A 104,006-nucleotide genomic window follows, 5' to 3' on the forward strand; every position below is an offset into this window, starting at 1 on the left:
CTGTTTGGCGATGCTCAAAGTTCTCCTTTTATCCATGTGCTTGGACAGTTGTTTCCAGAGTCCGTGTAAACTTCGTTGGAAAGGAATTACCATGAGTTACCACTTGCTTTGTGAACCTCTCTTTTTTAAACTTGGTGTCTGCTGATTTGGTGACCCCTCATTCTGGTTGAGACAGATTAATCCGTTTCCAGTATTTCTGTGCCATCTAGACTTTTGTAGGCTTCTTTTCCTTTCCAGGGACTCATTTTCCTTTACCAGTATCTGTAATAGTTGATTCTACTTTTTCTGAGTGCTATTGAACTGATGTTTTTTATGGAGCAGTTATGCAAGGCTGCAATCAACTTCTGGATAATTTCCACAGAAGAAGATTTAGCTAGATGTATAGAGCTTTGATATATAAATATATACATATATATATAAAGCATAAAGGAGGTCATGATTTAAGTCTGCCAGTACAGTTACGTAAAAGCAAAGATCTCGGGAGAAATTGCATCTGTAAAACTGTTCAGCAGTGAGCTGATCTATACTGTAAAATATTCCCTAGTGTGCCCTGTTAACAGAAGACGGCACAGTCACAGTGCTCCCTTTTGAATACATCTCTCTATCCGCTAGGGGATGATCAACTCAGACCTTTTTAATTGCAGACAATCACTAAGGGATGCTCAGAAAGGAAAGTAAATCTTTCGCACTGAAGATTCTTATGAGCAATGGAATGGTCCAAAATTACTTTCAAAAGTGAGCAAAAAATACTACTGCATCTCTGCCAGGGAAAAGCTGTGGTTACCTGCACTGTCAAACTGATAAGGAATTCATTGGCTGGCCTAAGTGACTTCCACCTTGAATGCGCCAAGAAGTTGTAACACCTATTTAGGAAGTGCCAAAATCACTATTTAACGTGTGCTATGTGCAAAACTGCCACTTAAGTACGTGTTAAGGACGTAATACAACCTCACTAAATGACACAGGAAACACCTCTGGAAGATGATTGCTGAGGACTGATGGGTACGTCAGAATTTTTGCCTGGGGAGTTTTGAGCTTGTGAGTCTCCCTGAACTCCCTACAGGGCTGTTGATTGTTTTATCTTTAACCAGCCCTTGCTGGGGGGGAGTGCAGGGAGAGCAATTTGAGCCGCTGACTCCTTTGAGTGTTTCACTGCGAAAGCTGAAGGGGCAGAGGGTACCAGTCAGTCAACTGCGCTGTCCAGTGTAATGGCCGGAGGAAGAGTTACGTGAAGAAGGAAAATACAGTACAAAAGAAAAGAGCCTACTTAGCCTATTTGCATTTGAAAAGGAAAGTAAGAGGCTAATGAATATAAAGGACAATCTGAGGTGTTGCGCAGCAAGGCGTGGCGTATCAGCACCCTGGGATGTCTTGCAGGCTGTGCTCTGCGCGGTGTGGGCACGCCGGTGTTGTGGAACGGAGTTAAATCCATCGACTCTCTCCACCTCCAGTACCAAGGGAAGTGTTGATATGTACCTGCAGCAAGGAGAGCAGCATAACCCACATTCTCCGCGTTCCAGAATCCACAAAACTGGGCGTGGACACGACTCGGAGGTGCCCTCGGGTGCGTGTTAAAGAGAACTCTTTCCAGCTGCTCTTGTGAGGAACAAATGCCTGGGAACCCCTGTCCTCTAAGTCAGCTAAGTTGTCTCCTACAGTAGGAGATAAATACACTTCACAGCTGATAACAGCGTATTGAAGATACCTGTGAAGCCACTTGCTGTTTCAGTGGATTCTTGATTCGGCTTTTTAAGGCGCAGCCTTAAAAAGTAAAGGTAAATTATCTCAGTAAAGTGTAAATGTCGGCGTTATCCCGTCTGCTTACCACCTGCGTCAGCCGAGGGTGTTGTGCTGCCAGGACAGATGTTTTAAGTGATCGCTCAGCATCCTATAAACAAGCGAGTATTTGGAGGGTATTTTGTGATGATCTTCCCTGAGAGGGTGTAAATGATTCTTTAAATGCTTTTACTGCAGGAAATACCCTTCAGCAGAAACCAGGACAGAGCTTCGTCTGCTGCCCAGCAAGGCTTGTTTCAGCCACAGCTCGCTTCGAGGCCTCTCTGTGCCTGCAGCAGCCTGGTGACCGTGGTGCCCGGGGCTGGTTTGCAGCGGGGGCGGCAGCAGGGTGACCCTCTATCCTGCTGCTGAGGGAAGCTCCTGTGGAGAGGCTATCCTCTCACACTTGCTTGGTGGGTTATTTTGCAGGGGCAGTGCAGCTCCTGCTGCTCACATGCGGTCAGAGTGAGTCCTGGCCCTGTCACCACCAGACTCAGCCCCTGCCGCCTTCCCCTTCAGACTGCAGAGCTCCCCTTTGCCCACCTCGGGTGTGAGTGTCCTGTCCCTGTGCCGGTGGAAGGGACGAGCTGCCTGCTTTTCCTGAAAGATACTGGCATTGCTGCTTTCCTCTCGAACATGAGGCCGTGTGCTCAGGGTTACACAACAGAAGAGGAGCTGAGCCACGGGACATGGAGAGGAAGGAATACAGGCCAGGCTGTGGCGGATAATAAAGGTTTTGGGTTTGGTATGTGACACTTTCTAGGTCTGAGGTTCAGCTCGACCTCAGGCCAAATGAATGATGAGTTCCTCCACTGCCAGGGCTGAGGTTATCCTCCCTGCCCAGCAAAGGACTGTTTTGATGATGAGCCTACCAGGTCGTGATGAAGTGTAAGCCACGCTTGTTATCTCCCTCCTCGGGGCACTAAAACCAGAATTGTCCACCTGGGGCTGAAAATCCAGCGGTGCTGACCTAGTGAGGGACAGCCAGCACTAACTGGCCCCTGCAGGAATCTCTCCCGGCCATGAGAGAGTTCGGGGGGCGATGGGGCCTCGTGCGCCGGGTCAGGGATCCAGGGATCCCCGCTGCCTCCCGTGGCCTGGGCCTCTGTTCCGCCGACAGTGCGGAATCCCGGGTGCCAGCCGGGCCCCGGATCCGTTCGGGAGGTGACCCCGTTCAGCGCCAGGGGGCGCGCGGGGCTGCCCGGTGCATTCCCGCGGGAGCGCGCTCGGTTCCCGGCGCTCGGCACCGCCGCGGCTCCCGGCACCGCTGCCCACCCGCCTGTGCTGCTGGGTCCCTCTGCCCCGCCGGGAGCCGCGGCCGTGCTGCTCCTTCCCACTGAGCTGCGCAGGATTGAATCCTGGCGTTAAAACACTGGGAAAAGCCGCACGTTATGTTTCTGAATAAGTACCAGAATATTCTCCTAGGCATGTTCCACTCTTTGTTTATACCGCATTTTTAACAGGAAGATACTTGAAAATGTCGCAAATTTTGGTTTCTTTATTCGAACTGCAAGATTAATGGTATGAATTAATGGCAGAAAGTCAGACCTGTGCAGTGGGTGAATCATTATCGAATCCACTCATAGGTGAAGCGTGAGACGTTTTTGTATTTTTCTCTCATTTCCAGCTGACTTGTCTCCATTGATCCACAGACACCTGAGCAGCACGAGAGAGGTGGGAAGAGTCATTCCTGATGAGAATTGGATTTTTTTCCCCCCACGCTCATTATTGTAGAGGACTGTCAGTTTCCCTTGGCAGCCTGTACAATGGGCTTGCTCTCTAATAAGTGCAGATAGCATTAAATTAATGTTTCATTCCCACGGTGACAAACAGTGGCATCCAGTTCCAGCGCAGGATAATTCAATCACAATATGGCAGCAGACATGGACCTCACCTGTTATGGGCTAATCAGAGATGCAGTGTTCAAATTGAACTCCAAGCATCCATGTAATGTGGAGTGAGTTTATTAACCTTTATTAGCTGGTGAAAATGAGCTGGGAAGTGGGAAATGAGAGAATATGAATAAAAAAGAAAAAAAAAAAGAAAAAGATCCAAAATGCATAAGAATAAGCATAAAAGCGTGAATCAAATCTAATAAAAATTTTCCTTCTACTCTTCATCTAAGTGTAGGAGCTGTCAGGGGAGGGGAACTGTATCCACAACTGACTGCAGGTGTGTAAGCATATGTGGAGATGAAGAAAAAGATCCTTGGTTCATATGCTTGGCTGATAAAGCTGGTAGAAGCTATGCTGGCAGCCTGGGAGAGGATGGAGTTTGGCTTTGTCGTTTCTTGGCCAGAGTTTGGGAACCTCAGACAAAGCAAGGCTGGGGAGAAGGAGACCCAGAGATATTTGGAAACTGTTTCACGAAAGAGCTTCAGTAGAGAAGAGCAGATACCCACTGCAGGGAGACTTCAAGGGCCAGTGAAGGGTGAGCAGAGCCCCTCAGCACCCTGCCGTGGTGCTGGGAAGGGAGCTGCTGGCCCTCAGGCAAGACTTCCTCTCTGCTTCTCCTCTGCTGCCTTTGTTCCTTCCTGCTGATGTGCTGATGCATGGCTGGTGGGCCTTCGTTGGACCCGACCGTGAATGCATCTTTCTTTTGGAGTTACAGTACATATGGGAAAACACTCCAGAGGGAAGTGGATACTGAGGTTTTTGAGACAACTTGCAAAGAAGAAGAGATTTTGCAAGGACAGGAAATTCAGCCTTCACTTTTACAACATGCCCCGGGATTTTGTTCTGCACATCAGCAGTTCTGCAGGAGGGAAAGGACCAGTGGCAGCCTCTGAAAACACAGGGTTCCCCTTTCACTTGTGCTCAGCTTTCTGGGCTGTGTGTTTCTGAAAGGCTATTTTGGTGCATATGTTCTCAGTGAGAGCAATGCTTCAGTTAGTGCTTAGCATAAAATCTTACGGGTGCTAGTTGCTTTTTACTTTTCATCAGATTAGATATTTAAAAGCATCTCATTTGTGTCCCCTAGAATTAGTCTGAAGATTCTCATCACACTTGGTTTTTTATTAATGAAAGCTCTTGGAGACACATCTGGCATATTTTATTGATCATAATCTCATGACTGGAAGCTCATCTTGGTAGCTATAGCAACAGAACTTTTTTTTTTTTTTCAAACGTCAACATAGCTCCACAAAAAGTGGAATAAGGGGGAGCAGAACATTTAAATTACTAGACAGCTAATAACTCCTTCTTCTGTAATAACTCCTTCTTCTGTAACCAGTTCTGAGATTTCTGGTTTGATACAGTAAATAATGGATAGGAACTAAATCGTTTGATGACTACATCTGCTATGGAAGCTTGTGAAAGCGGAATAGCATGGATGGATGTGGTGTCTAAAGAGTCTTTTTTTGCTGGTTGTCCATTGCTCCCATCCTCTGTTGGGGGGCAGGGATCATGAGCAGGCTGAGGGCACAGACCATGGAGGAGCAGCAGTACAGAGCATGTATTTGCAGCCCTCCCTCTGCTACCCAGTTGGGCAGGGGTCTCAAACACTGCCCACAGCAGCAGGGCTCACTCCTGCTCTCAGGGGAAAGAGGCACTCCCAAAATGTGCCTGGGGGTTAAGATGAAATGATACAGACTGAAATTATAACCTTCTGTAAGTGTGCTCTGATGCCTAAAGACTCCTGCGAGGTTGGCACCAACAAGTTGTTCTATCAGAGATCTTCTCCAGTGTGTCTACTTAGGCACAAGTGGGACCTGCAGGTAACCTGGCCTGCACTGTGGGATGGCTCTTCCCTCTGCTTGCAGCTCCAGTGTTTGGCTCTGAGAGCATTCCTAGCAGTGTTTCTTCATCCTGCCTTACAGCAGCATCCTGCTAGCACTTGAAAATGGTGATGCTGGGACAGCCAAATAAAGCAGTGGGTGGATGCTGTTGCCTCCCTTGCTTTCCCTTAGGGCTTTCCAGTAAGTGCAGAACCACCCTCAGCCTTCAGCCAGAGCAGAAAGTCAGATCCTGCTGTGGCTGCCTGACTTCTTCAGGTCTGCAAGAAGCTACATATGGGTATAACCAGTATTTATAAAAAATTTCTAGACATTCAAACCTCCACATCATCTTTTCAGCAATTGAAAAAAATAGGCCTTTGGAAGTGCTGGAGAGCACAGCCCTGAGAAAATTGCAGAGGGTGAAGGGCAGACTCCTTTCCTGGGGCTGCAAATGCTGCCGGGTAGGGGCTGGAAACTGTTCCCACCAGCTCTGTGGCTGGTGAGCAGGGAAAAACACTTTGGTGTCCTTAACTTGTTTGCCAATTGCTGATTGCATTCCCCAAGTCCCATTCCTGGTGTGGAAATTTTCTGGGCCACACAGCCTCCAGCAGGGCTGAGGTTCTTGGCAGCTCCCTACAGGGCCTAATGATGATGATGGAAATCAAAATCACAGCTGGCAGGCAAGTCATCCAGGGCCTCTGCTGCTCTAAATATCACCTATTTGAACCCCCTTCTGCACAGTCGTCTCCTCAACTCCAGCAGCAACTCAGCATGAGACTGTGCAGACACCCTTTTCACCCAAGAAACTGTATAGATCACCCTCTCCAAACCCAGCGTGGGTTGGGTTTGGGGGTTTTTTTGCATCATCTCTTCTGGGTTATGTTAAACCTCCATGCACCCCAGAGCTGCGGGCGGTGCAGATGTCTGGGGCCAAGGCGGGTGCCACTGCCGCCCCGGCATTTTCCCCGTGCAGCCCATGCAGCCGCTCATGCGTGTGAATCCCAGCGCCAGGTCACTGAGCGGGAACAAGGCGAGGATTGTTCCTCGGGAGCTGGGGAAGAGCAGGAACGCAAGGCACGGGGAGGGGAGAGAAAAGCCGAGCCGCCCCATCGCGGACATGGCAGAGGGTGAGCTGTGTTTCCGTTTTGCCGCGGGGAATGCCAAGGGCTGGTCGCTGCAAGGGATGCTGGAATCGATGCTGAGACCTCGTTGCTGCTGAATGAAAGGGTGACTTTGGTGCGGGTTGGCGCTGACTTGGCGAAACACGTTTCCCCTGAGCTGCACCCATGGAGCACCCTGGGAGAGGAGATAACTATCGGGAAAATATGCGGCTACGGTGCTGCCAGGGATTTGACACAGCAAAATACTTGTGCTGTTGTGGGTTTCTGCTGGTTGGAGTGCACCTCCCTGCTGGGACAGGTCCCTCAGTGCTTTAACACTTAGAAATTCGGGGAGGTGATGCCAGGGGGAAGCACCAATCTGCCATGTGGTTAAGTGTCAGGTTTTTGCGTGCTAGATCAAAGAGAGCCCGGAGGTGTAGCCGCAACCCGACTGCACTACGGCAGCACACACACACACAGAGAAGCGCAGGCAGACAGGGGTGCGCTCCTCACCCACGGGAGCCCTCCCTAAACTGGGTGTGAAGGCGCGCAGGCAGAGGCAAAGAAGGGAGAGAGAGGGGACTCTGTGTGAGTTCCACGCAGAAGGTTTATTGAGGTGAAACAATGCTGGGAGGAGACGGAGAGCCAAGGATGTGACAAGGGTCCAGGGATTTTATAGTGGGGATAGGAAAGGCAGGGATAAGGGATACTTGACAGGAGGCAGGGTTGAGGGCAAGGGTACCAATGGAAATAACACAAAGGAGGGATTTAGGGAAGGAACCAATGGGGTGTCGAGTACTACAGAACTTTCTAGAATTAATACGTATTAACTTAGGGGAAATGGATATTAACAAACTTATACATAAAACAGGAAGGGGAAAACGTGAAGCTATCACATAAAAATATGTGAACTTTGGAACTGGGGGATTATGGTCTCTCACCCTAACCAGGAGTGAGGCATTAAGCTTCGGTGCCTGACCACCACAGCTTGGTGTCTGTTGGATCTTCAGGGGTCAGGGTGGCTGTGGCCACTTGCATTGCTGCAGTTAAGGGTGGGCCCCGTGAGGTTTTGCTTCCAGTTCAGTCAGTCGTGCACCACTGTGAAGAGTCTGCACTTTTCTATGGTGAGAGCAAATGTGGAAGGATAAGGTATGTCCATAAGAGCAGACAAAACCAGTGTGCCTGAAGAGAATTTCAAAGACAAAATGGCTCATGTGGTTGGGGAAAGTTGAGGGGACTTCTTCAGAAAATGAGTGTGGTGGTGTACTTCAAAGGAATAAAGGTGTATGGAGTGTTTCTTTCCTCATTTTAATTTCTTCCCCTGCCTTTACATTTCCTGAATGCTATCCTGGGAAAAGGGAAAACCTTAAGCAAAGGTTTTGTTGCATTAGCATGGCTGAAGGCCTCTGACGGAGCAGAGCTGGAAGAGTTGCCTGGTGCTACTACTAGCAGTGGGTGGCATCACTGACAGGATCATCAACAGAAACCTGAGCATCCACTGGGAAGTTTTGAACTTATACAGACCTCAGATATTTTAGAAGACATTAATGAGGCCACCTTTTGTTTTAATTCCTGTTGTGTCTTTATAGCTGTGCAGATTGCACACCACTCACTGATATCTAAGAGGAGCCTCAGACAAAATCATAACCCAAAATTTAGGTGTATCACAGCAACCTGCCCTGACCCAGTAGGGATCTAGTTCTCTTATCTCCTGCTTTTCCACACTTGCAGGCATCAAAGTCCCTACCTATCTGTCACCTCCCAGGACATCACAGCAGGGGAGAGGGGAGGTGCTGACCCCTCATGCACCCAAATTACGGCTTGGTGGCCGGGAATGTGCTGCAGGCAACATTACAAGTTACAGTACTTGGTATTCAGCATTTTCAGGAGTCAGGATGGGAAAGGACTTTGCAACCTCTGCTGATGAGCGGTGACCTCTAGGCCAGAGACTCACATTTATGGACTCCATGCAAAAGCAGAGAACTTCCACTGGAGGAGCTGAGAGAGCAACAAGAGCTTGCAACTGCCCTTGGGCAGAAGAAGGGCCGGACCAGGGGTTCCCATGCCTTGGGTATTTTAACCACAAAAAAACTACTAAACCAGTGGGCAAATGTAGCAGCAATGAAAACCAAACCCAGAAGCTAAATGAACTGGAACAGAAAGTAATGACTCATGTATGGTCCATGGGTCTACACAGAATTTCCTACACTCACTTCCCATATACCTTCAAAAAGCTGAAAAACCTCCCTTTTGGTTTTGTTTTGTTTTTTTTTAAGTTTAGTTTAGAAAGAATATTTGCAAAAAACCTATTGTTTAAGCTCTCATGAGGAGCAGGGCTGGGCTCTACCCTCCTCAGCAGCTATTCCAGCACCTGCCTGGGGCACACTGCACTCCCTGCACTGGCTTTTCATCTCGTGGGTGTTTACCTATCTCCTTCGCATCCCCTGCGTAGTTGGGATATTATGAATGCTAGTCAAAAAGTTAAATATCACAGGGTGGTATTGCAGCTTAAATCATCCCTGTGACTCTGGTCTGTGCTTGCAGCTAGTTGTGTGGTGATTGTTGCAGGATTGTTTTCCAGGCTTGGAGCCTGTAAATGCCAGCTAGAGAAGGAGAGCAGGGAAATAAATTTAGCTGAGGAGTTAGGTTTATCTTCTGTACATGTTACTGATATGATCATTTGTATTTGACTCAGCCAGCATTCATTTAGTACACAGGCATTAACAAACACTCATTAAAGTCAGGCAGAAGCTGACTGCTGCCTAATACACCAAACACCTCAGGCTACTCGTAGCACTCCAAAATGATTGCACTATTTATTCAGGTATATATATATGTATATATATAAACACATATGTATGTACACACAAAGGTGTGTAGATGCATGCATGTGCATGTATGCTTGGATTTCTTATTCTTTGAGACTTATGTTCTGCTGATCCTTCAATACAGAGACATCCCTGTGGATGCTTTCCAGTTGAAATGACCTCACTCAGTTTACACCACGAGTGTGGGGTGAGGCAGGGCTGTTCTCACTGTCAGTGCAGCCCCGGCCCACGCAGCCTGAAGTCAGCAGCAGCCCCACCAGTGCCCAGGTGACCGTGGCTGGAGTTCCTCCCACTCCAGGGAGCAGAGCAGCTGTAGATGAGCATCCCTCTGGAAGGTGGGAAAGGAGCAGCTACTCTGCCCCAGCAGGGCATTAGCTGCATAAACCAACTTGGTGCAGACTGGGCCTGGTACCAAGTGTCAGAAGAGCTCACATTTTATTTAGTGTGTCTGTTTCCAAGGCAGAGCCTGAGCTGGCTTCAGTCCTGCATTGAGAGCTCTTTGCTGCCCACTCCACAGGGCACAGTGAGTGCTCCCCAAGAAGCAAAACAACCCTGAAATTGCAGTGTCTCTCCTAAAACTGTGGTCACACCACCAGTGCTGGCAGCAGCAACCCACCAGCTCCTCCTGCCAGGGCAGACCGAGGGGGCACCTTGCTGTCTGGGACCAGCAGTGGCTGCTGTACTTCTGCACCAGGGCATGGGATAGGCAGCTGCTTTGTGCCACCTCTCTTTCTGCACAAGCACCTCCAGAGGATCAGTAAAGTGGAAGATCTTGTCCAGCACTCTGATTTACTTGGAAAAAGATATGTCACTAACTATTGACTCATTCTGCAATGACACTAATACTTTCCAAACAGCTGCAGGTCTCTCCTACCCTCTGAAATATTCTTGTAGGGGAGTGACGTGGAATATGTTCCCCTCTGAAATGTTATTTTCATTTGATGTGTGTTCTAATGTGTGTGCAATACTGTCAGTGAGATTACCCCAGACTGTCATGTGCTGAAGACTCTGTGCAATTTGTTTCTCTAATGGCACTTTTTACTGCTGAACATTTTAAACTATTTTTTTAAAAGCAGACAAATAAATATTGGGAAAGTATTGCTTGAAACAGAGAAAGCAGCTCCTGTGGGAAAACCGTTTTTATTGTTTTTGGTTTATGGAACACTTCACAGAGGTCAGACTGCTTTTCTGTGTAAAGATTGCACATGGGGGTACAGAATGATTTTTCGAGTCTCACAGTATGTTAGTAGCAGAGGTACAATGTCATTAATTAAGCATTAAATAATTAATGTTAATAACCAAGATGCTGATGGAAGGGATGAGGTGGTAGGGCTGTGTTCAGACTAAAGCTCCTCGCTCCTGGTCTGCCTCTCAAACTGCTCCAAAGCAGATGCACACAACATCTTGCCTCCGCCTGTGCACTTCAGCTGCCCTGACTGAGCTCCACCCTGACCTTCCCTTGCAAAGAAGAGCAGGCTTTTGCCCACAGGGAAAGGAATGTTAAATGAAAACAAAACAAAACAAAAACAAAGCCAACCCCAAACCTCAGGACAGGGCATTGTGCTTTGAAGGGAAGCAGGAGGCTCACCCTCTGCCCGGTGACTCACATCCTTGGTGGCTGTGAGGAGCAGCCGTGGCATGACCCGGAACCAGGATGTTGATGGATGCCACGGGCAGGCGCGGACACATTTAGAGGGAAGGGGAAACTGGGGTAGCTCGGCGGTGGCACACATGGCCCTTCCTGTCACAAACAGGCACACCCCAGGCTCGGCACAGGCAGGGGCGCTGCCTGTGCTTTGCAGGCGCTTTTTGGGTGCCTCTGACTCTTTGCCACAGCATCCAGAGTGTCACCTGTGCTAGAGCCATGGCCTCAATGGCTGATGGCTCAGAAGGTCCAGAGGTGCAGGAGGGGTGGGCGGGAGGTGTCCAGCAGGGAGGCGCAGTGACTCCATGGAGGGTCCTGCAGCTCCCGGGTGCTAAGGAGCTGCCCCAGGCAGGTGTGAGTGCCCCAGCTGCCACAGTCCTGCCTGGAAGGAGCCTCGCTGCTCCTCCTTAAAAATTAGGAAATTAGCTTGTGTGAAGAAGTATTATTTACAGTCATATTTCAGTAGGTACACCTCCAAGGTGGCTGTGATGCCAGGAAAGATGTGAGGTTAACAAGTCAGGGAGTCAAAACCTGCTCTTCCTATTTGATGAAAGAATTTATGAATTTCACCCTCACACTGTGACTTGGGGATGGACCTCCATCTGGCCCTCAGCCTTTTGCTGGCACTACTTGCCTAAGATTCATTGCAACTTTATACTTCTTGAATGACTGGCTTGGGTAGAGCAAATCTCTGGTATGTTCCTACCAACGCTGAGTGTGTGAACCAGACAAAGTACAGAAGCACTCTCCAGGACAACAGTAATTAGCTGCAACTTCTGAACCAAAATGCATAATTAATGCTGTGTCACATACTGAGTATCAGTCATGCAATGAGAGGGTTGTGATGGCAATTAGAAATTCCTGAGTTTTAGGGCCAGTGCTGTGTCAAAAATCCTGCTCAACTTGTACAAATTGTCTGGGCAGTATCAAGCCTTTGTGCAGCATCAGGCTGAGGGACTGCTTGCACCTCAGAGGAACCCTGTTGCAACTCCGTCTCCAAAGAAATGGCAGTTCCTCTCTCCCGAAGCACATTTCTGGGTGATAGAGTAACCCTGAGCCCAGGTGAGAGCCAGCTCTCTCCCTCCAAAAAGGGAATATTGAAGGCCCTCCTGCTTACTTTTTCTTTTTTGAAGTCTCCTCCTACACAACCACAAAGAGCTCCCTCTCTCTCCTACGAGCTTCTCCCATTCCATGGAGCGTGGGGAATGGTCATGCCACGGCCCAGGGCTTCAATCTGATGTGTGAACAAAACTGCTCTGTGCCTGCCCCAGTGCCCATGGCATGGCAGTGCTGGGCTCTGAAACCACCAGGTGCTGCAGCTTGTCCATGGGTGTCCTACCTCCAGTGTTGCACATCCAAAATGCCCGTCCAGGGTCTGAGGCACCTTTGCAATGACTCAGCTCACGTGTTGCCTGTCAAAAACATTTGCTGTTGCAAAAGACATCCTGGGCTGATGCCACCCTGTTTTGTCCTCTGGTCCTGTCAAATGTTTCCAGCATCACAGAGGCACTGTCAGATGTGTTTGGTTTGTGGACCCAAACTAGTATTTACCAGTATTTGGGTTTTCTCAATGGTGGTTAATGTTGGGGCATTTTCCTGGTCACATCTGAACACAGGGAAAGGATGGACTGCCTGCCAGCAGGGGGACAAAGAAGTGGTGTCCCCACTGAGGCTGAAATTTAAAATCACACTGCTTGTAATACCCTAAGGCAATTACTAAAAGAGGGAGGTTGGTGCATGTGCAGACAGCACAGTGTCCCATGCCTGCCGGAGGGAGGAGAGGAATGGTGATCTCCCCAGCTTCCCCATTAGCACCACTCCCACTCTTTCTTAGTGATTTTTAGGAAGAAAACTTCGTTTTGCATCAAATGCCTCTGCCTCTATATCCCACACACTTCATGGCCTGCTACTGTTTTTCCTGCAGCATTTTGAACTAAATGCTGCTTTCAAACATGTCCCCAAGCTCTCCTGGTACTGCTGGATCATCTTTTTCAGCCATCCACCCCTTAATGGTCCTCTTACAATATTAATAGTTCACACTTCTAATAATATGAGATTAATCTAACTCTGCATTTTTTTACACAGTAATTGTTATTAAATGTCTGAATCCTGATGAAATATTATCAAGGGCCTTCTGCCAGCTGCTACAGTTGTAAGGCCAGACCTACAGACCACTGATTTCTTTTGTTTTGTGGAAGCCGTACAGGACTGAAGAAGAACCACATATTATTTTTACTGTAGACTTTCCACAGGTCACTAAACTGACACCTACACTAATCAGACCACCATTATTATTCCGAACAGGGAGGCAGCCCCATCCCAGCATTATGAACTGGTTTGAGAAAATTACTGATTTTTTTTCAGTTCAGCAGCTGAACCAAAATGTTAATAAAAGAAACAAAGAGGCAATTACCAGAATGAGCAGTATGTAAAATTTGCAGGTGTTTCTTTTAGCTAAAAAAAGCCTTGTCCACAAAAACCATTCCATCTGACCCACATTAAAACATTTTATTTCCTTTCATTTATTAAAAAAAAAAAAAAAAAGAAGAAGAAATAAAGGAGAGGCTCCATGCACAGATCTGTTCCTACACATTCAAGGTGCCAGCCAGCACCACGCTGAGAAAACCTCCCTCAGAAAGCAGCTGTGCCTCCACTGTCCTGGCTGAATGACAAGGATCTCACACTGACCCAAAATGCTGCTGCTGTGTCCAACTGACCAACAAAAAATGTCTTGTGATCTCCTGAATAGCCAGGCAATCGCTGTTCCTTGGCTAAATGCTCCCTAATTAGGTGGGGATTCGTTTGGAGCAGATGTGAGTCTCTGATGCTTTGTGGGTGAGGGTTTTTCAGTGCAAACTGAAACGGCCTCCAAAGGAGTGGGGCCAGAGCATCCTGCAGTATCCTCTCTCTGTAGTGGGAGTCACCCACAATTAATCATGTTTTTGTTTGCTTGTTTGTTATTTTTCCCCACAAATTTGGGTCAAATTTATGAACGGTTTTGGGATAACTGAATTACTTTTTAGGGAGAATTTGTAGTTTCCTTCTAAGAAACTGCTGGGATCTACCTCAGCAGATTATTACTATTAGCAGCTCTGAGGATCCTTTGGGCAGCTGGAGACCATGTAGAAGAGACAGAAGTGAGACTAAACATTTTCCAAGCAAAGATATAATTAGGGATTAGAGAGACTGATCCTACTGCATAGTGTAATTAGGAGATTATGGTGTGGCCTTGGCTGGGATTAGATTTGACAGAAAAATCTGTGCCCTGCTATATAAAACCTTCCAGGTTTTGAAATGGAAACCTAGTAACAAAAAATCTTCACTGTCTTATACCCGTGTTCTGCAGCAGCCTGGCTGCATGTTGAGGAGTGAAGGGAAACTTGTGTGATCTCCTGGGCAGAAGTCAAGAAACCCCTGACAGGAGGTGACCACAGCTCTGCCTGCTGCTTCCCCTTCCCTGCACAGAAACTGGTCCCAGCTGAGCCTCCTCTGGTGTCCGCAGCACCCCCTCAGCTGAGTCTTTCTTTGAGCACCTCCTGGGCGGCAGCACCATGGGGCAGTGACTTGAGGAGCCCCTGCTTCTCCTCTGGCTTCTGGGCAGGTTCCTGCTGGCATCTCCCCTAGGGTTTGGGAAGAGGCTTGAAGTGCACCTGCAGAACTCAGTAAGTGGGGCCAGTGAAGGCACCCTGTGGGCTAGTGGGCAAGGAGAGAGGGAGAAACTCACCTGAGCACAGCCCTGGTGTTGCAGTGCTCTGCGTCAGCCAAGCCAGCCCCTAAATCAAATGAGCAAAAAGAAAGTTGTGAGAACCAGCTACACGGATCATATTCCCTTATCTCCTACCCTAAAGCAGTTCTAAAATCAATAACTCGAAAAAATCCCTAAATTATACCTCTAAATGAACCACCAGCAGGATAGGCTTGGTGTGCTCTCAGTAAATTAATTCTTGCTAGAAGTCAATAAAACAGTCCAGTGAAGCATCCCCCAAAACCAGCAGTAAGACCAATTCAGCCATTCTGCTGCGGTATCTTTTATGCTGCCCAGAGATGTAGATTCCCTGGGGAGAAGAGGGAAATTGGGAACCATAGTGCCCCCCTGCAGCTCCAAGCACTGTGCCATGGGTTTCTTTGTCACACACTACAGCTGCAGCTCCAGGGCTGTCCAGTTCCCACAGCATCTTCTATCTTTTATGTAGTATTAATTCTTCAGCACAGGAGCCACCTTTTTAATGTGTTATATCTATTACTAGCTTTTCCTGGCAGTGTGGATTGTAAATGTGAACAACTCTGAGTACTCCACTTCCCTCATTATATTCTCCAGCACAGGAGTTGGATAATAAAATAATAACTTCATTCTATGGTCAATTAAGGGGATGGAGGATGAAATCTGGGGATGAAATACATGTGACAAATCCCCAGTGTGAGAAGGCCCTGCAGCCTCTGCAGATCGATTTTTTTGTTTATCAAAAATCAATGTATTGTAAAGTTTCAACAGCATTCACAAGAAGATCTTGACCAAATCAAAGGCTTTTCTTACTTTGAGGAGCATTGATTTTAGCAAGGTTAGTTGCCTTTCTCTTGCTTTGCAATCACAGAATGAAAAATTGCAGAATTTACAGAACACGGAGAGTCATCAGCACATCATCTTGTCAGAGTATGATTTGTCTGGAGACAAGTTACTGTCAGATTTCCTCAGCCTAGGAAGTTAATCTGAACACTATCTGTCATCTAGTAATTGTGCTAAAATTCACAGCACTCACATCAAGCCAAATATTCAGGATACTAAAATGAAGATTAAACATGTGATTTTAAGTAAAAATTATTCCAGAGCAAGTGCTTGTATTTTCAAGTATTTTAAATTACTGTTTTGAATTGGTTTGCAATTTTATCTCTCTTATGAACTAAATCTTTTTGATACACCATAGGCTTGTGTAGTAAATACAGTTGTTTCTCCTCTACATTGTATTTTCCTTGGTCAGGATTATTACCCATTGGAGTACCTTGCTTAGCCTTTTTGCCATCTGACAAGCTAATTGAAAAGTTACTTGATGTTGCAAATAAAGAAGTAAAAGATTTAGAACTATAAAAAGTAATCTGTATGCTTCTATAAAAGCATCTCTCTGGGGAATACAAAATGACTGCAACATACAGTCAGGAATAAATGGTAACACAGCAAATCAGAGCTGCAATTTCATCTCCCATTTAGAGATTAATTAATTTTCCTTTGACAGTGATTGCAGCTGAGCTTCAGCATAGCTGAAGTTGAGCTTCACATCTGAAGGACGGGATGTCATCCAGAGGGACCTGGACAGGCTCAAGAAGTGGGGCCATGGGAACCTCATTAGGTTTAGTAAGAACCAAGCTGGGTTGGGGCAGCCCCAGGTCTCCTGTACAGGCTGGGGGATGGACAGATCGAGAGCAACCCTGCTGAGAGGAGCTTGGGGTGAATGAGAGTCTGGACATGCCCCAGCCATATGCCCTTGGAGCCCAGAAAGCCAACAGTGTCCTGGGCTGCATCCAGAGCACCATGGGCAGCAGGGGAGGGAGGGGATTCTGTCCCTCTGCTCTGTTCTGCTGAGACCTGTCTGGAGTGCTGGATCAGCTCTGGGTTTCCAGCACAGGAAGGACATCGACCTGTTGGAGCAAGTCCAGAGGAGGCCATCAAGATGATTACAGGGATGGAGCACCGTTCATATGATGAAAGGCTGGGAGAATTTGATTTGTTCAGTCTGGAAAAGAGAAGGTTTTGGGGTGACCTAATTTCAGCCTTCCAGTACCTGAAGGGAATGCATGAGAAAGAGGGAGAGGGACTTTTTACAAGAGCATGTAGTGACAGGATAAGGGGGAATGGATTCAAACTGAAATTTAGATTAGATACTAGGAAGAAATTCTTTACCGTGAGGGTTATAAGGCACTGGAGCACGTTTCCCAGAAAAGTTGTGGATGTCCCATCCCTGGAAGTGTTCCAGGCCAGGCTAGATGGAGCTCTGAGCAACCTGGTCCAGTGGAAAGTATTCCTGCCCATGGCAGGGGGTTGGAACTGGATGATCTTTAAGGTCCCTTATAAGGACATGTAATATAAAAGCATGAAAGCTTGTTCTAAAAGTGTTTGTTGACAGTCATCTGTACAAAGTACAGTAGACTTTCCCCCCCACATTTGGCCCAGCAGGACCATTAGGTCATTTGCCAGAAGCTGCAGAAATGGTCAGGAGCCCCTGAAATGGGAATTTCATCCCTCTTTCTGGAGTAGGGCTTTTTATCTTTTGTAAGATGTTGAAGATCTTACTGTTCCTAAAATACTTGCTTGCTTAGGGGAATTTTAAATGTGAGCCTTCTCACTTGTGTTTATTTATTGAACCATTGGGAGAAAGAAGTCTTCTTTTATATCTAACAAAATGCCCTGAAAAGATCTGTGTTTAAACCAGGCCTACTCACCTGCCTGACAGCCCAGTTCTGTGGAATAATCTTGTTGCTTGGGGTCCACCCAGAGCCCCGGGGGTAACTTGTTCCCCCAACACCCCCACAGATGTCACTTGTACTGCAGTGAACCCCAGGTCATCCCCCCAATTTAAGGGGCCTGACCAAACTTCCGGGGACTGGGATGAGTTTCCCTGGCAGTGCCCCCTGGCTTTCCAGCAGATGGCAATAACCCATAATGGGTGAGTGGGACGACCGAGGTCTGTGCAGGGCCGGCGCAGGGGTCCCCCCAGCAACCCTGCAAATCCCTGCGGTGTGGAGAGAGGGAAAAGCAGGGAAGAGAGAGCAAGGCAATGAATAATAGATTACTAAAATCCAGCCAGCGAGAAAGTGCATACACAGGAGAGGGAAAGAGTGCATAATTCATCTATAATTGCTTGGGGGGGGGGGAGGGCGGATTTTAAATAAAGAAGAGAGCTGGGTTGTACATCCCCTTTGTTTCTCTTTTGAATTTTCCAGCAGTGTAAATGTGTTTTTATTCACCTGCCTTGGCCTTAGGGCTCAAAGGTGACCCAGCTACCATCCTGCCATCTGTCAGGTGATGGGGCTAGTCACACATGAGATACCAAGGTGTGACTGAAGCATGACCTAAAAATGACTGTAGCCTGTAATACTGCAGGCCTAAAGTAGTGAGCGTTAAGGATACACCTTTAAAAGGGCCGGGACAAAATACTGATACCATCTTGTCAATGGCTATTTCACAGCTCCTGAAAATACCCTGAAGGAATTTCTATCTTGTGATTCATGGTTAATCATCCTGCTCACTTTTCAAGCCATAAAATTTAGTGAGGTTGACTTTTGTCACAGCAAATGAAAACCTGTTTAACTTTCTGCAGAATGAACAATGGAGCACAGGTTGGCTAACTTGGAGTCTGTAAAGGATGTTTCCTTGGGAATTGAGTATGTTTGTGTCTCAAAGTGATGATACTATGTGATAACTTACACCCTGCATTTGTCAAGATTAAACACCACAAAATTCTTACTTGTGTTACAGAAAGTTACATAAATATAGGCCCATGGTCTCAACTCAGAGTTCTGTTTGTGCCAATATCCTGCCTCTGAAAGTCAAAAAAATTAAGCTCTTCTGGAGGAATAGCAAATGAGACAACATGCCCTGGTTTCCTAATCACTGGGGGAAGGGATAAAAGGCTGGTCTCTGCACAAATGCCTGAGCATTTGTGACTGATGCTGTTCTAGGGCTACCTGCCTAAAGTGCCTTTTGTTTTCTCATCTTGCTACACTCTTGGCTTCGGTGAAAGACTTTGGCAATAAGTTCCATGTTCTAGCTTGTGTGAAAACCTTTCTCAGTTTCTGCTTTGTAGCATTTCAGTATCACTGGATGTTCCCTTCTTTTTTCTTTTCTTTTTGTGAAAAAATGCACTTAGAAACTTTTGATCTGAGTTGTCCTTTCCATGATGATATATTTTATTTCAGAGTTTCCTGGTACTGATCTCTTCCAAAGATGAATGTCTTCAATGTGATTAAAAAAAAGGGCACAATAAAGTGGGAAGAAAGGGTATTCCTACTCAGAAAACATGCAGGAAAATACAGAGCTACTCATAGAAGAGAAGGCAACACTTCAGTTTTTATGTCTCCCCTGTCCTCTTTCAAGAAGCAAATGCAAAGGACTGAGGAAAGTAATTGTTTTGAGTGGGTATCTGATTGCAGGAGCAATAGCTGAAGACCTATAACTGTTGGAAATTAGTACCTGTTTTCTCCACTGCTGTATCAGCAGGCCTGTTTTAACTTCTGCTGTTGTGGCAGCCTCTCAGCCTCCAAAACAATAACCTGTTCCACACTTATTGCTGAATTATGGTGTGTCCAGCACCTAACAAAACACTCAATTTGTGGCATGAACAGAGTACCTGGTCCAGATTACCAGCTCTGCATTTCTGTTACTATCCTGCTAAGATGGAGCTGATACAGTGAGTGCCAGAGATCACTTAGTGCCAGATGGACTGGCACAGAAAACTGCACTTCGAGAGACTTGCTCAGAAGTAATTGTCCTGCCCTTTATTTTCTGACCAAGAGATGACTGTAGATACTGTGGTTCTTTTAAGGATAACTTGTGATTATTAATGCCCAAAACAATTTCCATTAAACAGAAGTGGAAATGGGTGATATATTTCCCAGTGAATAGTAAATTAACAACAAATTTGGCTTCAGTCATTCAAAAAATTCAGATTTGATCTGAATTCATTTGAATGATGCTGCCTAGGGAGAGCAAAGGAAAAGCGGTGTCATTTATTCCCATCACAGAGCTGGGGGAGGGGGATGCTTCTCTTTGAACCTTCACACTTGCCGTGAAAAACAAGGGTTCAGTATCTGCTTGAGGGGATTTAAGCCCCCTCTACCACCTCTTTCTCAGTCCTTCATCACCAACAGCCGCGCCATTTAGTATTCTGGGGTGCCTGCAATCCTGTTGCTGCTGTTCCACTTAGCATTAATAATTAAATCTTTACTGCAGAGGGACTGAGCTTCAGATATCTTACATCCTCGAGGAGTGCTCCAGGTTGAGAAGCATTCACACCCTTTGTTTAAATGACTGCTCATATATTTTTCATACACCAAAACAGTGGCAGTCAGAGGGACCAAAGGTGGCCCATTTAGAGTGACTCTTGTGGTTAGGAGGCTAATCTGCAAGAGATTATAAACATTATTTTAAACCCAGTTTCTGCTTCATTTGAACTAAACTACAAGGTCTTTGTTTTGCTATAAAAACTTTCACATTTAAATTTGTTTTGACCCTGGTCAGGGCCTGGATTTAATTTTGTTCTCCCTCCCCCCCACCTTGCTTTTTTTGTCTTGGCAGGAAGCCCGAGAACTCTCCCTCCCTTTTCATTAATTGCAAACATAATGCTAACAAAACTCTGAGCCAGTGAACACCTCTCACTTGGCTTTGGAGTTTATTCATCCCTAAGGTAGAGCTATTATTGCGTAATTGGAAGCACCTTCTAGGGACTCTTTTATCAGTAGTTTAATAGATACTTACAGCTCTGCCACTACTTCCCTGTGATTCTGCCTTGGTGTTAACAGCTTTTATCTTGGCTCAGCTGTTTGCACTTGCTCTGGGGCTCCTCCCTTCCAGGACATAGTTTCATCCTGACCGAAACCAGGCCAGCATCCTACACAGCATCACTGTCACTGGGGCAGACAGGTGCTCACCATATTTCTTCCCACTCTGCAGGAAGAGATCATGACCTCAGTTATGTAAAACAGCAGATGGAGTGAACATATTATGTACTGGTAAAGTCATGACCTAGTATGCACAAGGCTTCTAGACTTTCTAATTAGGGACTGAGCTAATTAGAATTGGCTAAAATGCCCATATAGTGCACAGGTTTTTATTTCATGGGCTTCAAAAGAGATATAAGCCTCTAAAAGGTTTAGCATTTATTAAACTGTAACCTGACTTTTCAAATGAAGTCTGTGATTACAGGAATCAGCAATTTTTATGAGAGTTTGGGGATTGCCTTAATGACTTTGATAAGGGTAAGATATTTTCATGAACATTTTAGGGCATGCCAGCTCAGTGGATGTCTAAGGCTGGGGGAAAAGGCATTAGACCATAGCTATGGCAGAGAGGTACAATGCAGTGTCACAGCCAACACAGCCTTTGATTTCTCCCTTTCTTTATCACAGAGCAACTGTAATGGTTAAACCATGATCTACCTGAAATATTGCAGGGGATCCTTCACACCAGCTTGGGATGTAAAACTACTCTAGCTGAGCCAAAATACAAAAAAATTCCATTCTTTCTAATGAAACTTCTATTTTACTATTTGAAAACCACATGAGAACAACAAAGACCCAGCCAATCCCCTTTTATCACTTTCTCCCATGGTTTCCTCTCTAGTGAAAAGCTGGAATGACTCATTTCTGGCTAGAAGCAGGTGAGACAGCAGAACTAACAGCAGCGTTGACTGTGACTGTGTCACCTATGGCATTATTGCTAGGCCAGCCTTTGAGCAATGAAATACTTTATAAGGGTTTCTGTTCACATTTCGATGGAAAGAGGAAGGAAAACCAGCAGGGAAACTTGCAGGAAAGCAAACATAAGAGAAAAAGTGGACTTGGATTCCTTAAGATATTTCTATTTGAAGGAGTGACGGGATTGGAAAGGGTTTGGGCCCTGAACTCCAGTGACTCCTTGGGAATGGCTATGGTATACTGAAATTACTAAGAGCTCTGAGCCAGCACATAGTTTCCTTCATACCAGCCCACTCAGGGACTTGAAATAACTTTTTTTTTGTCAGAAACAAAATACAGAAATGAAAGATAGAAACACAGCTTGTCATGGAAATGTTGTGACCTTCTACCTGACTCTTTCTGCAGTAGCTATTGGCACAGGAGGATTGTTTTTTTCTTTTATGAAGCAGAATGCAATACAGAAGAGTTGGTGCAGGGGCTACGATGGAACAGAGGAACTGGAGAAGGAAGAATAAAAGGTGGCATATGTGCTAGTCAATTTAACATAGTCACAGGTGTTGGAACTTGATCATCCATACTGCGAAATTGTGAAAGCAGTCCTCCCCATGGCTTTGGTGAAAGGCTAGCTTGCCATCTCCCACTGCAATGGGACCATTCCCAGCCAAGCTTTAGACTGTGATTTGCAAGAATGTTTACTCAGTTGAATACCACAGTTACCAGATTAAGTATTTTTCTGAGTCACTGGGATCCATAAAGTGAAACCTCTTCCACCAGGATTGCTCTCTAGTTCAGTTTTCTTCAAGACCACCCCCATGGTGACCAGGCAATACCTTTATGAGAAAAGATCATGCTTACATAACAAAAGAATTCAGAGAAAATCTGAAATAAAACATGTGTGTCTATTTTTTGTATGACTGATTTCAGGCAGCTGAAAATTAAAATCTAGGTCACTCATTTTTTTCTCATGAATTTGTCGAATTCTTTATGAACATGAAAACTTTTGGCATTCACCATTTCCAGGATCAGTGATTTCCACTAAGTACACGAACAGACTCTAGAGGGCAATTGATCTGATCACATATGGGCACCTGCTTTACGATGAGATGCATTAATTTCCAGACTCCTTTGATTGCAATAAATAGACATCTATCTTTGATGTAGATACACACTAATAGACACCCCAAAATACTTGGGTAGGATGAACCTCTCCCCTGACTTTTAGCTATGCTTGTTAAGCAGAGATGAAACCCATCTAGTCTATCAGTTTCTACTGTTCCTCAGAAAAAAACACCCAGTATTAACCAGACAACCTCACATAACTTCACTTTGGCCGTCCACTGGGAACTGTGCTGGACCTTGAGGAGCCTTTGTGGTTGCATGGGACTAGCAATGGGCAATTTGAGTTGGAGCTTCCAGTTTCAGAACACCCACCAGTGACTGGGTTGTTTACCAAGTCACGCCAGGCCCTTGCACTGAAGTAAGTTCTGAACTTGTGTGGTTTGAGGAACCAGAAACTCCCTTGAGAATCTTTCCTAAGCCTGAATTTGATGCAATATAATAAAATGAACTTCCACATAAGTAAAACATTTAACACACTAAGTTTTATTTAATTCTTTTTGCAAAGCTATGTAGTATCTTTATTTCAATACTGTTTATCAGTGGTTGATAAACAACCCTTCCTTTTCATTAGGCAACACATAAGGTACTTAGAAATTAAAGACACTGATGAAGTGCTATCCTTAATTCTCCAAGGTATAAATGGACATTTACATTGTGCCTTTGAATATGAGCATTTTTCATTATAGATTCATAAAAACATGTATTACTATTTAAAGGATCAATTGCCTGTTAGCTCAAACCATGGTGAGATCAAGACATGACTAGCTGTGCAGAGATGACTAAGATTTAGCTTAGGCAAAGTTCTTCGGTCAAGGTAGCACAAAGAAATGTCCGCCTTCACCCACTGTAAGCTTTAGCTATTCAGTCAGAAAATTATTCATTATTTTTCTCCACTTTTAATTCTGTGCTGTGACTCAGAGGTATATTTTCGTGCTGCAAACAGAAGTGATACAGTTTGGAATACTGTGCTCGAGAAGAGAAAAGCGATAAACAGTTTAACTTCACAGGTAAGTGGGAGCCGGGTCTTGGCAAGAGCAGAATCAAAGGATCAGTTTGACCAAAACAAACCTCACTTTGTTCTTTAGTAAGGCTGACAATTATAGTTGCAAAAAAATGTCCTTTACTTGCAGACTGAGACTGCAAATACAACTGTAAATACAAACAATAGTATGTTTGAATTTTTGTTACAGCTTCCACTGGTTGCTCTGAGAGAGATGTGAATACTGAAGATAACAATGATGATGTGGCTAACAAACAGAGCAAAGTAAAAAAGTGTGTGTTGGCCACTGTCCACTCTGCCTAATACGATTTGCAAAAATAATCTGCTGGCAAAATGGAAAAACTTTACAAATTCCTTGCTGATTTTTCACAGTAAAACAAATAATCTTCTCTGAACTGTGGATAAAAGTTCCTCCTTAAGGCAGAAAATTCCTTTGTAGTGTCATGGTGAAAAAAGTTCTTTACTGAACTCGTGAGAAATCTGTGTTCCTTTTTCTATATTCTTTACTTTAGTTGTTCCCTTTTAAATTGATTTTACTTATAACGCACAGTTATATAAATAAAAATGGTTCATCTATTAGTTGAGTCAGGAGATGGGGAGTAAATTGACAAGTCCGTGCAAAAAGCCCACAGCATCTGCACTTTGTGAAAAAGTGCTTTTGTAGTACAGAGAAAGAACAGACAGAAGGAATTGATTCTATGTCTATGTGTAGGTGGTAAGAGTATTTTTAGATAGAGGTGAGAGGCTGGAAGCTGTCAAAAACCTAAGAGTAGGAGCAGAGTACACAGAAGATGCCCCAGGTAATGTGTTCTATATCAGGCAAGTTGAACCATTTTATAAAATACATTTTTAAGTAGTATTAGAAGTAAAATAAAAATATATTCTATTTATATAAAAATTATTCGCTGAAATAAGTGCATTTGTCTAAATTCAGAACGGTTTCTCTAGAGCATATCACTGCTGAGGTTATAAGACCAAAAAGAGAAAAGGTCTCTAAAAAGGAGTGAAAACTCGAGGAAAGAGCAAAATGAGCAAGGTGGATGTTTGCAGTATCTGCCTGTTAGATGTGACAAAGCTTTTTGTATTTGCCTTCTTGGTCATTTCCGAAAGAAAGAATCAACACAGTTCATAATGAGATTATGTTTGGTAAGGAGGGGTGGCAAACAATGAATAAACAACCCAGATTTAATACCAATCACATTTTCAGCAGCACATTTCTTCTGGTTACCTAACACCAGTTCTGGCACTATGAGTAACAGGATGGCAGCAGCCACTCTCAGATACGCATTTATAATTAATTAAAACATGACACATATCTAGAATTACTGTGACTGAGGCATAAAATAATGGACAGCTGAACTTGCAGAGATTTGAAATAGACTCAGAAGAAAAAAAATAGAAAAGAAGTAAAATGGGAATTTGCCCTTCAAAATTAATAGGCTCTGCTTTTTATACATACAATGCTAGTACTTGAGACCTTTGAATCTGAGGAGAGAAAGCAACATTTCTATGTCTAATTCAAACACCCAAAATGGATTTTTCCAAGACTGGATTTTCAGAACTATGAAGCTTGTTTCCTATGGATTTGTGTTTTATCACAGATAGTAACTATCTTTTCTCCACAATTGCAGCATTTATAATGTCACTTTCTTATGTGGATGTTTCTCCACCTCTACATGGCTGACTGCTTCCACAGACCTTGTGGGAGGTTAACTACCTTTAGGGAACTCCCTTTTGGCAAACACAGTTAAATTTGGACAAAGGTTTTGAAGGTTTGGCGTAATAGTTCAAACACTGACGTTTCATAAGGAATCAGTTTACAAAGAGAGAGATTGATGTCATGTGCAAGGAACGATACAGAACAGTCAGAACACAATAGATACATTAATTGAATCCTGTACTTTCTACCATAGCTTGCATGTACTACATAAAGCGATTGTAGTTGGCAGTTCTTTCAATCTGAGATTTGTGAGGTCAGTACATGTACTGGATGTTGCCAAATAATATATACATGTAGTCACATCTGAGGTATGAGTATGGCAGCATTCCTACATCTCTGGGAAAAACAAGTCACGGTGACTAAAGGTTGTGAACTTCAGCTCTTTCTGCTCCAGTGAAATGACAGAGAAATCCTTCATAAGCAGAATATTCAACAGATACTAAAATTGGAACTTGGGCTGGAGAGTTTATTCATAATGTGGAATCTTTCACGACTGCACTTGGGCAGGGACTCCAAATTACATATCTTCTGGCACCTTCAGCTCTATTATGCCTGTTGATCTTATGTGGGACCATTGGTTCAACACTGACTCAGAGGGAAGAGTGCCTCAGACTGAATCACTAATGCCATATCCTGCAGCACTCTAGTGAAGCCTTGGCAGTAAGGAAGGATAATTACAATGTGGTTACTATGACTGATTTTTAAGATGCTTTTATATATACCTCAGGCATGTCAGCAGGTAAAATGCAGTCAGCTTGTTCAGAAATACCCTAGTGTCCCAAGTATATTATTTTTTACCACAAAACTGGGCATACAGATAGAATCCTTCTAGACACAAACATACAAGAATTATTCTATATCTTTTTCATGAATGTGTAATTTACAAAAGAGTAAGTGTGAATAAAAAACTACTGTCCTTTTACACATTTCTTTTGCCTTTTAATGATAAATAATGGACGTCTCTACATAACATGTTATTTCCCTTACAATAGAAATGCTGGTGTCTAGTCTGTTTTTCCAGACTCTCTGAATAACTGCTGAACGAGTGGGTGTGACAGTGTTATCAGCCTTACAACACCAACAGAATTTTAATAATTATTTTTTGTGAACAGACAGCCCAAAGTCAAATGGTCCTTGGTGTCAAGGGGACATTCTCACAAGTATTCGGGCAAGAGAAGAAACATCTTTAAGGTATATGCAGTGTTTTCTACTTGTCTTGCATGTTTGTTGCATAACACATATGAGATTTCAAGGAAATATCAACATTGGAAGTTCAAGATGGATTGCAATTCCATATGAAAATATGTCCCCATGTTCAATTATGCCTATTGATGTTGTTCTTATCTTTTCCTCAGTTAAAGTCTGTTTTCCTCTCTCTCTTGCTGGCACTTCTCAGGTCTTTTCCCATTGCTTTTCCTTCCCTCAGCAAACCTGTTCTTTTCACCTTTTGATGGTTTTACTGTCTCCTTCCTTCTTCCATGTGTTAAAATAGTGAAAGAAGTTAGACCAGCATTACCCTTCATTAGATTAATAGAGTGCAGACAGTTTACACATCTCCGTGCCATTGTTTCAGGTTTGCAGATTCATTCAGATACTGCTGTATCAGTTACAGTCGGTTCATGCTTTCAAGGTTATCTTTGCAACCAAGAGAACTAGATACCAGTTTTTCAAAGAGAACGATAAGATTACTTACAATTTGAAAACGTTATGAAGGCCACCTAAATATTTTCAAACAATGTTTGAAAACTTTTTTTAATATAGTAAGAGATACCAAGCAATTTAACTCGAAATAAATGTCAAGGACTAATTCTTATTATTTCTCTTTGGGCAACTATTTAAAAAACGTGGTTTCTTCAGGTATCATCTATTAAACGGTCAGACGGATCCCTGTTTGCAGCGAGGAGGGTGTGTGGTTTTTGTTTTCCCTCTGTTCGTTTCATCAGGGACAGAAAGGTCTGGGTATTTCACACGACCACGTCAGTTAGAAGTTGATGGGATCGCTCCAGCAGCCGCAGCGGAGCACTGAAGCAGCCCACGGTGAGACGGACAGCAGGACGGACGGACCGGCCGGTGCGATCACCAATTCCTCACCGGGGGCCGGGCGATCCCGGGCACCGCCCCCGCCCCACCCCCGCCCGGGCCCGCCCCGGCACGTGACCCGCGGTGACGCCGCCGTGCCCCGGAGCCGACACTCGCCGGGGCCGCGGCGGGAGCGGAGCGGGAGCCGCCGCAGCCGGAGCGGGGCCCGGGCGGCAGGTGGGTGGCCGCGCCGCGCCCCTCGGCCCGCCGGGGAGGGGAGGGCGCGGGCGGGGAGGAGCGCGGCGCTGCCGCCGGGACAATCGGGCAGGGCTGGGTGGCCCCGTGGGGGCACGTCCGCGCCCGGACTGGCGCACGGGGCCGCAGCCCCCCGGCGCCGCCCTCCCTCCTCCCGCTCCCCGGGCGCCTCACGGAGCGCTCCCCGCGCCCGCCGGGGGCCCGGGCGGCGCCGCCCCGCGCTGCCCCCGGCGGTGGCGGTGGCTCCGTTCCGCGGGCGGCGCCGGGAGCGCCGAGTTGGCGGCGCCGGGAGGCAGCTCCGCACCTGGGCGCTGCCGCGGGCCTCGCTGCCGGGGGCGGTGGGGCAGGGCCGCCCGCGCTGCCGTGTACGAGCGGCGCCCGCTCACCTGCGGGAAACAAAGGGAGGCAGCGGCGGCCCCGCCGCCCTTCCCGGGCGCCCCCGCCGGGCCGGCGGGGTCTGGCGCCCTTGTGTGAACTTGAGCGCGGCAACTCGGGGTGGCTGGGCCGGGTGGGTCGGGGTGGCCGTGCCGCGCTATTTATAGGCGGCCCTCGCAGTCAACAGCTCAACAAAAGCCCGCGCTGAGGAGCGAGCGGGGCTGGGAGCTCGCTCGCTCGCCGAGGTGCGGGGGGGCTGCAGCGCCGCTGAAAAGTTGTCCTGACACTTGTTTAAAATGCATCGCTTATTCAGTGCACTGAGTCATGGGCAATTATTAAATGGTTGCTTATTATGCCTCTAGCGTTTAAAGGTGTTTGAGCTCCGGGTAGGTAGTTTACTTGAAAGTAGTGCTCGATTTCTAACTGTGTTAGTAATCTTTGAGGAAAGGGTGAAGGGCTAAGCTTGTTTTCATACAGGTTCTGAGTTGTCTGTGTTTCGGTTATATATGTTATTTCCATTTGCCTCTATCTGTATGCAACTTTTGCATGCTCTAGATGCAGACTTTGCAGAGGGTGGCTCTTACAGGCGTCGGTGAGGACTGGTCTGCATGAAAATACTGGCTGCGGAGTCAGGTGTGCTGGACAAGCAGTGGTGCCCCTTGGGAAGAAAGGTATGAATAGGGTTGAAGTCTTACAAGGGACCAGTCTCCCAGGCAGTGGTCATGCACATACAGCCTGAACTTCTAAGAAAACTGCCCAGGGAGAAGCAGAATCATGGAATCTATTGAGGTGTAGCCAGGCTATCTCATCTGGCCCGAACTGTTAAGAATTTATCTTAATTTAGCCTTCATAATTGAGTTTATTTCTGTATCAGCACTGCAGAAGGGCTCGTTTCAGTAGTCGGTGAAGTTTGATGCTGAAAATGGAAAAAGATTACACAAGTCAACTCCTGCTGCTTTGTAGGACACTGTGAACAAGGTGACACAAAGAAATTTAAGGCAATCCATTAATACTCAGTGGCATTTTTAACAACTTATCATCTACTTGTATTAGAAAGTAAGTAACAATCCCCTATCCCCAGTAAGGGTTTTTTCTTTTTTCCTAGAGGAAAATAAACAGCAAAAAGTGTTTTAGGTGATTTCCCAAGTCTCAGTTACCTGGTTCTGGAAGATGAGAAGTAAATGGTCTGTGCCTGATAATTTCAAAAGAGAAGATGGGAGGGGATCTTGAGTTCTAGGATAATGCTGAAGGGAGGGGTGATCATATCTCATACAATACATGAGCATACTGTATGTGTATCATATATGATCATATTTATGATTCTGTGTCTTAGGACCATGCATCTCAAGCATTTGCATGTACTTGAGAATGAATCGAGAGAGCATCATTCTGTAGTTAAGACTGGATGCTGTAAGGAGGTGAGGGTGCAGCTGCAGGGTTTAGGTTGCTGGAGGAAAGGCTTAGCTCTGAGCAGACCTACAGCTCTCCGATCCCTGCCTGTCTGAGGGTGACTGGAGCTGTCACATCGGGTCTAGATAAAAACCGTCTCGTTTTGTGGGGACGCACATAAAATCTAGCTAGAGGCAAGTGTTGGCATGCCGAACCCCTGGTGCTGCGTGTGCATCCGCTTGTGGCGAGAGCTCCCCGGAGCGCTGGGTACGGAGCGGGCGGTGCCGGCCCGGTGCCGGGAGCAGCCGAGCGGGCAGTGCCGGCTCGGGCAGGGGCGCGCCCGCGGGCGGAGGGGTGGGGGAAGGGAGGAGCTGACCTCTGCGAACACCCAGGATTGCCAGCCTTACTCAGCTGGCTGAGTAAGAGATGGGAACGGTTCCATCGGCAGCCGGAGTCCGGAGGGATCTCTCTGCCCGGGCGTCGAGTGAAAGCCCTGCTCGCCTGTCTCCCACCGGCTACCGCACCCGGCGCCGTGCCTGGCATCGCCAGGCTCTGCTCCCGTGGGACAGCGTGACTGCTCCGTGAAATGGTGGTTTGTGTGTCCACGTGGGGATGTGACCCACCTTAGATGAATTGCCCAGTAGCAATTGGGGTTTTCTTCACCAGGAGGAAAGTGAGGCCTGAGTCTGTTTTTTGGTGTTCATGAATAAGTTTTCTTAGTAAGGCCATTTGCTATTAATCTCTTCATCAGATACTGAGACTTTATTTAAGGTATGAAAGCTTACAGATGTTCTCTGTGGAAGTAAATGATTTTTCGTACTTCTCATCCTCTAATTAGGTTAATTCAACCTTCTTTACCAATGTGGGTGCCATCCAGCATGAGAGGTAAATGGTAAGGAGTAAAAAATACCAATACTCCTTACCAAATGGTAAGGAGTAAAAAATACCATGAGGACTGACCAGCCATATCACTTCAGTTGTTGACTAGTAGCACAATAAAGTCAGTAGTCCAAGTGTCAATATTGTGCATTCACACCTGCATTGTTGTAGGCCCCTCACAGCAGAGGTTTGACCAAGGCTCCCTTGGCTCTTTAAACTGTATTATATGAGACAGCTTCATGAAAGGACATTACAATTAGCTGTGCCCTGGGCTACACAGAGAGTACAGGCAGTCTACCTTTTGTGACACAAGAGCTGCATTACAAAAATTCAAGCAAAATAAAAATTATTGCATTTGAATCTGTGAAATCAGGGCCATGGTAGTTGTTTGCTGACCTACAGGGTTAATTTCCCACCTGTACAATACATATTTCTTACCTTTTTGAGTTGAGGAGGAGAATTAGAGCCTTGCTCCATCCTGATGATGTGATCTGTTTGTAAAACTGTTTTAGTGTTCTGGCTGAACACAGCCTGTCTCTCTTTTATCATATGTTCAACATTACCAAATGTTTGCTATTGACTTGATAGTTTTGCAGCTTGGATGAAAGACCAAAAATTTTGCTGCTTATTTTTGTTGTTTCTTTTTTGTTGTTGTTTTTTGGAGAGGGATTAGGCTGCAAAACTGACTTCAAAAGTGGATAGAGCTATTTTTGTATCAGTTCTGTTTTATTTGAGTTGTACTCAAAATTTTGGGGTTTTTTTAAACATAACATACAACCTGTTGAACCTTTCTGTCTTGAAAAAATGTTAAGCATGCATTCTCAATAAATAGTCATATGGAACCATCAAGAGAGGAATGAATAAATCCAAGCTTTTAAACACTTGTTAGCTCTGTGGGAAACCAGAGGCTTATGTTCTCTCTTTGGTTTCTGTGTGGGAGAAAGAGACTCTGAATGGATCCTTGTCTTATGTTTCAGCTTTTTGAGGTAACAGAGCTTTGGGATAGACTGCAGCTTGGTAAGACTTGCAATTTCTGGTGTCTGACCTGGAAGCCATGAAAGGGGTTGGTAGCAGCTTTGAAGAAGTGTTGGAAGGAGTCAGGTTTGCTAAGAAGAAAAAAATAGTGTTTGCATGGCAGAGCTTCCAAAACTAGGAAGAGAGTGGGAATGGCTGCAATTTGTTCATGTTTACCTTCTGCTGCTGTTGCTAAACAACTGCAGAGCTGCACTTAAAAACACCTATTTATGTAGAGTAGCAGGTAAGCAAGTTGTTTTGTACAGAGGCTGTAAATAGACTGTGAATGTCACTGCACTGCTTTATGGTAGAGAGTAAACACCAGAATCCTGGCATTCTTTTCTACTGCTTTGTGTTCCTGTTGTCAGCTTTGTTGAATGTGGTACCATCATTCCTTCTGCCAAGTCTGATAAAATTGTCAATCTGACTTTGTGATTCTATTTGTAGCCTTGAAAATGGTGGTGGCTTCCTGGGAAATGCTTCTTCGAAGTAAAAGAACATGGGCTGTGGGAGAGAGACACAGGTTAAAGATGGGCACTTCTGTCTTGGTGTAATACTTTAGCTTTTTACTTTCTATTTTATCTCTGAGTTATGTGGCAAATGTATTTTTTTCAAGGCTCAAATCAAATACCAGAAATGGCAAAAGAAAACGGAACAATTCGTGGTGGTTTCTGCTTTTGATCTCCCCAGAAGTTCTCTTCTGTTGTTATTTCTGTCCTTAGTCCCATTTAGCAGCTGAGTTCACTCTGCACGTGTGTGCCTGCATGGAATTGCATTAGTTCCACTCTGTGGCAGGGTAAAGGCTACAAATCTCATCACAAAGTCTTAACTTGCAGAGCTGCAAGTTTCTACATAAATTTTCTCATTTGTGAAACATGCATTTAAAAATAAAAAGATGTGCTTGTTAATCTTTATAAGACTAAATATGGCAGCATTTTACTTGAATTCTCCCACGTTCTATGTGAATGATGGAGATCTTGCCCTTAAATGCTTTGATTTTCAAGATTTAAAATCCTACCTTTCATGTTAGTTCACTATATTGTGTTCAGTGCAAGTTGGCAAGACTGATGTTTACCCACCCATGAATTTGGACATTCATGCTACATGATTAAATAGAGAGAATTTGTAGTTTGTGGGTGTGGATGCAGTGGCAGTTGTCTGGTTTATAAAGATGCTGAAAAGTACTTTTCAGAATTTTCATGTATTAGTAATTCCTTCATTATCCATTTTGGTTCATAGTCCTGTTTTGTTACTGTTGAGATTTTTGGTTGCATTTTCAGTTCTAGCCCTTAAACAATTGGTTAGATCAGGTTTTCTGTGAGGTAAATAAGTCTTCTTTGGATTATTTTGATTAAAACTAGTGTAGTAACAGAGTTTCACAAAGAAATTAAGCCTATGTGTAAGCAAGAGATTGACTCAGATCAGCCCCCCCACCAAATCCCCAATGATTAATCAATGTTATTCAGTAATAGAAACAATAACTAATTGATTAATTAAGCTAATGAACTACTTGATAGCAGGAGGCTTGTGTGAATAGGACAGTTAAGTCGGTGACCTAAGTTGTTTTACTGATTTTCTGTTTCAGCACTGAGAAAGATATCTGAAAATACTGCATTTTCCCATCAATTAATCTAAGGTTGACATAAATTGAATTGGCAGGATTTTTTAAAAATTATTTTTCTCCAGAGTGCTCTTAAACAGCCACTTTATTACATACACTTTTTTTATTTTCTTACAGCTCTGAATATTAACAGGAAAATAACACCGAAACAGAATGTCGCTTACCTTTTGTCTGAAAAGGTGAAATCTTTCCAGATAGAAATGGCTGATAAGGGTGGGAAGATGCTTCCAGGACAATTTTACATTCAAGTGGAGTATGACTATGAGTATGAGGCCAAGGACAAGAAAATTGTGATCAAGCAAGGGGAAAAATACATCTTAGTGAAAAAGACTAATGATGATTGGTGGCAAGTCAAAAGAGACGAAAATTCCAAACCCTTTTATGTGCCAGCACAGTATGTGAAGGAAATACCCCGGAAAGCACTGATGCCACCTGTGAAGCAGGCAAGCATGCTGCCAAATAACACCTTGAAGTTGACACATGGATTACAGAGATCCACAGAAAATGTGAATAAGTCACCAGAGCTTTCTAGTTTTGGGAAATCTTCTCCAGTTCAAGTGTCTTGCTTAGTTCGAGATGCCAATCAAAATCTGGGACCGAACAATAGCCCCTGTCAAACTTTTGGTTTGAGTCTGGACCTTACCCAAAACAATGGAAAACTTAACAATGAGTTGCAATCTCCCAAGGTTTCCAATCAGTTTAGAACCATTTCCATGGGTCATTTCCCATGCCCAGAGTTCTTGGAAATAGAGAAGACTAGCTTTTTGCATGAACAATCTTGTGATTCAGCCGGAGAAGGCTCAGAAAAAATTCACCAAGATTCTGAGTCTGGAGATGAACTCAGTAGTAGTTCCACAGAACAAGTGCAGGTAAGCTAAAAAATGGCCCCATGTCTGGTTTGTTTTGTTATTGCCGTAATTGTCTGCTACTGTTTTGAGATTTATTCCCCAAAAAATTCTGATTGTTTAAGTAAAAATGTCTTCTCTCAGAATGAAATTGTTACTGAAATCGAAACAGTTGATGTGTCTAGTCCTTGCAGAATTACTGTCCTGTGGGAATTAATTCCAGGTACATTAGCCTGTGGTTTAAAGTTAAAGAAAGAACAGTAGTGTTTCTGTATTAAGATTGGTTTAATATGACACTGATTTTGGGTTATATTTTCTTTCAGAGGAAGGGAGCCTGCTGATGTAACTCCTCGCTACTTGGCTTATTGAAATAATAGTGCTAGTTACTGTCAGTTTTCCCTGTGTATAGATAGCATAAGAACTGTAAATTAATGTCTTAGTGGGTTTAATTACACTTAAGATTTACATGGAGTTTAGTTTCTGGCTTGATCATTTTATTTGTAGACTGTTTTAATGAGTCAGCCCTGCCAATTCCGCTTCTCACAACTTTACTCTGGATTAAAACTCAAAACATGTGAGTTTGTTAATTAGTATGGAAGAATCTCAGGAATGATGTACTCCTACTTCAGGCTAAAACTGAGCATTGACGGCCTTTGTCCTTAATAAAGCAGTTTCTCTCACTTTTTAATTTTTTTTTAAACAGGCGTCCCCCACCCCCATCAAAAGATTAGAACTCTGACTTAATCAGGTCACTTCTGGTACGGGTAACCAAGTTAATTAGTCTATTGTAATCCAGGTTTGCTCTTAAACCGGTGATGTATGTGTGCTTACACATATATTTATAAATGTGTGTATATGTAGATAATTCCCCCACCTCACACTTGCCTCCCCCGTCTTTCCGTAGGGACATGTTAAATTATTTTAAATTCTGTTAAAAGCTCCCTACTCTTGAACTTAATCTGTAGTGTGAAAGTGTTTTTGCTTGGATAAAAACTGATTGTTATGGTAAATCCCACTTGCCAGCACGTGTTCAGAGTACCAGAGGATCTCAAATCAAACTTGATGCTAACTTTAGACGTGAAAAGTCTTAGCACTGAGAGCTGTGAATCGGTACTTTGCTAGTAAGAAACAATGAAGACAAAGCTGCTTAGGAATGAGTCAGTGTGGGAAGATCTTAAAGATACAAGATTGATTAGGTGAATTACAGAGTCTTGAACTGTATGTATATATATTTATTGAAATACTCTGAATCAGTAGCTTTTCCGTATCCTACTGTATTCTTGGCCTCATTCTTGATATTCAGAGTTTCTCTAGTTATGGCACATCATGTCTCTAATATTTGTATGTTTTATGTTAGTTTTAACTTCATCAGCCCTCCCCCAAATAATAATAGGATTACTGAATTTAATTTCTTCAGTGATGTCTTGCTTATGCAGTGTGAGAATCCATGAGCCTTGTTGCACTTTCTTTACAGCACTGCCCTAGCTCAGCGCAGTTGATATGAACAGCTTAGAACTTGGCACAATAAAATGATTATTAGATATTTATTTTAGAAGCATGTGTTGGCCTGTTGACTGCCATATTAATTAATTGCCAAACAAATTATGAAAATAATAAGGAATGTTTAGATAGTATATCATACTGTAAAGAGCTTACCACATTAAAAATTATATTACATGTTAGGACAGTTCCTTCTTCTGTGTTGACTATAATTTGATGCATTTCCTTCTGTAAAGCAGATGGAATTAATATTACATGGGTGTCTTTTGTCAATAATAAATATATGGCCTGCAGCTCAGTTTCCACTGGACTTTGTGCCTCTTGATGCAGTGACACTTAATCTTTTCACCATTCCCCCCTCTCCCAATCCACCCCACTATACTTTATTCAATGCTACAGCCAATTTATAAATTTGTATTTGAGCGGGGCAGCAATGCATGTATTGCAGACCCTGTGTTATGGGAGGTCTGAAGGGGGGAGTTTTCACAGTGTTTAAAAATAACGAATGCTAAAAATGCCACATTTTGACTGTGGAAAATGCTTCTCAGTTTCTGACTGATGTTACTGAAGAACTTGCCAGTATCAGAATTCTTGGGCAACAAGAGTGTGGGTGTTCACTGTGCCTTGCAGTTTGCATTATTTTGTAACTTAATCTCATCACGTGTAATCGCAAGCTCTTTAAATACAATGAAAATGTTTGACATTTAGTAGCCGTGGGGATTAAAGCAGTGGTAGAACTGATGTCACCGTTAGCTCAGTGTAGATGTTCAGAGTGCCAGCCTTCTCACTGGAACAGCCTGCAGTTTTTTTAGAATTCTTTCAATAATGAGCATTGTTTAGTAGAAATCAGCTGTGCAGAAATTAATGGCTCAGAAAGCTGTTTTTATTGCTCTTAGTCTGTAGTGAGAACATCAAGTTCCTGGCTTTCACGCACAAACAGGATTTCACTTCACAAGACTGACTGCTTCTCCCTCCTCTGCCTGCTGTGGAGTTCAGTTTTATGCAGTCTGCATTATAATAAACTCTAAACTACAGGTATTTTCTCTTAAATTTGTAAGATTAGAAGCTAGAATTACCTTAAAAATACCATCATGTAAGTAACTTTTTGGTGGTGTTGAGGTGATGGTATTCAGTTTTAGCCTGACCTTCAGTGTGTTTTTACTGTCCTTGAGTACAAGTATATGAGATACAGAGGAATGCTTCTCTTGTGAGATCCTTCTAAGAAGTGGTTACATTATTCCCTGAAGATTATCCTCCTCATCCTTTCTGGTAATGAAGTGCAGGTTCTGCAACTGTACAGTCTTGAAGTCATAGGCTTGCTGGCTGTGGAAATACTGGAAGATCCAGAGCCTCCAAAGTAGTGCATAAAGAAGGGATTTTTTAGCAGATGAAATATGTGAAGTAAAGGACAGAGACGCGGCAGTGTGACCAGAAATATTTGCTGATGATGATGTAGTGAAGGGTCTGGTCAAGAGAAATGTCAGGACTGGATTATGAGCATTCCTGGCATTTTATGCGAAGAAATTAAAACTATTAGTTGCCACTCTGGTGGATAAGGCATTGTACAAACCATATGTTAGTTTATAGACTTGAACTGTAGGAAGGCTAGAGGTAATTAGAGGAAGTAGGGCTTGAGAGGAAACAAGCTTCAATTTAACCAGATTTAAATCTCTGGTGTAGACAGTAACTGCAGGTAGAATTGGAACTGGATGAAATGGTTTGAGTGAATGCACAGCTGGGTGCATTCACACTGAGAATATGGTGGCACTAAAAGCTCTGACAATCAATGAAGTTCAATGAAATTTTATGAAAATGGTGTCAGGTGTGATGCCGTGGTCCCAGGGAAAGGGCAAGGATATGGAAAGTTCTGAAAGAGTCATTCTTTAGCAGATATGGACAGTACTTGAAAGAAGCAGATGGGATGTCTGAGCAGTATGCAGCAGAAACAAGAGACCTGAGTAATTTTTCTAAAGTATATAAAAAAAAAAAGAAACAGGAATTTCATGTTCAGGCATGCCTAAACAGGCAAGAAAAGCTGAAGCAGAAGAAGACGATATTAAAAGTGGTCTTCAAAAAGCACCTTGGGCAATGTTTGCTGGTAAAATCTACTAACAAGTTTTGAGACAGAAGGTATGCAGACAGGGAGAGAGAGAGTTGGGTAAGTTCAGAGATCATGTCAAGAATGTTTAGGTGTTATCTTTGAGGATGATACTTTGGAATAAAATCATTACAGACTGAAACTAAAATCTGCTTTTGGCAATGCTAATTCACGACCTATGGGAAGTAACTTTGTTTCTGATGCATGTTACCTCCTCTTTTGTCATAGGAGACATAGAATGTATTTAAGAGTAAATACATGGCGCTGTCTTAATGTTACTTTTTATGCTTATTAAAAGTTACTTTTAGCAGCAAGCTGGTTTTAATCATTATAAATATAGACAGTGACCTATTTGCAAAGATTGTTCTGTCTTTCATCCTCTTTAGTAATTGACTATTGCATAAACTGTGAAGCACTAAAGGGGATTATCACTAGGATGGCTGTTTTGCTTTGATTAATTCTGAGTAGTAAAGATCTTGAAGAGCTCTTTCTGTCTTGCCTTTGCAATTTCTGTGGGATTGCAGTAACTTTTTAATCAGGAAAACAATATTTTGTGTTTCTGTAGATGTCAGATCGCATCTTCTGGAGATCTGGGCATTCTTGGCTCTGTCACTGGTGGCAAATCATTGGTGTTAGACTGCCTTGCTGGTCAAACATTAAACCTCTGAAATAAATGGCTATCACTGTTTTGTGGGGCACAGAATTAGTTTGCTTCTGTGAAAAGAAATTTCATGCTGTTTATTTTATTTCATTCATTTGTCCAAGAGATGAGTAATTCGACAGTATGAAGGAAGCATGCAAGATTTTTTTCTTAATAAAACTGAACATGTTCATGATGATATGTATAATGTAATAGTTTGAATTATGTTTTAAGTACCATCCTTTAATCTCTTAACTTCTTAAAAACAGCATTTGTTATTCTAATGATGTTAAATGCTGAAATACGCCCATTATAATGAGGCGAAGAATAGCTTTCAATGACAAGGGACTAAAAGCTTTATAATTTAAGGAGTTTTATAAAACATTAATTTAATTTTTTTTTTTTGTAATTTCAGTAGCTGCTGCTGGAACTTCGTAAACAGCTTGAAATGTTTGCTAAATTACACTAAAAACTCAAAGGTTCTGGACAGATAATATTAGGGAATACTTTCCCTGGCTGGTTTTGTATATGTGGGGGTGGGGGGGGTTTCCTACACAGCGTCAACAGGTCTGGGTGGTTTCACTTTACAGTGGTGCTGTTTGTGACCAGCTTGGTCTCTGTAGTTTTAGTATGTAAGTCAGGTAGCAGATAGTTCTCCTTCTTGGTCCAGGTGACTGATTCTGGATTTAGGTACCCTAAAATGAGAAGCCCCTGTGTGTCACTAATACTGCCTACAGCCGATATCCCATTTGTTCCTCTGAACATCCCTGCTGCAAATCAGATTGACCTTCCTTAAAAAAATAAACAGCAAGCACAAGTGTTATCTCTGTGAGGCAGTTGTCAGAAAATCATGACCTATGAGACAAGTTGGTTTTAGTTGACTGGCTTGTTCTAATACTGGTGTTTGAATGCTCAGCTGACTAAGCTACAGATCTCCTTGGTACATGCAGTTTCATGTTCTGCTTTCAGAATTGAAACGAACATCTAGTGCACTGTTAAAATTCTGCAAGTGCCAACACAGTCTTTTGACTCTTGCACCCGTATTTACCTTAATATCATGCAGAAAACGATGAAATGGAACTTCCAGTGCACTGACTTACATGAATAAACCTGTGCCTTTAATCCTGGTGGAATTACTTACTAGCTCAAACAAAGCTCAAGCTGCACTACTTAAGGAATAACAGTCATAATATGGAATTGATTTTTCTGTTTTTATCTAGAAAAGTGTAATTTCTAGTGTGTAATGTGAGTTTTGGTGCATGCCGTCCCACCTGCCTTTTCTTTTGAATTAGTGCCAAGTGCCAGCCTCAGCAGGGTGATGACAGAACCTTTAGGGATGATGGAGTAAATGCTTAAATAGGAAAGCAGCCGTAGGAAAAGGAATGGGTGTTTTGTCTCACTGCTGCCGAAGTTGAAAGCAGCTGGAGATACTGGGACTTGCTTTTTCTCTTTGGCAGTGCTTCTGTCATTTGAAGTAGGGACATAGAAAAGACTGTAATAGGTAAAACTCTGCTTGAGACTGTTTTGAGAATAGTTGATCATATCTTGTTCTCTCACATAACTCTGGGTACAAACAATTGCTTTTGCTATGTCTTTACCTGGTTACAATTTAGGCAGTTGTTCGATATTGCAGTGCTTGCCTATAGAACAAAGGTGCTGTTATTCTGTAGAATCCTAAAGAAAGTATCATTTGTTTCACAGCAGTATGACAAAATGGCAGGGAACGTATGACTCTGTAGAATAAAATGCAAAACACTTTTTCCCTTTTTTTTAGGCAGCTCTCTGGAATAGTAGACATTTGTGCTTAAAAAAAAGAAAGCAAAATCTGTGCATATCTAGCACCCAAGCAGCTGATATGTCTCTGACATGCCTTGCTAGGTATGTTTGATTTAAAAACGATAGAGAGAAGTAGGTTTTGCATTTATGTGGAGTTTGTTATAAAGCTAAGGACAATAATTTTGGACAAACCAGTCTTTCAGGATAATAAGAACTGAGGATTTTCAAATGACTTCTGTGATTGTGAGTAACTGGACAATGTACTGTTAGATTACGTGTATCAATTTTGGATTTAGCCTGTCTTAATAGGACTTCTGACCTAGTTCTTGGGAAAGACAGTAGATTTCTAATAGATTATGGTTCTATTCTGGTAGATGTGAAAGTGCTAGGTTAGTGCAGAGAGGCATTCAAACAAGCATAGAGAGTGTCCGTAGTAGGAAATGGTGCAAAACAAAAATGCAGAATGCAAATTTGATGGTGTTTCTGTGTTCTAAATAACAGGCAGTTGCCGACCTCTCTCTCGTTGAAAAGGAAGTGTAATAGTGCTGAAAACAGTGTAGAAGAGCACAAGCAGAGACATGGAACAGTTCCATGAAGGCTTTGCAGAAATCTTACATGAGAGTGGGTGCACTTAGTGTTGCATGCACAGGACTCCTGACTTCAAGGTTGTTTGTTGCTGAAATGTCTGAGGGATTGTTGAGAAGTAAAGCAGCCTTAATTTTGGTATATTCCCCCTCCCCCCCATCTTTTGATAGTTTGTATCTGCTTGTCCTGTCTTTGTAAACTCTTTTGGCAGAGATTTGGAGCTTGTGTACAATGATGCTGTGAAGACTGTCATGGGTGTTTGGAGTCTGTATTTTAATTCATTCCAGTAAGTTTTGTGAATGAAAGCTAGAAGTTGAGGAGCTGTCTGAATGAATTTAGGTTATTACTTATGTTGAGTTTTGATGTTACATTATCTGGCTTCAACTTCTGCTTGTAATCAAAATCATGATTAGAAACTTAGACTCCTATTTTAAATCTGGAATTACATGTTACATTTTGAATTTCAATATGAACCTTTTAAAATGGTTCGCCTAAGGCTTCTGGATGATCTTCAGATCATCTAGTTAAATGAAATAACTTCCCTCTATTTTGTTTAAATGCAGTGCTGAGGAGCAGAGTTTTATGTGTGTTTTCTGGTAGTGTGTAGTGTACACAGTTGCCATCTTTTGCTTTTGTGGGTTATTGTTCAGCTGAATCACTTTGCTCTAGTCACCACCTGGCTCTGCAAATATTTATTTCCAGTGCTGCAGGGAGGTGGTGGTGCTGGCCTAAGCAGTGTTGTGACGAGTGTGTCAATAGCCTGTAAGTAACTCCTTTATGGCAACCTGAATAGTCACAGTCTAGTGCAAAGTCAGCAGATCTGATGGACTCGAGGACACATTTGTCTTTTTAGTGTCACTGATGTGATGGGACTCATGGAACAAGTGTCCTTATGTAATACTGTAATAAAATGTTATGTCTGATAGAAACAAAAATACAATTAACAAACTTTCTGGACTCTCAACTGGTTGGTTGATGTGTCTAGTAATATTGCATGGACGTTTGTTTTCTAGAGAGCTTGAAAGATCACTGGGATATTGTTTAGAAATGATTAATGATACAACAGAAATGTTACAGTGTTGCACATAACTATTGTTTGTCTTTTAAGTATTTAGAAGAAGGTTTATCCTGCAGTAAAGTGTTGTAACAGTAAATGAGGTTCTTGAGTGACTTTGCTTTTCCTGCTGAAATTGAATACAGGTGCTCCCTCCTCCCCCCAACCTCACCACTGAACTTCTATCAATGTGCTTGGCACTATCCATATCAGTTCTTGGTTATCTGCATCCAGTTGGAAAAGCTAATAGATGTTTGTCATGCATAACTGTATTGTGCTTTAGGCACAGGGGACTATGTATGTGTGTGGATATATAAGTATATAGTTTTATTCTCTGTATATATGGGATATAAAAGAAAACCAGGGGCAACTGTTCTGTTTCTTGATCTTGATTTGCATCTCATACAGTGTGACTACCAACTTTAAGCTTCCTCACAAAAACTTCATGAGATGTACTCATCAGTACTGTCTTTTTTCTGTTATCCAGATAAGTCCATTTGTCCTGGCTGTGACTTTGTACTGATCATCCCTCCTGGGTGCTGCAATCTAACTTGTAATGGCATTTTCATACTTCCCTGAGGCTTTGTGCTTTTCCTGCTGTAGTATGTGTTAGCTCATGGGCACGAGCACCACAGAGTATGCCAGAGGACTGCAGCGCTTCCTCCCAGAGGGCTTTTCACAGCCAGGCTCTGTGGCTGCCTTGCTTTAGGCAGGGAGCTGGAGCTTGAGAAGAGGCAGCGTGGCCCTGTCAGTGGCCCAGTGGTCACACAGCGCTCTCCCTCTGACCCTCTGCTCATCGTTCATCCACTCGCTGAGCTCATCTGCTCTCTTGTGCCTATGGCAGCTCCTCATCAGTCACCCACTGCAGCCTCCTCAGTAAAAGCTACAGCCTTCAGCTTCACTTGCTTTCCTTCCTCTTGCCTTTGCCAGCCTGAAGGGTTACGCTTATGTGACTGCCTGAGGAGACATACAGAGTGAGGGAAGTTAAACTTGAGATAGTTTTTCTTTTTATTCTTCCATGCCTCAGTCTCAAAGAGATGCCTGTCTTGGTGTTTCACAAGGTTGGGAGCACTTGTTCCCATAGCAGGAACATGGAACATGCCAACCCACAGGTTGGCATCCCTAAAGGTTCTGTTGTCACCCTGCTGAGGCTGGCACTTGGCACTAATTCAAAAGAAAAGGCAGGTGGGACAGCATGCACCAAAACTCACATTACACACTAGAAATTACATTTTTCTAGATAAAATCAGCAGGTTGTGGGTTGTGATGCACCAAGGTGTAAATTTTACTTTCAAGTTTTGTTTACTTTTCAGTTAATTATATATGTAAAAACTGTATTGCATCCCTTTTTGCTGCTGTCACAGTCAGTTGATCAAAACTTAGATACATGCTTGGGCTTGTGGTTTTGTTTGTTTGTTTTTATGGAAAAACAGAAAAATCCAAATCCCAAATGCTGTGCTAAAAATCTAGCTCTAAACTCTCTTATTCTTCTTCTCTTGTTTTGTCAATCTTTAAAGCCTCAGCAGATTGTGTCCAAACTTAAGGTGTGATGATACCCTGTACAGCATTTGGGAAGGCTGTAAAAGAGCTCTTTCCAGCTGCTGCAGGTCTTTGGTGTGCTGTTTATTAAAACAATTGAAGTGAATGTTGTGGTAGGATGATACTACACTGAAAAATTCTTTCTCTGCAGTCAATTTTCTGAGGAAAGTAGATGGAAGAGCTGTATTTAAATTCTGTGTCCATAGATGGTCTCAGGAATTCTGTGTACTTATCCTTCTCTCGCATCATCGCTGTCTGTCCATAAACTGCTGGTTTGCTTCTCAGAGAATTTTATGTTAAATGGTGATTTGAGCCCTGAGCCAACCTTTTATGTTGTCTTTGGTATGGTTGGATCTGCTTGAGTGCAGCCTCAGAATTACAAAGTAAATAAAATTCCACAAATACTGAATCTTTTTATATCTTCTTAACTGCCATCTGAAACAAAAATTGCTGGTTTAATATCTAATTTCATTGAAGTAAAGTGGTAGTTGCAGATTAACGTTTTAATGCTGAAACACAAAATTCAATGACAAAGGTATACTTCATTTTCTGGATACTGATTTGCAGAAATAGCTGTTATTGAAAATGAAAGACATTCTTGCTAGTGTAAGGAAAATAAAGGGGAAGAAAAACTGCAGAAATGCATGGCTGAGTGTTTAATGCTTTCGGTCCTTACACTGAGTGCCAACAAACTGTCTGCAAGTAGAGAGAAACAGATGAAGAAATACAGTCAAAGAACAAATACTTCTATTTTCAGTAGTTGTAGGGAGGAAAAAAGATGCAACCTGGTTGAGATTCCCGTGAGAATTTTATTGCTTTGCTTAATTCTGCTGTAAGCAGCTGACTATTTCTGCGATTTTGAGAAAAGTCTTTAACTATACAATTGTGTACTTGCCTTTAGCATTTTAAAAAGCCCTCAAAAGTGATCTTAAAAAAATCTCTAACTTCTTTTAAGTTAGGCACAGTGGGTTGAATATACTTCTAAAAATATTTCTCCTGCTATTCAGTATACTTTTGCAGAACAGTGTTAAAACTCGAGTGAACATAGCCTGTTCTAGCTCAGTTCAAAGTTGAAAATTGAAAATATCTTAGCAGCACCATGGCATAATTATGTACAGGCTTCTTTTTGTGTGGTCTTAAACTGAGGGAAATATTCGTTCTCTGCTCAAAATTTGAAACACCTCATAATAATATATAAATATGCTAACTGATAACACTTATTTTATTCATCCTATTACATCTTTTAAGGCAAAATTTTAAACTGAAGTCTTGACCTAATCTTCTCTCTATGTCTCCTCTGGCATGAGACTTGGCTTTCTAGTTTATCCTTCATTACCAGAAAAAATGTTACACATGGTGTAATAGGAGGTGTTCTTTGTCCTAAGTCATTAAAATACATGAGATTGAGGGGGTTCAAGCAGCACTAACAAAACTTAGAGTTTTGCTTGCGTGCTGTAGCATGTATATTGTCTTGAGAATAGAGGCAGTGTCTTGGGAATTTAGAAGGACTTGTGGCATTTTGTCTTAATTCTTTATATCTCTCTCTCCTCCAATATAAATGAAGGATGCTGATAAATGTGGGATTTTTATTGTTTATTTAGAAACTTCAACATGCAAACTAAACAGCTGAGTAATTATGCATACTAGAGGTGACAATACATAAAGAGCCTGTTAAGAGCCCAACTGACAATGGGAATTTAATTTTAAAACACTTCTCTAGTGGAGTTGTGAACTTTATTTCCATAAGTGCCAAAATCTGAAGTATTTTTCCTGGTCAGAGGAGTTTAAAACACAAAATACATATAAAGTATTGGAAAAACAAGAAATATATTCATTTTAATGTCAAGCATTTTCTCCATCTATTGCTTTTTACCTTAAGGCTTGTTTGCTTCAGGCAGGCCAGTGAATGTCCTGCTCCAATATAGTGGGGGACGGAGGATTCCAAAGTAATGCAGTGTCCTAAAATACCAAAGACTCCTTTGAAAATGAAATTGTAATCTCTTCTCTGAGTTGTTATACAGTGACTTTGTCTTGCACCTCGTAAAAAAAGTCTTGCTGTCTGTCATAGAACCCACTAATTATATTCAGCGTTACACAGTAAACATGTGAGAGGATACTCGATCTGAATACAGATTTAAGAAAAGATAATCTAATACAGAGACTAGTGGGTTTTAAAGATAGGAAAGTCTAATGTGTTGACTGTTGCTTGAAATCTGCCAGGTGAAAATGAATTTTGATTTTTAAAAAAATGAAATTTTAGATTATTTATTTTAATAATAAGATAAATGAGTAAGTGGGAACATGATGTCTTAATTTTAATTTAACAATTTAAAAGATTATTTGTTAGCTGAAATTGTTTAAATATGTTAAAAATTATGAATAGTGTGGGGAAAATGGCTTTTGTATCATCTCTAAGCTTCAGTCTTTCTTGAGGGAGGCTTATGTGGAGAAAGAAGCCTATGGAAACAAGCAATCAAAAAGCATATCAAACAGCTTCTTGGTCTGAATATTCTTCATATTGAAGGATCTTCTCATATTTATGCATTATGCTAAGAATCTCAATAAAGGGATGATTTACAAGTGATTTTTTTTTTTTAAATTGATACTTTTAACTTCTTGAAGCTACTAGATGCATTTTGTCATGGTATGCCAACCATTACAAGCTCTATACTGCTGTGGCAAAAGGGGGCATAAAACTTCAGTTTCTGCTCAAAATAGATGAATCTATATGCTAGAATGAAAAGTATGTGTTCTTAGCAGAGTTTAGCAGTTTAACATCTCCCTGCATTCCTCTGAGGGGATTTATGGCTGCAAGGCTCATCTTGAAGCTTGAGGCTTCACTGGAGGTTTTGTTATGATTGCTGTACTGTTGCTGTGCCAGATTGTTTGCCCATCCTCTAATCCCCCATTTCAAGGGCAATCTGAAATGCACAGCTATAACACTTCCAGTAAGTGTTATTTAGAAGATACAGCTAATCACTCTCCACACTCAATTACTGCTCTTGTGGAGACAAAAGCATTTGCAGCAATATTAGCCTAAAGCCTATTCAGGCTTTATTTATATCGACTTCAATTTCCCAACAAGGTTTATATCTTTAATATACCTGTTGTACTATGTAACTGGTGTGACTGAACAGCAGAATCATAACATTCATCGAGCAGAATAAGCTGTACTGACAGCAGTGTTGCAGAAGGCTCTCTGGGCAGTGGACTGATCCGTTTTCAGCACTGTTACTCTACAGATCCTCGTGGGACCTGGAACCTGGAGCTCCTACAATGCCTGCAGTTACATAATTCACCTTTGTATAGGAGCTGAACGGAAATCTCCGTGGAAAACAACGTAGAAATCAATGGCAAAGTATTCTTGTATCCAGTAATTCTAAATACGTTAATTTTTCTGGCTGTTTTATTAATGGAAAAATTATTGTTTTTCCAGAAATAGCAATGCTTTAAATGTCACTTGTTTGTGATATTCTGCTTTATCTAAATCATCAAATAAATGCAACAGGCATCTGAAGGTGTGCCATTTACTCATGACCATTGTAGAAAAATAACATGCCCTTTATCCTAGTGTATATTTCTCTTGAATGCTCCCAGCAAGTTCAGCTTCCATTCCACCTCTGTTTTCTGCAGATGAACACCTGCTTTCTGTCAGCTTGCAAGAACAGCTTCATGTGCTGAGCATTACTATATACTCTAGCGTACATATACGTCCTTTAAAGCATTTTTTTTTTCCTGACAGCTTGGCAGATAGTGCTGCCATACTTTATTATACTTGTAGTTTCAATGAGAATGTTCTCTAAAGGCTGGTGGCTCCAGCTGATCCGCTGAATGCTGAGCACGGAATTATAATTCAGCAGCATGGGGGAGGGCTGTGCTTGCTGTGGCGGGCACAGGGCACCGCTTACTGCCTGTTGCTTAATCAGCATGAAACTATTAGCAAATTCTTGCCATCTCAGCCATAATGTACTGCTAATAGGTTTGCTTTATTGCATAGGACACTCAAAAAAGCCTGGAATGTTTTAGTAATATTGAGTAAGCATAACATTCTTCTTAATGAAGTTTGACAGTGTTTCCAGAACTCCCTCACACTGTATGTCAAGAGTACCATAATGCATTCCTGTGTACAAAGCGCTGGTAATTTATTGTGTTTTTCTTAATGCAAGTCTTCTTACATGAAAGCTTTTAACATAATTTTAAATTCTAGTGTGTTTTACAAAATAGATTCCTGGCAACAAAAGCATCTGTATATAATTAGTCCATTTAAACATACTCTCTACATTTAGTCACAGTTTTACATTTGTCAGAAGACTTTGTAAATGCTACTTCAGTGAAAAAAAAATCACAGAAATTATTTGGGGTTTTTAAAATTAATTTAGATTACATCTTACCCCCCAGTATTTTGGAACGTGCTTTGTAATCTGGAGCATGCAGTGCACAGGGGAATGTGTGTGCTAGTGTGGCCTCTTTCACTTGGATCATCAGGAGTAAGTTTCAGAGTGGGTTAGTGCCAGATATCTGAATCTGACCTCCTTTTTCCTTCCTGTCTTTTGTTTAGGGGCAGTATTTTCTTTTTAGGGCAGTTTAATAAGTCCTTCATTTTACTGATGAATTGTAATGAATCTCTGATATCTAGGGCTTGAGGTGATTTTCAGTTTTTCTTGTCAGCAGTGAAAAACGGTGTTGCATGGCAGAAAGAACTCAATTACATCAGTTCATTGTACTTTTAGTGAGTCTTACAATCATGGGAGAAGTGAGAAGGATGACTGTGTTTTCCCGCTCCCCGGTGTGGTACCAGTCAGCCCAGGCGGTCTGCATGATGGGCAGGGATGTGACAAAGAACTCTGCTTCCTATTTTTATTGCAGGCTCTGGTTCACTTACAGCTGCTCTCACTCATTTCTCTTACTTCTGAGAGTCTTATCTCATTCCTGGAGCCCAGAATGCCAAAAAGGTTTTATGGTGTTAATCCAGCAGTGCTGCTCGTAGTCAGAATGACTCCACTTTGAAGGCAGTGCCGTCCCTGGGAAGACCAGATGCAATCTTTATGATCAGTGCATCTTTAGCAGACCCTGTCTGGATTGATATAAGTGTGGCAGCAGGCCTTGGGAGATGGAGTCTACTTCAAATATCAGTATATTTGACCCCCTTCCCACACACCACCACCTCATTTCTGGCAGGCTGTTACCTCCTTGTTTCTGCTCTTCATAAGGGGTCTTTCGTCCTCAAACTTTGAGAAGGACCTGCCAACAAGCAGGGGCATTTCTGTTAAACATTTAATTACAGTAGATGTTCATGCTTGTCTGAGTGAAGGAAGTCCACACAGAAAACTGGGGTAAGACTTTTTGTGTGTATGTGGGTGTCCTGTTACTTACACAGTTGGCATCTACAGCAAACACAGCATTTTATGTTGAATAGATAGTACCAAGCTTTTTAATTGTTCTGCAGTCCATGTAGGACATAAGGGACTTTTGGAACATGTTCTGACACCCGTTTTGTAACACATACCAATGGACATAATGCAATAATTTTCTGTGTGAAACCTGTAACTGGGTTATGTTTAAGGAATATTGTTGGAAGAGGAGAGATACTCAGATTTAGTTTTGGCTTTTGAGGGTGGATAGCTGTGCTGAGCTTCTGGGGGAATTGGTGATGTGCCCATTCATTATTGTTCTTTGAATATTGTGGCATACGCTCTTTCTCTCCCCTTTTTTTAAGTAAGTTTCTAGACCATGTGACACGCTGCCTTAGTCCCTTCACCAGTTCTTTCATTTAAGATAGAATAGACATGCTATAGGCAGCATGCATAGATGCTATTTTGTGGTTCTTTCTCGGTTACTGTGGTATACAATCCACAGAATTTTCTTTATCCTAATGGCAACGTAGAAGTTATATTTGAACTGTGAAAATTACAATTAACTGCTTTTCAACAGATGAATACTGGATTTTAGATTGCTGGATTGCACTGCATTTCTCAGAAGCATAAAGAAGTTAAGCAAAAGCCCCAAAGCTCAGTTCATTTAGTTTGCAAGACCTCTATTTTGTATTACAAAATGCAGCTTGTTTCATCATTTGCTTATTTGCAACTTCTCAGGGAAGAAAAATGACTTGACGTTTCCTGTCAGTGCTGCAGCTGTGAAATCGAACTGGGGGAAATGGCCACAGGTCATAACTACTCTTAATTAAACATGTGTGGTTTGCCAGCTCATAACATTTTGGGGTTGTTTTTGCAAATTGTACGTGGGAATTGACTTAACAGCTGCAATTCTGAGGATAATGAAGTTGATAATTCACAGTCAGGGGAGAAGCACAGTTGAAGCACAAGCATTCCCACTTGTTGGCACATTTCAGGATATTGCTTTGGGTGACTTAAATTCTGTGCTGGAAAGTTTTTTAGTATAGAGATGATTTTACTGCCTTTTTGATCATCTCTGAATGTGGAAGTGGGTTTTTTTCCATTGTTGAACTTGCTTGCTCTGAAAAAATATGTATTAATCCCACAAAGTATAGCACTGTGTATATTTTCTTGTCTGATTTGTTTTGCATCTTATTAATTTTTTGGGGTTAACCTCAGTGAACAGGACAGGATCACTATAAGGTTGACATGACTGAAAATGGGGGTGTGTCCCTATTTTTTTTCTGAAATCGGAGAAGTTTGATTGTCTGTAACTCATCCCTCAGATTTGTGGGAATGTCTGAAATTGGAAGGATGACTAGACCCAGTGGCAGCTTCTTGTTTTATCCATGCCAGTTTTGCTACAGGTTGAAGAAAATTGTCCTTAAATTTTTCTTTTGGGGGGGAAGGGAGAGAAAATTTCCTCTTTCCTTACTGGTATGATTTTATAACACTTCTGGGCTTTAACTTATTTTGAGTATTGAGATACCCTAGTGGTTTGCAGAGGAGAGGAGAATATGGCACCTTTCCCTGCTTAAATTGATTTAAGATATTCCCACCATTCCTGACCCAGGTTTTTCTACTAAAAATTAATACTAGCAATATTTTTTAATTTTTCAAGAAGCTGTGAGGAAAATGTTTTATTTTATGCTCCATAGGTAAAGTATTCCACATGTTAGATTTCATGTTAAAACAGTTTTTCTCAAAATGCTGACAAAAACATGTTCTTCAGAATTCAGTGTTTGCATTCCAAGTGCGGGACTTAAGCTAGTAAACAAAATATCCTTCTCTTTTCACTCTTATCTTTCATCCTACTGCTGTATTCTGTACTCTGAGGTGACAGGAAGAGCTATCCTTAGTCATCTCAAAAATATTTGTTATTCTCTGCCTGAGCTACTTGGGGTACTTATTTCCTTCTTTGACAGCATGAGGCCTCTTCTACTTCAGTTTTTTAATGCTCCAATCACCATGGTACTGTACTGTTCTTTCTTATAGGCTGCTGATTTTCCTTAAGAAAAAACAAGGACTAAAACCCAACATTTCAGTTGTGCATACTTGTACAATAAATCAGCTTCTTACTGTATACTTTAAATAGCTTCTCCATTTGTTTCAAACTTCAGATGTGAACGTGCTGCTTTTCAGGATGAGGGTTACAGATTTGTAATGCAACCTTGTTTACAAAGCCTTGTGAGAAAGGAAAATGGAGAACAACTGCATTATGGTTCTTTCTCACTGCATAGGGACAGAAGCAGGAATACCATAAGTGCTATTGAAGGTTGTGGGCTGAACTGCACTTAAACTTTCAAGGAAAGTTCCCTGTTTTCCTGATCAGGGTGTTGCAAAATTTAATTCTTTGTTCCATACATAAGTAACTCCCCCCCCCCCCCCCCTTCATTCTAGCCATTTTTTTTTTTCCTGTCCCTGTGAGAAATAGACACTTCTTTACTTATTATTGTTTCTATAACTGATTCTGGTTTAGTTACTTGAAGATAATTCCTTCTCTCAGCCACCTTTGGAATTTAATTAGGCAGCTAAACCTCCTTAAGAACTAACAGAGAGGTTCTGAAAGAGAAGGTTCTGCTCTCCTGCTGCCTTAGTCAGACACTTCAGAGGTGTCTCTGGCTGACCTTGCAGTGACCTGCAGACACCTAAGGAGTCTAAATATGGGAGGGATTTTTGTTTGTGGGGTTTTGTTTGTTTTGTTTTTAAAGTCTCAATGGGGTTAATTTATTGCCATTCCTGTTTCTTTCCATCCCTTTCCTGCAGCGTCACATCAGCATCAGGGGTGCAAATGGCAAGGGAGATGGGATTGCTCCTTTTGGTAGCCAGTGGCCAGTGTATCATCAATCTTTTATTTTCTGAAACAGATAAATTTGTGTTTTTTCTTGTTTTCTAAACTGTGAGTTTAGAATGGCTGAGTCCATTGAACTACGTGCTTTATTAATTTGGTTACATGAACCGAATTAGCAAAGGCATTTGCTGAACTCCTGGTATAAGCAGAAGTGTCAGTGTTGCTTCTGCATTCTGCACAAAGGAAATTCTTTGCTTGTGTGCATGGGTAGTTAGGGTAACTAACACATTTAAAATGGCAAGTTACTTTTCTCTTGGCTTCCCTTTCTGCTAAGATGAGCAAACCAGTTTTTTCAAAAGGAAAAAGTGAAAAAACGCTCTTTGTTTTTTCTAATAGTAGATATTCTGATGTGTTAAAAAGGATAGCTCATGAAAAACATTGCCTGAAGTTAGAAACATGGACTTTGTTTGTACAGACTTAAGAACATCCTGAGATTCTTATTTCCCTAATCCAAGTTTTTTATACCAGTGTGTGAATACATTACTTAATGAACAGATTTTATCATGATTTTTCTAGACTTTGGGGTGTATTATTTGTGTTTTGGATTGTAAAGGTATAGAGTTAGCATTACAGTATGTCAAGTGTGGTTCTTCAAATCATGTATTTTGAAATTGTTCAGCCAGTCAGGATCCCTGGAACATGCTTTTTCAGGTGTTGCTGTTGATAAATTGAGAAGTCTTGAAGCTTGTTTCCCAAGATTTAATACGATGTTTATGGAAGTTAATGTGAATAGCTACAGCTACATTGGCTCTTCCTGAAGTTTATTCCCAAGTGGGACAGTGTAATCAAGGAAATTGCCCTCTGGAGTTTTGGGGTACATGAGAGGTATAGTAGCTTGTGGATGGTAGTTGCATGTAATAAGCTCAGGGAATGCTTGGAGAGGCAAATGTGGAGGGTAGCAGGGTATAAAGTGACTGGAGCCTACCAGTTGCACAACAGAAAGTATTAGTATTAATATATTAGTAAGGCAAATCAACAGATGCCATTCTAGTATCTGATTTGATACTTTGCTTCCTAGGCCAGATAACTGTGTTCTTCACTGGGGTTTGCTACCTTAATTAATCCCCTAAGATATTTCCAGTATCCCAGTAAGTGTGCTCATACATCAGCTTTGCTCATACTGTTTGAATACTGGTGATGTTCTGCAGCTGCATATGTTACTAAAAACTTCTAAGTGTTGCAGATCATAAGCTCAGGAAGGTATTTTGAAGTTATTCTAACACCTAACAAAGAACTACTACTGTAACAAACGCTTGCAGAATTTGCTGCCATGAACAACATTTGGTGAAGCAGTTTCACACAAGTGAAATCTGCTTTTGCAGCAGAGTAAAAGGACAGCAGCTGTAAACTGTGTGGGAGTTGTGCATTTTCTTTTCAAGTGTTTGGAATTAAATACCCTTTCTAACAGAACACAGATTTGATGACTGCTCTGTTTTAGAACTGTCTCTTGCAAATTGTTATTTTCTCTATTTTTTCAAGAATCCCCAACTATCTACTGTGAAAGTGAACCATTATAATACACATATAGAGGTTAAAAATTCTTAATTGTTCTGGGGTTTTCCTCCTATTTCTAATAGTAGACTATTACAGTTTTTGCTCTACTGAATGATGGGGATTTGGTAACTTGTGTGGTAGTATTTAGACTTCATTCTGTTTATTCAAGTGGTTCTCAAACTATCTTTTAGGGATTTGAGCTTGCTCAGTACTACAACTTCAGTAACTTGGGGAATTTTATCAGAGGTGGTGTTTACTTTCCCATCTACACTTTTCATGGGTTCCTGGCTTTACACTACTTTGTGTAAGCACTGGACCCTCAAAAGTACACTTAAAGGCTATGGGATCTGTACTTTTGAAAATGTAAAGTGTAGAAAAAATGCAGTTTGAAGTTACTATAATGGAAACTTTTGCATGACCTTTAGTCTATTACAAGTTCAATTAATATCATTCTACACTATTCCTACAGTAATATTTCATAGGAGCTAACTTCTTAGATGTGCTGTTTCTGTAATGGATACAGCATAGAAGTGTTCCATGAAGATCTTAATAATCTGTCCTTAAGAATACTTTCACCTTTCTGAGGCAAATGAGATGCACAGCTATACATTAAACCAGTTAAAATAGTAAATGGTTTGATGAGTGAGGAATCTCCCCTACTTCTGAAACTTTGATTATTCTGCTGTAACAGTTCTAAAACAACTGAACAGCTTGTTGTGCTCTTGGGATGCTTCCTATCTGAAAAGCAGTACCTATTGGCCTATTGCAGGATAATTTTACACTGGAGAGAGCAAGCTAGGCTTTTCTTGTGTTTTCTTAGTGTATTATCTTGGTTTTTATAGAATATGTCCTTGAGAGACATCACAAATTATTCCCAACAGCTTTATTATTCTCATGTCTGCATTCAGACATGTACTGTGGTCTCCACAGAGCTCAGGAATTGACAGCAGTTAAATAAAATGCAGAAGCAACTTGAAATTAACTTCCATAAAACTGGAGAAAAAAATAAACATGTAAATCTCCTTCTGTATGGCATATCCAGGTTGTTCAAGATACGGACTAAATTTCTGAATTCGGTTACAGATAACTATATTATGTGTGTTGAAAGTATCAGTATTTGATCTGGTGAAGTGAACAGGGGGGAACAGGAGTGGAGGAAATTTACTGTCTGACTTTCCAACATTGTCAAATTTGGCCACTCTTTCCTAGCTGGGGTCAGCTTGCTGTGTAAGCATGTATGACATAAAAGTGTTTCATATGGTATTGAAATTTTCTGCTATAGGAAAAGCGGCCCTGACTATGTCCTTGGACAAAAGCTTTTTTATGGAAGGGAGAAGCTAGATTGTGCAAGTGGCAAAGTACAAGTATGGTAAACACTGTCATCTTTGTGCATGTTTTACAAAGGATCCCATTGTAAGATCTTATTTCCATTTTTTAAAATATTTGACATCACTGTTGCAGTCCTTCAGTATACTTTTTTTATTGCTATAAACTTCCTACATTCGTATGTAATAGTTTGCTCATGCAGTGAGCAACTGCAGAAATTTGAATGGGAAATTTGCAGAGCATGCAGGGGAAAAAAAGGTTTTCCATCAATTTTCTTTGATCGGTCATTTATGATGGATGATATGGGAGTGGTCTCTGGTACTCCAAGACCCAGCCAAGTGCTCCCTCCTGTCACAGGCTGTGTCCTGCTGCTGCAGCCAGTTTCCATTCAAGTTCCCAAGTGTTGTGAATGTGGTGGAAGCAGCCACCTTTAGCTTTCTGTGCTGCAGGATTTTGCAATACAATTAAATAAATCATTATCTTGATGAGTATGAAAATAATTTAAGTCATTTCTTTTGGCCTGAAAGGGAAGGGAATGTATTTAGTTTGAGGGGCTTTTTGTTATGCACCTAGATATTGGTAGATTGCAGTAGCACTAGATGAAGATTTATATTTTCACCAACTATAGGAATTTTTTTTTGTGTTATGAGAGAGCTAAAACAGAAGGGAACCTACATAGCTGAAATAACACAAGTACATTCTGGGAACCCTGATGTCCTATGTACTAAGACTCTGTTTCATAATATGGTTTCATTAAACAAAATATTAATAGAAATAGATATAATAAAATTAATTGTATGCAACTATCTCCAGTAATAGAAGGAAGTAATATTTCAGCCTGTAATTCAGTGTAAGTAACATACAAAATTTCCTGAAAGATAAAATTAGCAAAGGTGAATCATACTTAACTGTTTCCAGCCTAATGAAAAGTTACTGACTAGCCATTAAAAAATTATTTTGAATCTATCTGCTTAATTTTTAAATGGGACACTTTAAACATTTAACCATTGAATGGCCTTTATTAGGCATTCATTTTGAATGATTCGTATGGGATGATTTTAATTCTGTATTGCTTTTCAATGTCCTATGTTTTTCTTACACTTTATAACAGCAAATCAACTGAGCACAAGAATTTCAGTGCAGTTAAATAACACTTGCATTACTATAGCTTGTCTGAAATTTATTATCGGCTGTTAACAGGCTTATAATATTTACTCTCATTGTTTTATATGTTCCTTAGACTTACAGTGTGAATTATCCAGCCTGTGTTGGAGAAGGATAGAGCACAAAAAATTGTTTCAGTTCCCCTTTCAATTTGGCTCGTTAAATTAGTTTGCTCTATTCACCTCTGAGGTAGTAGAAGACTCACTGAAAAATCTCCCTCGTGGGTTTTTGGGTATAAATTGTAAATATAACTGTATCTGTTAGAAAGAAAATAGAGTCCAGAACATGTTTGTAAAAATATAAACCAAAAGCAGAAAGAGGAAGGAAAAGATGAGCTAATTATTCCAGTCGAAGCTGTCACTTTATGAAAATGAAACTGTAGAGTTCTTGAGATTTCTTTTGTGTCATTCGTGTTGAATAAAGCTGGTATTGAAGTCCCTGGCCTTTCTAAAAGGACAATGGCAATTCCTTGGCAAGAAGCTCAGTTGTTGAGGGAACTGGGATGCTTCTTTCCCAGTCTCAGGATGCTGTGGGATTTGCCTGTTCTCCTTTCTTCAGCTTGCTGTTGCAGAGACAGTATTCCCTTACTTTCTTCAGTATAATGTTGCTCTTTTGCATGAATATGGACAATCTGCTGCTTCTAACTTCATAAAGGGTATTGAGATTTGCCTTTACTTTTTTTTTTTTTTGAGGTTCTTAATTTTTAGCAGTTATTTACAGCAATCTGAATGCTGCTGCTGGAATGAAAGCTTTTGCATTCAGGTTTATAACATTAGGAGAAGCTGCAAATAGAGGCAAGACAGCGAAAGCAATTCGATGTGTGCTAGGTCGTGTTTTGCAGGCTAGCATTGCAGTCATTCTTTAGGCAGTTGTTATGTTCTAGAAGCTTTTGTCTTGAATTTATGTTCTACAAAAGGAAAAAGGTAATTACCAGTTACAAGCAAACTTTGTTTTCTGGCTTTTTGTTGCTGGCATACTATGCTCCTTCACAAGGTACTTTTCGTTACCAGAATGTGTACATTTGCTTTCCATTGCACTGAGTTCAGGTTTCCAGAGGCCTGATAGCATATCTGTGGCCTTTGTTAAAATGTTGACTGTTCATTCATGAATGATTAACAGGTTGTTTTTTTTAAAGGCCCATATCTGCTTCCTACTGTGCCAGTATAAAAACTGTGTTCTGAAAATGCTGTGTGTGCAGTCTCTGTTTGAAGAATGCTGTGTGTTGATCCTGGAAACTTTGTCCTGCCTGCATGAAACTCTTCCTTATCAATTAGCAAGGATTTAGTGCTAGCAGACTTTTCTGAGAGACTGGGGTTAAATGTGGCAGATTTCTACAGTATTATACAGAGCATTACTGAGCTCTGGGAGAGGTCCTTATGTTGTTGAAGTTGCCAGAGTGCTTAATGGCTGCACAATTTTCATTCAGGTTGTAGTGTCATGGAAGTATTTTTGCTTTCTAATTTTCCTACATCACTTTTCTAGCAAGAGTCCTTCACTGTTCTTAGGAGGAGAAAGCAACATGAAAATGTCTGAAATCCATATCAAATAGCAAATGAATGTTGAAATGTTTGGAGTATAAGGCATTTTGTGTGTGCATGCATGGGCATGTTGAAGGACGTGTTCTTGCAATTCTGATAATGTGAAGGCACGGAGTCTCTTTGTGAACATTTAATTCCATGTTTATGAGCATTCAGAGTTTGATAGAGCAGAAAAAGCCCTCAGAGAGGGAAGTTCTTGCTGGAAGTCCTGTTTAGCATTTAGTATGTATTTAAATCTCGCTTAACTGTGTATGTCTGGTTTTGGGCATACACCCATGGAAGTGATCAGAAACTCTTTTAATCTAGGTAATGCTTTGTCTGTTCTTATTAATATGGTCAGTGAGTAATGATTTTGATAAATGAAAGTTAAATTAATGTGCTTTTTGGTTTGAAACTATTCAAGTTCTTTGCAGTACTCAGTTGTGAACTCACGAAATGTTCATCTGAAAGGAAAGGGGGAGGTGGTGCAGTGCCCGGGAGCTTCACAGGGACATCCACTCTGACCTGCCTGTGGAACTCCCCTTCCCAGCTTGAGGGTTCGGGGCAAGGGGGGATTGACCTTCCTGCCATCACTGGCGTAGAATGTACACTAATGATGATTTCAGGAAACTCTGAACTTCTAAAAAACTGTTTCTGTTATCAGTAAATAAGAAACTCTTGACAAAATCAGCCTTGGTAAGGTTGGGTGCTGTTGAACTGAGCACAATCACAGACACAACAACATACCTCCTTGCATGGCTTGGGGTATGAGGAAGTTTCGTTGTGTGCTACAAGGTTATTTAAAATAGTTCCTGATAACAAAGTCATATTCCTCAAAGATGTACTTATGATCTAAGCTGTGTGTTTTAGTCAGATTGGTGGCTTTGCATTTTCTTAATGCTTCACTGAAAGCAGTAACTTCCAGGTACCTTTTTAAAATCATGCAGTTCTCCCTGAAACATCTGTCAGAAGAGAAAACAACAGGGAATAAAAGTAGCTGGAGGGTTGTCCAGGCAGGACAGCTAGCTGTCTTGTTTGTTGCTCAGGACAAAATTGTCTTTTCCTTGAAAATCAGGAATTGGCATATTGAGTTTGGAAGCACTAAGCATTCAGAAGAAAATCCCTCATTACACTTCCATATCTTGTTACTGTTTTAAACATAACTATGCTGCCCAAGTTATGTGGCAGCACTTCAGCTGCGAGCTCCCAGTATTGGCTGAGCACATCTGTGTCCTGCAGTTTCATCTGGAGTTGTGCTGGTTATAATGCTGAAATGGTTGAAAACTTCAGTGTGAGGCCTCTGAGCCATACTCCTACGTGTTGCTTGAGAAAATGTTTGAAAAACTATACCAAGCATTCTGTGTCACAGGCTTTCTATTTGGAAAATACTTCTATTAATACACAGAACTGTTCTTTTAATGATGGTACTTAACTGTCTTAATTAAAACAAAAAAGCAGCTGTTAAACGCGGGCCAGACAGGAAAGCTGCCTTACTGCGTTGTGTAGAAGAGGAGGAGGTGAGGGTTGTGCAAGCCACCAGCGCCCCACGGCAGCAGCCAGGGTGCTTGGTGGTGCCACTTTTGCCACTTCCTTAAAACAGAGGAAGGAGCTGGAGGTTTGTGCGTTCTGTGGAGTCATTTCAATGACAAACCCCGTGGTTTCATGGCAGGGTGGTTCGTGTGGGAGATGCAGCTCTGCAGGCTCTTAGGACACCAAGAGAGAAACGGTGCTCTTGAACAAGGAGGCATCAAGATTACTGCCCCAGCATCCCAGTGAATTGGTTCATCCCTGAAGATGGTAGTGGTGCTTTGTTCACAGTAGTGTTGTTTATGCTCTTAGTGCTCTCAAGATCAACTCTACCAAAGGCAGCTGTTCTACCCTCCTCACAAAAAAAAAAAAAAAAAAAAAAAAAAAAGAAAAAAAAAAAGAAAAAAAATAAAGGCAGGTGTGACTTGGATGGTAGAAAAATAGCCTTTTATTTTAATCAAGTTTTGTTACAGATTTTTCCTAGTTGGTTTTGGCTCTGATTTTGCCAGGACTGCAGGTTTTTTTTTTTTTTCAGGACTTGTGGTTTGCCTTAGATGTACTGTACTTGCTATAGTTAGTAAGCTGTGTTGTCTCTTTTAAAGGCATGCAAAACAAGCCCATGCCCGTTATAATCTCATTAAGTTCCTCTCTAGATGTTTCCCCCTTTGGTTGTGGATATTGCCCATATTTGGTTCTACCTATGGTGCAATCAGTTTATATCTGATTGTGTGGTATGATATTCTGTCTTGCCTGAGCAAACCCAGATAATTTATGATTAGATGTGGCCTAGATTAGCATCTTATGATTTTAATGTTTAAAAGTACATTATAAAAGATCTTTTATGTAATGCAATAGCAACAGGAGGCACAAGGACTTGCCTACAGGAAAACTGCTCATTTAAAACCAAGGGGATGGTATAAATTGTATACATCTTTCCTTTAGAGTGCTTAAAAATTGTACCCCAAAATATAGAAATGGCAGTGCATTACCAGGAAACTCTTTAATTTGATTTAATAACTAGCTGCTTTCCCAATCTTATAATCACAGCTCTCATGAAAACACATGCTCTTACATTCTGCATGGTGTGTTTGTATTAGACTTTAAAAATTGAACGTCTGAAGCTTTATTTCTCTCTAAGCACCATAGTGGCTCATTTGGAAGTACTTGTGGTTTCAGTAAGTTCTGTGGTGTTTTAACTGTAATTTCTGCTGGCTGTCATGTTAGCAAACTGCTTATTTGTAAGCAATGGTCATTAGTGTTTTGTTTTCTTGTAGGTGTTTGTTTTACTTTTGTGCATGTATGTGAAAAAAATCAGGTGGATAAGAATATCCACTTAATTTCTACAAGAAGAGAGGGGTAATTGAAACACTTGGTGATGTTGCCCAAAATATTTTTAAGTAAGCATGTTTGAAAAGGCATACAGGTAAACCATCCAGGTGTTTTTCAGAGTTTCTTAGTCACAACATTGTGCTTGTCTTTCTGACTGAGCTGCCTCTTTAGACCTTGCTGAGAATACGAAAGTGCTGCTTTACATTCACCATCACTCTATTAACAGTGAGGTGGAAAGGTTGGGGAGCAATCTTTGCCTAACAAGTGGCATCTCAGAAATGCTGTGTATTGTCTTGAACAAGATCACATTTCTTACAGTTTCTGAGCAATACTTGAACTGTAAAGCTGCAGTTTTTCTGCAAGACATGACAAGCATATAATTTTTTGATGACGATTCCAGTGTATTTCAAATCCACTGTAAGACATAATTATCAGCTGTCATCTGCAGAAATGCTGAAAAATTGGTTCAGTATTAAATAAATATAGTTTGTGATATCTACCTTAGAATTAAGAATCTAATGTTCTTTCACCCCAGCATTTTGTGGCTGTCCTTTGTGCTTTTGTACTTAACCAAAAAAAAAGGAGTTTGTTGGTTTGTTTTACTACTGTATTCTGATTTGTAAGGGAGCACTCGAAAATTCATTTGCTCGTTAACAGTGCATTTCTTCTCTCAATAGCCAACTACTCCACCAAGCCAAGGGAGGCCTGATTCACCAGTTTATGCTAATTTACAAGAACTGAAAATATCTCAGTCTGCACTTCCACCTCTACCTACAAGTGCTCCAGTCCAAATAAATGGGGAATGGGAAACCCATAAAGATACAACAGGACGCTGTTATTACTACAACAGAGGATCACAGGAACGAACCTGGAAACCTCCACGGTGGGCCCGAGATGCAAGCATTAATAAAGGGGATTCCCAGAGCCATGCAGATCATGAGGTAGTTCCTTCTGAGATCAAAAGCAATGAGATTGTAATGCATATGAATGGTCTTTTGCTGTGGAATTTGGTACCTCTGAGTGTCAAGGAGTGTCTTCCTTTGTCTTTTTGGTTATATGTCCTGGTATGAAGCAGCCAACAGTTTCACTTGAGTTGCTTTTGTGTACAAGAATGTGTACATAAACTGTGTGCAAGAGTAGTAACTTGTAAAAATGCCTGTAAAGACAGCCCCATAGCAGATATTGCTGCTTTTGACTAGATTATGTTCAGGCCATTAACATATTCTTTAGATATATCAATGGATTTTTTTTTTCATTATGTAAAAGTTTTGCTTTTGCAAAGCCTTTTGGCAAAGCTTTGCTACTGATCTTGCTTGAGACAGTTGAAGCTCACCAAGAAGTTATTTATGTTAAAAGATGATTTGGACTAATATTTGAGGTGCCAATTTATTCTGTGCAGCCAGTTGCTAGGGAAAGCCTGATGGTGGGTTGTGTTTATCTGAACTGCAGTGGTTCAGATAAAGCAAAGGAGTAATTGGAAGATGGATACTTCTATTTAGATATGCTTAAAGTAGTGCTCTTGTGTCCAAACAGTATTGAGGTTAACCAGTTTCCTGATGGAGAGAAAAAGCAAGTATTTATCAAGAACTCTTCTACATATTTCACTTCTATATACCCTTTTCAAATATATATACAGTTTTGGTGAATTTTCTCCTGCGCCAGCTGTATATAGTCTCTCTATATATCCAATATATATATAAAAACTTTAAACCCAGAGTTTAGTTTTAAAATTTAATTGTGGACTGCTCAAAAATTTTCGATTGCTGCAGGCCTGTCACAAAAGTCTACCTCTGGAAAGGTAGGAACAGGAACAGGAGAGGAAAGGGAAAAGGAAACCTTTCATTTCTTTTGGCAATGGCCTTCACAGCAGCCATGACATCCACAAGCATTTAAATAGCTAAATTTTCTTGCCACAGGAGAATGGCAGCAACAGGCAAACAGATGTAATATTTATGCCTGTCCCTTTGTTATCTCTGGCGATGGTCTCTTAATTTATCACTGACTGTTCTTTTGCTGGATAAGACTGGTTTTAGTCTGGATAAGGTGCTTGCTTTTTTGAGTAGTAATTCTCCTTGTCGTAAGTGTAACTGGTTTTCTCATTGTTGTAGTTCTTCCTTCTTTTCATGGAAGGACTTGCAAGAATTATTCCTCCCTCCCCATCTGCAAGCAGTCCCTCTGACTCTTGCTCATACGTCTGTACCATCACTTCACCACATGGTTGCATCTTCAGAACACTTGATTTTTTAATTTATTTTTTTAAATTGCCCATAACTTCTTTCATCTCAGTTCTTCTGTTTGTTTGTGATGCGTCAGGTATCACAAGTTGGCCATCAGACAGTTATGTCTATCAAGTTTTCAGTCTTTGTGAAACTGATGGATGATACATGTTTTGATTTTCAACTAGACACTAAGTCTGTATTTCCAGTAGCATAAGCTCCTTAGGTAATTTGTGTCTTGACTGGGTTATCAAGATATGAGTCTGGGGAGAGATACATGTTGCACGGTCATGTCAATCCACTTACCAGCAGTCATGTGTTGATTTTGAAGCTGTCTTTCCCCCACCACTCTCCCTTCTTTCCTTTCGTGTTCTGCATTTGGGAACATACTTCGCACCCCACCGTTTGTGTTCCCTTTTGGAACCTCTGGGTACTTAATCCAATACAGAGTGTAAAGGCTGAGATCCAAGCCTAAGCTACCGTAAAATGTAGGGCATCCCAAATTTTGTCTGATTAGGAAAAACTCGAGCTCACATGTCTTAATTATTATAAGTTAACTTTTATACTAGTCTGAGTTACACTCTTTAAATAAAAAAGGAGTATGTGCAGAAGGATTAAATCCTAGTTTCTACTGATTGTCCTCAGAGGAGCTTGTGTTGTATTAGGTAGCAAAATGAAAAGTGATGTAAAAATGAGAACTGAGTGATCACATATGCTAATATCTCAGTAATATATGAAACGTGACATAGTTTATAGTTGGTCTTCGGATTTTGTGATTCGGAAATTGAATTTTATTGGATAATTAGAAAGGGGCAGAATTGTACCTTATTTGCCAAAGTAGGTGGTCACAGACATGGCACAAAGAAAATAGTTGTACGTCATGACAGTTAAATGGATGTTACATGTTACATGGATGGGATGTGGGGAAGCAGTGAAGTCCTATCAACAGGGCCTGTAAGAAAGTGTATAAGATTTTGGAATTACAGATAAAATGTATTAGAGGCAGTGACCTGTTAATGTAATTTGAGGAAGGAGTGCTTAACAGTAACTAGGAGAAATGAGTCAAGTGAAGTGATTCACTTAAGTTGAACTGTGAAAGGAATGAGACGTCACAATATCAGAGAAGGCAAACCCCTAATACCTAGATAGGAGATCATAATATGAAGTAGACATCCACAAATTACCCAACAGCTGTTGAAAAGAAAATGGGATTTAACTGAATATCAAACCTAGAATTTAAATCATGTGATCAGAATGAGATTTCATTCCATGTTTTTTTGTTTCAAAATAAACAAACAATAATAAAGGGATGGTAGCTTCCTTAATTAGTATTCTTCCTGATTACTTTCACTTTCACAAGTAGTAGTAACATTAAAAGCTAGACTGGTTAAGTGATAGAAGGAAGACAGATAGCTGTTCCTATTAATTGCATGGGGATGAACTGGTCTCTGCCCCCGGGAATTTTTTATGTAAATGGAAAAAAGCCAAGAATGACAATAGAAGCAATGATGTGGGGGACTTTTTCTATAATTCCCTTTAATGTCACAGCAAAGTTCTTATAAGGTGTGAGGGGCAGCTGTCTGCTTAAGATGGCTTTATTTGTGGTGTAGTATAACTGAGGATGAGACAAGATAAAGCACGGACAATATGAAAAAACATGTAGGCAGTTAATGCTGAAAAAGTGTTGAAAGTGAAATTGACAGCTGAGGGACAAGGAATACCTTAGCTTGGTAAAATTTGTAACAACTCAGGAATTTTGTTGAAGTTTAGGTCTGCAAATGTACAGGATATGAGTTAAGCTTTGCAGCATCTAAACTATTATTATATGGATGCCGTGCAGATAGACACATTAACAGTCATTCCTACTATACAACAGTGGTTTTTCTAGGAGAATTTTCATTTTTACGTCCAGTGTTTACTTTTACCTGTGTAGGGTGTTTCTTCAGTATCAGGAGTGGCTTGGAAGAGGCAAATACCAATATATTATATTATTAGGTCATATCTCTGCAGATAGTAATGATAAAAAACGTCCAAAGTCTTCTACACTGATTGGCCATATGTCAGTTAAATTAATATTTAACCATTAAAACCATGTAAATTTAAATACGTGTATACAGTATAGTTATCCCATGAAACTGTAGTTCAAATGGGGCCAGTAGCACCCTTGGCAACTCTTCAGTCTTAATTCTGCAAGTGTAAAAATGGGACTGAAGACACCCCCCCACCCTGCTCCCTCCCCTTCCCACAGTGGTTAGGACTTGGCACATGAGAATTTCACATTGCCCCATGTGCAAGAGAGGTAGCATTGGCTAATCCATAATTTACATGCTTACATGTTCTGTAAGCTGTAGAGGACATGTACATTTTTTCATGTTCCTTAATTAATGGCCTAAAAATTTCCTGTGGGTTTTGCTGTGCTTGGTAAGTTGGCTCAGGTCAGTTGAAGGAGTTTGTGCCACACAAGTGGTGAGGTACTCAGAAAAGTAACACCAAAAACCTAGGTAGAAATCACTTGGATATGTCACTAAGCATGCAGTCTTCAAACCCACTGACTTTTTAAAAACTGGGAATTTCTGATAATTGAATATTTTTTGTAAGACTTAATTTTTTTGGGAGAGGTTGTTTCCTATTTAAAATTGAAATTGTGTCTCTCTCCTGCCTTACAGTTTTACTCAAGACCCTTATGCCAGTGTTATTGACCCCATAGTATTTTACTCCTGTAGTTTCTGAGTAGCAGGATGTCTTAAATGTTATGCCTCCTGCTAGCTGAGGGTCCAAGACACTGATAGAGGAAATCTGCATAGAATTCCTCAGGAGACCATGGTGTAGAGATGTTGTGGGAGATGAAAGCAGAGAGATTTTTTTTTTTTTGATGCATGCAATGGATGCTTGTGTTAGCAAGGGGATGAAAAAGGTTTATGGGGGAACAGAAATTGTTTGATGTGTGTGTAAGATCTTTTCTCTGTGTTACACACCAAGTCTGTTCCTAACATCATAATTTACTTCTACCTTCAGAAAGCAATTTTTCACCTCAGCTAGCTGTGCCTGGTGGAAAGCCTTGCTTTTGCAATGCTCTTTGTCATATGTATCAGAGTTGGAAGGAGGACAGAGGAAATTTATAATATTTTTAAGATGCATTGGGCAAATACTGTAAAATGCTGGGACCTAAGAAGGTGGAACTGGAGTTTCAAGTTGTCCTCAATCACTATTGTGTTTCCAGATATATTTGAGAAAAGGAGAAGGATTTAGGTGTGAAATTTGGGATGTTGGTAGAAAACCAAGGCAGCAGGGCTCCCAGGTTTTTTTAAGGCAATGCAGATTACTAAAGCTAACTTTCTTCATCATTCAGTAATGTAAATTTGTAGGAATGAAATTTAGATAGGCAAAACCCCTGGAGTTTAAATTTGACTAGCTGAAACATGGTATAGTGGAAATAAAAAGAAATGTATCAGTATGAGCTAGTTGTTCTGAAAATACTTTGACTTGTTGGTTCTGTAAAAATGCTTCTCATTCTCTCATATAACGTATAAAAATGTGAACTCCCTGATTTCATTACTATTCTCTTTCTAGTCAAATAATCTTTGATCTTTCAGATTTTAAAGCACTTTCATTCTCAAAACTGCCTTATATGTTTCTGACTACTTGTAGCATCTTTCATCAGAAGAAAACGACCACAGTTCTTGTTACAGCCAGTCAGATAGTCAGTATGGTTCTCCTCCAAAGGGTTGGTCAGAAGAGTTGGATGAACATGGTCAAACCTTATATACCAATGACTATACTAATGAAAAGGTACTTTTTCCTTCTTCTCATCATGTGTTCTAAATCTTTTCCACTAATTCACTTCTAGAAATGAAACCTGCATTTCCAAAAGTGAAGAGCATACCTCAGTAGTATCTCCTTTTGGTTTTTTTTAAACTATGCATGAAGCTTTAGCAAATGTACTGACTTTTTTAATGTATGTTTTTTGTTATTTAAATTTAAATTATTAGAAGTTTTATTTCCAGTTGCATATCAGATTATATTAAATGAACATACCATGTATATATTTTTTTTTTAGTTCTTGTCCTCCCCCATCCTCTTGGTTATGCTTCAGGAATGAACTTCATACCAATAAGTTTTTCTTACTGTCTTTTAAGAGCTGTTCTTGTCTACATAGACCTTCCAGTTAAGATGTTTTTAAACAGAATAGTGCTACTTTATCACTTCCATAATTTCCTTTATTAGAGATTTTCACTACAGCTTTCAGATGTAGACAAACTTCTTAATTAAACTACAGCCATATCAGCAGATTTATGCCCAGCTCTTATTATCTAGTTGCTACTGACAACTTACTGTGATTCTGGGCATGCTGTAAAAATTTCTCCCACACAGGATAAATTACAGTATTTGTTTATATTTGTAAAGCAGTCCATTTTTTAAAGTTGTTCACTGAAGTTGCATTTTGAGTTTTTTAAACTTCTGAAGTGTTCAGTGAAACAGTACTTTGTTTATCATATTACAGCACCACCTGTTCTCCAGTTAAGTATGCAAGTTTTATTTGCAAGAAGTTTCTAAATAATTGGATTTATGTCAATTGTAGAATTTTATCCTCTTTAATCTGTTTCTGACAAACATCTGTAAAGCACATTCCTATGTTTTAGCAAAAATGCAGCCTTCTTTTTTAAGTGCACTGGGATTGACAAAAAACAGCATTTCCTACCACAAACAGTTATAGGAAGGCAATCTTGTGAAACCTGCTTGAGCCAAGAGCCTTGCTGTGAGTGTTTCTGTATTTTTCTGCAATCATCTTGTTGATTTTTGCTCATTAAAATTCTTTCTTTCTGCATGACCAATCCCAGTTGTCATAGGTTTACCTCTTTGTGGGAGGTGCTTGTAGAGATTAGAGAAATTATATTATCTTCTTCAGGATTTCTCTAGGGACTGCATCTCATATTTCCATTGATGTTTTTAAAAGTTGTTCAACAAGTGCATATATCTCTCAAACTACCAGCAGTTGCTGATTGAACTTCTTGTAATTTTATGTATAAGATCCTGGTGCAGATCTGATGGAAAGATTGTGCCTCCCTAAACTGACAATGTAATGTTGATAAGAATGAGATATGGCAAAAAAATATCTGTTTATCACAATCTCTTGTGTGATATTGCAGGACTTTTTTTCTGAGGAGTTACAGAAGGAAAAACCAGGATATTGGAAACTCTTGCTCTCATTGCAATCTAACCCTGGTTAGTTAATGGAGGCTGTGCATTAGACACTGCTGAAGTGGATGGCACTTAATTAAAAATTAACTTTAAATCTCAGGTCTCAGAGATGTACTGTTGTGATTGTCACTCTGATTATGTTTTCTATCATCACATTTCTTTCTGCAGTGGATAAAACATGCAGATGAACAAGGTAGACCATACTACTACAGTGCTGATGGTTCCCGATCAGAGTGGGAGTTACCTAAGGTGAGTGACCTAAAAAAGAAACTTTAACAATTTGGGGCTTTCCCCTCTTCCTGAATACGTGTTCTGTTGGGCCTTTAATGTGAGGTATTAACCTCACAAGGACTCAGATATTGCTCTTTGTTATTTATTGCATTTTTGTGGAATTTCTGATTGTGAAGAGAAAAAAAAATATGCTCAAGGACATGAAAATGGATGTATCTTCGGATGTTGAAGGAGATCTGGTGTTTTTGCTGAACTGAGCAAAGGTTTTATGCAGGGCTGCAGAATAATATCTGTGATTTTTGCTGTGATAAAGAAAACCTGTATAGGAAAAAGAGAAATCTTCACTGAGAAACTGTAGTCTGTTTTTAGTACCCTCCAAAGTGCTTATACAGGCAAATGTTGAAAAGCAAAAGTTACAGCAGAGTTTTGTGGTGTCTTTGAGGATGACACAATTTCACCAGAAATGTGTTCTGGTATTTATTAATTTTGTAGTGAAAATAAAAATTTGTAGGGAAGTGACAGACCTAGGGACACTTGGTAGTCTGAGGATGTATCTAATACTATTCAATTCTCATATTCACTTTGAAAAACTGTAGGGCATTTGTCATATGGATGTTGTTATATATGTCTTCCCTGCTATTTTTTTGTCCAATACTACCTAATAAGGTGTGATCATTAAAAAAAAATTGTTTCACACAAAACTGTATCCATAAATACACAAAAAAGCATGTTTCTCCATTATTGTTTTATCAATACAAAAATCAGTGTCTCAAGTCACTTCCACTTAGAAAGGAGCAACCTTAATAGGTAGTGCTTTCATAATATTTGTGATAAAATATTTACATTGAAATTTATGAATGACGTTATATACTAAGCTGGTTTTTTATGTCAGTAAAAGAATTTGCATCTGAGTCACTGAAGAGTTGAGTTGGCTTTGAGAATTCTCCTATGTTAGTCTGATGCATTAGATAACTTAGATTTTGTAACATGCAGAAATGTTACAATGAGAGTTCAATGTAACAATATAATCTGTACCTATCAGTTTTAAAAGCTATTTAGCTTTTGATTAGTTACTGGATTTATTAGAAGTCTGAAAATCTGATAGACCAGATTTTACCAGAAGGAATTATTATTTCAGTATGTATAATTGAAATTAATTTTGGGGAATAATGTCATGGGTACTTCATTCTACAACTTCTGCTGTGTTGAAAGTTTTAACTTGGAAGAAATTGTGTTTCACAAAAATAGATTGAGTTTGGATTTGAATTAAATAGCAAATTGCCTTTAATCACATTAGAATAAAAGTCACAAAGGTAACCCAGAACCGCTACTGGAGGCATAAAGGAGTGGTTCCAATATTTGTTTAATAGTGCGTGTTATTCTAGTGATTCTAAACAAAATCTGAGTTCTGTTGTATTAGTAGTCACCTCCAAAATGAAACATAGCCTTTGGTGTGTCATTTGTGATCTGATATGTTTTAGTTCTTGTTTATTTAAAAGTGATCACATATTGCTGTTAGAAATTTTCCTTAAAAATTATTTCTAATGATCCATTTGGGCAGAATGTACTTTTTAATTCTTTCTTGAAACTAGTCAGTCTTGGCTGGCAGCAATTACAAGGTTCACAGAAGAAAATGAGCAATTGACTCTTAGATTCATGATCCAAGAGTCTCTGTATTTCCAGAAATCCTTGGCTTTTAACTTAAAATTCTGTGGAATAGATTAAATATTTCAACAAAAGATTTAGGTAGTTTATGTAGCTATATATTTGAAGATGTTATGCTTGTGAGTAGTTAAGCATGATTGAGGATTAGTCTCTCAAAGATCTTGATGAAGCTAGCTTTAAAAGTACTTAAAACAAACAAATTAGAAAGACCACTCAGACCACAAAACTTCTTTGAAAAAGAAAATCTATACTGAAAACTCTCTTGAGTAGTGAGAGAAAACCATAGAAGGATCTCAGCATTGTAACACTTGCTTAAATGAAAAGTAAGTTACTAGGAAAAATCCTACTCTTGCTTAGGTTTTTTTTTTTCCAGTGTATTTAGCAAAATACTGGGTTCCAAATCTTGTGAAATAAAGTGATGGAATAGCATGGTCATGTAATGCTATTAAACTAGAAAAAGAAGAGAATCCTTTTGTTAGATAGTTCTTAATAATCTGGATTTCATTAGAACTAAAAATGGTACAGAGGTTTCTGGAAATAGCACACTAGCTGAGCTAATACTATGACATTAAAAATCTTCTGAGTAATGGAATTAACTATAAATGTTCACATGCTTGGGAATAACACACTGTTCTTGTATATGTGTTAGAAATTGTGAGGGTGTATGTTGGGAAGGGAGGGCAGTTACAAAACAAATTACTTTAGACAGTCTCACAGAAACCCCTCCAGTCATGTGAATTTAAATAACATCTAGGAATAGCTGGATGCCTCTGGCTAAAAATGATGTTTCAGTTGGAGTAGCTTTGACAACTGCTGAAAAGTCTATTAAGGCTCATGATGAGTGTGACCCAGCTTTCTGCAGTGGAAGAGAAGCACATACTGAATTAATCTTTAAAATGGATAATAATATTTTAATCATAGTTTCTACTAGATCTTGCAGAAGACTGAGATTTCTGATCTGCAGCATTCTACTGTATTCAGGTTTTGGTTCTTGCCAATTATTAAAAAAAAAAAAACCCCAACAAACCAGCAATTAAAAGTTAGATCACTATAATGAAATACGTTTATTTCCTCTGTAGGTTAAGGAGGGCTACAACCCTACTCCAGAAACCTAGTTTTCTAATAGGAGTTTTATGGCTTAAGCAAATGAGAAATCTGTATTAAGGGTGAAGGGAATTAAATTCATCTCAGGAGTGATAACTCTATAATTTCTGAAGTTTTAAAAAAAGTTAACCTATCAAAATGACCAAAAAAAAGGGTGGGAAAGCTATCTAATAAATATTGAAATAAATAGATTAGAGGGGAGTTAAAAAGGACAACCTAATAAAAAGTAGAAATTAAAAATCTCTCTGATTTTCAAAATGCATCCTAGTCCAATACCTGGCATAAGAGCATGATGCTTGGCCTTCCTCTGAGCGAGCTCACTCATTGAAGAGTAGCCTTTAGAAGAAAATGTGTGTACTATAACCCTCTGGAGTGAACTCAGTTTTAGTGTTAATATTTACAGACTGTGATATTGCAATTGCATGTGTTCTTCTCACAAGTTCCTGCAGAATAAACTCTCCTTGCTATATCCACAGAGGAAGCAGTAGCTGGAGGACCTTCATTTTTGGCAGTGTTACTGGACCAGCAGTCTGTTAATTCACTCTGTGCACTGCCAGCATGGGGGCCTCAGTTCTGATACTTGGTGAATGGTTTTCCTGCTGGAGACCTGAAAACTGTCAGACAGAGCATGATAGCTGAAAAAATGACAGTAAAACAGGGTGCAGGTAATGTCAGGAATATATCATGCAATCAAATAGTGAAAGAAAATAAATAGGAGAACACGTAAATAAAGCTTGGTTGTCTTATGATAAATTTGTCTTGTTCTGAGCTGTGCTGCTGGATTTGAGGTTACCCTGTGTGTTGGCATTTGAGTCTACTGCAAGTCAATGCACTAGGCAGTTTCGTTAGCAATAGTGAACCAGCTTCACATTCTTGTCCTGAAATTTGGGATTGGCTGGCGAAAGTTGAGACAGCCTCAGGTGGTGCAAGGATCCAGGTGGTTTTTACTAACAAAAGTGATACAACAAACCCGAGTTAAGTATGAGAAGGCAGTCAGATTTTTTCCCCTTTCTCTTTGTGTATTTCTACTCACAAAGCCTGGTCTCATCTTCCTCATTTGTCCTGGGGTTTAGTGGCTCCCACTTCCCCCCAGCTTTTGCTTGGGCATACAACAGGACCTGTGGCAATCAGCAAGATCTTAGGGCCGCTCATCAAAGATGAGCGGTCTTGGTGACCCTGAGGATTAAAAGGAGAAGCAGTGGATGTCCAAGACAGCAAAATGAACAAAATATGCTATCCAGAGGTGTCTTTCAGTAACTGGTACATTTGAGCTAGAGCGGCTTGTGCCAATGGTCTCCTCATTCTGCCTGGGTTCTGTTCCTTCAGTGAGGCTGATGCCTCCAACTTCTGCCACCCTGACATTCTGTGGCAGAGGAATCATCATTCCCTGGGGAAAGGAAGGGAATGAAGTCCCTTAAAAGGACAAAAATAATCCTTATTTATTTATTTATGGAGGCTTAAGAAAAATGCGTTACTGATTTAGTTGATAAGAAAAACAAAAGCTGTAACATAGGTGTTACATCTGTCACAACCTCAAAAAAGTTTATTCAAAACCAAGGACAGGTGGAACACTAGAAAGTCGTTTTGTTCTGAGGCAGCTTTAATTTTTTTAAAGAAGATTATTCTATTTCAGACAGTCTATTGGGACAACTGCAAATAACATATATGAGGTGCTAAAGGGTACTAGGATAGCACAGTGTTTTTTAAATGCTGCCGTTTTGATCTTTGATTGCAGTAAGGTAAAATGCTTCACTTCAGGTCTTACCAACTTTCAGTTGGCTGCTTCCCAGTCATTTCTCCCTTTCGCCCCCCCAGTTCCTTCATCTGGCTGAGGATGTTGCTAACACAAACCAAGAAGAATCTTTTTTCTGTTTCTTAAAGCTGACAGATCTGTGTCATCTCTGTAAGAATGGGGACAACTGCTACAAATAACTTGGAGGTGTTGCATTTGTTTCAGCCACAATTAGGCTAGGACAGAGCCTTGAGCCATGCCATGTATCAGCTTAAAATTAAATAGAAATCACTCAGCCAGTTGAGAAGGTTAGAAAATTTTATACTGAGACAAAGAAAGCCTTTAAGTAGCTGGAGAAGGTATTGAACAAATTCAGCAATGAAAAGAATACTGTGTGACCTAAATTTACACCACTGGTGTCCTTAACCTACAGGAAGAGCTGTTACAAAAGAATCCCTGCTTTGCTTGGTGTGTGCAGTCAGAGAATGAACAATTTGCTCATGTGCCCCCTGTGTGATAGGAGATGCTCCCAATGAAATGGGGAACAAGCTGAGGTGATGTGCCAGAGGGGTTGATGTAATGGGACAAATTTGAATTTGTGGAGGATTTTCAAGGAGCAGTAGTGTGTAAATTTGGAGTTGTGTGCTACATTTTAAAATGCTTTAGAGTTAGAAAAATAACATGGCACCCTAAGAAGATGCTGTCAAGGCACATGGTGTAGCAGGGGTTGTCCCACCAAGGCAGTGTGTCGTCTTGAATGAGTCAGATTTATTGCAGTGGACAGCCCTTGCCTGATCTCTGTCTTCAAGATTACACCAAGTCTTAGGCATAGAAAGCCTGCTTATGGTTATGTAAAAACAAGATTTTGTGTGAGGGGGAAGGCAAGCCCAACCTAGTTTCTGGTAAACAATGGTAAATACTGCAAATGCAGGAGGAGGGACAGCAGCTCCTCTGCAGGCAGGAGTCCTGTAGAGTGTCAGAAAGAGAATCGGACCTGAAGCTGTTCTGCAAGGCTTTTTGACCTAAGATTGGGTGGGGGCAGAGCAAAGAGTTGCAGGGTGGTGTCATCCAACCAGGTAAGGCTTCCATCTCTGGCCACCTCTCCCTAGCCAGTGGACTTTACCTGGCCTAGAGGGTGGTGAGTTCTACTGGACAATGTGCAGTCTGGAGCAGTGTCTCTGTCTTCCTCTGTTTCTCTTTGGAGATCACAGACCAATTCATTTATTTTAAAAGTGGAGACTTGTCTTGAGCCCAGAAGCACAAAACTTTTAATTTCCTCATCACCCTTCTCCCTGGTGTGTTTTACTGTTTACAATGAATAAAACAAACAAACAAACAACCTCATAGACATCTGAGAAAAAAAAGATTTACTTGAAGTTTCTATTGTGAGAAAATGGGGCAAAAATGTCAAATATTCCCTTTAAAGACTTGTCAGTTTATTAGCACTGTTTGTATCACCAATGCAAATTATTTAAGCTGGTAAGATGCATGGAGCTCAGTGTTCCTGAGTTGTTAGCAGAGCTTTGCTGATGAGCTCCATATAATGTTGCTTTGTTTTCTTGTTAAATGTTTACTAAAACTGGAATTTCATGTTGTAGTTCCTTACTCCTTCAAGGTGGGGCTATCTGTTAGAGAAGTTAACTCCTGTTGGTTTGTGATAGTACCAAAGGCACCGTTTAAATATAGATGACCTGTGCCCATATCCTAACTTCTAAAATGTACTTAAATTCAAGATAAATTACTATAGAATACATACTTGTTTATTCAATTCCTTGAGTTACTCAAATGGAAAGTGCATGGAAGATTACCATAAATAATGTATACCAGTGTCAGTGATGTGTAAATCTGTTTCTGAAACAAGCAGTTCTGTTTCATAGCAAGAACTGTGTTTGAATCGCCCACTTAAATGAGTTAGAGCTGCTGCAAGGAATGTTGTTTGTTGCAGCCTTTGTGATTTAGACATAGTTTCACTGAAAACTGTTTAGATTTTAGTTGTAATACTGGCAGGCAATTTTGTTGCGTGTTGCTCAGCTTTCTGCCGTGATTTGGGTTGGAGTAGCACAGTCAGAGTGGATATTTCCGTAACAAGAAAGCAAGCCAGTTCTAGGGTCCTTTCAGCATGTATCATGGCTCAGCTTTTGATTTAACAAGGAGACAAACTGAGAGGTGCTTAAACCTCACTGCTGTAAGGAAGCAGTTGTCATGTGAGTGGAAATGTGCTGAAGCCAGTACAAAAGCAGTGCAGGCTCAGAAGTGACTTTCTGCAGTGACAGCTGATATGCTTCTGTCTGTATGTGAACTACCAAATTTTATTCTTGCACTGCAAGATCCATTCACTTGGGAGTGTTTTACTAGTTTTGTGCATATTAAAATAATGTATCAGAATGCTAGTTATTTAGCTTTTAAGCATCTGTTATCTTATTGGAGCATTAACTCTGTTCATAGTAAAATACAAAGCTACCTCAAGCATCATGAGTGCCATGGCAGTAGCAAGGCCAGTTCCTTATTTGGGCAATAAATATAACTGTATTACGCAATTTTGGTTAGATTTGGCATTTATGTTGTCTAGGTTAAACCTTGCTATGCTTTGTTGGTATGTGCAGGTATATGTTATTCTGTCTTTGAACACCTGAGGCTCTTAGGTTACAGCAAGAATCAGTAGCAAAACTGTAGAACTTGGTGTCCTTGCAGAGATTATTGCTTTAGCCTTCTCAGGTAAAGGGGGCACTTCACTTTTCTTTGTTATTTCCTACCTAGTGGATTCTAGTGCTTTACATGACTCCACAAATGCTGCCTTAAGTTTCTTTCTATGTGCAGATTTTAGTCTTTTGATACTGACTAGAAAGAATGAGATTTTAAAAAATTACTTAAAACCCCCATACATTGATGTTGTCTTTTCTTGTTTGTATTTTCAGTATTAAACTTGGTTTGAAATATTTTTAGAGTTTTTCATAACATATTGATTGTGATGCTGTAAAATGGCAGCACTATTAATGTAAAGTATGCTGCAATTCTGAGATCTAGTTAAATGACATGTCCTTCTCATGACCTTCACATTTTCTCAGCGAGTTTGCATGCTCTTGAGTTACTAGAAAACCTATGTTATGATAAATATGGTCTCTCCTTGGTTGTTACAGCTCTGCTAAGTCTTAAAATTATTTCCTGCTAAATATTTATCTCCCATGCTTGTGGTGTGTACATTCCACACCAAAACATTATTTTATTAGCAATTTGATGTGTTTATTCTGAAAAAGCAAGTTCTCACCCTTGTGTCTCCTCTCCTAGACATCCCAAATCTTTGGGTTAAAGGCAATTAAAAGCCTTACTGCAGGATAATTGGGTTTTCTTTTTCTTACGCAAGAGCTAGACAGGTGCTGTAGTACTGTCAGTGCAATATGAAGAGTGAATGTTTGAATCCTGTATTTACTGTAATTCCTTGGTGGTTCTCAGTACCCTGTTGGGTTGCAAAATCAGCAGTATCTGTTGCAGAAGAAAACAAACATCTCTCTGCCAATTGAGAGTATTATCCCAACACGCCAGTCTGAGTTACTGCTTCACAGAGGACTACAGGAGAAAGGACAATTCTGAAGCCTAAATGCAAAATAAAACCAAGGCTGTTTTCACACCCCTGGGTGGTGACATCAGGAGTCTGAAAGTTTGCACTGTTTAGGCATATGAGTGGTATATCCAAGTCTTGTTTGCGTGAATTAGATTCTACTTAAAATTTTATTTTTCTTTTCTTTAGTATAATGCTTCACCACAGCAGCAGAGAGATATAATAAAGAGTAGGAGTCTGGACAGGAGGCTACAGGAACCAATAGTTCTAACAAAATGGAGGCACAGCACAATTGTGCTGGACACCAACGACAAGGTAGGAGCAAGTTATCAGCATGCTGAAATGCCACTTGTTTCTGACGTGTGACATATTTAATGTCCCAGAAATGACTATGCCTGAATTTCTGAAACTTCTTTTTTTTTACTGTCTCTTATATCATTGTATATAACATGCAGCAAAACCAAGGGCTGTTCAATAACTTCACTACTGTTACTTTGTGAATAGTAGCTCTTTTCTTGTCCTTGAAGTATTTAAACTAGTGTTAGTTCAGGGGAAAAGCTGTATGTGGTTACAACAGGGTTGTAATACTGTTATTGAAGGGCAGAGGACAGTACTGAAAGTGCTGAAGCACTTGGCTTTGATCCTCTCCAGAGCTGAGCTGGTGTTTAATCTGAAAAATGCTGCGAGTCAGTAACAATAAAAGCTGTTTTCTGCCCACTCTTAGGGCATGTTCATGTTAGTCTCTTTGGGCTGTACGGTAACAAATGCTGCATACGCCAGCAAGGAGACAGGGCCTCTCCCTTGCTCTCCCTCTGCTTTGACCTTTTTCCTGCCATTTCTGCTTTGTGCTGGGCCATTCTGGCTGTGGGTGAGGAGAGCTGACGTGAGCTGAGCAGGGAGGAACTGAATCGGGTGCTGTAAGGTGATGACATGCTGGTTTCTGTAGCTTCTCTGCAGTCTGTCCCAAGATTCATAGAAAATTAAATACTTGGTAGTGCTGAAGTCTTAGCACAAACTTCTCAGAATGAAATACCAGGAAATGGCATTGTAAGCTCCCTTTTCCTAAAATTCCAAGAAAAAAGTTAAATGAATGCAGATTTGAAAGTACTAAGGAAAAGCCTGTGAGTGGCCATGTGACATCACAGATGTCAAAACCAAACTTGAATGGACCAAACACAGTAGTTGGAATGACAATGGATCTGCTGCCCGGGACATTACTTGCTTGACCTGTTGTTTCCATTTTAATGGACTTGCTGTTCATGAGTTGACTTAGCTCTTCAGAACAGCATTTATTGGATTTGATCTTGAGCTTTTGAGTTGTCAGTTTAGGATATATCATGTGTGGTGTTGAGGAGGCATTGGGCCGTGCTTGGCTGGAGACTTTGCACCTCTCGGCATTAATTCAGCTCGAGCGATTCTGAGATCCCCCTGCTGCTCCTTTCCCCTCACTCCTCCTCTTCCTCTGCCTCACACATCCTTCTGTACTCAGTGTGTTGTGGCACCACATGAGACAAAGTGTAGATGGAGCCCTGATAAATGAAAGCTGAGTGGACACTTCTAGCCTCATGTGCAGTTTATGCTTCATAGGTATGAATGATTTTGTTGGAGATAGCTTGAAGTTCTGGCTTCGCTTTTAAAGGAAGACTTAATTTTTTTTTTTTTTGGCATAAGAGTTACTGCTGTTTTAGAAAGAACTTTATGCAGTGCTGTACTGAATGAAGAAGCTTTTGTAGAACATTGAATAAGTGGAGCTGTTTACATTTCTTCAGGGCTCAGTGTTCATATATCAAGAACTTAAACCTAATGAAGCAAACATGGAAGTGCACAAATGCTATGGGTAATAACCAAAAGGAACTCTATTTGAACTGCATTTGTGAAGTCTTAAGTCAGCAGCCTAAAGTTCCTTTAACAGTTTCCAAGCATGTAGAGAGCATGTGTTTTTTATTGGTAAGGAGAAAATAGTTTATATGAAGCACAACATTAATGCCTTGAGAAAATTAAAAACATGTAGTGGTGCAGTAAACTAATGTTTTGTGGAAAGACAAATAATTTTTAATGCATTAATGCAGCTGTTTTATTACCACTAGCAGGCACACTGTTAATATATTCTGCTTTATATTACTATGTGGAAAGGGAATGGTTCATTACCACAAATACTGGATTTATTGTTCCAGCGTTGCTTTTACTGTATGAAAGCTATCTCAAATTCAGAATGAAGCAGAAAGGAAAACAACTGGTATTTGTCTGGATGGGCACATGAACCCCAAGCTTTCTTTTTAGCTGTCTCCTAGGGAAGTTGTTTTCTTTTTATTTTCTTTATTTGTTTTTTTTTCCTGGAAAAACAATGCAACTCAATTGCATGAAAAACAGCCAGTCAGAAGAGTACTTGAAATGTGTCAGGGTGAAAGTATGGGTTGCCATGGCTCATGACAACTTGATGATACCAAACATACTGGTTAACAGTTTATTGTTTGTGGCAAATATCTGGATATAGCCATCAGCTAAAAAAATTCATATGCATAGGAAAAAATAACTTCCTGGGAAGGACAGTTGATTTTCTTAATTTGAACAATTTTATTTTTCTTTGCATACATCTGAAAATATGGAACATTTAGGCTGTTCTACTTATGAGTGCTGAAGTTCTCTGTTATGCTACTAAAAGAACTAGTGGGCCACTTCTCTAGGTAGATTTGCAAGTGATTTTAAAGCACAAGTGTGCAGAGTGCTATGTAATGCTGCAAAAGCAAACTGGGTTTAGGAGAGCTATCAAGGGATTTAAAAAGAGAGAGGGAGAGAAATGTGTTAACAGTAACAGAGAACAAGTGATGTTTTTCTTCCATTTGGAATTCTTCACCAGATTTTCAGGCAATGTGTTTGTGCAAAGCAATCATTACTGCAGAGGAAATGCACATGCCTTTTTTTTTTGTCCAGATGGGCAATTTTTCTAGTTTTCAAAGATTTAGTATTTTATTTTGGTCTGTAGTTAACAGTTCAAAACAAAACCCCAAATCTCTAGACATTTTCAGTGTTTCATTGTAAGGAAATTAATGATCATGCCTCACAAAAATTAATAGAGTTGGTGTATCTTTTTCTACATATATTAATTTTTTTAATGCTAATCTTGTATTTACTAACCACATAGAAACGTATTGTTTAAAATCTTAGTATTTATTATATGGTACCTTGTAATAAACTATTATTTTAAATATACTTCATAATTTGATAGCAATGTCATACAAAAAATCTGCCCCTTAATAAGGATGAAGGCTTTGCTTGGAGCTGATGCAGCATGTATTAACATCTTTTTTTCAAATGCTTGTGTACTAATTAACCCAGTTTGAGTGTTGTCTGTAAATCTTGTAAGAGCACTGTTTAGTAAGCAAGTTTAGAATATAGCTGTCTGAGAATATTATGAATGCTTAAAATAAGTACTTTTCTAATGTATGAGTGTGTATAAAGAAAGAGAGAAAGCGTCTTTACATTAAAAAAAAAGTATGAAAGATGATAATATTATCTGTTGACATTGACTATTTGAATTTTATAGGAATCATCAACTGCTTCTAAGGCCAGTTTTCCTGAAAATGAATCATCTCCTTCTTCACCAAAGCATCAAGCCACAGTCAGTATGCAAAGTGTTTAAATAGATAAGTAGATGTTGTAGAAACTGGGCTATTCATGATTAGAGAATTGAGGGTAAGCCTTCTTGTTGGGAAAAATAATACCATAAAACTGTTTGAAGGCTTTGCATTTTAAAAGGAATGTATTACATCCAACTCTGGTTTCAGGAAAAAATTCTGAATGTCTTTGGCTTAAACGGAATTTACTAGATTAAGTTAAAAATTCACTGTGGCTAAATTGTGCCAAATTAGGTAGAACTCAGTTTGCTTCCTCCAACAGTCACATTTTCTCACGTAGCATCTTGAAAGGTAAAAACAGGAACAAATTGCCCACCTTCACAGAATCCCTCACTGTTAGTAGCCAGTAATAGTTTGTAGCATTTGATATTTCTAATTCTGGCTTGTGTTTCAGTCTTCTTAAAGAGACATAGGGGGACCTGGAATAAATAAACTGTCCTTTTGATTTAGTAGAACAACTACTGTGAGAAAAACCTAAGCCTGCTAAATGACTTTTTAAATTTCAGTTTGTATTTTAAAGGTGATAATTTCTTTTTTAACAGTGGGAAATGGATTAAAAAAATTTTTTTAATTTTTTTTTTTTTTTTTAATATTTTGGAACTGTACTTCAGTAGCAGTGAAATAAGTAACTTGGTCAATTTTACCAGCCCCTTGGTAGGTACATCAGGGCATTAAAGGCACAACTTGTCCTGTTCCTTTCTTACTCTGTGTGCAGGGAAATAATTCTCTGGCTTAGTCGTGATAATCCATTCTTACAACACTTCAAACAGTTTTTCACAATAAAATAAGTATTTTTTATTAAGCAAGCATAGCTGATAGCCTTACACTAAAGCAATTACTGCTGCATGTGATTTAATTTCTTTAAATAGATCTCAAATTTTTGAAATCGTATTTTGCAGAAGAGCTCACTCCTGATTTAGATAATAGAAAAAACATCTGTATTTTCTTTAGCTGTCCCGTGGAATTTAAATATTCCAAAGAATGCTAGTAAATTTTTGGCAATTTTGATCCTTAAACTGCTTCCCTTTTCTTTTTCCTGATTCCATTAATTTTCCCGTTAGTACCCCCTAGTGTTGCTGCTAAGTAGGGCAGTATGATACTTTCTCTGAATAATTCTCTGGAGCATCCCCTCTGGTTCCACTGTGAGTAATTGATTAAAACCATGATTTGTTTCAGGAAGTGAGCACAGGTTGCTCAGTCACTGTGAAAGTTGGTGACAGTCTTGTTCTCATTGTTAAAGCCAAAGGTGGGTTAGAAGGGTGCAGTTAGAATGGTTGGTCCATGGTCTGCGTGCATCGCAAATAAAACAGTCTAAAGAATGGGATAATTCATTTGGCTTTTTGGAGAGTGGATGAGGAAAGGGACTCATTTCTTCTATTGAAAATACCAGTTTTGGAAAATAATGCATCTGTCACTGACTTGGGAAAGCATTCCAGCCCAGTGAAGATATTAGACAGTTACCATTGGACTGAAGTAATGTCTGATCCACCAGATAAACACCTTTGTCCTTGATAATGTGTCTTTTCTGTATTTTTTGTGCTGGGCTTGAAACATGTAGGTAAAATTTTTAAGGTCCATGAACAACAGATCTATGTCTCTGATAAGAGTGTTGTCTATGGCATTCCAGCAAAAAAAAATTCCTTCAAAATTCTATTGTGCAGTTATGGTCCATTTAAATTTGAGATTCAGAGGAAAATTCTGAAGAGGATTTATATTCTATTTTCATTGGATCTAGAATTGAGGTCATTTTTTAAATGATAAAACTAATTTGGATTCATTCCCTAGTTGATTGTTTCGACTAATAGCTTATTTCATAAATTAGGAGCTGTTAGAAGCTGTTACTGAAAAGGAATTGAAAAAAAAATAGTTTAGTGTTCTTTTAGCACCACTGACTGGTAGGACAAGGCTGGGGTGACAGGAGAAAATGGTAGAATTTGATACCTCATCTTAAGATGATGGTTTAAGTGAATCTTCTTATCCTAGAATGCTTTGTCAAACATTCCTGTAGTTTATTATTTTTATACAGAAAGTAGAAATATCCACTCCAAGTATTTGAAACTTGCAAACAGCCTTCTTGTTCAGCAGTGTTCCCACCAATCACTGACTGGTCTCCAAAATTTTTTGTAGGCATACTAATATAGATGGTTTTCATCAACAAGACGTAACTAAGTAGTTTAAAATTCTACTATTTTCTGTGGGGATAGGAAAAAAAAGAGGACATCAAAGAAATGCTTCACTCCTCTGTTTTTAACATGAATATGTTAATATTTTTATGCACTTCAACCATGTTTTATTTAAAATATGAAATTATGTTAAAATTGCTTGGAAGAATTTGTATGGAAATTTAGGCTGGTTTTTTGTCAGTCGCCTCCTTTTTTACTAAAGGACTACTGTGCTATTACACAAATCATTATAAATTCACGTTCATAATTTTCACTGTCTACTGTCACAAATTATTTAGTTTGGCTTGTCCAAAGAACCTTGGTCTTGATGAAGGAAAGCTTTTTACCCTCTGAATGGTCATAAGTACTTTCCCAGAGGAATTTTGATTTTGCTGATCTCTGAATATTTAAATATGCTTAAAGACAGTTTCTTGAAGTTATAACATGAGCAAAGATGGCTCTTTGCCAGAAATGGATTATTTGGGGGATTGAATTCTGTGATGTGATATTAATAGAAGCAGATTTTCTTTTATATTTCTTATGTCTTACTCTTATCTTACAGGGTCAAGAAAAGTATGGGTTATTAAATGTGACAAAAATTACAGAAAATGGGAAGAAAGTTCGGTAAGTCTTGGACTTGAAAAGTGCATGTGCTTAGGGTTTATAAAAGGTCTTTTTTATTAGGACAGGGGTTTGCAACTTCTTACTTTTTGTCTGAATTTGCCTTAGAGGTTTTCCTATATGACACAGCTTAACCGTAGCCCATGTGTTTGTCCCAGTGAGCTAAAGATAATGGGCTGCAGAGAGCCAGAGGCTCATGTATCAGGGATTCACAAAGGGCAGCGATTTCATGAAGGTGTATTGATGAGAGACAGCTTTTTGAAATGGGATTAATTAATTGATTGAAGAACAAATCTATATAGGTTATAGTGTGTCTTGTTCCTTGGATAAAATCGGTGTAAGAGGAGCTTCAGACTTTCACTTGCTGTCCTTTAACTTCCAAGGAGTGAGTGTACATCCATGTGCTTCCTAATTCTTCCTTCATTGTGCTTGTGAAGGCTTTGGAGCAGTGTATTGCCCAACATCAGTCTCCTGTAGGGGACGAGTGATGACCTCATTTCTAACTTTTCTCCGCATCCCAGGCAGCAATTTGCACTGTAAATCATAAGGTGTAATCAGGTGGTGCTGTCTAAATGCATTTCTGGTGTTTTGCAAAGAATCAATGGCAAATGCTGAAGAGGTGTGGCACATCCTCAGAGTTAATTTAGATTTGATTCTTGGGTCTTTTTTCCTTTTTTCATTTATTCCCTTTTTAAAATTTGTTTTTCAGTTTATTTAATCTTTTAGATCTAATAGTGTGTTATATCTAGTTCAGTGTCTCCCAGACTTGTGATACATGAAGCATGCTTGTCCTGAGTGTCGCAGCGGGGATTACTCCAACAAGTATATTTCAAACCAGGAGTCCCGTGGAAACGAAGTATATATGGACAGATTCGTGGTAGATGTTTCAGAGATGTTTATTTCTCCAGCCGCATGGCCGGGGCTCTGCTCAGGAACTCTGCGGTCACGGGACCCCAGGGTCCTTGGCGTTATCAGGGAACCCAAACCAACCAATGGGGAACAAAGGTGACCAGGGGCAGGGAAACCCCGTGTCTCCCCCTCAGGGCCCCTCTCCCAGGACCACATGGCAGGGGAGGGACCCCAACACCGAGGATTAAATAGCCAGCACCCAGCTGTTACTGTAGAGCCACCCTGACCTAGTCCAGTGCAGCTGGGCAGCACATCAGACCTCCAGTTTGGTTCCTCAGAGCTGCTTCTAAGAGTTTGGTAGAACTGGGTGGACAGTGGCTTGTGTAAGCTGCTGCTGGTACAATGTGCTGTCATCATTTACGTTGCATCTGTTGGAATCGTTGATCTGGATTGTTGCACTGCTGAACAGAAAGATGCAACGTGGCTGTCCTGTCACTTTGTGAGAGCTGTTAAGTAATAATTCATGTTGGGCAATGGGAATTCAGAGCTTGTCAAGATTTTATTTTCTTTATAACCTCAGGAGGACAGGTCCGCTGGCATAAAATCAAATAGTCAGACAACTGAAACAACTCATCCTGTCTCTTAATTTTTTAGATGTGTAGAAAATACTTTATTGCCAATGTAAATGAGCTTATTACATAAACATGGGACACTTGCATCTCAGGTCAATGAATTTCAGAATTATGCAGTACTTTGGCATGATCTGTTAAGTACACAGTGGGCTGAGTGTTCCAGATTAGCCCCTTTGAAATTATAATTGCATGGTGCTTCTCTTGGTGAACTGCTTCTACTACTAATTAGCTTTGTTTGATTTAGACTTTGATGGTCAGGCTGGGATTGTTAACATATGTTCCCTTCTACAAATATGATAGCAATTAAGACTTACTGATGCCACTAATGACTGTATATGTGCTTAAGTATATTAACATACAGGTCAGCTGAGCAACAATGATCAATGGTTTAAATATCTGTTTTCAGAATTATTTATTTTATGTTTGTTTACGATTATTTACAGAAAGAATTGGATGTCATCATGGGCAGTGTTACAAGGGTCATCACTGCTGTTCACTAAAACCCAAGGAAGTGGAACTGGCTGGGTAAGCCCAGGAACAACCCCCACCCTCACGGAAGTGTTAGTCATGTAAAGCACAATAAACTAAAACCCTCTTATTTGCAGGGCCCAAAAACCTATCTGTATATACCTAATTTAGAAAAAACTGTGTATAAGTTGGCAAGAAAATAGTTTAATGTAACAATTACGGTGTAGCATAAGAAGAAAACCAGTTGTACGTATGTATGTTTGACAAGCAAGAAACTAATAACATTCAGGTGCCCCATAGGCTTGAAGTTTTTTCTCCAGGCCAAATATTTTATGTTCCTTGCTAATGTGTTTGTCTAAACAGTTTGTTTGTTTTACCATTCTTGGATATTTTTTCATAAACTCCAGGTAATTTTGAATGTGATACATGTAATAAAGAAAATAATCTGACACTTGGCTTCTTGCATTTGCCTATTTGAGCAAGGCAGTGTTGTTGTCTTATGATTTAGTCTTTGCCTTGCTGGATTCCTTATTTTGTTCTGGATCTTCATAGTGCATGACAAGTACTTGTACTTATTTTGTTGTCTGATGAAGACCAAAAGAGAAACATCACACTGAAGATGATGATTATTCAATTTTTTTATCACCTCTAGTGTAATAGCACTATAATTAAATTTGCTATATTTATCTGGCTGCATTCCTACATTAATAGGTATCAAAATAGCTCTTTATCTGTGGCTTACTTAGCCTCTTTTGGAGGTCTGACATTAAACTGTGTGGATCTCCTGTAATAACTAAAGACAGGCCAGAGTCAGTGTTCGTTATTTCCATGTATTATCATGCAAATTCCAGCAAAATTGCCTCTTACAGATCTGTGCTATCTTGCTGTGCTTTACTGATCTTTCTCCATTGCTCACTTTCTCCTGCTGCGCTTCATTATGGGTAGTGAGTTGAAATTGACAACTCTCTTCTATAGTATTGAGTTTTTTCAGACCTGTAAATATAATTTTTTCCCCCTTCTGTAAAAGAGTTGATTGGAAAAAAATAGGTGAGGATGGATAGTTTAGAGTAAAGAGAATGAAAAAGGTAAAGTTGGGCAAGGTGGTCAAGCAGAGGGAAAAGAAAGGAAGGAAAAACAATAAAAACAAAAAGGCATTAGAGAAGGTAAATTGCACTGTATGGCAGGAAGTGGATTTTGGTGACTTCTATGGTTGACTTCTACAGCCAAGGATCCAAGAAGTATTTTAGTTTTACAGATATTAATATGCATGTTTGGAAAGTAAAACTTTTACCTGGGCAACAAGTCAAGTTCCAAAATCTCAATTACAGCTACTAATACTCTTAATTCAAGTGTGGCTGTAAATCAAAAGAACTGTCTTTTTCACCTGTGTTGATATCATTAAAACACACAATGCTAAACTGTTCATGAATATATGATAATGTTACAAATGATGTGTGCCCAAATTATTTATCCATAAAAGATAAGCAGTAAGCAGAGTTGCATTATTTATGGGCACTAGTGTAAGTTGTGTTATGCCATCCAGATAGAATAATTAAAAATAATTAGAAATCTAATAAATAAATTTTAAAATAAAAATATGTAAATTCTTTTGATAATTTAAGTGGAGCAGAAGTCCCATTGTCACAATATTTCTGTGAGACACTCAGTTGTGTGTACTGTCAAGCACTAGAGTAGGGTCAGCAAAATAAATAACAACAGTATAAACAGAATAAAATGAAGCAAGAATTAAGCAAGAATTAAGCAATTATTAAGCAAGAATCTCTTTCAAGGACTTAGTATTTTACACCTGCATAATCACAGCTGACTTTCTAGATAAGTAATTAAGTATTCAGCACACACCCTTCTTGGTCTCTGCAGGAATTTTTTATGTTTTTAGGTATTCAAAATTTCACTTCACCTCTCAAACTTTGTTCTGTGTCCATATTTTAATAAGGTGAAATCAGTCTAACAGTTTGACATATGATAAGAATTACATTTCTTCTTCATCTGATGAGAAGAATATTTAGCATTTGTCTAGTGATTGATATAACCATATCTTCTTTTTTTGTGCATTGTTTTGTGACTTCATCACTTTTCTTCCTTTTTCTCATCAAGTCATTTTGCCAAGGGGGCTCAATTCCTGAGCTCTTGCTCTCGCTGCTTTCTTCTTGGAAAAATGCTCTCAGTCGTCGACCTGCTGTCACCTATGTAAACTCTGCCCAAGTTTCAGCTATCACTGTATGTGTTCTTGTTGCATGCCTCTTGTCACTGTAAGGCTATTTGCCACTAATCCTGAAAGTAAACTTGAATTTTTCCAAGATTGTTTTGACACTTCATATAACACCTCATATATCTTGTTTGTTGTTTTTGAAAGTCATCCAAGGTGCAAATTAACACAAGTTTATTGCAATAATCCTGTAATTGTTCCACTGGAATAAAGTAGAAAGTGTATCTTTTTCATTGGTGCCAGAATTATAATCCCAAATTTGCCTACTATTTGAACCACTAGTGCCTTGACTAATAAGCAGCATGATATGCTGAGTTTTTTAACAGATATTTTGTCTGATTCTTTCTAACACAACTAATTTAGAATCTTTGTATGATGCCTATGATACCTTTGGTGGTACAATGGTGTACATGTTGTTTGATAATTCTAGCTGTAATTGGAATACCCAAAAATGTAAATGTTATGCATGAAGAGGTGAAAGGAAAAGAGCACAAGGATGTTCTAGCTATATTCCACATACAGAAAGCTGATGTAAATTTGTAGGACTCTTTGTATGTAATTTAAGCATCTGTAGTTATGTTTTGAAAATGCCAAGCACAGAAGAGCTGCCTATCAAAAATGCATAAATTACCTTGTGTTAAAAATGATGCAGCTGTCTTTTTCTTGTTTGTCAAATTAATTGCTCTGTATGTGGAAGCCTGGAACAGATCATTTGTGAACAGTTTGATAACCTTGTGAAAGGCTACTTTTTGTAAGGAAATCTGGATTTTTTTAAAGGTTTTTTCACTCAGTTTTTGGTGTGAATGAGCTGTATTAGCTATTGTCAAATTCTAGTGACAGAAAATAAAGCATAAAGCACAGTAAATGGTAACTGCTTAGAAGGATTCATCTGTCAGCTTTCTGTGATAAGCACGTCCTCACTGACAAGTACAGTGGTGGCAAACCAAGCCTGTAAACTTCCCAAACATCAAGGAAATAGATGCTCTTCAAGATACATCTGAGCAAACTCTTTTTTGTGTTTTACCACTGTGATTTTAGCCAAGGATGTAATGTGTACATGACTACAGTTCATCAGTACTGCACTGCTGATTATACAGGAGCTCCGATGCTCACAGTGAAAGCTTTTTGGCATGCAAATGCTCCTATCAGTCTGGTTTAAAAAAATCCATCGTTTTGCTGTGACAATAAAGAATATATTTTTCTTCTTTTTTTTCCACTTTTTTTTTTTTTGTTTAAGCTGTAAGTTTTGAAGCTCCCCTGCCAGCCGAAAAGGTGCATCTGTTTCCACAGCTTTCTTTCCACAGTCCGTCCATGGATGAGGAGGACTTGGAATTAAAACATCCTACCCAGCTCTAATTAAAAACAGAATTACAAGAATGCCAGGTGTCATTCATATATCCAAAGTCTTCCCATAAATAACTTCCAGTTCTGTTTCCAAAGAATGCTAGAATGTGTCATAGTACAGACTGTGTGATTTGTCCCTGTGCAGGCTTCCAGGACTTGGAGAAAATCCTGAAAAGATTGAAAAGGCCTTCTATTTATTGACATCAGTACACATCTTTAAGGCTGTTTTAAGCTGCACAGCATCTATTCTATCTAAAGCAAAGCAAACACCCTATTCTTTCCAAAAAGTTACCTTTCCCATACAACCACCATAAGCACATCCCATGACTATGTTTTTTTGTCTAAAAAAAGCTGTCAGAAGTGACTGTAGGACAGCTTCATATCTAGGACAGCTGACAGCAATGTGTATAGACCACTCCCTCTTTCTGTCTTACATTGCTGCCCTTTCCAAAATTCGCAGACAGCTCAAAAGAGAAATCCAGGAAGAGTAAAGGGTCTGCTCAGTAAGAGCTGGATTTCTCCTGACTGGTGCTGACTAGGTAGCACACCCTGTTTTGAGGAAGCAGACTTAGTGTCTGTGTGGCAGCAGATGCAAAAGGAAAGGCTTGCTTTTTACCTCTGTCAGCAGAACCTGCTGGCTTCAGAAGGGTTCGATTGCCTTCAGCTAACCTTTGTGTGCTGGGCATCTCACCAGCCCTGTGCAGCACTTGCTCCTGAAAGCTTTAAGGAGGGGAATGACTGCTGGCATCTCATTTTCGTAGACCCAGGAGCAGAAAAGAACCTTGACAGGAAAGCTCAAAGGAGAGCCTGCATGGTAAACTTAAAAGATTATGATGAGTATGTAATGTTTTGGTGTATAAGAAGAGCTTTGCAGGGTAGCTGAATTATTTGCCTGGGTTTCCCCATCCTTGGATCTCACACAGCAGTTTGGCCACCATTTGAGTGAATGAGTGGTGAAAGACTTCTTTTTTTTGCCTTATTTAGCTTTAATCTTTGCTTGCTTCTGTTCTCTGAAATGCTGAAGGGAGTCAGGTCAAAAACATGGGTAGAGTGTAAAGGTGTAGGAGGTAGTGCTGTAATTTGTCAGGTATGGATTCAGCAAGCTAGTGTATTGGAGGGCTTTTCTTTTGGTCAGAACAGCACTGACAGTTCACATTTTTTTCTTGTTGTGTATTATTATCACCTGTAGCAAGTCCTCTCCTGTGATTCTCAGCATCATCTGGGCCATGGTTTTAACTAATCACCCCTCTGCCCCCAGTCCTGTAGAGGACTTTGGCACTAGTTTCCTGTTCTCTCCAGTGCCAAGCTCTATAAATTGATTTAATTTTTTTTCCAATACGCAGCAAGATTGATCGAGACTGCCAGGAAGTGCGTGTCTGGGACACTTTGGATGTGTGTGCAGCAGTTACGTGACTTTCTCTTGAACAGGCAGCTGCTGCAAGAGCCAAAATGGCCCAGAGATTGTTCCTGTGGACTTTGCTGCTGAGCTGGGCCTCCCTCAAAAGCTCTACTATAATTAATAAGAAATGTTCTTGGATGAGGTATCTGAGAATTAAGTTAGAAAGTGGAAGGTGGTAGGGATTTTTTTCCCAAGTACTAATTGGCATAGGGTAAATTAGAAATACAGCCCTATTCTGATATTTCATGGGTAAAATAAAGAAGTTAAGATGCTACTTTCCATTCAACACTTCATTGCCCTTAGGACTCTAGGCATTGTGATTTTCCAGTGGTAAACAACTTTTCTGAAACACAATTAGCATTAATTAACATCCATGATGGGAGTTTAATCAGAAGCAGCAGATTAGTCCTGTTTTCTGTACCATTTTTTCTCCCCTTGGATATGGCTGTTCTTGTACAGGCTTAGGGGCTTAGGTCCCTCAGAGCTGTCACAGAAACAGCATTCGCAGATCAAAGACTTCATAAAGAAATAAGAGAAGAGCCTTTCTGAGGGAGCAGATGCTGCAAGCTTTCCCTGGAACTACAGCATGAAATTTCTGTGCTATAACTGAGTGACTTAGAGCTTTCCCTGTTCCATATTTTACTCATGTCACTCACAATTGGAGCTTTTTGTTTGTGTGGGCCACTGAATTGGTTTCCTTGAGGAATTACATTTCAGAGCTATGTGGCGTATATTGAAATGATAGTAAAAGTACTTTATTTTAAAAAATTCTGATACCTAGTATAAATGTGAAAGTGGGAGGTAAAAATAACTCTGTGATGTTTTCTTCCAAATTGTTTGAAGGGTTACTTGTGGGTTAAATGATTAGGGTTTTTTTTTCATTCATGTTTTGTTTATTTGCTATTTGTTTAGTAGACAGACAGTGAGTTCTGTTTACTTGGTAGGACATGCTCCAGTATTGCAGTAGAAGCACTACAGAAAAGTATAAAAGTGTTGGGGGGGTGAATGTTTATAAAACCTATAAATAGATAAAAATATATAGATAAATGTACAAACTGAGGTTGCTCTTTCAGTGTGGAGGGATGTGATTACTCTCTAGGAAACCTGCTGTTTCTGGTTTGATTTTTGGTTGTACGTACAACCACTGGTTAAGTGGCAGAATTGGTCTTTTTTTTGTACAGTGACTTATTAGCTGGTTTTGTTTAAAGCTTGGGACTCTCTTGACTAAAATCAAGCTACAATCAAATATTGTATGGACTTCTACCATTTGTGATAGGAAAAAAGCTCAGGTGGAATCTGATTGGCATATAAATTTATGGAAGTCTGAGGGCTTTAAGCTGAGCAGCTTGTAATAGACATGCTTAAAGATTATTCTGTGGAAGGTTTTTTGTTTTCCTGGTGTCATGCCTGTTGATTTGTGGTGAAGTACTGTATCTGGTTTTAAGTTGTATAGACTGTAAATAATACCTGTTATATTTAAAAGATTGCAAGACTGTAAGGAATTTCTTTGGGTTTAATTTTATCATCATTGTTCCTATTTTTTTCCAGAAGTTTGGTGTCAATCAGTCTAAGCCAGAATTTACAGTGGATCTCAAAGGGGCATTGATTGACTGGGCCTCGAAGGACAAATCCAGCAAAAAGAATGTTATTGAGGTAAATTATTTTATTTAAATGCAGAATTATATGCACTTCAATTACTGATGTAAGAAATTTTCTCTAAACTTAAAATCAAGAACTCATAAAACTAGGTTTTATCCACTTCTACCTGCTTAAATGTAGATGTTATCTTAGTACTTGAAAGAAATGTCCATTTTTAATATGTCTGCATGGGATATGCTTTTCAATTTTAGGCAGACTGTTAATGGCTATTTTCACTGGTAAATGTTCTTGAGTGGCTGTGTATCAGCTAACAGTTCTGGCAGCGAGAAGTTTAATTTGATTTAGGTAATTTTGCTTTTGAACTGTAGTGTGTTTATCAGTTCTGATGATATCTGGTTTTATTTCTTCAAAGCTAAAAACCCGCCAAGGAACTGAGCTGTTAATTCAATCAGATAATGACAGCTTTATTAATGAATGGTATAAAGTTCTTAACTACACCATCAATAATCAGGTATGTATTTAAATCATGAAGGTTCTACTTTCATGGTAATATTATTAGTAAACTAATTGATATAACAACTTCTAATGCTTCATGTGCATCTTCATTTACTGATTTTCTTGAGAGCAGGCAGGAGTTTGAGGATATGGCAGTTCCAGGCGGTGGTGAGTGAAATATAATAGTGGCAAAGGAAGATGGTCCACTGGATTAAGATGCCGGAGGCGTGGTCTGACGTCCCATTTCAGAAATGAATTTACTTCTGTGGCCGAATAGTTGTTCTGTCTTAGTGACCTGGAAGGTTCTGACAGAGAAGGAATGAAAGGGGGAGGATGGCCAGGGGATGACTTCATGGCATATATTTATTAGCATTTGATACTGCTCTTCACTTACTATGGCTGCACTGAAGTGCAAATTAAAAGCCCTGCCAAAATACTGTATTACCTCTTTTTATCTGACAACATAATGCCATGTATTTAATTATCAGAGAAGTGCTTGAGCATTTGCTTTTGATTTTGCCAAGCAAGATTAATCATTTTTTAACTCAGAAGTTAGAGGAGATCTTGGAGAAAATGTTGCTCCCATATCAAGTTTACTTCTTCATAGTTCCAGGCTTGGCTGCTGTCCATAAGCTCCATTTTTCTTGCTTTCAGTGCCAGTCAGTGGCCTTCATTTCTCCTAGCTCTCCTAGTGTTTTTCACATATGGGTGTTTTCCACCAAAACACAGCAGGCTAATGTGAATGGTTCCATTTCTTTCTGAGTGCTCATGGTTTAGGTTTCTAATCTTCTGCTCTCTCCTCATGTGGAAATGTCATGGCCCTTAATAACCAGGCAAGGCAGTGTCACCCAGTCACTCAGTGACACCCTTCTCCTGTCTGCCCTGTATAACACGACTGAGGGCACTTCTTCCCTTCTGAAAAATGAGCGAAGATGGAAAGGCTGAGATACGCTGAGATGCGAGCGATGTATTACATGTTAGGTTGAGGAAGTGAATGGTGGAATAAGGAGTTTGTCAGCATTCTGGATGTATACTGCTGGGAGCTGGTAGCCAAGAGACCCAAGATTACAAGGCATGAGTCAAAAAAGTGCATTAGACTACTTGATAATTTGAAGCACTGAAAAGTTGGGTACAAAAAGCCATCAGATCTAAAGTCAACTTTAAATTTTGGAAAGTTTGTGGTAATAGTAGCTGTGAATCTCTTTCCCATGGCCGAGGCACTAGTTCTAGCATGACAAGATCTTCCTCAAAAGAAAGGGCAGATGAGATTCTGTTCTCTTTGCTCCTTCAGGCTGCTGTTGTGGCAATATCCTGTACAAGAGGAACAGCTACCTGCAAAGTATGTGGCTGTTCTCTTTCAAATACAGAAATTTCCAAGCTATTACTTTAGACTTTTTGCATAGTATAAACTATACTGCAGGTGATTTTTTTATAAAGCGGTGAATAGTTTTAAAATGTGCCAATCCTAAAAAGCTTTGAGGCCTCTTGAAGAGTGGCAGAGGATCCTTAATGGGGACATTAATTGGGCAGTTGATATATTGATCTTTGGTGTGTAAAAAGGCTATCCAAAGCTTTTGAAAATGAATAGGAATGAAGGTTTTAAAGCTAACACTGCTCTGCAGGTTAAAGCGCAGCTTAGTCCCTGAAGTCACGCTGTTGCTCACTCAGTGCTCTGGAGTGCACAACCATGTCTCATTTTTAAAGTTTCCTTCCTTGTAGCAGCAGGCACTCTGCGGTCAGATTTTGGCAACTGTGTAGCCCTTCAGTTGAAGGGAAGTAAGACAAACACAGTTTGGGAAGGGAATGTGTTGTACTGAAACTGAGGAAGTTTCTTTTCCCATTTCCTGGTATGTCTGCAGTCATGCACGTAGCATGGGTACGAGACTGCAGGTAGGATCAGCAGACTCTGGTATCTGCCTCCACACTTCAACATGATCCATGTTTTTACTTGACAATAGTTAATGAGAGTATGCTGAGATAGCAGGAACACAGGGCGAGAATTTTAGGCACTGGTACACTTACTGTTTCAGAGTGAGTTCGGTGTATAAATATACAGTAGTGAGATGTTCCAAATGATAGTTCTATTTTCTATTAAAATTTTATTTATAGAGATAACAAATTGGGTAAATGATCTAGAATTTTTTTTTTTTACTGTATCAGTCAGGTATTTCTGTGGCAGACCATTAAATAGTTGATGTTTATCTATTGGATTTGTAAAATAAGCCCAGCCAAAAGTCATTTGTGTTGTTTATTGATTGATATAATGAAGTGTTATCATGAAAGGCTGGTTGTACTTTGTTCAATACCCAGCAACATTTTCTTTTTTGAGTCTAATTGTGAAATAGTCTTTCTCAAAGTTACGCACTCTGCCAGTGAGAATGGTGTTGTCTCTGAAGATGTTTAATATCTAGAGTTCAGGAAAGAACCAACTGATTGTCATTTTAGGGGGGGAAAATTGTGTCTTGTAGAACTGTCTGCAGGAAATGTGTGTGTTAATGCTGTATTCTCTGAACTGGCAAACTGAGCACTGCATATCTTCTTGAATTCAACAGGTAGTAGAGTCTGATGAAGCATTAGACGATGAGGTACCAGATTCCCCTGGAGTGGAAAAACAAGACAAAGAGAAAGAGAAAGAAAATAAAGACTCTAAGAAACTTCGTTGTGAGTTGAAAATTTTCCATTAAATGATTCTAGCAATGCCAGTTTTCATTTTCTGCATCTTCAGTATTATGTGTAAATAGGGAAGAATTCAAAAGGACAGCTAAAAATGAAACTAGTGAAGTTTGGAAACAGGCTTAATATAGTTCATTCTACATATTGATGCCACTTGGTAATTTTTCTTCCATGTTTTATTAATCATACTTTAAAAAAGGAAGAAGAAGAAAAGAAGTGTGAAATGTCTTTCGCTCCTGCTGTATGACGTATTTAAAACAGGGGAAAATAAGTGGTGAAATGAATTATTTTCAAGGTGTTGTCAAATGCACAGAAATAGTATCTGACTTTTATAAATAGTTTTAAATAAGAATCTTTTGTCATTTTACTGATTGGGTTTTTTTTTATCTGTGGCACAGCGTCTGTAAATATTTGCACTTTCAACTTGAGCTGCAATTTCGCTAAGTTGCTGCTAATGTACTGGCTGTTTAGAGAAACAAAACATTTTTAATTACACCTTCAGAATTTTGGAGCTAAATGTCTTTTAGATGCAGAAATTAACTTCCTGTGCACAGAAATGTATTAATCAGGCAGACAGTTTTCTGTCTTTTCCTTCCAGGCCCTATATGTAATTTTCAAGAAAGTATTTATTTCTTTGAAAATAGTTAACCTAATGAGAGGCAGAACTGGTTTTGAAACATAGCTGGGTTTTTAGATTTCCACAGCAATCCCATACATAAGCTACTGTTTAGTTGATTTTGCTAGTTTTTAGTGACAGGGTTGTCTCTTGGGAGTTTGAAAAATGGATGCTATTTACAAGGAGTTCCAGAAAGTTAAGGAAAAAATTAGGGATGCATTGCAAATTTGAATAGATTTTTTGTGTGTGTTTTGGAGCGTAATTGTTTTTTTCTTTTAATGTTGGTTCCTTGGCTGATAAATGCAGTGTTGGTCCTGTGGGTAGTAATGATAAATGTGTTTCTCTTTTCAGCAGTGAAAGCGCCCAGCAATATAGATTCCACAGATCAGAAAAAGACAAAAACGAAGCTCAAGAAGTTTCTTACACGGCGCCCTACATTACAAGCTGTCCGTGAAAAAGGCTACATTAAGGGTAAATGAACCTTTTTAACAAAGGACATAATTTGAAAAGCTGAACTTACTAGTTCATATGTAAAATGGGGTTTAAATGGTCTAGTTTCAGAGTAAAATATGTGTGTATAGTTGGTTTAACAAAAGTCTTGGATGTATAGTGGAACTGGTGATTGATTGCTGTACTTCTGAGTGCTGTTACTAGCCGTTAAACTGCTTGGAGGATGCCCTCTCCTTCAGTTCGTTGCTGACCAAACTGCAGTGAAAACTGAGGGCCCAGGAGCCCATTTGGACTTGGACTCTCTAGCTAAGAAGCACTGCATTCTACCTTTCTGAGCTGGAAATCCAGATATCTGACCCTCATTTGTGCAAGCAAGGGAAAGAACAGCCCTTTGGGTAAAAGGCTGAGTGCGTGGGCTCACCCATTTCACAAGGGTGTTTTAGTCCATGTGGAACCAGACAATCATGTGCCATATCATAAGAAATGAAATATTTAGGAAAACCAGGATGAGGTTACAGGAGTGTTAACTTAAACCTCTTTTTCCCATAACCTTTTTTGAATGTACACATTGTTTTAATTGTTTCACAAAGGGTGTTGCAGATACTCTTGAATCAAAGTTATGAAAGATTTCCTTTTGTCACACTTGTAGAAATTTGAGAGAACAGTATTTGCACAGGTTTAAGTTAATGTGTTTGTGTAAACTATTGACTTGGTACTCATTGTAAAACTTCATTTATTTATTTATTTGTATGCTTTAGCAGGACTTGTAGGTGGTGCTCTACTAGGGTCAAAATAGCATATGGGTAGGCAAATACCAGACCAAATCCTACTGTGATTTGCCTCACTACATACTTTAACAGGTGTGCTTCTGTTGCATGTGGCGTTTGATATATTTGTGTATCTGCAAATATAATTTACTTGTAAATGATGGAAATTTTGTTTGGGATAAGGAGGCATTATTCCCAGACTTTGATGGTTTGCTCTGCTTTACGGCTTAGTATTCATGTCATGGCTCAGTGACTAACTTCTGACATTGGCAACAGTGAACACTAAGCCAAGTTTAATTTGTACATGTGCGTGCTAATGATTGGATTTTTAATAAAGGCGTTAAGGAATGAAGAGTTTGGTTTTTATTTAAAAGCATGGTGTAAGTTTTAAAAGTTGGATGTGCACTGTATAGTTTTACGTTTATTGTATGAATGAAGAATACAGAAGTCTTCACTTAAAAGCCCAGTGTACTTTTGTGGCTGCTACAGAACAAGCTTAGTAAATGGAAAGCTTGGCAAATCCAGTATGAGCAGATAAAATAGTGAAAAGTTCTAGGAGAAAAAATCCACTTGAAACAGCATGCACTAAGTGGAGAAGGAGCTGTGCTAAAGTTTTCTTACATGGAAAATCAAAAGTACAGAAGTTACTTTTAAGATGAGAAAATAGTACTCCTGTGTATCTTGAAATTATTAAAGTCAAAGGCAATTGTAGCAAATTACTTTGTTATGTGCTACTATTTTCTTCTGCTACCTAATCTGCACTGCTTTACCTGCCACAGCTGCATGCTAGCCTGGCTTTCTGCTGCGTGGGCTTTTTGCTACTTTGCTCCTTTGCTACTGATTCTGCTTATAAAGCTCGCTGCGTGAGTAGCTGCCACAGCACTGAGGTGGTGTGGACCACTGGCCTCATCGTATCCAGCTAATAATGCCATAAAATGCCCATTTTCATACTGTAAAATTGGTTTGGTGTGCTGTCTGGGGTTCCCAAAGGACTAGTCAAGATGCAAGAGTTGTTAATCTACTGAAATGACGGAACACGAAAAATGGGCTAGATGCTGTGCATGATGCAAATGGAAGAGCAGTCTCTCTTTTGCAGAAGCTCTGAAGTAAGACACACTAGATTCTGGGAAGATGGCCACTTTTGTACCTATGTTAACAGAGTAAACAAACTAACAAACACCCCTTCTCTTTAAGAGTGCAGTCTTTGCTTCTCTGTCTCAAGACCCCATGTCACCCTCATGCATGTGAACAGAAGAGGCCATCTATTATTTGGGCATCTCTGATGAAGGCCACAGAAATGGATCTGTCAAAGACTTTGGTGATACAATATCTGAGCAAGAGGAATTAACATGTTGCTCAAATTCACTGAGATGTTGCAGGCTTCTCATCTCTATGCAAGCTGATTTTCATTTTTGCTCCACTTTATGATAGAAAATACTCCTCCTGGATTGTGTAGTTCTAAAAGTAAGACTCAGATTTACCTTTGCCCATAAATATCTGTATTTAGATTCCAGCCTTGCAGCCAGGTTGCCTAGACATGGTCAGACTTGCATCCATTCAGAGCTCTGAGGTAAAGGTCTGTCATTTACAAGTTTGTGTCAGAACTTAAAAATGTCAGAGGACTCTACATTAAAGTAAATGAATACATAGTGCTGTGTTAAACAGTAGGTGCCGTGGAAGATGACATTTTGCACATTTTTTTCCCAAGCAGTGCCAAAAGCTTTCACTCTGGTTAAAGTTCGTCATCTCTGTTCGAATTTTTAACAAAGATTGCAATAAATGCATGTTGAACTTGGGACAGGAATGGAGTGTAACAGGACACATTTGAATCCATTAAATTTCTTATTGCAGTATTGACCAAATTACTCTTAAAAGTATCACCTGATGGATTAAAATTATTTCAGTAGCAAAACTTCCTTCCTTGGAGGCTCATGTTTGTGTAGCTGCTGACCCTCTTTCTTACTGGGAGCTTTTTCTTGCTGGGAGCTGCTGAGAACTCTTTTCAAAACTTTCCTATTTCCTCTCCAATACTGCGACAATTGTATCCAGTAGACTTTGCCCTTTTTAGAGGTTTGTTTTAACCTGAACTAGTTCTGTCACTTGAGTCCTGTTCCACTGTAAATCAGTCTCTTTACTTGGTTCCAGATCAAGTTTTTGGTTCAAATCTCACCAGCTTGTGTCAAAGAGAAAACAGCACGGTGCCAAAGTTCGTGAAGCTGTGCATTGAGCATGTTGAGGAACATGGTATGGTTGAAGTTTTTTGTTTACAAATCTCTTTTGCTCACACTCCTAATGTTGAATATTTTAATCTTAAAATGCTGTTGGTTTATTTGAGGAAAATAATCTGAAAGTCATATCTGGAGTTATCATTGGGTTTTCAAGAGTGAGGACATAGGTGGGATTCAAAGTGGGGAGAGGGGAGGAAATCTTATATCTGAGAAACTGATCTGCTCCAGTATATTCCAAGCTGAGGAGAAGGCAGGACAGCCTCCTGGCAGCAAGGCTCTAAGGGAAAAGGATTACCAGAAGTAGTAGAAGAGCTCAGCTCATCAAGTTATTTTTGCAGATTAAAAGTGAGACTATCAAAATGCAACCATTCATTTTTGGAAGGTTTAAGCATGCTAACAATCACTTCTATTAAAACTTCCTTGAAACAAACTTCTGGGAAACAGTTGTGTTCCTGCTCTGTGTATGCACTGACTGCCAGAAGACCAGTCTGTTGGTTTGATGCCCTTCAGCCAGTTACACCAATTGCTAAATTTTATGCAATTTTGGAGATTATCAGTGTCCACATATTGACTCAGTTTTTGTTTGCTTTCATTGAAAATATGTATTTCCTACCTAGTAACTGAGGACACTTTGTTTGAAAGCTGCATGTGACATTCTGGGTTGTCTGCTGTAAAGCACATCTTCACATTTTTGTTGAAAATATGTTGGTTGGGACTCCTGACTTGGCTGTAGTCTCTGCTGGTGTTCTTGCCTGTTTCTTGCTATTGTCTTTGCCCTATCTCTTGGAAAAGATGACTGAGAGGGGATTATGGCATCTCCATAATCATCATTCAAATACTTACCAGTCCGTTAATCTGAGAACATTCTCTTGACAATGAGGGTAAGTGTTACAGGGGAATACATGTGAATTCTAAGGCATCTTCCATGGGAACTTCATTTAGGTTTTTGTTGCAGCCTGTAGTCCTCTTTGTCAATGCTTCTATCTTACGGCCTGGGAGGGGAAAAAAACTGCTTCCATTGCATTACTCCAGTTTGACAAACTGCCACCTTGATTGTGGCAGCAGGCTTTATTCCATTTGTGATCTAAAGATTGTGAGGAAGGGGTTATTTTGCTTTGTTCCTTTTTTTTTTCTTTATTTGTTTTTTATTTTAAAGACAGGACTGCAGTGAAGATAGTGAAGTTTTCCTTTTTTAAATACCTGAGGGGAAGCTGACAGAAATGAACAGCTATTTTTTCCTACCTCTCCAACTCTTCTTCCTTCTGCCTATATACTTCAAATCAGTTCTTTCTGTAAAGGAATGACTAGTGGATTATGGGGAAAGGGATATATCAGATGGTGCTGGTAACAGTGCTGTGTTGCATCAGACAACTCCTTGAGGAGCTACAGGGACTTGCAGGTATTCTGGCAACACTCACCCTCTCAGTGGCACTGACTCACCTGCTGCATCCAAGTGGCTTTTCAGATAAATTCTTTATCTCCTAATCACTGCTGAGTAACTGCAGTAGCAACCACAGAGACACAGTTTTCTTCTTTTCTGGTCAAGTGTGCAATCCTGTAAGGCAAGGGCTGCCCATTTTAGTTCTGTGGGCTGTTGGGTAGCTCTGAGTGTGCATGTGTATCATTCCTTCTCCATGTAAACCTGGTCACTTGACAACTTAGAGATGCTCTCTCTGCATGACTTGATTGGGTTTTTCTTAACCATACATTAAAAATTGAACATTGTATCCACCAAATATTTGATTATTGCATGTTGGACTCCCATATATTCCCTGCCCACCCACCAAGAGCATCTTAAACAAGACATCTGATCTCATTGGGGAAACTTGGAGCTGTTGCCTCATTACTGCTTGAATAGGAAGTTTTAGAGATTACTTTGAGCTCGATGCTGCCAGACTTGTATCAGCAAATTAAACCTCCTCTGTCTTATATGCCCTGCTTATCAAAAAAATCTAGTTTTAGGGTTTTTTTCTTTTTTACAAGGTGGGTTCCCTTTGCTGTTAATTTTGCTGAGTAGACCTAAACATATGTAAGATATTAAAATGGATTTATCCCTTTGTTTCAGGGTTGGATGTTGACGGCTTATACAGAGTTAGTGGCAATCTTGCAGTGATACAGAAGCTGAGATTTGCAGTCAATCATGGTAAGCTTCCTCCAGCTGTATTGCAATGGCATATATGTTCAGATTGGTGAAGTTCATAGAAAGCTCAGGAAAAGGATTTATCTGTAGCTGCAGTGTATCATGAGAAATGATTATCATCTTTGAAGTACAGTTACTTCAGAATTGTGAACTGATTGTATAATGTACGTCACTTGAAAAACCTGATGTACTGGAGGTTTGGTCTTGTGTGGACTACAGAGGCATTACTAGAACAGAATTCTAAAGGAAGGTGGTAATAGAATTTGAGGAGGGGGGATTATTTCAAACAAAATAACTCACTACCTCATGGAAAAACAGCAAGATGTTAAGCTTCCACTAGCATTAAAATTGTAAGCTACTGGTTTTTTAGTGAGATTTGCTACTGACTTTTAGTAGGGGGAGGGCATAGCTCCTCTTCACTGTACTCTGTACATAAAACTCTTTCTTTTGGCAATCTCTTAGTGTTTTGTTCAGTGAAACCAGGAGGAGAACAGTAGCCCATCCACAATCTGACCTCTCCTTTCCTGATTGGCAGGATCTAACCGTAAATTTAGCATTATGTCAGCAGCTTCTGTTCCCTTCTGGAAAATGCCCTAGGAGTAGGGGAACTGTATGTAGTGCATTAGGCAGAGTTTGGCCATCTCTGTCTGCTGCTGAATGGGATACAGGATGGGGTGGAGCAAGTCTTTACTACTTTGAAAGCAATAAGTACAGAAGAGTAGTTGAGTTAATTAAAAAAAAAAAGAGCTATTATCATTAATTATTTATTTTTGTCTCTCAGATGAGAAGCTGGACTTGAATGACAGTAAATGGGAAGATATACATGTCATCACAGGAGCTCTAAAAATGTTCTTCAGAGAATTGCCAGAGCCTCTGTTCACTTACAACCACTTCAATGACTTTGTCAATGCAATTAGTAAGTCTGGAGAACTTGCATATGGTGTTTGGAGAAGTCCTGCACAATTTTTAAAATTTTTTTGGACATGAAAAGAACGTGTTGGTTATGAAGGGGGGTGACTTGTCAGGAATTGCCTGTCCGTAATGCCGGGGCCGGCCGGGAGGTGGCAGTGTCCTATCTCGGATTAGCACTGCAAACCGCGGCTTTCATTCCCAGCCTCTTAAATTTTATATTAAAGTTTTAAACAAAAATACTGAATTTTTGTTTCTCAACCTCACCCTTTTGCAGAGCAAGAACCAAGGCAGCGTGTCTCTGCTGTTAAAGATTTAATCAAACAGCTACCAAAACCAAATCAGGACACGATGCAGGTACTCTTTAGACACCTGAAAAGGTAAGTAACAGATAGAAGGAAAGGCTTTGTGTTGCTGACCCTTCCTTAAGGATAAAGAATCCAATTAAAAGTACCAAGTGACTGTTCTCACTGCATTTTTTCCCCTGTATTGGACTTCATAAAAGCAATGTATCCATCTGTTTGGATATGAGGTCGCAGAGCACCAGACTTGAGACAGTATGTTTCATAGTTGTGATGTTTACTGCCAAGTCCTTTTGAGGGACTGTGAGAGGATCAAGAATGACATTTCAAAACAAAACTTTTTTCATAGAGAGAGGAATTACAGCAGCTGTATGTCCTAATAGCAAGACTACTCATTAAATAAATACTCTGAATAGCCATTTGCTTTGAACTGTGTCTTTTTCTGTCATCCTGTTGCTCTAACATCGGTAAGTCTCTTTTTGTGTATGTTTTTTCTCTTTCAGAGTTGTAGAAAATGGAGAAAAGAACCGAATGACCTATCAAAGTATAGCAATAGTTTTTGGTCCAACCTTGTTAAAACCAGAGAAAGAGACTGGTAACATAGCAGTCCACACAGTATACCAGAATCAGATTGTAGAGTTAATTCTACTGGAATTGAATTCCATCTTTGGACGCTGACATTTTTCTTGGAGAAGAAACTGGAAGTGATGGGTTGGCAGTAGTACTCCACCAGAAGGAAAACCTCTTTCTGTATATGATGTTTTATGTTTGTGGACCAAGCAGCAACTTGTTTTTTGCACTTTTGGGGGAGGAGAGAAACAGGAGAAATGTTTGACCACTTCAATGCAAATTAAAGACAACACTTCAGATTTCTTTGAAAAGTTCAATGTAAAAAGTGAATTAAAAAGTTTATAGTTTGCCTTTTTAAAGTATCATTGGAAAAATGTAATATAGGTTCATACACTGGATTTCTTTGAGAGTAAAACTAACAATCTCAAACTGGATAATCTGGAATTTAATCTCAAAATTCTTCCATTTGATGGGGAAAATTCCTACCATTTTTCTTGGTATGGAAAAATTCAGTGAAGTTACATGTTAAGCTTGTTTATTGCAGCCTACTCAGATCTGTATGACACTTTTCCAAGGGGTTTCTGCATGCAGTGACTGTCTTAGACTTACACTAACAGTTTGGTTTAATTATTCAAATCTAATTCTTCGCTTGCTATCTGCTGCCCGTTTTTCCTCTTTTTCTCCTGTTTTTCTGTTGTTGGTTCTTTTTTTTTTTTTTACTTCTTTCCTTCTTTTTTTTCCGCAGCACCTCTCTGGAAGCTCTTTGCTGCTTCACAGAGCAGCACACTTATTACACTATTTCAAACACTGAACTTGTAAGAATATCCAGCAATGGATATGTCTTGTGGCATAATAGAAGCAATATTTAATAAACATGTTCATTTTTTCAGGGTATGTCCTGAGCTAAGTTTTGTGTTGTACTGATCTAAAGCTAAAGTCCTAAGTAAATACCGACTGTAACACTGTATTGAGTTGTTGGTGTAATGCTGAGGTAGTGGAAGTTCATTCTTGATGTAAATACAGGCTGTCCTTTTGATTCCTGTATATAATTCAGTTCCTGTATAGTGTAAGAACACTTTAGTCACACATTTCTAATCATGGGTAGATTAGCTACAGTAGCATAATGTTTCCAGTGGATGTCTGGGTTTCAGCAGGGAAACAGGTTATGGGGAGGGAGAGAGATCTGTGTGCACTTTTAGATGTTAATTACATTTGCGGGCAAATAACTGTAATGCAAATGGTACTGGAGAAATACTGAGTGTGCTTGCTAAATTGTTAATGCACTACAAGAAGAGCCTTTTAGGTTATTTAATATGTACAGGAAACATTAGAAAAATGTATTATGAATTCTAACATCTACAAATAGTGAAAGTGATGTTTTGATAGATGGATGTTTGATCGAATCCACAATTTACCAAGCTAAATTTAAGATTTTCTTTTTACATTAATGTAGAATAATTTGTAAAATTGGTTTTGAAAGATTTTGTTACAGGGAGCATGGTCTGCTGAAGATTTTTTTAAATGTATTTTTCTAGACTAACTGCTGTATCTGACATATTTGTTATGTCTAACCTGAATAAAGAAAACCAGTAGTTCTTTTAGAGTATACCATACCCGCTTCACAAACCCCCTTTAAACAAGACCAATGTCTCTTACCCCTTAGCATGGATGGATACCACTTGTGACAAAGAGTTGTCACACTTGATTGAAATATGAATGCCTGCTTTATAACCTGACAATTTTAGGAACTTCCCAGCCCCCTTCTTTAATAACTTGAATTCTAACATAAGGTTCAGAGAGGGCAGAAGTAATTTATGGGTAGAAATTTGCAGTCTTTAAAACACATCCCAGCTTGGACCCCACTGTACAGGAAACAGTTACGCTGAGGAAGGGACTGTGTGTCAGTATCCTTAGATCTGCTGTGTCCCCCTCACACACAGCCCTGGCTCACAGCAGAGGGGATGTGTGGTGACACACTGAGCTGTAACCAGATTGATGGTATGAGAATTTCACGAACATAGGGCTTGCATGAAAAGTTTTTGGAGATAAGAGAGAAGTTTAGTAACCTTGTGGCTTTCTCAGTGTCTTCTTGTGGTAATGGTGAAGTCTTGTGGTTTGTTGCAAAGCGACCTGGGTGAGAACTGCGAAAGCCCTGTGTCGGCGGTGTCGTCAGCCTCCCTCTGGGCTGTCATGCCAAGCAGTGCTGAGCCTGTGCCCTCACCTACTAGAAAATATCACCAAAGTTGGAATCTGTGGCTGTACATTATTCAGAACCTGCCTTTGGCTGTAAAATAAGAAAGAATTCCTGCTGCTACATGAGAGGGCTTGTTCACCAGTCACCTTTTGTTGCGAGTGTTACCTTTTTCAAAGGAAGAATGCCTTTTTAAAGCAATTTGATAATGAGGATGTCACGTTTTTCCTTGTATTCCCCAAAAATAAAGCATTTTGTTATTACAGTATCTAGTATGGTTTTGTGCAGTGAAGTTGTCTTAATCTAATTTTTAGTTTGGGGAGGGGAGAGTATTCTTTTTAATTGAAAGAGGTGCAGGCAAACACTTGAGGCATTCAGGAAGAGGAGGAAGTACAAGCTGATGGTACATTTGTTGTGACCAACTTGAAACTGTATATGTCACCACGCTGGGTTTCTTCACTGCTTGAAAGATCTTGTCTTGTTCCGGCAGGTAGCTTTCTTTTAAATAATCAAAATGAGAGATTTGCAC

General features: G+C 40.1%; 1 protein-coding gene across 10 annotated transcripts; it reads left to right on the forward strand.

Moving 5' to 3' along the window:
- The first annotated feature begins 27,470 nt into the window (after positions 1-27,470).
- ARHGAP12 (Rho GTPase activating protein 12) lies at positions 27,471-103,745 on the forward strand. Of its 10 annotated transcripts, XM_039548422.1 has the most exons (20): positions 27,471-27,563; positions 28,512-28,627; positions 32,977-33,728; positions 60,175-60,438; positions 65,362-65,502; positions 67,081-67,161; positions 75,390-75,515; positions 78,745-78,819; positions 81,560-81,621; positions 83,543-83,624; positions 85,683-85,805; positions 90,086-90,190; positions 90,549-90,647; positions 93,184-93,292; positions 94,272-94,391; positions 97,283-97,381; positions 99,431-99,508; positions 100,287-100,421; positions 100,692-100,794; positions 101,220-103,745. In XM_039548422.1, the coding sequence occupies exons 3-20, from the start codon at positions 33,060-33,062 to the stop codon at positions 101,392-101,394; spliced, it is 2,646 nt and encodes an 881-aa protein (XP_039404356.1). In that variant the 5' UTR covers positions 27,471-27,563; positions 28,512-28,627; positions 32,977-33,059; the 3' UTR covers positions 101,395-103,745. The 10 variants fall into 10 exon arrangements, with proteins under 10 accessions (XP_039404356.1, XP_039404357.1, XP_019138735.1 ...); XM_039548423.1 differs by lacking the exon at positions 28,512-28,627; XM_019283190.3 differs by lacking the exons at positions 27,471-27,563; positions 28,512-28,627 and adding an exon at positions 31,265-31,482 and having other exon boundaries at positions 94,275-94,391.
- Positions 103,746-104,006: the final 261 nt, after the last annotated feature.

Source organism: Corvus cornix, chromosome 2 (genome assembly GCF_000738735.6).
Source record: "Corvus cornix cornix isolate S_Up_H32 chromosome 2, ASM73873v5, whole genome shotgun sequence".
In the NCBI taxonomy this organism is placed as follows: Eukaryota; Metazoa; Chordata; class Aves; order Passeriformes; family Corvidae; genus Corvus; species Corvus cornix.

Coding starts and splice junctions, on each gene's coding strand:
- ARHGAP12 (XM_019283189.3), top strand. CDS start 31,356: ATGGCAGAGCTTCCAAAACTAGGAAGAGAGTGGGAATGGCTGCAATTT. Junction 94,392..97,282: donor TGAAAAAGGCTACATTAAGG/GTAAATGAACCT, acceptor ACTTGGTTCCAG/ATCAAGTTTTTGGTTCAAAT. Junction 97,382..99,430: donor TGAGCATGTTGAGGAACATG/GTATGGTTGAAG, acceptor CCTTTGTTTCAG/GGTTGGATGTTGACGGCTTA.